The sequence below is a fragment of the Capra hircus genome, chromosome 23, assembly GCF_001704415.2.
Source record: "Capra hircus breed San Clemente chromosome 23, ASM170441v1, whole genome shotgun sequence".
Classification (NCBI taxonomy): Eukaryota; Metazoa; Chordata; class Mammalia; order Artiodactyla; family Bovidae; genus Capra; species Capra hircus.
This window is the reverse complement of record NC_030830.1, coordinates 21,034,442-21,174,796: the sequence shown is the minus strand read 5'-3', so window position 1 is coordinate 21,174,796 and position 140,355 is coordinate 21,034,442. Positions and strand designations below refer to the sequence as shown.

At 47.0% G+C, this 140,355-nt stretch overlaps 6 protein-coding genes and 2 pseudogenes across 19 annotated transcripts; 3 read left to right on the top strand and 5 right to left on the bottom strand.

Annotated features, from left to right (window-relative positions):
* Positions 10,873–16,336, top strand: RNF39 (ring finger protein 39). Its single transcript, XM_018038837.1, has 4 exons — positions 10,873–11,453; positions 13,140–13,162; positions 13,379–13,470; positions 14,886–16,336. The coding sequence occupies exons 1-4, from the start codon at positions 11,088–11,090 to the stop codon at positions 15,464–15,466; spliced, it is 1,062 nt and encodes a 353-aa protein (XP_017894326.1). The 5' UTR covers positions 10,873–11,087; the 3' UTR covers positions 15,467–16,336.
* Positions 16,273–19,424, bottom strand: PPP1R11 (protein phosphatase 1 regulatory inhibitor subunit 11). Of its 2 annotated transcripts, none has more exons than XM_005696636.3 (3): positions 19,129–19,413; positions 17,960–18,068; positions 16,273–17,524 (listed from the first exon to the last, which is right to left on the bottom strand). In XM_005696636.3, exons 1-3 carry the CDS (start codon positions 19,195–19,197, stop codon positions 17,322–17,324), a joined length of 381 nt encoding a protein of 126 aa, XP_005696693.1. In that variant the 5' UTR covers positions 19,198–19,413; the 3' UTR covers positions 16,273–17,321. The 2 variants fall into 2 exon arrangements, with proteins under 2 accessions (XP_005696693.1, XP_005696694.1); XM_005696637.3 differs by having other exon boundaries at positions 16,278–17,524; positions 18,894–19,424.
* Positions 24,244–28,099, bottom strand: ZNRD1 (zinc ribbon domain containing 1). Its single transcript, XM_005696643.3, has 5 exons — positions 27,941–28,099; positions 27,589–27,743; positions 27,250–27,350; positions 26,719–26,828; positions 24,244–24,827 (listed from the first exon to the last, which is right to left on the bottom strand). The coding sequence occupies exons 2-5, from the start codon at positions 27,722–27,724 to the stop codon at positions 24,803–24,805; spliced, it is 372 nt and encodes a 123-aa protein (XP_005696700.1). The 5' UTR covers positions 27,725–27,743; positions 27,941–28,099; the 3' UTR covers positions 24,244–24,802.
* On the top strand, positions 43,500–49,969 carry ZFP57 (ZFP57 zinc finger protein). 4 transcript variants are annotated; one of them, XM_018038815.1, is made up of 5 exons: positions 43,500–43,603; positions 45,885–46,384; positions 46,845–46,968; positions 47,664–47,744; positions 48,581–49,969. In XM_018038815.1, exons 2-5 carry the CDS (start codon positions 46,199–46,201, stop codon positions 49,852–49,854), a joined length of 1,665 nt encoding a protein of 554 aa, XP_017894304.1. In that variant the 5' UTR covers positions 43,500–43,603; positions 45,885–46,198; the 3' UTR covers positions 49,855–49,969. The 4 variants fall into 4 exon arrangements, with proteins under 4 accessions (XP_017894304.1, XP_017894303.1, XP_017894305.1 ...); XM_018038814.1 differs by having other exon boundaries at positions 46,842–46,968; XM_018038816.1 differs by lacking the exon at positions 47,664–47,744 and having other exon boundaries at positions 46,842–46,968.
* MOG (myelin oligodendrocyte glycoprotein) lies at positions 49,501–62,363 on the bottom strand. Of its 7 annotated transcripts, XM_005696649.3 has the most exons (8): positions 60,644–62,336; positions 59,173–59,520; positions 55,149–55,262; positions 53,625–53,645; positions 53,274–53,294; positions 51,531–51,647; positions 51,213–51,233; positions 49,987–50,830 (listed from the first exon to the last, which is right to left on the bottom strand). In XM_005696649.3, exons 1-8 carry the CDS (start codon positions 60,726–60,728, stop codon positions 50,817–50,819), a joined length of 741 nt encoding a protein of 246 aa, XP_005696706.1. In that variant the 5' UTR covers positions 60,729–62,336; the 3' UTR covers positions 49,987–50,816. The 7 variants fall into 7 exon arrangements, with proteins under 7 accessions (XP_013829480.1, XP_017894318.1, XP_005696703.2 ...); XM_013974026.2 differs by lacking the exon at positions 59,173–59,520 and having other exon boundaries at positions 49,501–50,830; positions 60,644–62,356; XM_018038829.1 differs by having other exon boundaries at positions 49,501–50,830; positions 51,213–51,647; positions 60,644–62,351.
* Positions 80,514–110,688, top strand: GABBR1 (gamma-aminobutyric acid type B receptor subunit 1). 3 transcript variants are annotated; one of them, XM_018038810.1, is made up of 23 exons: positions 80,514–80,784; positions 81,185–81,269; positions 81,974–82,177; positions 82,909–83,094; positions 84,450–84,470; positions 85,982–86,142; positions 89,514–89,648; positions 90,029–90,199; positions 91,238–91,339; positions 91,768–91,833; positions 92,277–92,468; positions 99,598–99,840; positions 100,457–100,520; positions 101,981–102,058; positions 103,433–103,583; positions 104,063–104,195; positions 105,484–105,600; positions 105,703–105,810; positions 106,235–106,328; positions 106,999–107,126; positions 108,114–108,242; positions 108,463–108,606; positions 109,328–110,688. In XM_018038810.1, the coding sequence occupies exons 2-23, from the start codon at positions 81,185–81,187 to the stop codon at positions 109,499–109,501; spliced, it is 2,886 nt and encodes a 961-aa protein (XP_017894299.1). In that variant the 5' UTR covers positions 80,514–80,784; the 3' UTR covers positions 109,502–110,688. The 3 variants fall into 3 exon arrangements, with proteins under 3 accessions (XP_017894299.1, XP_017894300.1, XP_017894301.1); XM_018038811.1 differs by lacking the exon at positions 109,328–110,688 and adding an exon at positions 108,708–109,319; XM_018038812.1 differs by lacking the exon at positions 82,909–83,094.
* LOC106503492 lies at positions 121,034–122,117 on the bottom strand (annotated as a pseudogene). Its single transcript, XR_001917083.1, has one exon. The product of XR_001917083.1 is annotated as a protein C19orf12 homolog pseudogene (transcript).
* LOC106503933 lies at positions 132,845–133,301 on the bottom strand (annotated as a pseudogene).

Below are 140,355 nucleotides of genomic sequence, written 5' to 3'. Positions count from 1 at the left end.
TTTCCTCCACTTCCTTGAAGCCCCTCCCTGTCCTCCCGGCCACACGCACCACCCCTGGGGGCGGGGGCGCCGGGCGTGGCCGGGTGATGCCTCCACCAAGCACTGGTTTCGAGACGCTCGCAAAGGTGCACAGAGGTGGCAGATAAAAGGATGCGCGATGCCACGCTCTGCGCCAGGAGGAGCTTGACCCCTGTGGGGAGCCGCAGAGACCGCAGGGCCCTCGAACCCAGTTTGCCTCCCAAAGATGCAGGGCAGGGCAGGACTGGGCTGGAGGGGAGTGTTGGGGGTAGGGGAGGAAGTAGGCGCACATCTGAAGCTCCGGAGGAAGTCAAAGGGAGAGGCTCCTGAGCTAATTGGCAGGCCGGATGCCAGCAACATGCCAGTGATGTTTTGGCGATCTGTCACCTGGGAAGAAGAAGGAAGGGAGGGAGGGAGAGTCTGTCATGTGGGCCAAGACCTGAGAGGCACGTGGGGCTCCTCTCAACTGCTCGCCAGCTCATTAGGCTTTTCTGGGTCATTCTCTGTATTACTGTCTCCCTCAAGGGTGCCCCTGCTCTGCCTCAGGCCTGCTTTCATGTTTCTGCCTTGGTCTCTCTGACTCACTGTCCGTGTCTCTGACTCTCATTGTGTCTCCCTTTGTGTCTCTGCCCCTGGGAGTCAGGAGTCAGGTTGAGAGAAGAGGCACTTGAACCCAGCCCTCCCTGACTCTGCCTTCTGCAGCCTTTGACCTTGGGCAAGCAAGCTTGGGCCTTGGTTTCTTCCCTGTGGCTGAATGTTACCAACGCCCCTGGAGTGGTTAGTGAAATTTTAAAAATAAAAATAAGAAGAAGCTTTGAAGATTATAAATTTCTGCATAACCATGAACTATTCTTTTTGGTGCTGTCGCTGCTCATAATGTCATATGCTTATCTGGGCCTTGTTGAGGTATGGGGAAGTCATTCTGGCTTATGCATGATTTTGCTTGAGCTCATGTTAACTAGAACACCCTGTCTTACAACCTGTAGAGCATGCATCTGCTTTAACCATTAAAGAAAAGAATGTATCTAAAAAACAACATGGAGTAATTGTGGTTCAAGCATTCAAAAATAGAACCAGGTGGCCAATATGGCTGTTGTTTCAAAGAGGTTCCTGCATTACTGAGAACCCGAATTGTCTGAACTGTATCAACGTCAAGGACACCAGCCATTTTCAAAATAGTATCTGCTAGCAGCTGTTAGGTATAACCCTGTGGTCTGAAGGTCTCCCCTTGCAACTATGCAACCAAATATTTTGGACCCCAACCAGTCCTTGCCAGCTTCAATCCTAGTTCTTGACAAATATCTTATGTGATCTTGGAGGTTTTTCCTTTATAAGCCTCTGCCATTTGTCATCCATGCTTTTGAGTCTGTATTTCCCAGCTGTAGTCCTCAATCTGGCTCAAATAAAAACTCTCCTATTTTTATTATAGATTGATTATTGATTATTTCTACGGACATTGCACAGTTCACAAAGCAATTGGGGACTTCCCTGGTGGTCAAGTCGTTGAGAGTTCACCTGCCAACGCAGGGGACATTGGTTCGATCCCCGTTTTGGGAAGATTCCACACACCACAGGGCAGCTGGGCCCATGTGACCCAATTACTGAAGGCTGTTCGCCTACAGCCTGTGCTCTGCAATGAGAGAAGCCGCTGCAATGAGAAGCCCGTGTACCACAACGAAGAGTGGCCCTCTCCCCACGCCCCCTTCCCACTGCTCACTACAAGTAGAGAAAGCCCGTGCAGCAATGGAGACCCAGTGCAGCCATAAATAAAAAATTAAAACAAAACAAAAAAACCACCCTGAAGCAACTGAACATCTGACAGGCAGCTCAGCTTCACATGCCCACCATTTAACTCCTGACTTTGCACCCAAACTGGCCCCTCATGGTCTTCCCTACCTCCATCCCGGGCAGTTCCATCCTCCCAAGGTACTTGAGCCAAATCTCTTGGAGATTCCTGACTCCTGTTTTGCTCTCATACCCCAAATGCAACTCAGCGGCAACCTTATCAGCTCTTCATCAGCTCACATCCAGAAGTCAGCCCTTTCTCATCATCTTCATTCCTTACCAGGCTCACCTCACTCAGTACCAAAGTCCTCACAGTGGCCTCAAGACCACACACAGTCAGCCCATCACCTCTCCACCTGCCTACCACTCTCCCCACTCCTCTGTCTGCCCCAGCCACATGGCCTTCATGCTAAGTCTCACATATCATAGGCTTTTGCCCCTGATTTTCCCTCAGTCTGAACCATGCTCCCTCCAGATAAGCAATTGGCTCATTCTTTCATCCATTTCAAATCCTTGCTTGAGTATTATTTAGTACAGTTATAACCCTACACACTCTATCTAACACCTCTATCTTCCTTCCAAGCTTTATGTTGTTTTATGATACTTATCATACTTTTCACTTATTTATTTGGTACGTATCTGTTTTCCCCATTAGAATGTAATTCCCATAGGGGCAGATTCCTGTCTGCTTTATTCTCTGCTGAGTCCCCACCTCCCACCAGTACCTGGCACATAGTAGGTGCTTAATAGCCTTTTGTTGAATACATGAATATAAATTATTTCCTTTGATCCTTAAAACAATTTTTGAGATAAGTGTGGTTGTTCCTGCTTTATAGCCACAAAAAGAACAAGACTTGAATCAAATCTTGAATACCCCACTGTTTCCAAATGGGATGTGTGTGCTCCTTCAGTCTCTGCAGGTTCTTACCTAGTTTAGTCAGAAGGAGCAGAGGTCTCAGATTTCTCAGTTCAAAATGAGGGATTAAGACTTCACTAGCGGTCTAGTGGTTAAGAATCCATCTTCCAAGCAGGAGACACCAGTTCGATCCCTGGTCAGGGAACTAAGATACCATATACCACACAGCACAGTTTCCCTCCCCCTCAAACATGTACAGAATGAGAGATTTAGACCAGTTAGCTTTCCATCTTTTAGAGAATGATGCCTCCTTAGCTGCTTCAGTCCAAGTTCTTCTCCCTCTTCCCAGCCTCATCCCTTCCTGGGTCCAGGGAAGTGAGGCTAAATGGTTTGCCAGGTCCACTGGGAAACTGTGGCCCACAGATTCATGAGAAACCTTTTCATTTCTTGCTTCCTACACTCCACACATCTCACTGGTTGAGTCTCTGATTCTGTCCAGGAAATACGATGACTACAAAGAAAAAGAGTAAGAAAGAGAAAATGATGGAGGAGAAGGCAGGGAGTGAAGGAGATGGAGTAGGCAGGTAAGTGGATGTTAGGAAACACTCTGCAGAGAGGCAGTGGCTGTGAACTGTTGTCCCACTGAAACAAGGTATTTCATCACTTGGGCATTCCTTCCTCTCCTGTGATCCCATCACAACTCCCACAGCTCCTTAAGAGCTTTTCCTGTTTCCCTAAATAGTTCTTGCATCAACCCAGTTGCCCATTGCAGGAACTAGGAGTTCACCCCTGATTTTCCCCTCCCTTACCCTCCAATGACCACTCCAACACTTTCTTCAGTTCTGTCTACAAAATATACTTCACATTGGCCTGCTCATCTCCCAGTCCACTGGCTACCATCTAACTGAAGCCATCATCACCTCTCACCTAAAGTACTGGAATAGTTTTCACTCTTCAAATGACCATCTTGCACTGCTCCAGGGGATGTCAAAAGCATTTAGTGGCCTTGGGTCTCTCCCATTCCACTCTTGCCTTAATCTACTGCTCACAACTTAAGACTCTGCACAGTTGGTCTTTGCCTAAGTTTTTATCTACCTCGTATCATCTTCACTCCCCTGCTCCCCATGCACCAGGTTTGCTTTGTTTGTTTCTTTAGGATTTATTATTATTAATTTTTTGGCTGAGCTGTGCAGCTTGCCGGATCTTAACTCCTGGACCAGAGATCAAACCCACATCCTTGACAGTAAAAGTGCTGAGCTCTAACCACTGGTCAGCTTTGTTTAAATTAGCCTCAATTGCTCTTGCCTTAGAGTCTTTGCCAAGTTGTTCCCTCTGCCTGGAAAACCCTTCCCTCTATTCTGTGCTTAATGAACTCTTATTCATCTCTCAGTTACCCTCTTAAATGTCACCTCCTCAGAGAGCACTTCCTCAGCCTCTTATCTAAACTAGAGCCGCCTGCTATCAGTCTTTGTGCTGGATCTTTAAAGAGTTGCCAGATTTAGCAAGTACAAATACAAGACACCTACTTGAAATCTGAACTTCAGATAAATAATGAATCAATTTTTTTTTAGTAGAAGTATGCCCCCAAACATATTTGAAAGATACTTAAATACTTTTAAAAAATTCATCATTTATCTGAAATTCAAATTTGCTTGTATTTTACCTGGCAACTCTAGATATGTGGATTGACTTTATTTCCATTCTATTTGGTTGGGAAGCAAAAAACTATTTCTCAGAAATTTTTGCAGCTGGGTTCTGAACCAGAATTAAGGTTGGCCAATTAGATGTATTTGTATGATATTTGAAAGGCAGAAATGAGGGGGAAGCCATTTTCCTGTAACAGATGGTCAGGTGGACAAGCTCCAATAAACATGAGAGGTTCGTGGCAGCAGACCAGTTGGGGGAGTGACTGCAGCATTTCTGATCTCTGGAGATTGGCCTTGAAGTCAATCTCCCAGTTAGGACCTCTTGACTCTTAATTCTCCAGATTTTTCAACGATTTTCTTGTCAACTGGTTCCCTGAATTAAATCCCTTGCTTAAAATACCCAGAGAGGTTTCCTCTGTCTGCACGGAGGCCTTCCTGGTACAGTTCTCATCACCCTGTTCTTTCCCTTCATATCACAGTTTGTGTACATTGTGTGACTGGACAGTATTCCTCTCACCCACAGACTCTAAGCTGCCTGAAGACAGGCCCCTTTCAACTCTGCTGCTGCTGCTAAGTTGCATCAGTCGTGTCTGACTCTGTGCGACCCCATAGATGCCACCCTGGGATTCTCCAGGCAAAAACACTGGAGTGGGTTGCCATTTCCTTCTCCAATGCATGAAAGTGAAAAGTGAGAGTGAAGTCGCTCAGTCGTGTCCGACTCTTTGCAACACCATGGACCACAGCCTACCAGGCTCCTCCATCCATGGGATTTTCCAGGCAAGAGTACTGGAGTGGGGTGCCATTGCCTTCTCCACCTTTCAACTCTAAGGTTCTACACATCTCTGTAGTAGAGGAAGCAATCAGAATCGAGTTAGCTACATTTGGTGCACTGCACAGGTTAATACATTGTTTGTTTGGAAGACTCATTCTTCAATGAGATGCTCAATTTTTTTCTTTTTTTGGTTGTGCCAGGCAGCAAGTGGCATCTTGTTTCCCCTACCAAGGATCAAACCCACGCCCACTGCAGTGAAAGCATGGAGTCCTAACCACTGGATATCCAGGGAAGTTCCAAGATGCTGATCTTGAATACATTGAAGGAGGACAAGGGTTAAAAAAGGAAATGAAAAGACGACTAGGCCAATGGGAATGTCTAAATACATAAATTGGACCCTGTAAACTGGCCCCCCCCCCACACTTAATGCCCTTCAGTGGCATTGCACTTTGTAGAACCAAACCCAACTTCTAATCTGGCCCCTAAGGCCCTGCACAGCTTGGTTCTTAGTACCACTCCAGTGTCTCTTTATACCATTCTTGTCACACCTCATAGTGTGATAAGATCTTCATCAAGATCTTTCCTTCTGCAGGGCCTTTGCACCTACTGTGCCCGCTGCCTCGAAAGCTCTCCCCACAACTTTTTACTTCTGGCTCCCTCTCATCAGTCAGAGCTCAGCTTAAATGTCACCTCCTCAGAGAAGCTTTTTCTAACAGCCTATTAAAATCAGTGCACATCTCCTCCAGTTAATTCCTCTTATATTATCCACTTTGTATTCTCCAAAGAACTTATGACACCTATAATTATCTTGTTAATTTATTTGTTTACTTGCTTATTGTTGGTCTTTCCCAATAAGATCTAAATTGCCAGAGGATACGGACCATGGCTGGCTTGTTCACCAGTGTATCCTCACTCTTAGAACAGTGTTTGACATGTAGAATGTTGTGTTAGTCACTCAGTCATGTACGATTGTTTGTGACCCCATGGACTATAGCCCATCAGGCTCCTCTGTCCATGGGATTCTCTAGGCAAGAATACTAGAGTGGGTAGCCATTCCCTTCTCCAGGGGATCTTCCCAACTGCTTCATAAATAGTTACTGAATGATTAAATGAATGGATGAATGAATGCTCAGCTCTTAAAGCTCAGATGCTTAATGAAAGCAGCTCTTAAAGCCTAGGGGGCACTAAGAGAAAAAAGATTAGTGAATGTCTAAGGGGGAATTTAAAGGACAGATAAATGTCAGTGATATTAATGGAGGGTTATCAGAAGGAAAGAGAATAAAAGGGCATCCTGAATGAACTTGAAGGAGAGGCAACATTTGGGAGAAACTGTTAGCCTTAAGCATGGATTTAAAGGGAGAGGGATAAAGGAGGCTTCCGGTAGGGAAAATAAAATCTCAGAAGAGAGGAAGTAATGCTTAAGGGAAAGAGCATAGAATTCAGAGTGGGACATCTGAACTTCACTCCCACTTCTGCCTCTCACCCGCTGTTTGAGCCCAGGCAAATCCCTTACCATGCTGGAATCCGAGTTGTCACTGTAAAATATCTGGATTCTCAACCCCACAGCTGATAAATGGCTGAACAAGAGAAGAGATCAGGCAATATGGATGACAGTCCTGTATAACCCTAGTCACATTTTTGAGCATCAAGATTTCTCATTTAATCTGACCGGCGTGCTGCAATTCATGGGGTCGCAAAGAGTCGGACATGACTGAGTGACTGAACTGAACTGAATCTTTGTCCTCGATGTCAGTCTTAAATTCATACTTCCTGAGGCTGCCCTGAGCCTCACAAGATGTTTTACCCAGAGTTCTTGGAGCCATTGAATAGGAAAGCCGCCGTGCTCTATTAGGATCAGTCATGTTAAAGCACACTGTAAACAGCAGTCCTTTTTTTTTTTTTTCTAAACAAAGAGTATTTCTAGAAGCAATCGAGGTTGAAGAAACTCTTTAGGAAAGAGTATAGTGAGTGGGAATTGAGAAAGAATAATGGTTTCCTTCATCAATGCTCCTTACCCCTGGGCCTCTTTTCCCACTTTCAGTTTTTTCCCCTAAGATGCTTCACATGCTTTGTTCAGGCTTTTTCATTTCTCTCCAACTCAACCCAACCCATCCTTCATTTACAAGCCACCTCCTCCAGGAAGCCTTCCTGAAATAGTTTCCACTCATTCTCTGACCTGTAAACAAAACCCTCCACTCACTCTTCTCCCTTCAGCACACCTTTACAATTTGGTAATGACAGATCTTGATCGATGATGGAGATACCTTATTTGTTTCATCACACTCCCTGATTCAGTAATGGCAGATTTCGGATGATGATGGATATACTTTACCTGCCTTGTCATACTTCCTAAGGGCAGGGGCCATGGCTGGCTTGTCATCAGTCTCCCAAACACCTTTTCATACCTGCCTCTTCCCCTCCAAGGCTCCTAAAGACTTGTAGGCTCTTTAATAACATGGGGATGTTGGAGATACATAATTTTTCAAGGCAGAAGCTCGTGTGTCTCCCTTTGCCTGGCAAAGCAATAATAAAAAAAAATGATGGGATTTACTGACATGGGGAAGAGATAGACTGAAAAATAAACAAAAGAAGAAAAAAAAGGAAGAGATGGAAAAGAAATGAGAGAATTATGCAAGGCCGTCCCACCTTTAGCATCTCCATTGCCACGCACGGGTGTCTAACTACCACATTCGGCAGCATCACAAGCAGATATATTGGGTGCAGTTGGAAAGGGGTAGGAGGAGTTATGTAGGAGACACCTGAATTGAGAAGATGTGGTGCTAACCAAGAGGCAGGATGCAGTCATGGTCAACTGGAGGAACGCAAGCCAACACACCAAAAACCAGCTCTGCCCATCCGCTTCTCTGAAAATAGAATAAACCAAGGGAGAATTAGAGGATCAAGTGTAGAGTTGTTGGGGATTCTAGCAAGGAAGGGAGACAGTCTTGAAAAGTGAGACATTTCCTGGCAGTGAAACTACTGAACCACTGACGCTCATGTGGTCTAGAGCCCATGCTCTACAATAAGAGAGTAACCCCTGTTCACCAGCAACTAGAGAAAGCTGGCACGCAGCAACGAAGACTCAGTGCAACCAAAAAGTAAATTAATTTAGTTAAATTTAAAGGACAAATTATGATGAACTTTTGTTTGAAATCTGTGAAACAACACACATTTGTTATCTTATAGTTCTGTAGTTCAGAAGCCTAAAATGGGTCCTACAGGGTGTCAGAGTGCTGGACTCCATCTGGAATCCACCTCCTTGTCTTCTCCAGCTTCTAGCAGCCACCTTCTTCCTTTGCTCGTGGCTCCCCATCCTCAGCCTTCAAAGCAAGCAGTGTCAGGCTGAGTACTCTCATGACTCTTTAATCCAAAGAGGAAGATTGTCCTCTTCTGCATCTGTCCTCCACCTTTTTTGGCCACACCACAATGCATACCAATTCTTAGTTCCCTGACCAGGTATCCAACCCGCACTCCCAGCAGTGCAAGTGGTGTCTTAATCACTGGACTGCCAGGGAAGGCCTTGTCCTCCACTTTTAAGGACCTTGGATAATCTAGAATAATCTTATTACTTAAAACTCAACTGATTAGCAACCTTAATTCCATCTGCAAGCTTAATTCCCCTCTGCCATGTAAGGTAACATGTTCACAGGTTCCATGCCACAGGTAACACGTTCACAGGAATTAGAACATGGGCATCTCTGGGGGGATCGTTATTCTTCCTATCATAACATGGAAGTCCATTTCACAACATAGATTTTGGTCATATCTGTAGCCATTTGCTTGGGTAGCTGTGCATTTTATGAGCAGGGAGCTGGGAGATTTGTTTCAAGATGAGTGTATGTGTGTTCATTTGTGTACTTTGTTTATCAGAGTGTCATGTTTGAGTGTCTCCCTGATAAGTAAAGGGGGAGAAGGATGCCTGGAGGGGTTGCCTAATAACCTGCTTCTGCTCCATTGAGACTTACTGTTGTTGTATTGTTGCTCTTGTTGACAATAAAACTAATGACAGAGTGTCTTTGCATGTTTTCTTCCAGTATGTCTATCTGTCCCTAAATAATCCGGGTGTCCATCCCAGTGATACAAGTGTGTATGAGACCATTTGTGGCATATGTGCGGTTTTGCATTGTATGAGGGTATCTGCCTATTAGGGCTGTGCATTTGGGGGCATTTAGACATTGCTGGGTGCACACGCATGTTTGTGCAACAGTGTGTGCTTGCAGTTGTAGACATCTGAATGTTTACTTATTCACAACCCCCCAGGAGTACCCAGACAGAAAGGCCTAGCATGAGAGAGGCAGAGGAACTAAGATGAGGAGAGAAGAGGAGGACGGAGGAGGAGAGAGACAGAGATGGAGGTAATGGAACAGGGCATGAGGAAAAATCCAAAAAAGAGAAAAAATCAGAAAGTAGAACAGAAGACTTTCCTGGTGGTCCAGTGATTAAGAATTCATCTGTCAATGCAGGGAACATAGGTTTGATCCCTGGTCTGGGAAGATTCCACATGCCATGGGACAACTAAGCCTCCTGTGCCACAACTACTGAGACTGTGCTCTAGAGCCCAGAGGCCACAACTACGGAAGCCCGTGCGCCTAGAGCCTGGGCCCCACAGCAAAAGACACTGCAATGAGAAGTCTGGTCACTGAAGCTAGAGATGGACTGTGTGCAGTAATGACGACCCAGCACAGTCAAAGATAAATAAATAAATAAATACATTAAAATATATATATAGACGGGAGTTATATGTGAAAAGTTGACTCATTGGAAAAGACTCTGATGCTGGGAGGGATTGGGGGCAGGAGGGAAAGGGGACAACAGAGGATGAGATGGCTGGATGGCATCACCGACTCGATGGACATGAGTTTGAGTGAACTCCGGGAGTTGGTGATGGACAGGGAGGCCTGGCGTGCTGCAATTCATGGGGTCGCAAAGAGTTGGACACGACTGAGCGACTGAACTGAACTGACTCTAGGGATATGAAATTAAAGAGGGGCAGGGTGGAGTCACAGCAAGGCCATAAATCAGAAGATCTGGGTATGGCTTCACTTCGGGTCATCACCTGTGTGACCTTGACAATGCCAGCTGTCTGAGCCTCAGTTGACCAAAAGAGTGAAAATAGATAACCTTTGGGCACACACCAAAGAAGGAGAGGAGAGAAAAGTGGAAATAAAAACATACACAGGGAAAAGAGACAGAAACAAGTAGCAAGAGAGATATAGGAAGAAACAAGAGAGGCCTGGGAGCCAGCCCGAGGCAGAGCGGAGAGAACCTGACCCGGACTCCTTGAGGCAGGAGTGTGGGCGCCTGCTTCCCACCCCTTACCCCAAAGCTTCGGTGTCCTTAAGCCCTTAATAGGTAAGGCAGGCAGATGGAGAGAGGCGCCTGGAATGACAGCCACTCGCCAGCGCTCAGAGGCCTGCCAAAGCCACACAAACCAGATCTGTCTTCAGTGCCCCCAGCCCCCCAGATGTAGGTGTGCCAGACACCTGGAATGACTCATACCCTGGCGATGTGGGCACACATACCAAAAGCGAGCCTGGGCACCCTGCCCACCTGCACACTGCAGGCCAAGGGGAAGGCGAGATCCCGGCTCTTGAGGGAGGTGGGGTGGTGGTGACACGGGCTGCGCACCCCACACCTTGCTACTTTGCTACCTTGCCCCCAGAGCGCCTCCTAGCGACCACCTGCTCGGCTCATGACCTGGGTGTCCTTTCCACCCTCCTCCCCCGAACCTTACCGGGAAGCGGGAGAACCAGATGGGGTGTTACGCAAGGCCTGATGTTTACCTCCCGCAGGGGCCTCCTCCCTCCCTATAAAGCCTGATGTAGTGGGGAGATTGGTGGAGACAGACTGGTTGAAGACGGAGGCGATCCCAGGAAAGCGTCGGAAAGTTAATGCGGGAGGCGAAGAGCGGGGCAGAGACGCAGCGAGCAGCCGAGGCGCACCGCCATCTGCGCACCCGAAGGCGGTCGCGGTGGTCGCGGAGGGGACGGCGCCCGGGCGCTGGCTCCCCATGGAGGCGTCCGAGCTTCTGGGACCGGGGCTGGTGGAGCGTCTGGAGCAGCTGGCGACGTGCCCGCTGTGCGGGGGCCCCTTCGAGGACCCGGTGCTCCTGGCGTGTGAGCACAGCTTCTGCCGCGCGTGCCTGGCCCGCCGCTGGGGGACCCCGCCGGCGACCGGCCCCGAGACGCCCCCCACCGCCTGTCCGTGCTGCGGCCTGCCGTGCCCCCGCCGCAGCCTGAGGTCTAACGTGCGGCTGGCGGTGGAGGTGCGCATCAGCCGCGGGCTGCGGGAGAAGCTGGCCGAGCCCGGGGCCCGCGCGGGGAAACGCCGAGGCGGGCGCATCCCTACCATGGGCTGCCTGGACCCGCAGGGAGAGGTGAGGCGGGGTGCGCTTCGCGAGTCCGCAGCTGTCCGCGGAAGGGGCGATCGGCTGGGGAGAACAGCAACTCCCGACCCGGGGCCCTTCTGGAAGTTTAGGCAAAAGAAGGAGTTGGGAAGAGACCAGCTGAGGACGAGGGGGCGGCGGCTGTCAACTGAGAGTTGCCGGGACGCACGGCGGGAAGGAGTTGACGCTGTGCCCAGAGCCAAGGGGGCTGGACGGATGCCCGGCTCTTGTTAGAGGGGCTGGAGGGAAGGGGTTAGGGAGGCAGAGAAGGGGCTGGGGCACTAGACAGAACGCGGGGAGACCCCCGAGGCCCTGCGAAGAGCGCGCGAACTGGGAAGCTGGGAAAGACGCCGCTGGGCGCCCGTGAGGAGGAGGCCCGGCGGGGAGGAAAGGGGAGGAAGCAGACGGGGGCGGGAGCGAGCTGGGGGCCTGGGAGGTTGGTGAGGGAGATCGGAACTCTCCCAGGGGAGGAGCAGGAGGGAGGGCGGAGAAAAAGCGGGAGTGGAGGAAAGGAGGGGGGCTGTCAAAAGGAGGGAAGAAGAGAGGCAGGTCCAAACTTTCCTGCAGCGTCCTGGGGTAGGTCCCCGCGCTCCGGTCTAGACCTTGCTGTGTTGTTTGTTATTGTTGTTCTCAGCTCCTCCCAGGGCCCCAGGCAGAGGCGGACACGGGTGGAGGCAAGGTCCGGGAGAACAACCTGGGGACCCCTGGCTCCTCTCCACTTCCCACCCTGATCACCCACCCTCCCACTCTCCCGCGTCCCTCCTGGGCCTCTGATTCCTTGGCAGTCAACCATCCCCGTTCCCTTGCTCGACCCCCAGGCGCCCCGGATTCCCTACTGGCTTCTCTCCAGCCGCCGAGCCGGTCTAGAGTCTTGTTTTCACCCTTTGAAGTCTACATATACCTAATTAGTCTATGTATAATTGGCATAACTAGACAAGTTGTCTTTCCCCTCTTCCCTTCACCATCCCTCTGGTCTGCCCCAGTCTTCCCCACTGGACAGAGAAATCGAAAGAGGGAATCCTAGAATTTGGAGAGGGAGCATCCCACGCCCTCTCCTGGCTCCCAGGGTGCCCTGCAGGTCGGCGGGGCCTTCTGGGACACATCCAAGTCCAGCTGTCTCCATGGTCAGGATAGAGAGACACAGAACAAAAGGCCCAATAAACGCCACTGGGCTTTTATGGCAAGAGGGGAAGCGGTTTTATTATAAGACTTCAGGAAACGAACTCTTAGCCTAAGGACTCTAGGTATGTGTTTGGTCTCTGTGATGGATAAAGCTGGATGTTTATCTGGGATACACCCTCAGGAAGGTGGATGAGGATAGGGGCTATTGACACAGAGAAGGTAGGTGGGGAGGAAGCAGGGAAAGGTGAGGACTCTGGGGGCAGAAAAAGGCCGGGATGATCCTAGGGAAGGGGAACTGAGTGGCTCTGGGGCGAGGGAGGCAGATGGTGGGGGGTGGAGTTAGGGGGATGAGAAAGTGGTGATGGACAGGAAGGAAAGGTCATGCAAGAAGAAGGGGAGAGTGAGAGGAATAAGGAGCACATGGGGCTAAAGATGGGAGATCACTCTGAGATGTGGAGAGGGCCCTCACCAGAACAGGCCCAGCCACCTGAGGGTGGGGAGCTCCCCTCAGGATGAAGCCCAGAGCTCACACCTGTTTTTTTCTGTCCACTCCAGGATATGAAGATGACATGGAGAAGGTGAGTTCCATTTTTACTGTTTCTTCCTTTCCACTACCAGCGGCCACATCCATCACCTTGTCACGGGAACCACATCTTTGTCCCCATTCCCAGACAGGTTTCCTGGGTTGGCCTCACCCTTTTCTGCCCCAGAGATGTGAGTGGGCGAGGGGTGCAGGCATCAGAAGGGCAGAGGGTGTCTACCAATTTCTTGACCCTTCTCCCTCATCCCTCCAGGTTTGATGCCCCAACACCCAAGGCATCTAACTCAAAGGATGAGCTCCCGGAAGATTACCCAGTGGTCAAAAACATGCTTCACAGACTGACGGGTAAGGAGGGCAGAAGAGAGGGAACTAAATGAGAGACTTTTCAGTTTGTTCCCTTTTCTCAAATATGATCCAGTCCTTTTTGATGTCTCTCTTAATTTCCTAGGGCTGCTGTAACCAAGCATCTCACACTAAGTGGCTTAACAGAAATTTAGTGTCTCATGATTCTAGAAATAGAAGTCAGGTGTCAATAGCATTGGTTCTTTCTGATCACTGGAAGGGAGAATCTGTTCCAGGACTTCTCTCTTAGCTTCTGGGAGCCTCGGGTGTTCCTTGGCCTGTGGATGGCATTCTCCCTGTGTCTTTCCTCTAGACACACTTCCCTCTAGACACACTTCTTGGGTCCAAACTTTCCCTTTTTATAAGGACATGGGTTATATTGGATTAGAGTCCACCCTAATGACCTCATTTTAACTTGATTACCTTTATAAAGATTCTCTTTCCAAATACAGTCAAATTCTGAGGTCTTGGGAGGACTTCATATCTTTGAGGGGAGGGGAGAACACGATTTAACCCATAACAAGGTCAAGCCTTAACCCTCATGTTCCAGCCAGTCTCCCCTTTCCTGTTCATACACTCACACAACAGACCCCTGGAGGTCAGGTGCTTCTGAAGAATCTCTGCTGCCACCGCTTCTCATCACTCCCTTCCAGAAGTGTCCCAGAACTCACATGTCTCCTTGCCCCTGGGGCTCTGGGCCTTCTCTGCAGCTTCTGGGGAGTTCCTTCCATCACTCCCACGGCTGTCCTCTGCCCCTCTTTAAACTGCCTAGAAAAGGTGCTCCACCCTGTTGGACACCCACCATCCCACCAAACCAGATGGCTTCTAGTACCCCTAGTCCAGAAATCTTTCTTCAAAACACCTCATACACACAAGGTCAAGGACTAATTCTTTCTGGTCCCTTGGCTATCACTGCCTTCTCTCTCCTCCGCCCCACCTTCGCTATAGAACTAGGCCTGTCTACTCCCACCTATTTCCGTGGGTGGTGGGCTGGTTTCTCAGGATACTTCGGATTCCTCCCTCTGCCCACTCCCTCAGTTGGGGTGCTGGTTTCTGGTATCAGTCCTCCTCTTTAGCTCCACCTTTCCCATCCTGTAGACCCAGCTCCCACGCCCTGCCCCAGATGCTTCAGATTGACGTATCGGTCTTCTGGCTCCCAAGAAGTCAGTCCAGGTTCACTCTCCCCAAGTCGACAACCCAGGCAACCCCTCCCTGAACCTCTGCGCTATGCCCCTGCCCTGGGCCGGCAGGGTCCTTCTCCAGGCCCAACTCTCCAGAAGGAAGTGGCCCATCAGCGCTAGCGGGGATTCACCCAGGCCTACTCTTCATTCGCGCGGTTGTGAGCCTCTTGCGTCCGACCCCGCCTCCGCCTGGGAAAGCCCTCTCACACGGTCTTCCTCGTGCCTTCCTCTCTCCAGCCGACCTGACCTTGGATCCTGGCACCGCACACCGCCGCCTGCTCGTCTCTGAGGACCGCCGCAGCGTCCGACTGGCCCCACCGGGGGCACCGGCGCCCCCCGACGGCCCGGCGCGCTTCGATCAGCTTCCAGCGGTGCTGGGGGCGCAAGGCTTCGGGGCTGGCCGCCACTGCTGGGAGGTGGAGACTGCGGACACCGCCTCCCTCGGAGACTCTTCCGGAGACGATGAGGACGACGGGGAGAGCCTCTACGCCCTGGGCGCGGCCGGGGAGTCGGTGCGCCGCAAGGGCCGAGTAGGGCTGTGCCCCGCGGGCGCCGTGTGGGCCGTGGAGGGCCGCGGCGGCCGGCTGTGGGCGCTCACCGCCCCGGAGCCCACCCCTCTGGGCGGCGCCAGGCCCCCGCCGCGGCGCATCCGCGTGGACTTGGACTGGGAGCGGGGCCGCGTGGCCTTCTACGACGGCCGCTCTCTCGACTTGCTCTTCGCCTTCCAGGCGCCCGGTCCCCTCGGGGAGCGCGTCTTCCCGCTGCTGTGCACCCGGGACGCACGCGCCCAGCTTCGCATCGTGCCCGCGGAAGGCTGAGAAGCTAGCCCACAATCCCCGTTCTGGCCTGTCCCAAATGAGCAGGACATCCGTACTCATTCCAGGGATCCTGCCCGGGCCCACTGGGCAAGTGTATTGAGAAGCACCCCGGACCTCCCTCCATATTCTCCAAATAGGACTTCAACTGGCCTTGTTTCCACATCCATGCCCAAAGCGGAGTTCTTGAACCTCCTTCCCCTCATCTCGGGATGCTCCTCCCCCTCGGTTATCTCAGTACTTCCCCCAGGGATCCCTCCCCTTCTATATTTCCCAGGCTTGGTTGGGGAACAGGTCCTGCCCCATCAGTACTGGTAAATGGCCCATTTTTAATACACAGAGGGCCAGCTGGTCAAATATTTACCTCCCACCCCTACCCCTCCTCCTGGCAAAGAAGAGCACGGTGCCCTCTCCACAGCTCTGAGGTTTGGGCTTCCCTGCTTCCTCCACTCTAAGGTTTCTCTTCAAGACAAAGGAGACCTTCCTCCCCTAAAACAAGAGGCTTAACTCAGTCGTGGGCCTTAGGGCTCTCTTTTTTGGGGAGATGCGGAGGCAGGACAGTTCTATTTCACCCTGACTACCTTCCATGCTTACAGCCATTTCCTGTTAAGAATCTTAACCAACAACCCGCTCCCCCACCAGCCCCACAGCCAGCTCCATATGAGCATGGCACATACTCATAACACGGAACCAATGGTGCTACCTCTCCTTTTCTCAACCTGGGAATGGCCCAGACACCCCAAATTTGCCCTTGTGTATATAGCCTCACTTCTTTCCCCATATGTATAAATGGGTCCATATTTAACACATTTTGTGATGTTGGGTTATTTATTTTGTGCATTTGTGGCAATAAATGAGATCTCAGTGGTGGTATGGATTTGACTGATCTCTGCAACCGTGCACAGCAAAAGGCCTGGAAAACGATATCCAGATCCCAGTAAGGGGTGGGGAGGGCTGGGAGGGCTGGACATCTGGGCTGGGAGAGACATCAAGGCCTTGGAAGGAAGGGGTGAGATTGCATCTCTTGGCTCCCTCCCTTTTCCATCCTCTCCCAGGGACCCAGGCCCCCGGGGCCGGGTTGGATCTGTCTCCTAAGTTGGAAGACCAAAGGCTGAGGAGATAGTGGGCTCTAAGTGACTAGTCTTGGAGCCAGTTTTGTCAGAAACCCTAGTCACATGAGAACAGTGAGGAGAGGACATGCCCATTTCTTTTTTCCATTTCTCATTAAAGGTGAAAATGACAAAGACCTCCCTCTCTCCTAACTCCTCTTAAGGGCTTGGGGGAAGTGGGCAGGAGAGGAGGGAAAGGGCTAGGAGCCCTGAGGTCTTACAAAAGACCTCACATCCCACAGGCAACGACTAACAGTTAGGATGACATAAATACATTAGTGGAAGAGCTCTAAAGCCAGGATTAACACGCATAGCTGGAGCAAGATTGCCTGGAATCTGACTAGGACCCTGGCAGTGAAAGCTGGGGCTGCTGGAAACCCAATTTAGCTGTTTGGAACTCAAGTAGAGAGTGCAAGGGGCCAAGATAACTGGATCCCAGGACAGGCAGTTTGGCAGTGAGAACAAAGGAAAAAGATTGGGATCAAGATGCCTGGATCCCTGGAGAGAGGAGGCTGGGTATTCTAAGGAGAAATGAGGGCTGGGGGAACCCAGAAGCCTGGGTTCTGGAATAGCAGCAAGTCAGAATTCCAGGATCTCTGTCCACCTTCCTCTCCCTCTTCCCTCTGTCAGGCAGAGGAGAGGGGAGGAGGGGGCTGGAGAAGGGATCAAATCGTGGGTTTAGTCCCCGAGTAGCCACATGAGTACATTCAGGGCCAGACAGACACAGGAATGGTGGGGGAGCGAGGAATTTAGTGCTGCATTGGCCCTGGAGGGGGCTGGGAGGGGTCGGGAGGCTGGGGAGGGGTGGTGGGGCTTGGTCCCGGGGTTGCATGACGCCGTCCTTTGCGGTGGCCCCGCACACAGTGTGTATGACCACAGCCCTCCTCTTCCTCGTCATCACTCTCCGTGGAGCTCTCGCCAAAGGCCCGAGGTTTCTCATAAATACAGCAGCCTGGATTTGGATGGAGGAGCCCAGTGAAAAAGGAGGAAGAGTTCAGATGTAGTGTCAGTTCCATTCCCACTGGATCTCAGTCAAAATTCCTATTTCCTACTATCTTCTTCTACTTTCCAGATCCAGCTTCCCCAGGCCTAAGCTCTGGGACTCTGTCACCCACCCACCGTGCCTTTCCAGGCAGGAATCCAAAGCTCCTCTTCTCCCACCTCAGATACCTCTTGACTTTAGGCCTTGGCACATCGAAATTCAAGCCCCTCCCTACCTCTTTCCCTCTAACTTTAACCTCCTCTCCTTGATACCAGAGAACCACCAAGGCAGCCACAGGACTGTGAGCATCTGGGGGCTTCGGGAAGGCCAGTGAATGCCAGAAGACAAAAGATATGCTGAGGGGAGCCAGGATTCCAGTGTTACTGTGGGGCAACAATTACTCACATTTTGATGAGCGGCGGCCCATGTGTTCATTGTCCACAGTGTCACTCGTCCATTCCACCTTTTTCTCTGGCTTCCGTTTCCGAAGTTTGATGGTTAGGCTCCGGTTCTCCTGGAAGGTTAAGAAGGATAGACATACCTAGCTAGTCCCCTCCTACTAACTCTTCCCGCTTCCTCCCTGGGGCCTCCTTTCTTCCCTTCCCCAGTTCAATCAGGATCACAAACACAGCAACAGAGGAGCTGAGGCTGGGAGAAGATAAAACAGAACAGGTTTTTGACCTCAAGGAGTCCCTTGAGGAATTCTGTTCCTAGTAACCACTAGTATACAGAGAAGATACAATTCCTAACCTAGGGAAAGTCCCAGCAAATCTTCAAAGGAAAATATAATCCTTGCTGTTCTTCTGTCTTCCTCCCCAAATTATCCTTGGTGGTGTTAATACATGGAAATTATTTTCTCAATCACCAATCCCTAAACTTTGATCTCCCTTTCTTTTCCCAGAACCCCTGTTCTTTTTCCCATTAAAGAAATGACTATTCTCACATCTCTCATCCTCAAGCCCAGCCCTCCCAACCTGTTATCCACCTATTCTCCAGCATCCTGGCATCTCTAGTAACTATTACTCTAAACTCCCTTAATCAAAGGGTTATTAAGCCCGACAGGAACATCTCCCTTTGAAAGCAATGTTTTTGCAAAAATGTTGTTTTTCTCTACATGTCTAATTTTTCAAAATACTCCCATAATCTCCCTTTTCTTGTTCCCTCATTCCCTCTGCTTCCGTTTGCAATAATCCCTTCAAGAAATATTTATTGATAAGCATGCTTAGTGTCAAGTTTCTCTACAGCGAGTTTCCAACCATGCTTTCTCACACAACCCTTCATTTCCCCCAGCACATCCCTTGCTCATTAATCGCGAAGTTCCCGGTCTTTCAGTACTTACAGACACCACCATCCCAAGCAGTATCACCTACATCTTAACTCTATTGCATGTCACTTGACCAGCCTTCTGCACCAACTCTGACACACCAAAAAATCCCTAACACTCTGCGATTCCCCCAAACCCACTTCCTCCCATATCCCCAGGCCCAGCCCATCCAGCAACTCTCCAAAGCTTTATCCCTTCCCTCCCGGTATCTCCCAGACCCCTGAACAGCACCGCCCCCAGCCTTTCTCACGGGCTCGGTTGTCACGGTAACCGTTGTCTCAGTGACGGTCTCACTCAGCCCGGCCCCTGCCTCCGCCATGGCTAAGGCTGAGAAGAGAGAGAAGCGGAGGAAAGGGGATGAGGCAGCCTTCTGTCTTTTCTGTGTCTCTGAGGTCTAAGAGAATCGGTATCGATTCAGATTAGCAGCCAGGATCCTCCACCTTCTTTTTTCCCCCTCCTCCTGGGCCTCCGCTGCCCCACCCCTGGGGATAACCTGTCCAACCCCACTTCCGGCTCCCTACTTCCGGGTGTGACGCGTTCTGTGGTCCCCCTTTTCCCTTCCTGGCACTAAATGCGTCAAAGCGCCGGGTCGCCGGATTAGTTCCGCCGTAATGGGACGGTGCGCAGGCGCCGCAAGGAGGCGACACAACTTTGGCGGAAGAGGCGTCACTTTGGTACGGGAGCAGCAGGCGGGGCGAGCAATGACTGCATGGTCTTGCAACGCAGAGACTGAGCAGGAATCCGCGGTGGAGGTTAGAACTGGGCCTGTTCCTGAAGGCTGGGTACTGCACCCGGTTCAGACGTCCCGTAGCTGAGTCCATTCCATTGCGTGTGTGTGTGGGAGGGCGGAAAAAAATAAGGGGCAATAGTAATGATCCTACCACAGCCTAACTTCCTTTCCTTATTGTTTTGTCTGGGAAATTAGGCAATCGGGACCTGGGAGCAGCTGGAAACACACTTGATTAAGACTTTTAATCCTCCCTCTTGCCCATAGGGGTTGGAGCAGGGCACTTAATACACCTTCAATATGGATTCTTTCCTGTCACTGGCGCATGAAACACTCTTAGAGTCTGCGTTTTAGCTCCAAGTCTACAACAACTAATGGGGAAGACTGGAAAAAATACTAACAAAAATATAAGACATTAGAATATTAACATAGATGTAAGACTCATTTTACATCTATGAAATTAAAAGACGCTTACTCCTTGGAAGAAAAGTTATGACCAACATAGATAGTATATTCAAAAGCAGAGACATTACTTTGCCTACTAAGGTCCGTCTAGTCAAGGCTATGGTTTTTCCTGTGGTCATGTATGGATGTGAGAGTTGGACTGTGAAGAAGGCTGAGCGCTGAAGAACTGATGCTTTTGAACTGTGATGCTGGAGAAGACTCTTGAGAGTCCCTTGGACAGCAAGGAGATCCAACCAGTCCATTCTGAAGGAGATCAGCCCTGGGATTTCTTTGGAAGGACTGATGCTAAAGCTGAAACTCCAGTACTTTGGCCACCTCATGGGAAGAGTTGACTCACTGGAAAAGACTCTGATGCTGGGAGGGATTGGGGGCAGGAGGAGAAGGGGAAGACAGGATGAGATGGCTGGATGGCATCACTGACTCGATGGACGTGAGGCTGAGTGAGCTCCGGGAGATGGTGATGGACAGGGAGGCCTGGCATGCTGTGATTCATGGGGTTGCAATGAGTCGGACACGATTGAGCGACTGAACTCAACTGAAGACTCATCTGTGAAACTGAGTTTAGTCACATACTGCCTACACTTGCTCTGGGGTGGAGATGAGAAAGATTAAACACAGAAATGGTCATCAGTTCAGTTCAGTCACTCAGTTGAGTCCAACTCTTTGCAGTCCCATGAATTGCAGCACACCAGGCTTCTCTGTCCATAACCAACTCCCGGAGCTTACTCAGACTCATGTCCATCGAGGTGGTGATACCATCCAACCATCTCATCCTCTGTCATCCCCTTCTCTTGCCTTCAATCTTTCCCAGCATCAGGGTCTTTTTAATGAGTCAGTTCTTCTCATGAGGTGGCCAAAGCATTGGAGTTTCAGCTTCAGCATCAGTCCTTCCAATGAACATTCAGGACTGATTTCATTTAGGATGGACTGGTTGGATCTCCTTGCTGTCCAAGGGACTCTCAAGAGTCTTCTCCAACACCACAGTTCAAAAGCATCAATTCTTTGGCACTCAGCTTTCTTCACAGTCCAACTCTCACATCCATACATGACTAATGGAAAAGCCATAGCTTTGACTAAATGGACCTTTGTTGACAAAGTAATGTCTCTGCTTTTTAATAAGCTGTCGAGTTTGGCCATAACTTTTCTTCCAAGGAGCAAGCGTCTTTTAATTTCATGGGGCAGTCACTATCTGCAGTGATTTTGGAGTCCCCCAAATAGTCTGTCACTGTTTACCTATCTATTTGCCATGAAGTGATGGGACCAGATGCCATGATCTTCGTTTTCTGAATGTTGAGTTTTAAGCCAACTTTTTCACTCTCCTCTTTCATTTTCATCGAGAAGCTCTTAAGTTCCTCTTCACTTTCTGCCATAAGGATGGTGTCATCTGCATATCTGAGGTTATTTATATTTCTGCTAGCAATCTTGATTCCAGCCTGTGCTTCATCCAGCCTAGTATTTCTCATGATGTATTCTGCATATAAGTTTTAAGCAGGGTGACAATATACAGCCTTGATATACTCCTTTCTCAATTTTGAACCATGTGTTGTTCCATGTCCAGTTCTAACTGTTGTTTCTTAACTTGCATACAGATTTCTCAGGAGGCAGGTCAGGTGGTCTGGTATTCCCATCTCTTTAAGAATTTTCCAGTTTGTTGTGATCCACACAGTCAAAGGCTTTGGCATAGCCAATAAAGCAGATGTTTTTTTCTGGAGCTCTATTGCTTTTTTGATGATCCAGTGGATGTTGGCTCCTTGATCTCTGGCTCCTCTGCCTTTTCTAAATCCAGCTTGAACATCTGGAAGATCATAAATTACAATATAAGCCAGTTTGTAAGATAAAAATAAGTATATGTTTCTCAAGGAGCAAAAGAGTGGTAAAGAATAGGCAAGCAGACGAATGAGTTTTTTAGGTAAAGAAAGCAGCGTATAAAGTACTTGTATGTACTGAAGAAAATGCATTCCTATATTTGCAGAGTACATCATGAGAAACGCTGGGCTGGAAGAAGCACAAGCTGGAATCAAGTTTGCCAGGAGAAATATCAATAACCTCAGATATGCATATGACACCACCCTTATGGCAGAAAGTGAAGAGGAACTAAAAAGCCTCTTGATGAAAGTGAAAGTGGAGAGTGAAAAAGTTGGCTTAAAGCTCAACATTCAGAAAACGAAGATCATGGCATCTGGTCCCATCATTTCATGGAAAATAGATGGGGAAACAGTGGAAACAGTGTCAGACTATTTTTTTGGGCTCCAAAATCACTGCAGATGGTGATTGCAGCCATGAAATTAAAAGATGCTTATTCCTTGAAAGGAAAGTTATGACCAAAAGATAGCATATGCAAAAACAGAGACATTACTTTGCCAACAAAGGTCCGTCTAGTCAAGGCTATGGTTTTTCCAGTAGTCATGTATGGATATGAGAGTTGCACTGTGAAGAAAGCTGAGTGCCAAAGAATTGATGCTTTTCAACTGTGGTGTTGGAGAAGACTCTTGAGAGTCCCACAGACTGCAAGGAGATCCAACCAGTCCATTCTAAAGGAGATCAGTCCTGGGTGTTCATTGGAAGGACTGATGCTAAAGCTGAAACTCCAATACTGTGGCCACCTCATGCGAAGAGTTGACTCATTGGAAAAGACCAATGCTGGGAGGGATTGGGGGCAGGAGGAGAAGGGGACGACAGAGGATGAGATGGCTGGATGGCATCACTGCCTTGATGGACATGACTTTTAGTAAACTCCGGGTGTTGGTGATGGACAGCAAGGCCTGGCGTGCTGCGATTCATGGGGTTGCAAAGAGTCGGACACGGCTGAGCTACTGAACTGAACTGAAGGAGAGTTCCAGATGATGACTGACAGGTAGGTGTGGTTATGAGGCCCTGTAAAGTTTACAAGAAACTTGGAGATTATCCAGTCAGTGAAAGGCTTAAAATAGGACAGAGACATGAACAGATTTTACCAGATTTCAGGAGTGGGGCACTAAAGTCAATTACCAGAAATGTTCAAACACACAGTGGAGGAAACTAACTTGCCCATCTGTCTAAGTTGCCATGGACAGTATATCAGTTCAGTTCAGTTCAGTTCCATTTAGTCGCTCAGTTGTGTCCAACTCTTTGTGACCCATTAGACTGCAGCAAGCCAGGCTTCCATGTCCATCAACTCCTGGAGCTTGCTCAAACTCATGAAAGCTCCCAAAATATAAAGGGCCACACAACTGTAAGATAATCATGACTGTCATCATCTAGGCACTACTTAAACCAAAGAATGCAGGAATACTAATTCCCAGGCTGAAATTTGAATATGCTGATTGTGCCTGGACTAAGTATTTGTTTGCCTTTAAAGTTTTCGGCTCAAACTGAAAATAGTAAGCTATGACTCAGCATGTAGAATAAAGCCCATTAAAATAAAAAATCATTGTGGATTGGGATTCCTGTTGATTTTTTTTTCTACTTTTCTATATATGAATCTGTTACAGTGTTAAAAATATGTGTGTGTATTTATGTATATATATATATATACATATATATATATATCAGTTCAGTTCAGTTCAGTCGCTCAGTCATGTCCAACTCTTTGCGACCCCATGAATCGCAGCACGCCAGGCCTCTCTGTCCATCACCATCTCCCGGAGTTCACTCAGCCTCACGTCCATCGAGTCAGTGATGCCATCCAGCCATCTCATCCTCTGTCTTCCCCTTCTCCTCCTGCCCCCAATCCCTCCCAGCATCAGAGTCTTTTCCAATGAGTCAACTCTTCCCATGAGGTGGCCAAAGTACTGGAGTTTCAGCTTTAGCATCATTCCTTCCAAAGAAATCCCAGGGCTGATCTCCTTCAGAATGGACTGGTTGGATCTCCTTGCTGTCCAAGGGACTCTCAAGAGTCTTCTCCAACACCACAGTTCAAAAGCATCAATTCTTTGGCACTCAGCTTTCTTCACAGTCTGGCTCTCACATCCATACGTGACTACTGGAAAAGCCATAGCCTTGACTAGACAGACCGTTGTTGGCAAAGTAATGTCTCTGCTTTTGGATATGCTATCTAGGTTGGTCATAACTTTCCTTCCAAGGAGTAAGTGTCTATATATATATATATATATATATATATATATATATATATATATATATATATATATAAAACATTATCTCAAGAGCAATAAAAAAATTTCCAGAGTGTCCACCTGTCTTTGAGTGTAGATTTTATTGTCCAAACTTACATATCAAATGAATCTGATTCCGAGTTTTCTGTTGAAGCTCACTATCCAAACTCCCACTTTTTGTTTCCCTAAACTCAGGAACCAAATAAGATTTAGATAATGCAGGAATGCTTATAATTGCCTTTTTATGTTATTAGCCTCATTCCTGGCTCCATTTTTTTATCCTTGGTTTTTATTCCCCCCCGGCTTTTTCCTTCTGCTGTACCAATTTACATTCCCTTTTTGTCACTGATATATTTGTTGAGAGAACAAATATATCTCTCTAAGCTAATATAAATTTCTTTTGGAACAAGATAGATTATAAATAACATACATATGTCTGGCTCTTATAGAAAAATAGAACTTTAATAAGGAAGCTCAATGAGGGTAGGAGTACTCTGGGGACAATGATAATCCACACACGACGATCTGCTTTTCCTCCGCGAGCAGAGCACTGTAATCGGGAGATGGACAAAGGACCTAAGAACCCAATATCCTCCAGCTTCCAAGTAAGAAAAGGATTGTTGAGTCGCTCAGAAAAAAAATCAAGAATCTTCCTTTTCTTGGAACCTACAGAGAAAGAAAAGACTTGTTATATTTGACCAAAGGAAGAGGTACTAGCAGTGTAAGATGAAAGAAATAATTGAGGAAGGACTTTCATTTATGACCATAGAGGACTAGCTCCCCTAAACAACCCTATGCAAATTCAAGACAATTAAGAATGCTGGGATTGAAACTGTATCTTGCAAATTATGAATTATGTCAAGATTTCTTAGGAAAATAAAGAGCACTAGCCATAAAAGAAAAAAGGATAAACTAGACCTCATAAAAGTGAAAAACTTCTGGTCATTTAAAAAAAAAAAGAAAAAATTTTAATTTTCTTAAATTAGTTGTTTAAATTAAATTAAACAATTTCTCAGCCTGACTGAGAAATACTCCCCAAAGGCATTTCTAACTATAAATATTTTTAATCCATTGATGAGAAGGCAAGAAAGTAAAGGCAATCTTCACAGTGAGTGAAAGTATACAAAACCAGGAATCTAGACAGGTACATTAAAACTGAAGCCCCTGGTACACTGGTGCCCTTGCTGTTTTGAGAGCCACATGAGTGAACCAGAGACAAGCCTACAATGTCTGAGAGGAGATACTCAGAGTAAGTTTGAAACCTCCAAAGGGCTACACCTGTATAGAAGTGAACAAGAAAAATAATCCAACTCTGCAGAAGAGGAATTTGACTGTCTCACTAGGTAGAGAGAGAAAAAAATTTCCCTCTAGAATTTCTAACCAAAAGCTGGCCTTACGTTAGATTGGCAGCACAAATCCATACTACCTATTTGCTACGAAACACATGAAGCTGAGAATTTATTTAAAGTCATTCCAGCTTGGTAGTGCTTCAAGGCACCTGAAGAGGAAACACACATGCTAAGAATATAGTTTTCACTCCAGACCTCAGAGAATTCCATAGTCCAAATTCTAAAAAACCTGAGCTTATATTAAAAAATTATACAACAAAAAAAGCACCATGAGAAAGTCTGCAGGAATAACAGCAGCATCAGATCCACAAAAACTGTGGGTATGAGAATTAGGAGACAAAATATAAATATCAGGCTTAATATATTTAAATATATGTAAGAATTAAAAATAATTTAGGATTAAAGAATCAATTATTAAAAATGATTGAGGAGACTTGAAAAATAAGCAGAACTCAAAAAAAAAATTTTTTTTTTAAGTAACAATAACTGACAAACTGAAGACAGAATTAGTGAAGCGGAAGAAAGACCAGAAGAATTTACCCAGAAGCAATATAAAGAGAAAATAGATGGAAAATTATGAAAGGGTGAGAGAAATGGAGTAGTGGGTAAAGTCTAATAAGCAACTAATTAATTAGAACTCCAGAATGTGAGAACATAGGTAAAGGCAATATTCAATGAGATATGGCAGATAATTTTCCAAGGTTGACAGAAAAGAAAAAGAAAATCAATGTTTACTTTCAGAAAGCCCAGCAAATCCTACACATGATAAACAAAAGAAAGCCACATCCAGATACACTGTAGTGAAACCACAGAACCCCAAAGACAAAGGGGAGTTCTCAAAACTATTCAGAGAATCATGTTCTTTAAAGCACCCATGACTAATTCTCATCGAAGTAAAACTACCTTGAGTACAGTGGAAGATGCAACAGTAACACCCAGATCATCAAGCAACATTTGCTTTCTGTATTTTTTTTCTTTCCTTTTAAATATCTTAAAAGGTTTAATTCACCGAGTATAAAAAGGATAAGAAAAGTGTAATTTTCTAAAATAAAAAACGACCTCAAGTTTCCCTATTACTTCAACTGTACAGAAGAGAGGGATCGGACCAAAGAACACAACTGTTTATTCAGTACAAAAAGTAAGTCACTGGATTTGTTTAGGTCGCAAACAGATTGAGAAAGGGCAGAGAGGAGGAAAAGGATACGCACTTGCAGTTGGTACAGGTGTAGAAGACAGTCTGCCCTTCATCGGCTGATCGCATCTGCCTGGTGTGGTATGCCATTCCCTCGTGCCCACATCGAGAGCAGCGCCTGTCAACCTGGAAAGCAACTGGTGGGATTAATAATCTCCCTTTCCGGTCACAGACATCAGGCTGTCACACTCCCCAGACTCTGATGTTTTAAAGACCCCTCTTCCCTCTTAAAGGACTTCCTACGTGGCACAGTGGTAAAGAATCCGCCTGCCAATGCTGGAGACGCGGGTTCCACCCCTGGCTCGGGAAGATCCCGTGGAGGAGGAAATGGCAATCCGCTCCAGTATTCTTACCTGGAAAATTCCATGGACAGAGGAGCCTGGCAGGCTACAGTCCACGGGGTCACAAAGAGTCAGACACGACTCAGCACAGCACACACCCTTCCCTCTTGGAATTAGGTACAAAACTCTCCAGATCTGTGCAATCGCCCCTCCATTTCTTTCCCACCCTCCTTTGATGGGGCCAGTCCTCGATGTCATTCACTCACCACAGGTCCCTGGAACTCAGGTCCTTCCTCCATCGACAAAGGCATGGCTGTCCCCAGTTTGTTAAACACAACTGAGGTTTTCACAACCTTCCCCTCAAAGTCTGCGCAAACAGTAAGAACTGGTTGTGGAGACAGTAAGGAGTGCTGACACCCATAACTCCCTCTCGGTTAGAACAGGAGGCCTTATATTCTTCCCTTCAGGTTTCGACCCAAGGCCAAAAGTGCCTGATTTCCTGCTTCAGGGTCCCCCTCTTCAATCCAACCGATATTAAGGTCCTCAAGCCATTGACCCTTTCACGCTGGGCCCTCTGCCGGGGTCGCTGCGTACAAGCCCCTTACCTCGCACATTGATGGAGAAGCCACAGCGGGTACAGGCGACCGCATCCTGAGCCCCGGGCAGAGGCAGGACCGAGCCGCAATCTGGACAGAAATCCAGGTCCGACTGAAAGCTGGAGCAGATGCCGGCGAGGTCCATGACGGAGGGTGGTCGAGGACTGGGAAGGAGAGGAGATTGCTAACAAACGAGAGTAGCTCCCTCCCCACTGAAGGGTCATTCCTATTCTGTCCCTGGACCTAAGCATACAGAACCCGAGTCCTTCTCCCACGTATGCCTGTGCCTCTAAGACCAAGGAGCCCACATATCCAGAATTCCAAACCGGGGTCCGGTACTTCGACTTGGGGGTTTGCTTACCTGGGACAGGAGAGAAGAGGAAGCCAACTCCGCGAGCTAGAACGCCGGCTCTACGCTGCTGCGGACTAGCGAGAGCAAGGCGGGCTAGAGCGCCCTGTCGTCCGGCCTGTCGATTGGCTGTTACGTCATAATTAATCGCAAACTTGATCCCCGGAGGGAGCGGAACCTTTGAAGGAAGGTTGTGGCGCTACCTTCAGGCTGGTTTTGTGATGTTGGATAAGAAAACAGGTGATTGAAGCTGAGCCTCCGGTTGTTTTCCCCTCACTACCCAGTTCTGGGAACTACAACTTCCCCTGTTCCTGAGTTGGTTCTTTAAAAAAAAAAAAAACAAAAACCAAAGCGAAACATTCTGGAAGTTACAGTTCTAGCGCTCCTCGGACCTCGCGATGCAAGCAAGGGCGCTCTGCAGAGCACCGCCTGGCTCGAGTGCTGGGCCCTTGGCGACGAAGAATTGATGCTTTTGAACCGTGGTATTGGAGAAGACTCTTGAGAGTCCCTTGGACAGCAAGGACATCAAAGCAGTCAAGCCTAAAGGAAATCAGTCCTGAATATTCACTGGAAGGACTGATGCTGAAGCTGAAACTCCAATACTCTGGCCATCTGATGCGAAGAACTGACTTATTTGAAAAGACCCTGATGCTGGGAAAGATTGAAGGCAGGAGGAGAAGGGGAGGACAGAGGATGAGATGGTTAGATGGCATCACCCACTCGATGGACGTGAGTTTGAGCAAGCTCCGGGAGTTGGTGATGGACAGGGATGCCTGGCATGCTGCAGTACATGGGGTCGCAAAGAGTCGGAAGCGACTGAACTAAACTGGGCCTTTGGAAGGGGTGAGTCGACCTCTTACCGGGCATGAAGTGGAAACGGTGAAGGCGGAGGAGGAATCCTAGTCACTAGGAACGAAAGGAAGCAGGGATGAAGTAGGACACTTTAGGAAGGGGCTCAAGACTTTGGAGGTAGTGGAAGAGAAGAGATTGGGACTCCTTCCTCTTTAGATGCCCGTCAGATGAGGGAGGTTAGCATTAGTCAAGGGAGCAGCCTTGTGACGAAGACTGTCGAGGTTTGCTTTCAGTTGCAGACCCCGTTCCACCTTGTCCCCGGCCTCCCATCCAACCAGCTCTACATCATCATTGCATCCATTAGATGGAGAGTTGACATATCCCTGATCTTTTATAAAACATGAGGACAAGTGTCTTAAAAGTCTTGCTGTTTTAATTCACCTGGAACCTACAATCTAAAGTGTAGAATCTTGTCGTCCTGAAGGGACAGCTTCAAGACCAGTTTCCTAGTTCTCTCCCAGTCCATCCACCCCCTCTCAACCTCATAGCTGTGCTAAGCTGTTTATGTATGAAAGTCCCGGAGCCATCACTATTTTCTCCTGTTTGAAAGAGAACAAGCTGTGGTCTCTCCTAGAGAAGTTTTGATCCGCTACTCTCTGAAATAATGGAAACACACAAATTAGTGAGAGGGTTAAAACTCTGAGCAAGCTACTAGAAAGTGACAAGCCCCATAATAATTTGTCTCACAAGGAAAGGTCTGCTGAGCCCATGATGGTAGGCAAGTTTTTATTCTCTCTTCTCTGTGTGTGTCTCCTCTGAAAATAGAAATGAGATTAGTCCAACTTTCCCTTTCAGTATCAGTTCAGTCACTCAGTCCTGTCCAACTCTCTGCAACCCCATGAACCACAGCACACCAGGCCTCCCTGTCCATCACCAACTCCCAGAGTCCACCCAAACTCATGTCCATTGAGTCAGTGATGCCATCCAACCATCTCATTCTCTGTCGTCCCCTTCTCCTCCTGCCCTCAATCTTTCCCCACATCAGGGTCTTTTCAAACAAGTCAGCTCTTTGCATCAGGTGGCCAAAATATTGGAGTCTCAGCTTCAACATCGATCCTTCCAATGAACACGCAGGACTGATTTCCTTTAGGATGGACTGGTTGGATCTCCTTGCAGTCCAAGGGACTCTCAAGAGTCTTCTCCAACACCACAGTTCAAAAGCATCAATTCTTCGGCCCTCAGCTTTCTTTATAGTCTATCTCTCACATCCATACATGACTACTGGAAAAACCATAGCCTTGACTAGATGGACCTTTGTTGGCAGAGTAATGTCTCTGCTTTTTAATATGCTATCTAGGTTGGTCATAACTTTCCTTCCAAGGAGCAAGCCTCTTAATTTCATGGCTGCATTGACAAAACTCAGTGAATATACACAATGAGTTGAATACTGTCCTAATGCAGTAAACTAACTAAGCATTATAAGGCATGTCTCTTTCCCAACAAAAGCTCAACAGTCTGTTCCTATTCATATTTATTGAGCACATATGCCAGTCTTTGAGCTGAAGTTGTGGCTGTCAAGCTAAAAACTGTGTCTCTGACCTTAAGGAATACAAATGAATAATTAGAATGCAATGAAAGTACACTTACAGGACAAAAAGTAAGAGCCCAGGAAAGGCATATACAACAGATATGCCTGTATACTTCAAGGAGGACTATTTATTAAAAAGTCCTACTTATTAAATAGGACTTTATTTATTAAAGTTTATAAAAAACTATAAAACAAGTTTCAATAAAAAGATTCAATATTATGGAGAATGTAAGAGAGGACGATGCTCATATTCTGTGGTGAGGATAATCACCAGTCAACAAATCATTAATTTTGAGAACTTGAGATTACAGACTCTAATGTTAGGGACTGTGCTAGGTACTGTGTACACAGAAATAAAAGTAAGGTGGTCATATTTTTTAAAATCTCAGAATAAGTATATGTAGTCAGGCAAGTAAGAATATGCCCAAGAGGTTAGTGAGATCCAATATTTGATATCAGATCCTTTCTAATAGGATAGATTTCTATATTTGTAGATAAAAAAGTTATAGCTCCTACTCTGTGAGTCTGAATTTCAGCATCAAAATGTTAAAAGTGATATATGGATACAGATATCACAGTGGGAACCAGGATTGATTTTCAAATGAGTTGTAGAAGTGAAAAGTATTATGTTCATAGGGAGGCAAAAATTGCTGTTGCATAGAGAAGACTGGGAAGATTTTATGGTCAAGCCTTGACCTGAGGAGGATGGACAATTGCTGTTTATTGAGAACTTACCATATATAAAGCACTGTGCCAGGATCTTTAATTCTCATTTGTTCTTTATAACTCCAAGAGGCAAATTTTTGTCTTATAGTTCCATTTTACAGATGAGGAAACTGTTTTAGAGAGAGACTGAGTTACCTGCCCTGAGTCACACACCTGGGAAATGGTGGAATTAGGATTCAGGCATAGCCCTATAAGGCTTCAAAGCCCATGCTGTGTAAACCATAAATGGTATAAATAAAGGCACAGAGATGAGATGCCAGGCATCCTTGGTGGCTTAAATATGACCTCACAGTAAACTCAGATTAGACCAGAGATGACACACAAAAAGTTGGTAGTCTCCATTTGTGTTGCCATCGGCCTGTCCTATAAATAAACCCAGAGTGACCCCAGATTCTCATCCCTAGTGGATCAAGAGGGAATAGTCTCAATGGATTTAGTCTGAAGAATGACTGGCAGAATAAGGAAGGCAAGCAGACAGTGAACAAATAAGAATAGAATTTCAGAACAAAAGATTATAGGGCAGGGATGCTGTATGTGGTAATAGAGGCAGAGAGGGCCCGGCTCAAGAAACTGTACAAAGAGAATGAATTAATAACTCCAAAGTCTAGACTTGTCCCAGAAGACAAAAGAGGAAGCCGAGCTGAGCAGTATGGTGTAAATGTGCTTGGGCAACGCTTCACCAAGGAGCCCGTCTCTTCCCACGCCCAGTCCCTGGTACAAGATTCAGAATGGTTCATGTTGAGTCCACAGGAGAAGTATGCTTTTAAGTTTATATGAGAGGATTACAGTTGGCCCTCTATATCGGAGGTTTCTCTATCCACAGATTCAACTGTGGATGGAAAATACTCAGGGAAAACAAAAATATGGAAAGGTCCCAAAAGCCAAGCTTGAACTTGCCACTTAGTGGCAACTGTTAAGTAGTATTTACATTGTATTAACAGCTATTTACATTGTAGTAGATATTATAAGCAATTGAGAGATAATTTAAGGTATATGGGAGGATGTGCCAAGGTTATATGCAGATATGATATCATTTTATATAAGGGATAGCACATGGATTTTGGTATCTGGAGGAAGCAGGTCCTGGAACCAAGGGACATTGGTGGGGAGGGTGATCCACAAATACTGAGGGGTGACTGTATGCTCTTATTTATATGTCCTTATTTTTAAAAGAGTATTCATCATTTGTCACCATAGGAATGTCATGGTTTCTCATCAGAAAATGGCCCTGCTGTAGTCCTACCTATTCCTAGGTGTTTTCTTTCTGAGGGAAATACCTTTGGCCTTAGCCAGAACAATTGGGTTCTTTTGATTCAGCTGATATAAGAGCAAATTTGTTCTGACATCTCCCACCTTCTATTTTACCTTTGCTTTTTTATCTTACAGATTGGCCTGGGCGAAAGTATCAAAAGACCCTAGGATTGCTGCAGGTCTACAGTCTCCACTGGAGAAAAAAATATTGGTAAATAAATCATCCTAACATCATACTGTTTGAAAAGATTAGAAGAAGGAAAGTTAGGTTTAAAATCCTACTGCCACCCAAGTGACACTTTGCCGTAATGTGTCCACACTGGCAAATATTTTCCAGCTGAATCTTTACTTGTAAAACAAAATATTATTTTGAAAACTACCAACACTATTCTTAAAAAACAAACCAACTAGTTATTGATTTTGGTGGTAAGAACATCAACTTTGAGAGCTTGCAGGCTCACCTAGGAGTGATGGAAGTAAAATCCCTGTTACTCCAAAGTTAATGAAAGAACATGGTCCTTTCTTCCCCCACCCCCACCCCCGCCATGGTCCTTTCTTGGTGTCAATAGTGAGAATAGGCTCTGTTTAAATACATTCAAAGTAAAAAGATGGTCATATTACAAAATTCTGCACCTCACCTTGACAGAATCTAGGTGGCGTACATACATCAGAAGCAAAACAACTAATAATTCAAAAATATCAAGAGGAGTATGAAATACTCTGTAGGGAGCAAGGGCTTTCCCTTGACTACTGGCTTGCCAAAGCAGAGTCTTATTATAATAAAAGAATAATGGAGACGGTGAAAGAACAAGAGGAAGGCAGTGAAATCAACAAGAGATTGGAGGGAAAAACAACCCAAAGCACAGAGAGACAAAAACGGTATTATTTGCTCCCTGAGAGAGAAATGAAACACATAGAAAGGCACATACATCGAGGTGGACAGGTCAGAGAGTTTAAGAGTAAAACACTGAAACAATTACCACCTCACTCTAGTGAAATAAAATTTCCCCGAATTGTGCTGGGAGAGCATGGCATCCAGAACACACAGAGAAGCAAGCAGGTAAAGGAGAGAGAACAGATGCAGATTAAAGATCACCGGGAACGCATGATTCGAGGGAGAGAACTTGTAGAGCAAAAACTCAAGGAAGGGATCTTGAGGAAAGACCAGAGCCAGCCTCCTCTTCGTGAGAAGTGTGAGAGCATAAAGAGCATAAAGAAAGAGATAAAAGAGTATGAAAGTGTTATTGCATATCCACTTTTCCAGCCATGCAATAGCAGTCGGATTAAAGTGAATGTTCTGATGGAAAAGTCTCAGACTAGAGAAGAAAACAACACAATTATCAAGCCACTTCAAAGAAGATTCTTAACTATGCCACCCTTTTTGAGAAGTCAAATAGGAAAAATAAAAGATTTAGTGCTTTCATGATTAGATCATGTCTCTTAAATGAACCTTTATTTTTTAAACAGGAGAAAATCAAACAAAAGTTTAATAACATATATACATGAGAGAGACCCAGGAAAAGTGAGTAACTCCCTGCCCGCCCCCACACACACTTTTATTTAATGCTAGTTCTCTTTTGCAGGGTTCAGTGACGTTTCTCATTTTTACAGAAGTGTCAGATAGTTCTGGAGTTTAAAACTAGTTTCGCTATTTTTCATTGCCTTGTGTTTGTTCAAGTTGCTTATCCTTTTTGATGTTCATTCCTAATCTGTAAAGTTGGAAAATAATAGTTCCTAGCATTTATAAGAGGATTTCATTTTTGTGAAACGTTAGCGTGTATCAGATATTTCATAAATATTGGGTTTTCCATTTGGAAAGACCTGGGTTGGGCAAAGATGGTAAATAAGGAGTTGTTCCAGTCTGCCTCTTCCATTCCTCCTACCCTCAGCCTCAAAGTTATCTTGAGATTGCTGTAGGTCACCATGCAGTTTTTTTGTTTTCTGTTCATATCTTTATCAGGAACTGCTAACCAGGCTGTAAAAGTCTAGCTTATACCGTGTAATTTATTTGTGTGAGAGACTTAATTTTGAGAACTTTCTATGTGCCAGGCATTATTAGTTACGGAGATGAATTAAGAGAAATCCTTGCTCTTGGCCGGTTTACAGCTAATGGCATAGATCACTCTACGAACAGATAATCAAATAGGGTTATGACAGAGGTATGTCTAGGTGTATACAGAGGAGGGACATCTAACCGAGGTGAGCAGAGTGAGGAAGAAGGTCAGAGTATAAAGTGTAGTAATATCTCATATTTCTGCCAGCTCCATATATTGTCAGTTTCTATCACCCACTTAAACAAGACCTTAAACATATTTGGATTCACTCAGAGGTAACCCAACTCACCTATCTCAAATAGATGTCCTTCCAAAAGTTGGTAAATTTGGGGTTCAGAATTGGTGAGTAGAGAAGCCGAAAAAGGGAAACTGGATGGCTTAAGGAATATTACACTTAAGTTATGATCGTCCTGATGCCCACCCTTTTGTATCAGCAGGACACCCTGTACCACAGATATTGCTAGATCAGCACTGTCCAATAGACCTTTCTGTGGTGATGTAACTCTTCTATAGCTTTCCTCTTCAGTACAGTAGTGGTTTCCCACATGTGGCTACTGAGCATTTGAAATGTGGCTAGTGCAACTGAGGGACTGAATTTTTCATTTTATTTCATTTGCATGGATTTAAAATTGCTACATGTGGCAAGTGACCACCATGTTGTACAGCATGGTGCTAGATAATTATAACTCCTGTTTTAGACCTCAGTCCCACAGTCCATTTTTTGTCTTTAACAATATTTGCAGGTATAATAGATCACTTACATTAGTATCAGTTTAGTTTCCTTTATATTTGAGATTCTCCTTAATCCCACAGAGATTAAAAAATTACTGTAGGCAACTTCTGTGTGGAAATGAGTTGATTGAAGTTGCTTCAATTGGGTTCAGGAACTAGCCCTCCCCTTGCTCCTTTTGGAATGTGACCAGGACACCTACCAACATCTTATTCCTACCCACCTGATTTGCCTCATGCAGACTTTTTTGCCCTGTTGTTCTCTGGTCTTCCATCTTCATGTCACAGTTTTAGATTATATACCTTGCAAAAATGTGGATCATCAGTATGCAAGAGACAAAAGACTTAGAAATCCAAATCACTAGGGTAATGATAAACCCTTTGAGTTGAGTGGGATAGAAAAGTAACCTGATACATAACTGTTGGTAATTGTTTACCATGAAGATATTCACTGATAGACCATCCTTTTGACCTGTAGGTAAGTAAGTGTTAGTCGCTCAGTCGTGCCCGACTCTTTGTGACCCCATGAACTGTACTCAAATCTCTCCCATCTAAATAAGCTTCTATGTGCAGGAATTCCCTGGCATTTCAGTAGTTAAGACTTGGTGCTCTCACTGCTGAGGTCCTGGTCAGGGAACTAAAATCCCAAAAGCTGAGTGGCACCACCAAAAAAAAATTTTAATTAAAAATGTAAAAAAAAACCCAAACCATAAGCTACTATGCTATTTATTTGCACTCCTTCATAGTGAAGACTCTTAGAAAGTCTATACCGGCTCCCTGCATTCTGGCTTCAGTGCCCATCAGTCCACCAAATCCCTTTCTGCTGAGCCATCAACAAAGTGCTCCATGTGGCTATATCCAATGAACAGTTAAGGGTGGAATGAAGAGAAGAAGGTGCCAACAATAGCAGAAGACCCTATAGGCATTTGGCAGCAAGAGGGGTCAAGAATTCAAGGGTAGGAATGCAGTACGTAGAAAACGAGAGACCAGAGAAGAGCAGTCGTCCTGAGAAGCTGGAGATCAGGCAGGGCACAGTGGAACCTGTTTCAGAAACTGGAGTAAAGTACCAAAGGAAAAGATAAGCAAGCAGTCATAAGACTCAGGATAAAACACTGGAATAGGAATAGAAGCACTGACAGATCCAGGCTGTAAAACTATTGACTTGGTCTCCACTTATGATCGAACAAGTTCTGAGTCTTAGGCTAAGCTGAGCCAACAGTTGGGGTTTAAGAAAGTCCAAACTAGGTACTTTCCTGGTGGTCCAGTGGCTAAGACTTCTCGCCCCCAGTGCAGGGGGCCTGAGTTCAATTCGTGGTCTGGGAACTAGATTCCACCTGTTGCAACTAAAAGATCAAAGATCCTATATGCCACAACTAAGACCTGATGCAGCTAAATATATATATATTTTTTTCTTTTTTTAAAAAGAAAGTCCAAAATAGAAACAGATTATCAGGACACAGAGCAGGAGACAAAGCAGATAATTACTATAACCCTTATACTGTCACTTAACGTGAGATAAGATTTTAACTCATTAAAGCATGCCTGATATTATCTCTAACCATGAAAGTCACAGTGGCTTGAAAACTGAGCCTCAGGATGTAAGATGTACAAGGCTGGTGTATTTTAAATACAGCTAAAGTTTTACAAATTAGAATAAGTCTGAATCTGTGGCATTTTTAAACACAAATGTGGTAGGAAACGTGAAAAATTGACTGATACCTTGACTATCATCCCATTGTCAAGTGGCTTTGCAGTAAAAGGCACATCATGTTGTGTGAGGCCTTCCCAGGTGGCACAGTGGTAAAGAATCCACCTGCCAATTCAAGAGACACAAGAGTTGTGAGTTCAGTCCCTGAGTCAGAAAGATACCCAGGAGTAGGAAATAACAACCTGCTCCAGTATTCTTGTCTGGAAAATTCCATGGATGGAGGAACCTGGTAGGCTACAGTTCAAGGAGTCCCAAAGAGTCAGACACAACTGCGCGCCCGCGCGCACACACACACACACACACACACACACACACACACATCTATCTACTTACATGTATGAGAGAAATCAGAATTATACAGATCAAAGTTGTGTTTTCTGGAAAATCAAAACCATGACACATTAGTTTCAATGATATGGATGGAGGAGGCTGGGCTAGAATAACAGCACTGTACCCTAAAGTGTGGGCTTCCCCAGTGTCTCAGTGGGTAAAAAAATATCTGTTTACAATGCTGAGCCATAGGTGATGCAGGTTTAATTCTTAGGTTTGGAAGATCCCCTGGATGAGGACACGGCCACTCACTCCAGTATTCTTGCTTCGAGAATCCCATAGATAGAGGAGCCTGGTGGGCTGCAGTCCCTAGGGTCACACTGAATCAAACACTACTGAAGCAGCTTAGCACACATGCACCCTAAAGTGTCAACACTCGGGAGACACCACTAATAGCCCTTGAGGGGCTCAAAGAGCCAACGGAGCCCATCTGCCAGGAGCAGGTGTGGACAATGCCCCATGCTGAGTGGCCTCGCTCATGGTAAGACAAGTCAACCTTTGACAGCAGTCACAAGTCCAAAGCAGAAACTGGGTCCTGAGACTTCCCTGGTGGTTGAGTGGCTAAGACTCCAAGCTCCCGATTCGGGGGTCCTGGGTTCGATCCCTGGTCAGAGAACTAGAACCCACATGGGGCAGCTAAGAGTTCACATGCTGCAACTAAAGATCCGACGTGTCATGCAACAACAAAGATTGAAGATCCCATGTGCCACAACCAAGCCCCAGGGCAGCCAAGTTAAATAAGTAAATAAATGTTGAAAAAAAAATCTGAGTCCTTTACTTTACTAGTTGATGATGGTGAATATCTTGCCATGTCTGGTGTGAAAATGGACTCAGGCAGCAGGGGAGACAGTTCACAAAACATGTTTCCATCTGCAGCTTGATTATAACCAACCCCATCAGAGACTAGACTCATTCTGTGTGCATTCACCTGAGTGACCCAAATGGTGATAGCTTACGATGGATGATATCGGAGTCGTGATCTCTGAAGAAGATTTAGCTTTGGGATCAGGGACCAGGCTTGATCACTCAAGAACTTTTGTGTTTTGAGTTTTATTAAAATATAAAGAGAGACAGAGAGAGCTTCTAACATAGACATCAGAAGGGGGACAGAAAGTGCCCCCGCTCACCAGTCTTTGCAAGGGAGCTATATACCTTATTACAGTAAAGGGTCTTACCAGACACACTCCCAAAACAAACCATCTTAAGATAACAAGATGAATCAGAACGTTCTTGTTAAGAAGAAACATGTCCTAGAGCAAGATACATTGTTATATTGACTAAGACAAAGCTATGTAGGAAAAAAGTTTGTCCTTTTCTCCTTGAGAGCCTCAGACCCCTTTCTCTTTCTCGAAGGCCCTGGATTCCCTCCTCCTCAAGGGCCCTGGACTCCTTATCAACCTACCTAAGGATGAACTTTCTCAGTGGTTAGATAAGCATTTATGATTTATTTCCACAGTTTCCAGCTCCAAAGAGAGGTGCCTAACCAGTCTAGTTTTCACGCGGCAGACCAAATAGGTTGGCAACAGCCCAAGAGGCAGTAAAACTACAGGAAGGTTGATCAAAGGGATTACTGGTGAGAGCCATGAAATGGCCTTGAGTTCTGCCCGCCAAGAGGACTGACAACAGCCATTTTTGGCTCTGCATCACTGGCAATGAGACTGAATGGCTGAATCAGCCAGGGAGAGAGTTGAATTTAGCGGAACCACAGTGAACCAGGGCCAGACATTTAGGGAAATCTCTGTGAACTGAGAGCCACATGGAACCAGCAGCTCTGCTTCAGTGGGCAGAGTAGGGGGAAAGTTTCCCCAGAGGGATATCTGCCACTTTTTCATGTAAAGTAGAGATGCTGAGGCCAGGACAGCCGCATCCTTAAATATACCATTTCCAAGTGAGGATCATTAAATCCTTCCCACTTTGTCAGAAGTTGAGTCCAAGCTGTAGCATGTCTGACTCTTTTCAACCCCAGGGACAGTAGCCCACCAGGCTGCTCTGACCATGGGATTCTTCAGGCAAGACTACTGGAGTGGGTTGCCATATCCTACTCCAGGAGGTCTTGAGTCCAAGTTGACCTACCCTCAAATGTGAATATTAAGCAAGAGTGTCCGAAGGCCTCCATGTGTTGGGTGCTTAGTTTCAATAGGAGCCCAGTAGCAAGCTGATGTGGCTTTTCAAAAAAGAAAAGTGTACCCAGTAACCATGTTAGGAAGGTGGCAGGCCCAGAACCCTAGGGGCGCCACTGAACACAGGCTGCCTCCACCACCATCTCCACCTGCCTGCTATTTCCACCTGACTCTGTGGGCGTCTCCTCAGCCTGCCCACATGCATCATCTGTCTGCAAAGGCAGATCACTGGTTCAGGTACCTTGGGGAACACTCAGATTTAAAACCTATCTCTAGGGACTTCCCTGGTGGTCCAGTGGCTAAGACTCTGTACTCTCAAAGCAGGGGCACTGGGTCTGATCCCTGATCTGGGAACTAGATCCCACATGCTGCAATATTGATATGCATGAGTGCTGCAACTAAAAGACCTGGTGCAGCCAAAACATAAATCAATTCAGTTTAGTTCAGTCGCTCAGTCGTGTCCGACTCTTTGCGACCCCATGAACCGCCGCACGCCAGGCCTCCCTGCCCATCACCAACTCCCGGAGTCCAACCAAACCCACGTCCATTGAGTTGGTGATGCCATCCAACCATCTCATCCTTTGTCGTCCCCTTCTCCTCCTGCCCTCAATCTTTCCCAGCATCAGAGTCTTTTCCAATGAGTCAACTCTTTGCATGAGGTGGCCAAAGTACTGGAGTTTCAGCTTCAACATCAGTCCTTCCAATGAACACCCAGGACTGATCTCCTTTAGAATGGACTGGTTGGATCTCTGTGCAGTCCAAGAGACTCTCAAGAGTCTTCTCCAACACCACAGTTCAAAAGCATCAATTCTTCGGCCCTCAGCTTTCTTTATAGTCCAACTCTCACATCCATACATGACCACTGGAAAAACCATAGCCTTGACTAGAGGGACCTTTGTTGGAAAAGTAATGTCCCTGCTTTTTAATATGTTATCTAGGTTGGTCATAACTTTTCTTCCAAGGAGTAAGCATCTTTGAATTTCATGGCTGCAATCACCATCTGCAGTGATTTTGGAGCCCAGAAATATAAAGTCAGCCACTGTTTCCACTGTTTCCCCCATTTTTGCCATGAAGTGATGGGACCGGATGCCATGATCTTCGTTTTCTGAATGTTGAGCTTTAAGCCAACTTTTTCACTCTCCACTTTCACTTTCATCAAGAGGCTCTTTAGTTCTTCACTTTCTGCCATAAGGGTGGTGTCATCTGCATATCTGAGGTTATTGATATTTCTCCTGGCAATCTTGATTCCAGCTTGTGCTTCCTCCAGCCCAGCGTTTCTCATGATGTACTCTGCATAGAAGTTAAATAAGCAGGGTGACAATATACAGCCTTGACGTACTCCTTTTCCTATTTGGAACCAGTCTGTTGTTCCATGTCCAGTTCTAAGTGTTGCTTCCTGACCTGCATACAGATTTCTCAAGAGGCAGGTCAAGTGGTCTCGTATTCCCATCTCTTTCAGAATTTTCCACAGTTTATTGTGATTCACATAGTCAAAGGCTTTGGCATAGTCAATAAAGCAGAAATAGATGTTTTTCTGGAACTCTCTAGCTTTTTCCATGATCCAGCAGATGTTGGCAATTTGATCTCTGGTTCCTCTGCCTTTTCTAAAACCAGCTTGAACATCTGGAAGTTCACAGTTCACGTATTGCTGAAGCCTGGCTTGGAGAATTTTGAGCATTACTTTACTAGCGTGTGAGATGAGTGCAATTGTGCGGTAGTTTGCGCATTCTTTGGCATTGCCTTTCTTTGGGATTGGAATGAAAACTGACCTTTTCCAGTCCTGTGGCCACTGCTGAGTTTTCCAAATTTACTGACATATTGAGTGCAGCACTTTCACAGAATCATCTTTCAGGATTTGAAATAGCTCAACTGGAATTCCATCACCTCCACTAGCTTTGTTCATAGTGATGCTTAAGGCCCGTTTGACTTCACATTCCAGGATGTCTGGCTCTAGGTGAGTGATCACACCATCGTGATTATCTTGGTCATGAAGATCTTTTTTGTACAGTTCTTATGTGTATTCTTGCCACCTCTTCTTAATATCTTCTGGTCCATACCATTTTTGTCCTTTATTGAGCCCATCTTTGCATGAAATGTTCTCTTGGTATCTCTAATTCTTGAAGAGATCTCTAGTCTTTCCCATTCTCTTGTTTTCCTCTATTTCTTTGCATTGATTGCTGAGGAAGGCTTTCTTATCTCTCCTTGTTATTCTTTGGAACTCTGCATTCAAATGGGTATATCTTTCCTTTTCTCCTTTGCTCTTTGCTTTTCTTCTTTTCACAGCTATTTGTAAGGCCTCCTCAGACAGGCCTTTTCCTTTTTTGCATTTCTTTTTCTTGGGGATGGTCTTGATCCCTGTCTCCTATACAATGTCACGAACCTCCACCCATAGTTCATCAGGGACTCTGTCTATCAGATCTAGTCCCTTAAATCTATTTCTCACTTCCACTGTATAGTCATAAGGGATTTGATTTAGGTCATACCTGAATGGTCTAGTGGTTTTCTCCACTTTCTTCAATTTCAGTCTGAATTTGGCAATAAGGAGTTCATGATATGAGCCACAGTCAGCTCCCGGTCTTGTTTTTGCTGACTGTGTAGAGCTTCTCTATCTTTGGCTGCAAAGAATATAATCAGTCTAATTTTAGTGTCGACCATCTGGAGATGTCCATGTGTAAAGTCTTCTCTTGTGTTGTTGGAAGAGGGTGTTTGCTATGACCAGTGCGTTCTGGTGGCAGAACTCTATTAGCTTGTCCTTTTCCAAGGCAAACCATAATTCCAAGGCAAACTTGGATTCACGGTAATCCAAGTCTATGCTCCGACCAGTAACAGTGAAGAAGCTGAAGTTGAATAGTTCTATGAAGACCTACAAGACCTTCTAGAACTAAAAGATATCCTTTTCATTGTAGGGGACTGGAATGCAAAAGTAGGAAGTCAAGAAAAACCATAAATAAATATTAAAAAAATAAAATAAGCAAGCCCCCTTCCCCACCCATTTGCTAACCATCCAGTACTAACCAAGGAGTCAAGACACCAATGTGCAGACTTCGAAGCAGAGTCTGGTTTCCTGTCCCGTGAAGCCAGATGTGGGCTTTGGCAAGACTCAATATCTCTGAGTCTGTTTACCAGTAAAGACAGAGTAACAATTCCAACCTCTCACAAGATGTTTATGAGGATTTAATGGAGGCTATGTTTTCAAGTTTGTTTTTTTTTTGAAAATTGTAAAACCCCATGCCAGTGTGACATGTCAAACATGATCATGATACAAAATGGTTTATGATAAGTGCTAATTAAGTGGAAAGAATAAATGTAATTTCTGTTGAGCGGATTAAAAAAAAAAAAAGACATTGCTGAGAAACCAGATAAGCAGCTAAGGTTAAGCAGAACTTTACCTGGGCATGGTCCTCTCTGCGCCACATGCATGCTATTATCATCTAAGTCACAGTGTGTATTCTCCCTCTTTGTCTTGGCTTTTCTAAGGTGCTGTGTGCCTCCAGGTCTCTTCTGGGGGCCCATGAAGATCTCATTTTTCCCCTTTGGGCTCTAGGTGATGGTGGTTGGTGATTGTGTGTTTTTGTTGTTGTTTGGTTGCTAAGGCTTGTTAGACTCTTAAGTGACCCCATGGCCTGCAGCCAGGCTCCTCCATCCATGAGATTTTCCAGGTGAGAATACTGGAGTCGGTTGCCATTTCCTTGTCTAGGGAATCTTCGAAACCCAGGGATCAAATCCAGGTCTTCTGCGTTGCAGGCAGATTCTTTACCATCTCAGCTACAGTGGTGAAGAACCCGCCTGCGAGTTCAGGAGAGGTGGGTTTGATCCTTGGGTCAGGAAGATCCCCTGGAGAAAGGAATGGTAACCATTCTTTTCCATTCTCCAGTATTCTTGCCTGGAGAGTTCCATGGACAGAGGAGCCTGGTGGGCTAGAGTCCAAGGGGTCACAAAGAGTCGGACACGACTGAGCTACAAACATATTCTTTACCACTGAGCCACTTGGGTAGCCCAATTGTGTGTTTTTATCAGAAATAATTCAACCCCTTTTCTCCCAAGAGTGAATTGAGACTGGGAATGGGATCCTAGCCCTGGGTGGGACCAGCAGCTACAATTGGTAGGAGGGATGGGCTAGTGGGATGGGCGGTTCCTTTTTCTTTTAAGCTTCCTAGATTGTTTTGAACTCTTGACTTGGGCGGTCCCACAAGCAAAGCCAGGCAGGGTACGCGGTGGGTCTGCGGAAACCGGCGAGGAGAGCGGGGCCGGGCCGGGGCCCTGGCAGGGCCGGGGCAGGGTCGCGGGTTCCCCGTACACTTGCGCTGGGTTGGAGCGGCTAGCCGCTGGCCCAGCGGAAGTCCTAAGTGCTGGAGCCCGGGTCCTCGGCAGCGGCGGGTGAGTAAGGGCAGCGGGGAGTTGAGGTCGCGGTGGTGGAGGCTAGTGAAAGGTTTGTCCCGCGATCTTCCGGCCCCGACCTCGGCAGGCGAGGGGAGCGTCGCGCCCCTAGTCCCGGAGGAGTTTCCCCAAGCCCTGGGGAAACCTGGACTGGTCAGGGTGTGGTCCGGAGCGGCGACCACTCTCTCCCCGGGGATTCGGCCAAGAGCACGGGCTGCTAGCACGTGTTGAAAAAGTCGGGGTCCCAGCAACGAGGTTTCGGGGCAGTGCAGTTCCCGTCAGCGGGACCGGTTCAGTGGGTATTGAGGAGCGGGCCACGCAATCGTGAGCGAAACTCTCCGTCCCTGCCCGCGGGAGCCTCCGAGGCTGGGGTCCGAGGTCCAGCGCGCAGTGGCCAGAGGTGAGCGCCGCGGGCCCGCGATCTGACCCGGCAGAGCTAGGACCGAGCAGAGACCCGAAGACCGGATGAGAAGGGCGAAGGCCCGAGGGTCGTTCTGCTTGGCCGGAGGGTAGAAAACTCCAGTGGCTGAAGCAGCGGCGAGCGGGGCGGGGAGGGCGGACCCCCGAAGCCTGGAGGGTGTGTTGGGGATTTCAGTGGTTCTCAGAATCGCTACTGGAAACACTGGACGGGTTTGAGATTAGAGATCGAGTGGACTCAGAGCACTGGAAAATGGCGACACATTCCCTCGAGGGGCTTACGTTCTTGGAAGGGCGGGAACGGGCCCTGAACTGATAAACAGGTCTGCGCCTGGAGTCGTAAGTTATCCCAGCCGCCTTGCACTAGCAGGCCAACCGGTTTGAGCTCTGGGGCGAGTGGATGTAGAAAGTACTCTCTAGGTCAACGTGGCAGGGGCAGGCGGCAGCGGCCAGAAGTTCAGACTCCATAGTCATGCTCTTTCCCCAAACCAGACAACCAGCCTCGAATCTGGACCGAGCGCCCCGGGCCACCACCCCCAGCAAATGCTTTTGAGAAAGACTTACAAGGGTGGGTCTTTCCTGAGGGAAAACAATAGAGCCAGAACTTTGAGGATACGATTATAGAGACTTCTGAAGTGTTACTTTTGCTGTGTTCCACGGGCTAGTAGGAGAATAATCCAGACCTGCACCATCTCACTGCTTGATTGTGGATGGGTTGAAGCGAAGGGAGGGAGGGACCAACTTCACTTCCTAGGAAACGCGCCTTTCCTGTCAGCTTTCTTTTTAGCACTTCCCTCGTGGTTCAGACGGTAAAGCATCTGTCTACGATGCGGGAGACCCTGGTTCGAGCCCTGGGTTGGGAAGATCCCTTGGAGAAGGAAATGGCAACCCACTCCAGTACTCTTGCCTGGAAAATCCCATGGACAGAGGAGCCTGGTAAGCTACAGTCCATGGGGTCGCAGAGTTGGACACGATTGAGCGACTTCACTTTCCTTTTCTTTTTAGCGATCCTATTAACTTCATTGTTGAGCGCCCCTTTCCTTTCTGGCATTTTCAGTTCTACCACCTTTCAAAAAAGTGAAAGGAAGAACATCAACAGGTTTTTAAGTCTTCATTCTTTTCATTCCGTTCATTCCATCTGGAGGGAGGCCTGGCGGGGTTGAGTGGCAGTCCGCAGGAGGAGGTGGGAGTTCCGCCGTGTTTGGGCAGAGCAGCGCTGGCTTCCTGGGAGCCCTGTGTAAGTGTTGGTTGTTGGGCTGTTACCCCCTTTTTAAATTTTAACGGTCGTGAAACTAACTCTGCTGTGGGGCATGCAGGATCCCCATAAGGGATCAAGCCTGGACTTTTAACCACTGGGCCAACAGGGAAAGTTCCTTCCTTATCATTCTTTACAAGGATCTGTATGTATTAAAAATTCACAGAATCATCTTAGATGGGATCTTAGAGAGTCTTCTTTAATCTTATTTTCCAGGAAAACCACATCAGAATGAAGACACTTGTACAAGGCTGTTTGTGACAGAACCAGGGCTGGTTACCTCAGGCATATGCTTTCTTTCCAGAATACCATACTGCCAACCTAGAGGGGGCTTTGGTACAGTGGGGATCTTGTCCTCGGTGATAGAGTCCAGGCTTTGAACACTAACTCTGCTGTGGACTAGGAGCATCCCTGAGCACATTACCTAGCATCTCTGTACTTTAGATTACTTAAAATGAGGTTCTTAATCATTACCTTATGAGGCAGTACTGAGAGGTTTTAGGTACAAATCAGAGGTTCAGTAACTCTTGGTGTTTCCTGACCAAATTAGGAAGCTGTTGTTCCTCACTCCCCCTCTTACTGATAAGTTTTGTTTCTCTCTGACCTCAGGTTCCTGGAGGTGGGCAGCAGCTAGAAGCAGGGTGAAGCAGAAGGCAGACGACACCTGCAGAGCTGCAACCTGGCATCACTGAATAGTGACTGCTGAGCCAAGGGGGACCAGGTCCCTGAACTCTGTGGCTGAGGCTTGAAGGGAATCAAAGGTGTTCTCAGTTGTGAACGGAGAGTTTGGACAGCAGAACAAAAAAGGAAGATAGCCCCCTGGAGCAGATATCTTTGACACAGGAGGCCAATTCAAACCCCTTGCAAAGGCCTTTGCCAGGTCTCTCCATCTCCTTAGTCACTGGAAGGTAGATAGCCCCAGGATGGAGCCTAGTCAGCCTTGGGGGCCAGGCCAGGCATGGATAAAGCTTAAAAGAGATAGCATGGAAGAGAAGGTGTCTGACCAGCCAAAGCCAGTGGAACCTGAACAGAAGCTGCTCCCTCAGGTGGATGAGGAGGGTCTGCCGAAAGCCCAGAAGGGAGAGGGCTGGTGGAAGGCGTGGGTGAAGGTGAGGAGGCCAAATGAGAGGAAGGGAGGGAGGGCCCGGGTCCTGGACTCTAGGAGCTCATTCATCCATTATCCTGTCTGCAGACCAAATGGAATCTCAGAGGGTTCCAAGCTGAAAAGCATCCAGGAGAAGGGGCTTCAAGTCCTTTTTTCAGATTCCACACCAACCTGGAATCCTTCGAGGACTACTTGCTGAAATTTATCAGAGTGGCAGCCTTTCATCCTTCCTACTTGTATTCAGTACATACCCCTCCCTTCTCCCCCTGCATTGTTCTCCCTTCCTCTCCACACTTCCTTTCCTCTCTGTACATTAAAGTTGCTGACTTTGTACTTGTCTTTTCCTGTTCCTATTTCTTCCCTCCTTCCGTGGTTTTTCTTTTCTCTTAGTGTTCTGAACCTTTAGACTGGATGTCTGTCTGTCTGTATACAAACTCCCCGAATCTCTCCTGTTCTTTCAGAAGCCAGTCACCTTTGAGGATGTGGCAGTGAACTTCACCCAGGAAGAGTGGAAATGTCTAGATGCCAGTCAGAAGGTCCTCTACCAGGATGTTATATCAGAGACTGTCAGAAACCTGATGTCTGTGGGTAAGAGGCTGGGGTTCCTCACAAGCTTTCGGTCCCAGGCCTTTGGAACATCTGGTTTCCCTGGATAGGTAGATCAGCTCACAGTTATCTTCACTGATCCTTGGTTTTGGTTCTTTATATTCCAGGTGGGAAAGATTTGGGTTACTAGGTTCAGGGTGAAAGAAGGAATGAAAGCTTGCGTGAAGGCAAAGATAACACTTGGAACATGATGACAGTGTTTTCAAAGAATGCAAATCTGCCTATTCATCCAGCCAGTGTTTACTGAGTCATTTGTCTTACGTGGGCTTCCCTGGTGGCTTAGAGGTTAAAGCATCCGCCTGGGATGCGGGAGGCCCCGGGTTCGGTCCCTGGGTCGGAAAGATCCCCTGGAGAAGGAAAATGGCAACCCACTCCAGCACTCTTGCCTGGAGAATCCCATGGAGGGAGGAGCCTGGTAGGCTACAGTCCATGGGGTCACAAAGAGTTGGACACGACTGAGCGACTTCCCTATTGTCTTATGTACCTGGCACTTTGTTGGAATCTGGCCTTTTGTGTGTCTCCTCCCAGCACTTAAGTGTCCCAGATTATGGCTGTTAAACCACAGCTATGCAAGAAGGGAGCCTGTTGTCCCCATGAGGTGTGAAGGGGCTGAGCCTGGGACCTCAGCTCTTCTTCTCCTTCCCATTCCCCAGATGGAATCTTTCTGTCTAATCTAGATCTGATTGCCAAGCTTGAGCAAGAAAAGAAACAGTGGGAAGCAGATCTCTGTTCCCCGAATGGAGAAGGCTTTCATTCAGGTGAGAATTGCGGAAGGAGAGAAGAGGGTGTAAAGGGCCTAGGACCTGCCTCAGGAGCATGGAAATGCCTAAGAGGAACAGGGCTCTGTATCCCTGGTCCTAGCTTGCATCCTTCCTGCCTGGACATCACCTGCTTAAGTCCCCTGGCATCAAGAAGATGAGTATCTGAGCCATTCGGGACAAGTGAATATCTTCAGTTTCCAGAGACTGAGAGATTCCATGTCAGTTGCTTATGGCAGTGATAGCCTCTTGATTAAAAAGTCCTTCCCAAGAGAAAAAGAAAGGGATAGGAGATAAGCTTGATGCCGAGTTGGACTAAGGATGACTTGTTCCTGAGAGTAGAATAAGGACTTGAGAGAAATTTAAGTCTGAGCTGACCCCATTCCTGGTTTGCTGGGACAGTTCTGGTTTATGCTTCTCACCTCAGCTTGATTCTTAATATCACCTCTGGTCGTCCAAGTGTCCCATTCCTCATGATATATTATGAGGTCATGTGGATATCTGGGGTGTCTGGGAGTATGATCAATATTGCAAATGAGAGGAATTAACACACACATTGTTAATAAACTATACTTCAGTAATTGAAAAAAGAAAATGAAAAGAAATGGATTTCCAGAAATGTGGTTAAATTTTTGATCTCCAATATTGTTGGAAGATTCCAGTTAAATTTTTTAATGCTTTTAATTTGAAAACCCAAAAGTTTATTCTTATCTCTGGTCTCTGAGGTGTAAGAGTGAGGGTGAATGTCGGGTGGGAGAGGAAGCAGTGTGGGCTGAACAGAGAGCTGTGTCAGGGCTGTCGTGATGAATCCCATCATTCTTCCTCATTCCCTCCAGGAGGTGAGAAGGAGGAACGCCAAGAACAGAGTCAGAGTTTGGGAGATGAGGGGACTGTTGATGACAAGAAGGCCTCCCTTGCTCACAGAGGCTCGGGCCCAACCTCTGCTCCAACTGGGTCCCCGGACAAGACACCAGCGTTGCCAGAATCCTGGGCTTGGCCAGCCTTTACCTGTCACACCTGTGGCAAGTGCTTCAGCAAGCGCTCCAGCCTTTATAACCACCAGCTTGTTCACAACAGCGCCCAGTGTGGGAAGTCCTTCCAGAACCCCAAGGACCTCAGCTCCGGCCAGCGCAAGCAACTCAGGGAGAGGCCCTTCTGCTGCTCGCTCTGTGGCAAGACCTACTGCGATGCTTCTGGACTGAGCCGTCACCGCCGTGTCCATCTGGGCTACCGGCCCCATGCGTGCCCCTTCTGTGGGAAGTGCTTCCGGGACCAGTCTGAGCTCAAACGCCACCAGAAGACGCACCAAGGCCAGAAGCTGGGGGCTGGAAACCAGAAGCATATTGTGAGGACTCTGGATACCAGAGCTGGATTACAGGGGCTGGCAACAGGGAACCATGCACCAGTGGCTGGGACCCAAGGACCCACACTTAAAACCAAGGGTCCCAAGACTCAGCCCCAGCCGTCAATAGACAAGAACAAGGCACCTGCCACCAAGAACCTGGTAATCGCTCAGGCCCCAGTTATTACAGACCCAGAGCCTGTGACCAGGACCCCAGCCCCAGAGCCTGTGACCAGGACCCTGGCAACCAACATGCGAGCCACACGCCTGAACACCAAGTCCACCTCTCACCCAGAGAAGCCTTCAAGACTCAAGGTCTTCTCTTGCCCTCATTGTCCCTTGACTTTTAGCAAGAAAACCCGTCTCTCCAGTCATCAGAAGGCCCACTTCACAGAGCAGTCCAACCGCTGCTTCCACTGTGGCAAGTCCTTCACTTTATTCTCCGGGCTGATCCGGCACCAGCAGACTCACTGGAAGCAGAGGGTCTACTGTTGCCCTATCTGCGACGTCTGCTTTGGGGAGAAAGAGGACCTTTTGGGTCACTGGGGGGGCTACAGAAGCAAGGGGCTGTTCCTGGGCAGTCCCCACAAGTGCTGGGCCATCCTGGGTCAGTGGCTTGGCTTCTTTCCCAATGCCTCTGCTGTGGCAGGGAAGGAAATGAATCATTCTCCTAGATCCAGACCCTCAGGAAAGGGGAGGAATGGAGAGGAAAAGGCACGCAGAAGAAGGAAAGCAGACAAGGCAGTGAAGGTCTTGGAAGGGAAATGAATGGCCTGTCTGCCCGAGGTCTTTCTCTGTTTGGATTTCCAGAGGAATGACCTCCAGGGTAAGGAGACTAGGATAAAGGAAGAGAGGTGAAGGGATAGTGGAGGACATACAGAAAAGAAAGGGGACAAGAAGTGGCACTTGGAAACTTGTATTGTTATTAATTAGCACCTAGCTTGTTTCTTTGTGTCTGATAGACCATCAAGTAGTAATCGTTCAAAAAGACAGTGGATCTCCATTAGGTATGAAGATGAGAGGGAAAGGATGAGAGAAGGGAAAGTCTGAGGGGCCCATCTGGACGAGGTGTGGAAGTAGAAGGGAGGTGTTTGAAAACAGGCATGTTGCTCCGTTCTCATCCCTTGCTCCCCTGGCTCCTCGTTGAGCTGCCCAGACAAGATGGAGCTCTGGCCAGCACTCCATGGGTTTCTCCCCAGGTCCTTACTCTGCAGGTCACTTGGCTCTCTCTGAGATATTGTGGACTTTTCCTGCACCTTCTCTTCAACCCTTCACACCCCTCAGCTCTGCCTACCAGCGCTGAGATTTTGGAAGAAATGACCACCATTTGCAAAGCTGATGTGTTGTAATTTGCAGCAAGGAGGTTCATGGCAGAGACCCACTTGTCTGTGTTACTCTGCAGCACAGGTGTCCTCTGACAGAGAGAAGAACACCTGCCTGGCTGTAGCCCGAGAGGACTTCAGGTGGAAGACAGACTAAGGAGCAGAACGATGTGGGCAGCAAAAAGGGGGAGAGGAAGGAAGGAGCTGGGGAAAGGGACAGACAAGGTAATGACAGAAGAGAAGTCGATCCTGTTTGGAATTCAGAGCATTCCTGGAAATGCAGATTGCAATATCCCCGCAGCAAGGAGGGAGGCCAGTAAATGTGCAACTCAGTGGATGTGACATCCCCAAGGACTGATCCTTGGACCAGCCAGGCTCTTCTCCATCCCAGCCAAGATACGGTATCCTTCAGAAGGGGTTTCCTAGAAGGAGGAGAAAATAACTTGAAAAAGCTGTCAACAGTTCCTGTCATGAAACTGTTAAAGCAGAGAGAAGAAAGACCCTGAGGAGCCACCCAGCATGAGAGGTGAGGCCCAGGGCAGCTGCTGTAGGGAATGGATGAACGAATGGGAGAGGAGGCAGCCGGAGCGGGATTCCTGACAGTGGGGCTCCTAGCTGGGGCAGATCAGGCAGCAGATGAGAGCGCCTTCAGCTCCCATCATCCCCCAGGAGGAGACATCCCTCCACCCAGGCCAGCCCCTTCCTTTCCTCTTGGATTTTGATCCCTCAGTAGCCCCCTCTTTCCCTTGCTGCTGCTCTCTTTCTCTTTTACTCTCAGCTTATAAAAAATTGAAGAAAACTTACTTAGCTCTTCAAGAAATTGTCCTGAAAACAAAGAGAAATAGGTGATGAGCGGAAGATGACTGGCTCTTCCCACATCCTCCCTGTAGACTTTGTAGTCACGTCCCTCCCCCCTTCCACTAAGAGACCCCGCAGATCTCAGTAAGTGGTTCGTGTCTTGGATTCTTTGAGGAGTCTGGGGTTGGCCATGGGGACAGAGCAGGAAGGCCATTCCGGCTCTGAGTCTTGAACCCTGCTCCCATCCACCCTCTTTATGTTTCCCATTAGGGCTGGCTTGATGCCTCCAGCTCAGTGGGCCCGTGTGCTGCCCCAACACTGCACCTGCTAGTCTGCGGTGTAGCCAGTTATAGCAGATGATCAAGGCCACCAGGGGTCCGAGAACCGGCACGATGACAAATAGGGTTATCTTCCAGCAGGGCACCATCAGGAAGTGGGGATCTGAATTGTTTGCCACAAAACAAACAGGATGAACATGTGTTCCCCCTTGTGTTGCACCCACCCCTTCCATTTATTATTGCATTTCTTTGGGATTGGGGGTGCTTAATCTGGGTCCCAAAATAGTTTGGATAGAATCCAGGGAGTTCATGAATTTGCATGAGAAAAGCACTACATTTTTATTTTCATTAACTTCGAACTGAATTTAGCTTTTTCTTCCTGAAAAAGGACTGTAGGTAACAAATCAGTTATCAGTAGTACCTGTGACTTTATCACCAATGGAAACAGCATTCCCATCAGAGTTGTTTCTGAAGTCTCAAAATACTGTTTATCAATATTTTGAAATACCAGATTGTTAGACTTGCCACTATTTTATTTAATCTATAGTTTTGTTATTTAAAGAAACATTGGTTGCTTTAATCACAAATTTGTTTATATTTCGATAACTTTCAAAACAATGGTTTTCTTTCTAATCATATGTGTTGTATTTTATGTGTACATTTCAAAACATTCTGGGAAGGGAGAGGTTTGTGAGGCTTCACCAGACTGTTGAAGAGTAGAGTTAAGACCTTTGTTATTTGAATCCTGTAAAACAAAGATCTTGGTCTTCCCCTTTGAGTTGGAGACTGTGTGTGTTTTTCTACACAATGATTAAATGCCAGGGTGGAGCCAGGGGCACCTCCAGCCTTCAGAAGCAAACACTGTTCGGGGAAGGCTGCTCAGGGCAGGGACCATATTAAAATTTCTGCAACATCCACTCAACAAGTATTCGGGTGCCCTTCTGTTGTAGGCACTGTCCTTAGGTGCTAGGTGATCTGCAGTGAACAAAAAAGACAGAAACCATATCCTTGGGCCAACCTTTTTTTTTTTTTTTCTTTGCTGTGTGGCATGCAGGAGCTTAGTTTCCCCACTAGGGATCAAACCCGTACCCCCTACAGTGGAAGTGCAGAGTCAGTGGACTGCCAGGCCAACATTCTAGGGGGGGTGTCTTCACTTCCCCCACTAAGTCTTCCCCGAGGAGTCAGTTACTTATTCTGTATTCATGAAAACTCATTTTTCCTTGTGATTTGTCAATGATGTATATGTACTTTCGTTCACCAGTTAATTTATGTGTATGTGTCACTTCCCCAACTAGACATCAAATTGATGTGCAGAGGCTCTGTTTACCTCTCCTTTGTAATTCCTGAAAAACTAAAAGCATGTACATAAAGTATTTGTAATTCCTAGAATGGGTTAACACTGGGAAGCTGTTAGTTATAGCTCCACACATGAAAGTGTGTGCTTGCGTGCTCGGTCATGTCCAGCTCTTTCCGACCCATGGACTGTGGGGTTTTCCAGGCAAGAATACTGAAGCGAGTTGTTATTTCCTCCTCTAGCGATCTTCCCCACCTAAGGATCGAACCCACATCTCCTGCTTTGCAGGCAGATTCTTTATCACTGAGCCACCTGGAAGCTCTAAGTGTTATTAATTAATAATGCTATTATCTAACCAATCTTAGATACAGACGATGACATTCAAAGAAAGAACAAGAGGGAGAAAACCAACTGGGAGCTGGGGGTCGTTATGTCCCCAGGTGACAGGAGTGAAACACCAAGCTGACCTGGGGGGCTGGGTATCCCAGAACTTACCAAAAGTCCGGTGGAGATTCTCTGAAAGAAGAAAAAATGCAAATAAACTTAGTAGTGCACTCGCAATGATCCTTTCTCCTCTGAGCCTTTGTTATTTAATCACTTTCAATTGTTTGTAGTTGTAAGTGGTGCACAATGATGGAGGAAGGGAAGCTGTAGGATTTTACTTCTGCTCTCCCTGAAGGCAGGGAAGAGGAATGAAACTTTGTACGTCTGGTTTTAGGAGTTTTAAATAGTGAAGTTCTTGCTCCAAGGGAGCACAGGGTGTTGGGACAGAGGCAGAGATGATCAGAGAAAATGACCATTTCAGTTATGGGGAAGGTCTGGGGAGGGAGGGTGCCTGGAACTCACCTATCTCTGCCCAGAGTTTTCCTAAAATAGAAAAAGGCAATATTGTTAATTCTGCCTCAGGCAGTAGATGGAGACCCGCCACACCCACTGCCCTGGGCCTTTGTGCAGGCTCTTTTCTCAGCATCCTGGGAGCATCCTTAGAGTGAGAACTATATTTGAATCCCGGGCTTCAGGCTCATTCTTTGGCTATTGCCTGGGTTAAAGAAATGGAGAACCTCGGTAGACTGTAATGTCCACCAACACCCCAAACCAACCATTACCTCCCCCACTGCTCTCTGCTCCTTTTCCTGCTGGTTCTGGGGTCACACGCACTGCACCCCGCTGGGTTGTCAATTTGTTAATCTAAAGCTACTTCCCATCTGAAGGGGGAAAGAAGGAACTAAACATTTAGTTGAGCAGCTGCTTTGAGACTGGCTCTGTATTAGGCACTTTACATAACACTGTCCTCTACCTTCTAGGAGGGAGGGTGTTATCTCTGCCGGGCACAGACAAGGCAACTGAGACTTGGAGGCTTCTGGTCATTGAGCTGGACCCAAACCCAGGCTGCCCAGTTCCACTGCTGCTGCTAAGTCGCTTCAGCCGTGTCCGACTCTGTGCGACCCCATAGACGGCAGCCCACCAGGCTCCCCTGTCCCTGGGATTCTCCAGCCAAGAACACTGGAGTGGGTTGCCATTTCCTTCTCCAATGCCTGAAAGTGAAAAGTGAAAGTGAAGTCGCTCAGTTGTGTCCGACTCTTCACAACCCCATGGACTGCAGCCCACCAGGCTCCTCCGTCCATGGGATTTTCCAGGCAAGAGTACTGGAGTGGGGTGCCATTAGTCAGGGCCTTTCTCCTCAGCCATGTGGGTGAAGAGGTTACTGAATATCTGGGATGAGGTCATGGGGAGAGAAGACCCCACCAATATCACCCCTTTATATACTCCAAACCATCCTTGCTGCTTTAGCCTCATAGGAATGGGAAGGGGAAGGAGGTCATATAGGCTTTGGCTTTGGGAACACTTGGTGGAGGGGAGAATCTTGTCATGAACACTCTTGGGCACAAGAGGCAGCTTCAGAGAGCTGGACCCCAGTCCTCGGTGTTGGATGGAGAAGGAGAAATGCCTACTGTGTGGTAGGGACTTTTACTTACAGTATTTTTAAACCTAATAACAGAGACCTGCCAAATTCTGAAGCTCACACTCTCCCAGAAGAATGAGCTGCTGTGTATGCTACAGGGGCCAGAAAATAGGGGTTTCAGTTTGAGCTCTGCCACTTACAAGCTGTACCAGCTTGAGTAAATCTCTGAACCGCTCCAAGCCTCAGTTGCCTCCTCTGTAAAATGGGGTTATTGCAAGTCAGCCCTACCTCTTATGGAAGCTAAAGGTCCTGTTGCCCAAATGATATTTACATTCAGCAAGATATAAAACTTGTCATTATGGAGTTCTGAACCCAGAAGTCCCTCAAAAATAGATATCAGCTGACCAAACTCCAAGAGGCCAGGCACTTCAGGGACAGTCCCCCGCCAGCAGCCCTCCAGCCTGTACCTCGGAGTCTGCGCTGCAGGCACAGGTAGACGAGGCCCACGGTAATCTGTAGCAGGAGCACTGGCAGGACGGCGATGAGCACCAGCACGCCGGGGTTGATCCAGTAGAAGGGATCTGAAAGGCAGAACCAGGGAGGTCCCGTGCTCAACCTCAACACCCAGCACAGGGCCCAAAGATGACTCAGAACTGACATCTGAGCTTAGGCTTAAAGGAAAAGTGGTTGTTTCCAGGCAGGGCCAGTAATTGAGAATGACAGGAGTCTATATATTAGGCAAGTCTTGGAGAGTTTTGAGAACCACAGAAGGGACTTAGGTCTGACCCTCAAGGTCATGGGGGTACTCTGAAGGATTCCATGATGAGGAGTAACAAGATCTGACACACTGCAGGATGGGGGCGCGGGGGTGGGGAGTCAATTAAGAGGCTATGATAACAGTGAAAGTAAAAAACATGAGCCTGAACTAGGACAGTGCAGGGAATCAAGGTGAACTTAAACAGGAAAAAAAAGTCTTTTTAGTAACTTTTAAACTGAAATGTAGTGTTTCTTTCAATTATGTTTGTAGGTAACACTCTGAAACAATATGAACAGAACCTGAGACTTTGTCATCCCTAAAAAGCACAACTATTTTCATATCATAGTTGGTACAGAAATCTCAGAATATCACCTATGGTCACCGTTTTGAAATGACACTCTGATCAGGGCCACCCCATATCTTATTTAAAAGTAACCTGGAGCAACACGATTTTGATAACTATTTTAGTACAGGTATGGTATTCGTTTCAAATATCCTTCTCTGAGAAGGGGTCTGTCAACTTTACCTGTCTGACAAAAGGGTGCATGACACAAAGAAAAGTTCAGAACCTCTGTTCTGGAGATTTTGAGAAAGTGGAATCTGTGGATTTGGTAGATGTGGACTGGAAAGGGTAAAGAGAGAGGGAGTAACCTTTGCCTTTCTGGTGCCATCAGTACTCATTTTAGAGTCTGCTCTTCTGTGCCTCAAAGCTCTCCTGGTGTAGTCTCAGCATGCAGGGACTGCACTTTTCATTTTGTCCTCTGCTTTAGGGGGCTAACGGCTTCCCTTGTGGCTCAGTTGGTAAAGAATCCGCCTGCAGTGCGGGTGACCTGGGATCGATCCTGGGTTGAGAAGATCCCCTGGAGAAGGGAAACGCTACCCACTCCAGTATTCTGGCCTGGAGAACTCCATGGACTGTATAGTCCACTGGGTCTCAAAGAGTCCCACATGACTGACTGACTTTCACTTACTCACTTAAGGGGCTAAATAAAGATACTGACATCAGGGTAGGCATTATGTCACAGCAAAAAACCTCAAACTGGTCTCTTAGGTAAAAATACCACCCTTCAAGCTGCAGTGTCAGGTTCTTGTCTGTTACTCTGTCCCCCAGGAGAAAACACAGTCAACTCTGCTTTCAAAGTTCTTATCGGAAGTAACCTGGAGCAACATGATTTAGCAATTACATACTTTAGTTCCTTTCTTTGTACACCTTTTATATTTTAACAAAGGGTTAGAATCACAAAATGAGAGAAAAGCAAACATTGGGAGACTTCTGATGTAAAGTGATAAGTGAAATGTGCCTGACAAAACAAATCAAACCTGAATCTGATGGTGCATATTCTAATCGATGAGTTCATAGGAAATAAAGGGTATGGAACACCATGTTGACCAACATGGGAATGAAATCATGGAGAGCTCCACAGGGCAAATACCCACCTGTGTATCTTGTCTGGATTGGATTCAAGCAAACCAACTGCAAAAATGTATTTATAAAATAATCAGAAAAATGTGAACACAGACTGGGTATTAATAAGAATTTTTGTTACAGTTTAAAGATGTAACTAATATTTTGGTTACGATTTTGTTTTGTTTGATGAGTTTTTCTGTTTGAGACATACATTCTTGAGGATTTAGCAAATGACATGATAATGCTGTCTAGGATTTGCCTGAGTAATTCAACTGGGGAGGAAGTTGATGGGTGTGGTTGAATGAAACAGGTTGTCCCTGGTTCATAACTACTGCAGTCAGGTGATGGAAACTGGGAGGCTCATAAGAATCTCTCTACTCCTGGGAGTATTTTACAGTTTCATAATGAAGAGTTTAAGGAAAGGTTTAGAGACAACTAGTAATAAAATCATAAAAGTGACAAGAAAAATGTAAAGTTGGAAAGTGAGATTAGAAACTCTTTAGAGAAAAGGGAAGGTAATTACACCTGAGAATCCCATGGACAGAGGAGCCTGATGTGGGCTACAGTCCGCGGGATCGCAAGTGTTGGGCACGACTTAGTGACTAAACCACCAATTACGCCTGAAATTTGGCAATCACATGCTTACTGCATTTCGGTCCTAAATTTGTCTTGGCTTCCTGGAGCCACAGGCTAGGTGAGTGGTCCCTTATAAAATACTCTTTTTTTTTTTTTTTAAAGACTCTTAGGCATGCAGATTACGAGACAGGAGGAAGTGGGTTGGATTATGGAAACCTACCCAAAGGAAAACTTTCTCCCCAGGGAGGTTTTTTTTTTTTTTCTCCTGACGGAGTGGGGATGGGAAATGTATTGGGGGAGGCAGTTTTTGAGCAAGGAGGAAATTACTGAACAGGAATGAGGAAAATCAGCCAACTGGAGAGGTCCTCACTCTTAGACTCCCTTGCAGGTAAAAATCCCCCAGTAAGAACAGCTGTATGAAGAACATTCTGTGCCACACAAAGCTTTTTTCACATGCCTGAAATCCCTCCGTAGAAACAGTGCTTTGTTATCCCACATACAATGCCATCTTCTGGTCCCAGCACTGCGACAGCGGCCCTTGAGACACAAAAGTGATCGATTGTCTGATGTTTGTGCTGCAGGTGGGGAGGAGGGAAGGAAAATGACCTGAGGCTCTGGCCTCAAAATATTTTTGATCCTCAATTAAATAGCAGTTAACTTTCAAATCTTCCCCTCCTCGTGCACATCTTAACTCCTCAGGGATAGATAAAACAAAGTTTCAAAGTCATCCATCACACAAAACATACTGCAATGAAATTCTGGGGAAAGGAGGCAATGGAGGTAAAATCTACAGGTAACATCTCTTTCTATGAATATATTCAGACATTTCTTCTACTTGTTTAACTCACTTGCAGCTATGTTTATCAGGAATATATTCTTCAAAAATGTACCTCATCTAATAAAACACCACAAAAACATCAGCTGAGGAATTCATTGTAATAGGATTTGATCAATTTGACTCCTGAGGAATAGGGCTCTTATTCATAACAAATAAATAAAAAGACAATACAAAACAAAACAAGAAGGAAAAAAGTCCACTTGGATACTTTGATTAACTTTTAGATAATTCATATTCCCCTTGAGTAGCACAAAATAACACAAAAATAGATTGTTCTGGATTTTGCTGCCTGCATTTATCATTTTTTTCTATTTAAAATAAAAAGGTTTCCCTAGGCATACCCACAAATGTATACATTATGTATACATTTTTATATAAATGGATACATATGATGATATGGATAAAATTACAGTCCTTTTTCTTTTTGCTGGATCACACCCTATCCTCCCTTCTTTCCCCCAAAGTGAACCATATTAACTTTCTTACCGATGTCTTCTTATGTTTCTCTGATATAAAACATAAGGTTTTGTCCTGTTCCCTATATTTTGTAGCTGTCTTTTATTATCCAACAATACCTTGTGAAATGCCTCCAGGCTGTCTGGTATGGCCCTAAAGCAATTTTTTACATGGCTCCATGATATTCACTATAGGATAACAGTGGTTACTCAGTCACTCCCTACTCTTGGGTCTGGACTCTGATTCTGGCCTCTTTCTCATGTAGAATAATGATGTAGCAGACATTGTAGGCATATGAATTCCCACGTGCTGATGTGTGTATCTCTATGAAGTTAACTCCCAGGAGCAAGCTGTTTGGGTTGAAGGATCTCATCTCCACTGAGAGAATGGTCAGAGGCTCAGAGGAAGGTCTTGGCCATCGATCAGGCGATACCTACTGATACACACACTACTCACCTTCTACTTTCAATTCCATTGCTGCCTCCTCTTGGTAAGAGTGATCTCGGAAGAAGCAGGTAAAACCTCCTTCATCTGAGAACCTCACATTCCGGATCCTGAGGGTCACTTTCCCCTCCCCAATGGTCTCTTTTAGCAGCTGCGTGCGGCCCCGGTATTCAGGTGCCTGCTCTTCATCTTGGTCCTTGCCATTTCGGTAGAGATGAACCACCCTGGAGAAGGGGGGCCGATACCATCCCACCTCCATGCCTGTAGCATTCTTTCCTGGAGATATGCGACAGGGCAATTCCACTTCATCCCCCACCAGCGCCCGGATGGGGTGCCCTGGTCCTATTACTCTGAACTGTCCTGTCCAAGACACCAAAGAAAGAAACTGAGCGTCAGGGGGAACCTGGACAAACAAGTCTTTCATGGGAAGGAAGGGCTGCTTCAAACAGGGAAAGAAGAAGCAGCTTGATTTTTAAGGGGAATTCTAGAGCCAGTGAGAAGCTCAATATTTCTTAAAGGTCTCTGGTTAGAGAGATATTATGAGTTCCCTGCATAGACCATTCTAGCCAGTGGCCATCCCATCCCTTAGGAATGCAGCCAAACATTGCTCAGTTTAATGGTCCCGTGGGCCTTCCTGTTCAGACTTGGCCAGATTGATTCTTACACTCCCCTAAGCGGTTTTGCTTTGGTCACTTCACTGCTCCCACCTCTCTATCATTTCTGAGCTCTCTGTCCTTGTTCACACCCTGGTCCCAAATTCTTCTCTGAGATCACCCTAGAGGTGGCTCTATTTTCTTCTTCATTTCCTCTGTATCTTCAGCCCTCTCTATAGCTCCTGGACCCTGCCATACATGCTCCCAGTCTGTTTTCATCTGTGGGATGTATCTCCTCCTCAGACAGGGAGCAACTGGGAGATGAGGCTGCTTTCTCCATTAGACCTGCAAAGATTTCCTGAAGGCATGCATGGCCCCCCTCTGTTAGGTGGCTCCTTGAGGTTGGGAATGTGTCTTCTGAGAGCAGGGCTCCTCTGTAAAAACTTATTAGTGTCTGATCGTGCAGAACAGAACTCTCAGAACAGAACTCTCAGATGTGACAAGACACTTCAACAAACATTTATCGAGGTTTACCTTGGGACAAGTGTGACTAAGCATGTTATAGGTTTCATCTCATTGAACCGTGACAGCAACACCAAAAGGTTGTTATGATATTCCCTGTTTGATAGGTGAGAAATCAAAGCTGGAATGATAGGTAAGAACCAAGTTCAGGGAGAGCCCTGAGTTAAGGTCACATGATGGAGCTGGGGTCCCTTCTGAAGGCTGTAGGGAGGCTCTGAAGTTGTCTGAGGGGAATCATGTCAGCACATCTATGTTTTGGAAAGATCACTTGCATGGCAACTTGGGGATATGTTGAATGAGGTGAGCCCAGGGAACTAGCCTTTCTGTTCTCAGAGTCTCCCCAGGGCAGGAATAAAGAGAAATCTTACCTGCAGAGATGGAAGTCAACTGGAGGAAGAGGAAGAGGAGAGAGGGGAGACAGCTGGGCAGAGAGGAGCTCAATAAACTGGCCATCTCCACTGTCGGTGGGGACAGACAGCCCCTGCAGCAGGGTCAGGCCAAGGAGTGGCCCTTGGGGTGCATGTCCCCACCCCTGAAAAAGTCCTAGGGGAGGATCGGGGAGGGCAGAGCTGCCCTGGCCCTGCCTCTTCCCCAGAGAGCCACAGCTGTGCTCCCAGGCACAGCCCCACGTCATCCCTGCCAGGACTTACACAAAAGGGCTACAGAGCCAGGGGATGACCAGGGTTTGCCTTCCCCACCCCCTCGGAGCCGGAGCAGAGGCTGCCTGGTACTGGGCCTTCCTCCCCCACTCCCTCCTGGCAGCCAGCCTTCCAGGGGGCTTCCAGGATCTGACCTGTTGGGATGAATCACTCACTGGACCTCAGGCTGGAGCTTGAGGTCTCTTCCACCCCTCACGTCCAGGCGCTAGCCAAGGGAGAGGGATCTGCGTTGGATTTTTAAAAAAATGAAGAAGAAACATTTAGACTTAGTTTCCTATTTCTACCATCTTCTGTCATCACCAGGCCATTCATTCCTCTTGGTGTCTGACCTTCCTCTCTCTCACTGCAAATCTAAATGCCCTTCCTTATGTTCTGATGTGTTGCTTGGATTTAGTTAGCTTCTCCCTCCTAAAGAATATTAATACAGTTTGGAAAGTCACAAGTCGAGTATCACGAGTTGATTGCCACCTGTGCTTGGAGAAAGTATTAGAAGATCTGCAAAGTCAGTGACTGTCAATCAACACAGGCACTGAGGACAGACCAGCAACCAGGATGCATCCTCCAGCCGGGGCATCACTCTCCAGTTTCTTCCGTCTCACAAGGAAAGTGAGATCTGGGGTGGAACCTGCATGGAACAGACCATGGGGTCACAAAGATTCAGACACTGAACAACCAAATAAACAAATAAGAATCCATTTTCCTTGCATTGCACGCTCAGAGTCCCAACCACTAAGGAAGTTGCCGAGAGTTAGGATTTGAAGTCACTCTACCTCTGAAGAGCTCACTTCCCTTACGTCCATGCCCTCGACTGCCTCACATCTTTGTAAAGGAGGTGGATTTCTGGAGCTGGGGTGAGCAGTCCCTTGGATGACATGGTCTCTGGACAAGGGGAGAGAAGGGAAACAAAGCTGGTGGTGTTGCCATTTACAGAAATCGCTATAGGAGCTTCTGGGTTTGCTGAGCATGGAGCATGGTGTGGTCGTGTCTAACAACCCTGTGCTGTTGGTCAGGCTGGTCGTGACGGTCAGCAGTTAACTGTTACTTTAATTCTGTGTGGCATATGTTATGTGCTCTTACAAATATTCTTCAGTTGTTTCTTGCTCTCCTCAGCAGTGTCCATTTGAGCCACACCTCTCACCAGGTCTGGTAACAGTCTGTGTGCACAGTCATGTATGCAAAGTGACATGCTATAAATATGTTAATGTATATGTTAATCAACACACTATCCATATGTGAGATAGTAAGCACTCAATAAATGGGAGCTTACCTAGATGTTCCCTAACAGCAGTACTGTGTAAGGTTTTCTAAAGGATGTGTAGAATATGGATCATGCACTGTTCTGCTTCTTATGCTCGCTTAATAATGCATAATCCCACATTAGTATATAATATAGCCCTCTTGAACTTTGGAAAATGGATTCTTGTTTATTTGGTTGTTCAGTGTCTGACTCTTGGTGACCCCATGGTCTGTCCATGAAATTCTTCAGGAAAGAATACTGGAGTGGGTTGCCATGCCCTTCTCCAGGGGATCTTCCCAACCCAGGGATCGAGCCCATGTCTCCTGTATTTCAGGCATATTCTTTATCATCTGAGCTACCAGCTACTAGGTTACATATAAATGTATTCCATTAACTTAAATTAATAAATATTTAGCAGAAATGATGTGTGTCAATCCTTATATTAGGCTCTGATTGTAAAAGTTTCAGCAGGACAAAGAAAAAAGTTTTTTTTCTTTTTTGGCCCATAGCATGAGGCTTGAGGGATCTTAGTTTCCTGATTAGGGTTGAACCCGGACCTCCCGCAGTGGAAGCCTGGAGTCCATGCCACTGGAAAGCCAGGGAATTTCCAAGAAGATTCCAGCTTTCTCTATGGTTTCACTCTTGATATGTCACGGTGGCCTTGTTTTTGTTTTTGCTATTTAATGTTGCATTTCTTCAGGCATAAGGGTGAATGCAGGCCTTCCCACATGCCTAGGGTCCCGTCCCTCTACTGGGCACAACACATGTGTATGCCTGACTCCACTTCTCTCCTGTGCCCAGGCTCCTGCTGGGGGGCACTGAGGGTGGCAGTGGTTCCTGGGGGGAGTTGAAGACATCTGAAAACCAGTCCTGGGGAGATTAAGAAGCGAGATGAAGCTTGAATCTAGGCCCCAAACCCTCAGCACACATTCTATTACCCCACTGGACTTCTTTTACAAAACACAAATTGAAAGAAAAGTGTTAAGAATTTCAAGATAGTGACATAGAGGGCAATTCCCTTGTGGCGCAGTGGATAAGGCTCCATGCTCCCAATGCAGGGGCCCTGGTTTGGCCCCTGTCAGGGAACTAGATCTTGTATGCTGCAACTAAAACCCAGAGCAGCCAAAAAAAACAAAACAAAACAAGATAGTGACACAGAGCATTAAAGCCAAACACAGTGCTCCCTCCTAATCATGGGGTCCTGTGCAGTGGCGCTGGTTGTTCACTGGCTTCTGTACAGGTGCAGTTGTTAGCTCAAACAGCATGTGCAGTTGCAGTTTTAATAAATTGCCCTGCACAAAGCTGTATACTCTGTACATGCGAATATACTGTAGCTCAGCTTTCTTCTCTGCAAGTGGAGGAGAATGACATCTGTCCCATTAGGACTGTGAGCAGAATTACAGGAAGGAACCCACGGGAACTGAATGGTACACAGTAAACACTCTGTAAGTGCCCTTATTTGCTCTCACTTGCAGTGATTTTTTTTCTTCTGGAGCTCCCCCTAGTGGTACGAATAGCAGGAGGAAATTGATATTTTCCGCTTTTGTGGCCTTATTTTCACAGTATGCTGCTGCTGCTGCTGCAAAGTCGCTTCAGTCCTGTCGAACTCTGTGCGACCCCACAAACGGCAGCCAACCAGGCTCCTTCGTCCTTGGGATTCTCCAGGCAAGAATACTGGAGTAGGTTGCCATTTCCTTCTCCACACATGTGCTTAAACTGGTTTGCAAGTTCCTAGGAGACTCAATAACTGATAGACTGTAAAACGTCTAATTTCTATCCATTTAGCCCAATGTTTCATGGGTCTACAGAAGAAATTCGAACACTGATCTGAGTAAGCTGATGCAGGTATCCAGCAAGTGAGTCCTTGTAGCCAAAAGTTTACGTTTTATCTATCAATATTTCTTCCATGTTTGTGTCTTCTTTGTTATTATTCTGAATTTCACCACCAATATTTTAATTTTTCGAAAAGAAAAGCATTCAACTTGTTATGAATCAGGTGAGTCAAGCATTTAGGCTTGCTACCCACCCCGTCCCCTGCCCCATAGATGGGAATGAATTTGTGCTGATTTTGAGCAAAATGTAATGAAGAGAAGGCAATCGCAAGCCACTCCAGTGCTCTTGCCTGGAAGGTCCCATGGGTGGGGGAGCCTGGTAGGCTGCTGTCCATGAGGTCGCTACGAGTCCGACAGGACTGAGCAACCTCACTTTCACTTTTCACTTTCATGCATTGGAGAAGGAAATGGCAAGCCACTCCAGTGTTCTTGCCTGGAGAATCCCAGGGATGGGGGAGCCTGGTGGGCTGCCGTCTATGGGTTCGCACAGAGTCGGACACGACTGAAGCGACTTACCAGCTAGCAGCAGCAGCAGTCCTATGGAAGAGGCGTTAAGCTGTTCTGAGGCTCCTCTTGGAGTAAAACAGGTACAATTCAGAGCTAGAGTTCAGTTCAATACAAACGAGAATCTTCTGTCCATCAGACTGAGGGAGAGAGCTGGCATCCCATTCCTGGACGTCCTGCCAACTTAGAATGGCAGGTTAGGCTAGGTAACTCTAAGATGTTTTTCGTAGCTGTATAACCTTACAAGAATATACATTTTCTTCTTTCTTCCCCTCTCCTCCTCACTTCTTTCCTACCTCCCTAATGCCTTCACTTTTTGCCAACGCCCACTAAAGATGTCGAAGGTGAAGGCCCAGGAGGTGCTCCCAGTCTGCCTCGCAACAGGTGACGTATACGGCTTTTGCGCCGAGAACTGGTTGCCAGGAGCCCTTGAGGGGCGGGGAACAACGCAAAAGCGAGGCGCCCTCAGACCGAACAACAGTGACATCCAGTTTCAACCGGGAAAGCTTTTCTTGCTCTTTCAGTTTAGACCCACCTCCCTTGGTTACCTAACTTCCTCCTCTGTCTCTTTCCTCTCCTTTTGTCGACCCTGGATTAAGGAGCCCTTAAATGCTGCGGCGCCAATAGCTCAGGAGAGGGAAGATCCAGTTGGCCCTTCTGGCACCTGGCCCAGTCCCTGAGAGCACCCGCCTGCGAATGGCCCTTCTGTCCCTACGCGGTTGCTCCTACGAAGGAAAACGTCGTGGCCATTTTGGAGCTGAGAGACTGTCTTTTTGCCCATCATCTTAGAGTCTGGCAACGACAGTCTTTTTTCTTTTTTTCACCTACCAGAGAAAACTACACGGAGAGAGAATTCTGTTCGGAATTCGTACAACTTTTTCAGGGCTCCCAATATCCCTACTCTAGAATATGACAGACTCTCTCTCTCTCTCTCTCTCTCTCTCTCTCTCTCTCTATATATATATATATATATATATATATATATATATATATATATATATATGCCTAGATGCTCAAGTGCAAATTCCAGTTCCATGCAGCTGATTGATAAACATGCCAGACTCCAGTTTACTAGTCTGTGGGAGAATGTTACCTTGGTTACCTTGGATAGAAAAAGAAGCCTCAGCTTCTTTAACTGTAAAATGGGAGTTATGGGGTTGATGTGAGGATTGAATGAGACAAGGTATGTAAGGTACTTAGGTCTGTATCTGACTCTCAAAGGCCATAATAACACCTTTTGTGCAGGGCCTGCTTGGGCATAGAAAGTCCAGCCATGAAAGCAGGACTCTATCTTGTTTTCCCTGTATCCTCCTAGGCTGGAAGAAAGAGGGATACATAATAGAATATGGTTGTGTAAAAGAATAAATGAAAAACTGGAATTTTCACCTTCAGATCACCAGCGTTTGTAGTATCCTCTCTTTCAGGCTGTGGGTTCTGCCTTCAGGTACCTTCTTGCATTGTAATCCCTTTAGATCAGTGTTTACACTTTTACTTGGTCTATGATCATACCAACTTGTTAATTCAGAGGTTAGTATTTTTGACTTTTGATCTTGAATCCTGGATTAAGGGCTTTGTGTGATGAGGAGCTTCGGGTGTCTGCTTGCCTGGAGGGAACTATTTTGAGGGGTAGGGATGACCTATGATAAATGGCTTTGGTTGCTTTTCAGGGGCCAAATGTGGCTTACCTGAAGCCAGGATCTCCTCGCCCTTCCCCCTCACCTTTGCCATCCCTTAATATTATACCCAGGACTTCCCTGGTGGTCTAGTAGTTAAGAATCCACCTTCCAACGCAGGGGATGAGGATTTGATCTCTGGTTGGGGAAGTTTTTCCAGTGGTCATGTATGGATGTGAGAGTTGGACTGTGAAGAAAGCTGAGTGCCAAAGAATTGATGTTTTTGAAGTGTGGTGTTGGAGAAGACTCTTGAGAGTCCCTTGGACTGTAAGGAGATCCAACCAGCCCATTCTAAAGGAGATCAGCCCTGGGTGTTCTTTGGAAGGAATGATGCTAAAGCTGAAACTCCAGTACTTTGGCCACCTCATGCGAAGAGTTGACTCATTGGAAAAGACTCTGATGCTGGGAGGGACTAGGGGCAGGAGGAGAAGGGGACGACTGAGGATGAGATGGCTGGATGGCATCACTGACTCAATGGACATGAGTTTGAGTGAACTCTGGGAGTTGGTGATGGACAGGGAAGCCTGGCGTGCTGTGATTCATGGGGTCGTAAAGAGTCGGACATGACTGAGCTACTGAACTGAACTGAGGAAGTAAGATCCCACATGCTGTGGGGCAAACTAAGCCTACCCAGCACAACTAGAGCTAGAGCTCAGTAACAGGAGAAGGCCACTGACTGCAATGAAGACCCAGTGCAGTCTGTATATACATGTTCTTCCCAACCTCTGCTTCCACAGCTTCCGAGACTCTCACAGGCACAGGACCCAAGTCTTTCTCTTTCTGTCATCTTCCCTCCTGCTCTAGGAAAGGAAGACATTTTTTTCCCACCAAGGCAATCCATCTCTGTGTTTATCCCAGGGGATGTTGATGCTCTGAACCCGTAGCACCCAGGTGCTCAAGAATCCTTCAAGTGCCAGATGAGAAGACTGATGTCTAGATTTGTTAATCAATCAAGTTGATTCAAATGTATTCTTTCTTGTTGAATGAATGTTATGACAGGCATTTTGACTAATCAGAACAATTTGGTTTTCATTTGCCCCTGTCAGCAGCATTCTAAGTGGTTGGTGTTGCAAAGTCATGAGATATATACTTTAACCTCAGAAAAAAACATTATGGAGAGGGAAAAATATTATATTTATATGTTTGACTGTAGGTGTTTTTCTGATCCTTTAGCTATGGACTTTATTGTTTTAATATTTGCAGCTATTATTCTATACATAAATTGTAACTTTTTTACAAAACTCTATATTCCATATTGCTAGGTCACTTCACTCCCATTTTATACCGGATTTCCATCAATAAGTAGTTTCCTAAATCACAATCTGCCTGATTGTGTGTTGTTGTTGTTCAGTTGCTAAGTTGGGATCAGCTCTTTGGGATGCCATGGACTGTAGCCTATTTATCTGTGCATGAGATTTCCCAGGCAAGAATACTGGAGTGTGTTGCTATTTCCTTCTCCATGACTGTAGGATTTTAAAATATGCTTCTTGAAACCATTCTTTCAAGTTACTGACTTACTAACAACCACAGAAGTTCAACCAATTCAGTTAGTCTGTTGATGCTATTCCCTTAAAGAAGGACAAAGATTTTGAAAGGAGACAGTAAACTATTAAGAGGATTGGGGCCTTAAAATTAATGAGAGTGGAGTTGAATGTGGAGACGTGTGTTTCTATGGGTGGGGTGGGATGGACATCGGGTATAGTAGTTTTGTGTTGGTTATGGCTACGCTTCCAGTGTGGTCTTGAAACATTATGGCTATTTCTATTTCCCCAGCACAGCTTTCTGCTTAACTGGGATTAATTAGGGCTATATACTATTGCATTCAAATCAAGGCTAGGAAATGAGACATTTCCTTTTTATTTCATACAGTGTTTGATATAGTTTCACAGTGAACATATGGCTTTTATAATAATGATTAAAAAAACCAAAACAAAACAACCTTACCAAACAAACAAGCCTGGAAAATCTCCTTAACTGGGAAAAATAGTTTCTGGAGGAACTTAAGCTTGCCTTGTAGCCAGTGCCCTCTAGTGATCAAATTAAGTTATTGCTGTGAGATTGGACACAGCAAGCATGGAGGGACACTGGGTGAAGTTTAGCTGGGGTCTGTCCTTGTGAGAGTACTTAGTGGAGGACATATTGTATCTTAGTTGGTTGACAAAGTTGTATAGAGTTTATACGCACTGAAATATTAATGCATCAATGAACTCACATTTAAGAACCTGGTGGTGTGTAACATACCAGCATTGAATGCTAATTGTGGAGGAAATAACTAATTCTCGTTCTTGGGGAGTTTTTTAATCTCCTCAAAATGTTTTCTATGATTGTTTTAATATTTGTTCCTCACAATAATATGTAGCATAAGAAGATTAAATAAAAGTTTTATTCCTTTGTGTTGACGATGAAACCGACACCAGAGATGTTGTGAGGGGCCTGAGGTCGCCAGATGATTGTTGTCAGGGTAAGACCTAGAACCCTGAATTCTAGGTTATCAGACTGGCATTTTTTTCCAGATGTTTCTGCTCCAGTTAGGGGTGGAAATATGCAGGCTTCATTTTATATTTAGGATTTTATTAAGTTCAATTAGATATTGAAGCTAGTGGTTCACTAAGTTTTCTCTACCATTTCTGTAGCTTTTAATTCCCTTTCTACACCTTCTTATTATTTTCCTCAAACTGAACTGTTTGGAGACCTGACTTTCAGCAACAGCATGAAATTTGTATATAATTAATTTTTTCTTATTAATCAAACCTATTTTAAATTATAACTTCCTCCAGTCTTCTAGTCATTGCTATGAGTGTATGGGTTTGAATAATTCTACCCCAGAGTAAGGAAACTTGATATTTTAATTAGTTCTCATATCAAATATATATTATCGGTCTTTATTTTTTAAACTGAAAAAAACCCCCAAAAACCCAGAGCCTTGAAGCATGGATTTATTTTGCTATCTTTCTCGATCCCAGTTTCCAAATCACTTTTGCAGATCATAAGGACTATGAAGGCTGCTGACACCATATTTCTCTCAGATGTGTGACACCCCAGAGTGCCTGGCATTGTGCTTTGCTCCACAAATATCTGTTGAATAAATGAAAACAAAACAAAACCTACAGCCAATGCAGTTTCCTTCATACACCTGTAATACTTTCAATAATGGTTATGGAACAATAATATTTTCTTATGAGGCTCTTAGCAATAATGCCCATGACATAGATAAGAAAAACATTCTGAATCCTTTATTTTTCTGCGCAGACTCCTTGATGATATCCTCTTTTTCAGGCAAGAGTCCCCTTTTGTCTGTGTTCTGTGCTCAGTCTCTCAGTCGTGTCTGACTCTTTGCGACCCCATGCACTGTAGTCTGCCAGGCTCCTCTGTGCATGGGATTTTTCCAGGCAAGAATACTGGAGTGGGTTGCCATTTCCTTCTCCAGGGGATTTGTCCTGACCCAGGAATCAAACCAATGTCTCTTGCAGCTCCTGCATTGGCAGGCGGATTCTTTACCACTGAGTCACCTGGGAAGTCCTCCCTTTGCCAGTAGTTTGGTAATATTTGGCAACCCCGCCCCCACATGCATACACGATTTACCCATTTCTACTCTTATGGAGTGATCCTGCCAATAAATCCTCACATATGAGAATGATGTACGTACAGAATTATTCAATGCAGCTTTGTTTGTAATTGCAAAATATTATAAACATCTTAGGGTCTATTAAAAGAGAGCTGATTAAACACATTTTCATCCATTGAATGATGATTGTATGGAGACAGCCATCCAACAGAATATTATTCAGCTATGATAAAGCAAGAGGAAGGCCTTTGTGTATTATTATAGAACAATCTCTGCAAACAATCACACTGTGTCAGAAAAGGGGAAATATATTTGTTTAAGTAGCCATAATCTATCTCTGAAAGAATACATAAGAAATAAATTCTGTCCATCATGAAGCCATGATAGAACTTCTTTTCTATACCCATTGTGAGGTGTTTGAGCTGAGACTAGGCCGGGGGGCACTTATAGGAGTTGCGGATGGGGACTCTTTTGGGGAGCCTCTGTGGGCCAGGAACTTTCACATCCAAGACTACCTCACTTGATCACCAGGAGACATATATTATTACCTCATTTTGAGAATGAGGCAAGGCACAGAGGGCTAAGCAATTATTTGTGTATCTTGGAGCTGTGGCGTCTGGGTACTTCCTGGTGAATCCAGGGCCAGGTGCAGTAGCAGTATCCAGAGACGGAAAAGATCTAAGAATCTGAGTGAAGGACTCTGAGAGGAGGCCAGTGCCCTCTCAGGGTTCTGTGAAGGGAAAGGAAGCAGCTTCCCTTCACTTGCTGCTTCAGACATCCTGGGGCTTCCCAGATGGCTATTGGTGGAGGATGGTGGGAGGGTATTCTTCTGGGATGGGGAATCAGAAGGACTCCATGTTTCTGTTTCTAAATTAATCACAAACATTCAATGAATTGTTGCTGTTGTTGTTAAGTTGCTAAGCCATGCCAGACTCTTTGTGACCCCATGGACTAGCAAAACAGGCTTCCCTGTCCTTCACTATCTCCCGGAGCTTGCTCAAACTCATGTCCATTGAGTTGGTGATGCCATCCAACTATCTTATCCTCTTCGCCCCCTTCTCCTCCTGCCTTCAGTCTTTCCCCAAATCAAGGTTTTTTCCAGTGAGTCAGCTTTTCACATCAGGTGGCCAGAGTATTGGAGCTTCAACTTCAGCATCAGTTCTTCCAATGAATATTCAGGGTTGATTTTCTTTAGGATCGACTGGTTTGATCTTGCTGTCCAAGGGACTCTCAAGAGTCTTGTCTGACACCACAATTTGAAAACACTAATTCTTCAGCACTCAGCCTTTTTGGTCCAACTCTCACATCCGTACATGACTACTGGAAAAACCAGAGCTTTGTACTATACAGACCTTTGTCAGCAAAGTGATATCTCTGTTTTTTAATATGCTGTCTAGGTTTGTCACAGCTTTTCTTCCAAGGAGCAAGGGTCTTTTAATTTTGTGGCTGCAGTCAATGTCCATAGTGATTTTGGAGCCCAAGAAGAAAATCTGCCTCTGTTTCCATTTTTCCCCATCTATGAGTGCCTCCTACATTTGTTACTTTATAGGCAAACATTCATTTTCTTGGTCTTCCTGTCTCTTTGAGGCATGGATCATCCTATAGTAACACTTTACATACTTACACTGTGTCAGGGTTTCAGTCGTATAGAGTGCTTTATGTTGTTTGAACCTCATAATTACTCAGCAAAGCAAATGAGTGACGGTAGAAATTTTTTTTCCATTTATAGTTAGAAATTAGGGATCAGCGAGGTCAGGTCACATGCTCATATTGGGTGCTGTTTGCTAGGGTGCTGTTGCTGGCTGATCTGATTCTTTAATTCTAGGTTGGTTTTTCTTTTTCCACTTCAAATTCCTTTCTCTTTTACTTATGTTTTGCTGCCTTTCCCTCATCCAAAATAATTCCCTAAATTATATCGCCGGTGAAGCTGTCTCATAACTGAGAAAAGTATGGACGTGACATATATTATATTTCAAGCCTTACTTCTTTCTCCTCCAAGCAAGGAAGCATAACACTTGACTCTCTGTTTGTTCTCCTCCACCAAAAAAATACATGTGAAAAAAGATGATGTATAAACAAACAAAATACATAAGTGCACCTCACAATATGGAATAAAAATGTTCTTGTAAACTATGTTCATGTAAATTGAACAATTCATATTTTATTAGATAAATCTAAGTCTAAATTTATCCTATTCTAAATATTTTTGCAATAAATCAGTTCTAGTTCTAACATTTTTATGAGCTTACCTGAAGAAAGATATATCTGCTGCCCTGCCTCCCCACAAATAAAAGTAAACCAATTTCCTGGGGGGGGAAAAAAAAACCCCACCACCAACAACCACCACCACATGCAACCTAAGTCTATCTAACTCCCAGATAGACTTTGGAGATTGCATGACCCCTCAGTGCCCACAGAATGAAATTACTCAGGAGTTAAAATCAAGAAATGGTCACTTTCTGGGTGGTTCGGTGGTTCAGTGGTTAAGCCACCACCCTTCCAATGCAGACAGTGCAGGTTGAATCCCTGGTGGGGGAACTAAGATCTCATGTGCCAAGCGGGTGGCCAAAAAAAAAGAAAAAAAGGTTGTAGGTGCTCAGCCCATCCTAGTTGTGCTTCTCTTCTGAGCCATTTCATCCTCCTTCCCAACCAGTACATCCACATTCCTCCCTCCACATTAGTCTCCTGTTTAGCTTGTGTTCTTTCCTCATAGGCCCCTAGAGTATCAGCTACATCATTACCCCCAGTCCCCTCAGTAACATGTTAGTAAGAGGGTAGGAAATTCAGGGATACTTGCTATTTAAAAAATTCCCCACAATGGCTTCAGTTGGTTTGGGTTTAGGGAGAGAGACTTCAAAGGGTGACTGTTCTCAGATTTAGGACAGTGAGCACAAGAGGAGGATGAAACAAGACACCCTGTCTTGCCTGCCGGCTGCTTGACAGCAACCGGGGACAGCAGGGTCGCCAGTTCTTTTCCCAAGGTCCACTGGGTCTCCCTCTTCTTTTCATTTGTCCCCTTCCCCTGTCCTACTTGTAATTAAAGAGACAGAATAAAAATGTGCTCCAGATACAGAGAGACGATCTCCACCTTTGTCCCTATTTCACAGCAGCATCCTAGAATAAGACCAAGAAGACTGATCTTTGGAAGGGCACCTTCCTTAAGAGCAGCAGAAAGGGCAGGAGGACCAGCTTCCCAGTAGCATCTTTACTGTACTAGCATAGTACATGGACCACCATGAGTGCTGCCATCTGGATGAAAGCTTATACATCACCAGAAACTATACCTAAAATGCCATTAGAGGAAATTCGAGGGTGCTGGGAAATGAACAGAGATCCTGCCAGGCTTAATACTGGTGAGGCAGCTTCAGTTTACTAATCCAACTAGGATGGGCTATGCATCTACTGGTCACTAAAGGAAGGGCATGGGCATCCCTGCACCATGGGCCGCATAACAACAGCACCTGCGAATAAGGCAACTAAGGAGAGACATTGCTACAAGTTGTTTAGTTGCTGAGTTGTGTGCATGGACTGTCCCATGGACAGTCCTCTGTCCCAGGCAAGAATACTGGAGTGGGTCGCCATTTCCTTCTCCAGGAGATCTTCCTGACCAGGGATCAAACCTTTGTTGACTGCGTTGACAAGTGGATTCTTTACTGCTGGAGCCATCTAGGAAGCCCATAGCTGAAAGGAAACATCTCAGAAAATACTGGAGAAACCTTCCTGAAGAGAGACCCTGCCTGTGTTCCTGCCAATCCCCTGGCTCTATCTATGCTCAGGTGAATCTACTCCTAACAGAAATCTTACTCATGTAATGTTTGCCCCAGTGGTTCCATCCACAACAGCATGGCTGATACACAGAAGACTCCCAGGGAGTCAGACCCCTGGGTGCTTTCGAAATACCTCCCACAGCTGGTCATCAGGCTAAGCAGGGTCTTTGGAGTCAGATAAACAGATGTTCTGATCTCAGCTTATTATGTGTGAGACACTGGGCAGATTATTAAATTCACTTGCTTCTCATTTTCCTAGCTTATAAAAACAGAAATTACATCTATACCAGAGAATGTTATAAGGAGCACGTGAGACAGTCTAAGTAAATCACATGGCCCCAAACTGTTAATAATACAATAAATGCTATTATTGTGATTCTGTAACTCACAGGATGGAAAGACCTACATATATGGAGGGTGTGTCACCATTATGGCCCATGGAAAAAAGTACCTATTTTACCAATACCTGCAAGGTCTTTGACAAACTACAGACACCATGAAGACGACTTCCCTGGTAGCTCAGCTGGTAAAGGATTGCCTTCAATGCAGGAGACTCTGGTTTGATTTCTGGGTCGGGAGGATCCCCTGGAGAGTGGATAGGCTACGTACTCCAGTGTTCTTGGGTTTCCCTGGTGGCTCAGATGATAATGAATCTGCCTGCAGTGCAGCAGACCTTGGTTCCATCCCTGGATTGGGAAGATCCTCTGGAGGAGGGCATGGCAACCTCTCCAGTTTTCTTGCCTGAAGAATCCCCATGGACAGAGGAGCCTGGCGGGCTACAGCCCATGGGGTCACAAAAAGTCGGACACGACTGAACGACTAAGCACACAAAAAATGCAATCAGGCCAGCATGGTTGGAGCAGGGTGAGAGAAGGAAGGACCAAAAGCCTGCGTTTGTTGCCCAGCTCTGCTATTTATTGGCTGTGTGACCTTGGGGAGTTCATTTAGACTTTCTGAGCAGCAGTTTTCTCATCTGACAAATGGAGATATCACCACACTGAGGCAGTTGAAAGGATTAAGAGAGATAATGCGAGTTCTTTGTAAATGATACACCAATAAGGTATTATGTTTCCATGCTGCTCTAAGTGTAATAAATACTGAAAGCATCTGAAGGTGTGGATGAGTCATGCTGGTTTTTAGAATTTCAGAATGATGTCTTGGAATAATAGGGAAGAGGTAAAACTCAGCAGGTGTTTGTTTACTCTAGTTGCTAAAAGCAGAGCTTGCTTCACAGCTGTTTGAGACTTTCTTTCTGCTAGGATTTGAGTAGTATGATATGATTCTCTGGCCCAGGGCAGGACCCATCTGCCCCACTGTTGTAGGGTCATGGTTTCCATATAGGGCCTTTATGGAAATCCTCAATGGTGTTTTTATGGTATAGTCATGATGGTGGTAGTTTAGTCGTTAAGTCATGTCCAACTCTTGTGACCTCATGGACTGTAGCCTGCCAAGCTCCTCTGTCCATGGGAGTTCCCAGGCAAGAATACTAGAGTGGGTTGCCATTTCCTTCTCCAGGGGATCTTCCCAACCCAGGGATCAAACTCAGGTTTCCTGCATTGCAGGGAGATCTTTATGGACTGATCCACCAGGGAAGCCCTGTTTCTATGGTATTTCCATAAGCAGAATTTCTAGTCTGTATGTATACACACACACACATAACTGAATCACCAGAAACTAATACAACATTGCAAATCAACTATACATCAATAAAAATTAAAAACTAATAAAAAATTAGTTCCAGTCTGTTGCCTCAGGTGTGTTCATTTGACTCCTGAAAACATCTATTTGTAAATATTTTCTCATACTTGTATAATGGGTTCCACACAACCTTTTCTGTAATTCCAAAATCCACAATGCTCTGAAAACCAAAAATTTTGTTTCTAAACTCATTTGGTGGCATACCTGGCTTGACTTGCCTCCACTTTGCGGCAAAGCCAGAGGTAAACCTGTGCATGGTCTTTACTCAGCCTAGTATTGAGAGTCATGCATTTTACGGCAGAAACATGCTTGTGCTTATTATGGGCCTGAGACCTGGATATACATATCAAACAATGGAGTTTTCAACATTCTGTGGTTGCTAATAGAAAAATCTGGGTGATGTGTCTTTTTACTCTGAATATCATTTGGTTAGTGTCCTAGAATGCTCCAGTACTTTGGCCATCTGATGCAAAGAGCTGACTCATTTGAAAAGACCCTGCTGAGAAAGATTGAGGGCAGAAGGAGAAGGGGACGACAGAGGATGAGATGATTGGATGGCATCACCAGTTCAAAGGACATGAGTTTGGGTAAACTCCCGGAGTTGGTGATGGACAGGGAGGCCTGGCATGCTGCAGTTCATGGGGTCGCAAAGAGTCTGACATGACTGAACGACTGAACTGAAGTGAACTGAGTGTCCTAGAGTGCTTAGCATTAGTGAGAATCATGATAGATATGTGAATTGGATATTTCAGAAGAGAAAAATGTTACAGCAAAATGAACAAGTAGGATCTCTACCAACCAATTTCATACATGCATTCTGATGCATGTGTTTTTTGAAATTGTATGATTAATTATGCATACTTGGTGTATATACTTAATTATATATATTTAATTAAACATGATACTTCCTTATCATAAAATCCTTAAAAATCCGATCGTCTCATAGTTCCATGAGTAGAAATACTTAGCAGATTTGTTTGTGAGAACAGAATATTTTCTAGATCTGCTAACCTGACCTCATATACCTTTTATAAGAGAGACAAAATAACCACTGCCTTTTTTATTGCTTAGGTTAACCTAGCATTTCATTACATTGTGTTCATTCATTATTATAGAAGGGCTTATTTATGGAGAAATTATTTGCAGAGGTAACTCACCGTATCACCTTTATAATCTGGTCACTACTGGCCCAGAGCTGCTGAGAGACAGTAGTCCCCATGACCTCAGAGCATCTTGTGGGTACAGGAGGTAAGTACTGGGCTAGACATTTGCAATGTGGCTTTTTAATTTCATTGAAGTTTTGTGAATTCCTGATTGGATTCCCCTGTATATGCCTTAGTGAAGCCTAGCATGCAAATAACTCGTGTTTAATTTTAAATCTTTGTCCTATACATTTTTCTAAACAGCAAGAGCTGTGCAGGACAGAAAACCTAGCCTGAAGGTAACGTAAGAGGGTACAAATATCCTCCCTTCACACACTGACCGCTGCTGCTTCAGATGGGAAGACAGAGCTGAAATGCAGTGTGATCTTTGATGAAGAATACCTTGGGGTGAGAGTTAGATGAGAGATGCGCCTTGAAACGAAGTCTGGATGCACTGGAAAGTCTTTGGAAATGAAGTAAAAGACGTGGAATTCAAATATTGGCTCTGTTGATTTTGTAGCTCAGTATCCTCTGATTTGCCTCTTAACTTCTCTAAATCACAGTTTACTCTCCTCCAAAATTAAAACTTCCTTTGTGGCTCAGCGGGTAAAGAATCTTCCTGCACTGTGGGAGACCTGAGTTCGATCCCTGGGTGGGGAAGAGCCTCTGGAGAAGGGAAAGGCTTCCCACTCCAGTATTCTGACCGGGAGAATTTCATGGACTGTGTAGTCCATGGGGTCGCAAAGAGTTGGACATGACTGAGCGACTTATCACTTTCACCTCTCACAAAATTAAAACATTGCCATCTATTTTGCATGGTTGTGTGAAAATTATATTAGATGCCCCACGAAAGCATCTAGCAGATCATCAATTAACTGAGCTACTTTGGTTAATATGTTTTTAGGGCTTACGAGGTGTTAAATTCTGGGCTTTTTCCTCTCAGAGTTGGACAGAACATGAGGCAGATGACAGGAAAGAAACTGGAAGTATGGGAAATAAAATGAACATGGAAATTGGTCAGGTAATTGGTCATGGAAATTCTCAGTTAATCTGAGTGGGAACGCTACTGTCTCTATAAAAAAAATAGTCCCAAACTGGGAAAACTGCCTTTGATGTTGCCAAAGGCATAAACAATACAGGAGTGATGGAAGGAAGGAATCAGGTCCAAGGACTTTTCTGGAAGAGAGGAGTTCTGAGCTGAATGTGGAAGAAGGAAGTGGATTGACTGTGGGGAGGAGGGGTTAGGATACTAAGCTGTAAGTGGGGAAGGAAGGACCTCAGTAAATCCCTGAGGAATATGGACCAGGAAGCTGGGAAGCCATATTGGAGAGTACAAAGGTGTGAAAGAAAGAGTTGCAGCTACTGGTGGAAAAAGGTGAGTGGTTTGTATACTGAATATAATTGGAGCCTCTCTCCATACCCTCAGATGCCTCTGCCCATTGAATAAGAGATATTGGCTACACTGCTTCAATATGCTTTTGAAGGTTAAAAAAACCCCCAACAATTAAAAACAAGTATGATAAAGGTAATATTTGTAAAACATTTGAAAAAAATTGAACCAATATGACCCCAAAAAATGTATCTAATAATTTTGTGGCCCCAGAGGTAATCATAGCTAATATGTTAATGTATTTTCTTTCAGCTTTTAAACACATGTATACCACTATTGTACACATTTTGTATTCTGCTTCCCCCCTCAAATTTGCTTATTTTCCCATGTAAATGTCATTAAACACTCTTTTAAACATGTTTTTATAACTATTCCTTTGAACAAATAACATTCTAATTTATTGAATCAACATTCTGTGATTTGGACATTAAATTAAAGTTATTTCCTTTCTGGGCTAGCATCAGCAGTGTGGTGATAAATATCACCAAGATAAATTTCAATTTCATAGAATCTTAGACTCCTCTTTTCTGGGGGGTGGGGGATTCCGTCCTTCCACCTTCCTCAATTCAGTGTAGTGAAGGACTCAGGACCTCAGGGAAACAAAGACAAGTTTCCAGAGTGAGAGATTAGGGAATTCCCTGGTGCTCTCATTGTCTAGTTCCTGGGCTCAATCCCCAGTCAGAGAACTATGATCCCACAAGCTGTACATTCGTCAAAAAGAAAAGAAAGACTAGATGAGGACCTTTTGGGCTTCTGGGAGAGTTCCTACTCAGATGCTCCCCTACAGGAAGGCCCTGCTGGCAATAGGGAAGGTGTCCTCTGGGCTCTCAACCTTGCCAGGACCAAGAAAGAGCATGACCAGACAGCTGACCTAGCCCATAGACACGGTAGAGTCAGGAAACACTTCTTTCAAAGCAGTCTAGGAAAATTCTCATCCATATGATTTTTTTTTTTTTTTTTTTTTTTGCTGCTGCCAATAACTTGACACCCACATTTTTGATTCTGCCTTGCTGATAAAAACAGCACATCTTTAGAGGAGGGATCGCTATCATTTTGAGAGGTTAGAAATCCTGCCCTTTTTGTAGCTCAGCAGATCTCAACCACTCCCTAAAGGACAGTTTGAAAATTTGTGGGCTTTCTTTTTGTAAGTGATGGAGGGGGTCACCAAGGGCCCTAATGGGGAATAAGACATCCTTCAAAGTATAGCCTGCAGAGTGAAGAGCTGTCCTTCCTCCAGATTCTCAAGTATCCCCTAGGACCTTCATGTAGGTGATAACTTGTATTTAATTATCTGAACCTAGAATTTAATACAGTTAAAAAAGCGGCTTTAATATACAATGAACTTTCTAGGAATGCAATTACAGTTCTGTGTGAATTCAGGGAAGACTGACTTTGCTACCAAGACTTGTTCAACATTTTGTTAAGTCACTTCATTGATGGCAACACGCTGGAGGTAGTTGAGTCACCAACTCAGCACCTGTATCAACCGGCGTTTGTAGCAGTTCCAGCCCTGTGATTCTATGGATAAGTGCTAGCATCTGCCTACTTCGTCATGACTTCAACACTCACACGTTAAAATACTGTTTATGTTTTTTTACTACAAATTACTTTTTTTTTTCTTTCTTATGCTACAGTCAGGGAAGCATTTTTTTTTTAAAGTTCTGTGTGTAGGTAGGTTATTTCCTTTATGAGTTTCAATTCAGCACAGTAAAGGACTCATGACAAGATGTTTGAAGGGTTGAAGGTTTTAGAACTTCAGTTCTAATCAGTCTCATAGTATTTAGCTTTCCCCCACCCCTTCCCAGGACAAGCCAGAAAGAAATCCACCCCCCCCCCCCCCCCCGCCCACAAAAGAGCCTTCTGTCTCCTGTGGCAGCCCAAACCCATCCCCATGAACCATACACACACGTGTGCGTGCACACACGCACATTTCTTCCTCCACCAGAAAGACAATAGCTTGGAGCCTCTGGAACTGTCAAAAGGCCTGCACTTGCCCCGCTGTCTCTAGAGCGCCCAGTTCTTCCTTAGTCAAGAAATATTGATTGCTAGGCCCTGCTGGAGCGGAGATAATGCTGGCTTCTGCCCACTTGGAGGTTCTTTATTCTCCGGTCTTTTTTCTTTTTCCCCCCTCCTACTTCAATTTCTCTCCTTGACGTTACCCTCCCCGTCTTTTCCTTCCAGTCCTCCCTCTGCTTTCCCTCCCCAGGCAGGCGAGTAGCCTCGCTGCTGGACCCGCGGAGCCGCTCTGGTCTCCAGCTCGTCTTCTCCATCCAACAACTCCTGTCGCGCTGAGGTGGCTCCCGGCCTTCACCCCCTCCCCTCCCTGCCCCTGCGCTATCTGACCCTGGTTTCTCCTTTCTCTCCCACCCGTCTCGTCCTGCCCCTGGTCGTCGGCTTCAGCCTCTCCCGTCTCACCCCGGCCAGGGCTGCTTCCCTTTGTGCAGCCGTCTTTCTCCACCTGCATCTCAGGCTCCCTGTCTCAGCGCCAGCTCCTCGGCCTTTGGGTCGGGCCCCCTCGCCGCCGCCCCAGCTCCCAGTGGTTTGGCCCGCGGGTCCCCCCGCGCGTGTGTGCGGGTGCACCGGAGCCCCTCTCCCTTAGCTCCGAACCCTGCTCGCCCGCCGCCCGCCCCCCAGCGCTGTGGGCGGTCCAGGGCGGGGCCGGGATCCGGGGCGGCTCCCGGGGTTTGGGTTGTGGGAGGTGCCCTCTCCCCAGTCTCCCCCCCTTCCCCCCGCCCTGTCTCCTCCCGCACCCTCCTTCTTCCCTCCGCCCGGGAGCTTTCCCGGTCCCCGGCGCCGCCTCCTTCCCTCCCGGCTCCCCGCTCCCGCGGCCGCCGCCGCCCCGGGGAAGGAGAGACGGGGGTGGGGTTTGGGGGAGGTGAGACCGAAGGGAGAGACCCTGGCCGGGCTGGAGAGCGGATTCGCCGGGAGGAGGGTCGGGAGGAGGGGAAGGTGGAGCAAGGGAGGAGGGGGGAGCCGGGAGGAGCGGCCGGGCCTGGGGCCTTGAGGCCCGGGAGAGCCGGGGAGCCGGGCCGGCGCGCCGAGGTAAGAGCCAGGGCCCGGGGGAGGCCGGGCTTGGAGAGGGGAGTGCGGGGAAGGAAGCCGGGGGCCGGGGGGCCGGAGGAGAGGAGGAGCGGCGGGGAAGGGAGCCGGGAGCCGCGAGGCGGTCGATCCCGGGAGCGCGGGGCAGCCGGGCTCGGGCGAGCCGCCGGGGCCCGGGGAGAGGAGGAGTCCCGGGAGGGTGGGGGTGCCGAGGGAGGCAGGAGGAGGGTGGGGACAGGCTCTCTCTCCTCCTTTCCCCCCACCCCGCGCCGGGCTCCGCCCCCGCCTCCTCCGCGGGGCGCTCTCCCGGTCCCCGGGCTGAGCCTGGTCGGAGCCCGCGAGGCGACCGGAGGGAGGCCAGGCCGCCTCCCGGGTCCGATCCTCACGGCCGCCTCTCACTCAGATGCTGCTGTTGCTGCTGCTGGCGCCGCTCTTTCTCCGCCCCCCGGGCGCGGGCGGGGCGCAGACCCCCAACGCCACCTCTGAAGGTGCACCCTTCTCCGGCGACCTCGGGCACCCCGCCACCCCACTCCCCCTTTCCTTGCATCCCCCTACTCTCCCGTCAGCCCTACACGGCATCGGGGCCTGGCAACCCCGTCTGCTCAGCCCCACTTTACTACTCCTGACCTCCTTTCCATCACCCTTCATTATTACCCAGCACCCCCCTTCTCTGCCCCCTATTACTACACTAGGCCACCTTTTGTGACCCGCATTGTTTCCCCGCCCCCCACCCCCCTTTCCCGGGCCCACATTGCTACCTCAGTTCCGCTTTTTCCTTGATCCTACATTGCTGCCCAGGTGGCCTTGGAAGACACCCCTCTCCTCTCATCCTCATTCAACCAGATTCTCCTTTAGTCTTTTCTTACCAAACTCATTTGCATATCATACCCTTTCGTGATTTCTTACTTTTCTCCATTACCCCAACCAGCATCCTTCCCTTCCCACTTGTGGGCTCCCCAATTAGCCTTAGCCCTGGCCCATTCCGCTGTGCCCTTTAACCCAGGGCTCCCTACTCCTCCCCTCTCCCACCCTCCAGCACCTCACCCCAGCACCTGTCCTCCACCTGCCCCCTAGACCCCGCCCTACTCACCCCTGCCTCCCACTGCTGACTCTGCCTTTTCCTCCCCCCGCCCCCCCCGCCCCCCGCCCCACCATCCTTCTCTTTCCCCCTCCCTGTGGACTCACCCCCCAGGTTGCCAGATCATACACCCGCCCTGGGAAGGGGGCATCAGGTACAGGGGCCTGACTCGGGACCAGGTGAAGGCCATCAACTTCCTGCCCGTGGACTATGAGATTGAGTATGTGTGCCGGGGGGAGCGCGAGGTGGTGGGGCCCAAGGTGCGCAAGTGCCTGGCCAACGGCTCCTGGACAGATATGGACACACCCAGCCGCTGTGGTGAGTAGCTTCCCAAAGCCCCTCCCCTTTTCGAGCCAATTCTTCCTGCCTCAAACTTGGCATCATTGCTGGCAAGTCAGCACTTTAAATCCAGTGTAACTAAATTCACAAGTACATTTATGGAATGACTACTATGTAAGAGGGACTTTGCTGTGTGCAATTGCAGGCAGTAAAGTTAGCAGCCTGCAGGTTTCATTTCATCCTCCCGTCATTAGGCCACTGACCATTTGAGGAAATATCTTGTGAGTTAGTATCTTTGAGGATTACCAGTGGCAGTTTATGCAAAAACATTCTAAAATGATTTCATCCCATTTGGGAATACCTGTCTCCAGTGGAGAGACCAGTACCACCGCCCCCCCCCCCCAATTAAAACCCAGTTTAACAGGAGTATAAAGCCAACTATAATAAGGCAAATCTGATTGTGCATCTAAAGTTACATACATCTACACATCTCAAAGCCAGACAACCGCCCACTTTGAAGAGATCCCATTTTATGTGCTTATAGCTCCATCTTGGGTTCCTATGATGGAAATGCTGTTTCTTTCTTTTCTGAATGTAGATACTTACAGGATTAAGGGAGGACTGGAAACTAGAGAAGCTATCTTTTTAATACCTGATTTCCCGCAGAGTAGGATGCTTGTGGACTCAAACTCAAAGCTGAGCCCCCTCCCTCTCTCTAAGGGGAAGGAGCCTTGTCCAACTCGCCTCTCTTTATTTTCCTGTCTCCACAGTCCGAATCTGCTCCAAGTCTTATTTGACCCTGGAAAATGGGAAGGTTTTCCTGACGGGTGGGGACCTCCCAGCTCTGGACGGAGCCCGGGTGGATTTCCGATGTGACCCCGACTTTCATCTGGTGGGCAGCTCCCGGAGCATCTGTAGTCAGGGCCAGTGGAGCACCCCCAAGCCCCACTGCCAGGGTGAGGGGAACAGCTGCCTGCATGCAGCGGATGAGGACGCTTGTCAGAGGATGGGAGCGGGGTGGGAATGGATGGTGGGGAAAACAGGGTGCTTTGGGGAGGCAGAGGTGAACGCTCCACTCTTTCCTCCATCCAGTTGCCTCAGACTTCCTCCTGAAGTTCCCCATTTCCACTTTATGCTGAGGGCTTCCTTCCTTTACCTTTCTCTTGTTAATATCTTCCCCATGCTTTCAACCCTTGGGTCTCACATTTTCTTCTTTCCTTTATGAATCTCACCCTCCATCACCCTTCTTAAGATTCAAATACTACAGTTTCCCCCAGCCTCAGTCCCTTTCTGTAAACTTAACATTTCCTATGCATGATCCTCTTCTAGAATTGATCTCTCTCCATTCATTATATGCCTGAATTATTGTAAAGACTCAGCAATAAACCATATGTCATATTTAGAACAATTAATAAGATTGAAAAGAATATCCAGGGTGGCAAATTATCAGGGTAAAAGTCAAAAGACTTCAAAGTGGGGGCAGAATTGTCAGAACATTAAGAACAATCCAGAGATGGGGAAGGAAGAGGACAGTCTTTTTCTATACTTCCCAGACCTCCATCATTCCCCAAGGGAATCCGTCTTGTGTCCATCACCTGTTTCTCCATCTGGTTCTGCAAACTTCCCACTTTCCTGGGCTCCCAGATTCTCCCTCTGCAATCTTCTCTCCTGGGATGCAGGCATACCTTCCGCTTCCTCTACCTTTGTAGACCTTCTGCCTTTTGAGATGCTTGGACCTGGCTTTCCTCACTTAAATTATTCTGTTTGTGGTTTACCACTCCATTCTGGGAAGTGGGAGTCCCATCCAGGGATGAATTAACTATGACGCTAACGAAATTTAAGCTCCAGGGTTCCTTACTTACGCAGGCCTCTCCTTGTGCTCGAAGAGAAAAACGTAGAGGGTTTAATAATGTGTTCACGTGGTCACAGGGTTTTGTAAAAACTGCCAAAGTAAGATATTTTAACAGCAGTAGCTTCAAGTTAATCGCATTTGTAATTTTTTTTCTCTTAAAGAGAGATCCCCCAATTTTATAATACTTAGGCTCCACAAAACCAGGATCTGCCCATGTCTTAGCTGTTGGCACTCCTGTCTCATATTCTGTTGTCCTATGAAAAATAAAAGAAGAAAACCACAAATCCTGACCCACAGCCCCACTTGCTCTTATTCCCAGGCACCCTCCCCTCAGAAACGCAGGCTTCTGCTCCCCGCGGTCTTCGGCATGGACAGGTGTGGGAGGGGGCTGGGGATCAGGCCTGGGAAGCCGGGCGCCACTGGTAACTCTTCTCTGATCCCCGTCTTTCCTGCTGCCAGTGAATCGAACGCCACACTCAGGTGAGATCAGAAACCCTCATCGCGTGCACCGCAATCCTTTTACCCCTCACTCTTCACCCTCCACCTCCAGGGATTCTGCCCCTTAGGTTGTGGGTTCTCATCCTGCCCATTCCTCCCCCACCTTCCCCTACTCACCCCAGTCCCCAGTACGCGGCCGGCCCTTTCTTTCCCTACCTGTTTCCAGCCTCCAGTCTCGGTTTTCTGCGAGGCTGCGGTCCCTCCCATCTCCCTGCCTGGCTGCACCCCCCCTCGGCTCCGCCTCCTCCAGACTCCGCGTCTGCCAAATGGCAGAGCCCCAGCAGGGGGCGGCAGAGTGCTGGGAGACCCGGAGCCTCCACCTCGCCTGCCCCGGTGGGGTTCTTTCCGACCTTCTCTGGAACCTTTCCTGCCTGCCCCCTTCCTAGGATTTCACCTGCTGACCCCATCAGCCCGGCCCACCCATCTCACCCACTGCCAGGCCTCACCCTCCCTTGCCTTCAGCGCCTCCCCACATCCTTCCCTTCCCTACGCCCTTTCCCTTCTCTTTCATCTCAGTTCCTTCTCCCACCACCCTTTCTCGGTCCAGACTCTGTCCACCCAGCTCCATGTTCCCTTGCTCTGTCCCCATCATCCGCACCCCCCACCTCCACGCCCTTTACCCCAGCCTTCCCCTCCCAGCTCTCCCTTTCTCTCCAAAACCGTTCCCATCGCCCTCTCGCCCACCCCTCAGCCCTTCACCCCGTCTATGCACGCCCCCATTAAGACGCTCAGGCGCCAGCCCCTTTTCTCTCGCGTCCCTCTGTCGTCCTCGCGTCTCCATCCCTCGCCCCTCAGAGCTTCGGCCTCCCGCGGTTCCCTCCGCCCACCCTGCCCTCCGGGCACACCCCTTCCCCTCTTTCCTCCCCCGCGAACGTCCCCTCAGGTTGGGACCCTCCCCTTCCCCGTCGGTCCCCGTCAGGCTGGGGGTCGCGGCCGCCCTCCCCTCCCCTCCGCCCATTCTGAAGTGCGCTCAGCCGCTCTCGCCTGCGTCCCCGCCCCCTCCCTCCCTCCCCAAGCCGGCCCCCGCCCCCTCCCCGCCGCCGCGCGCCGCCCGTGACGTCAGAGCCCCCTCCCAGCCCTGCCTCTCCCTCCTCCTCCTCCCCTCGGTCGGTCAGTCAGTCCGCGAGGAGAGTCCGCGGTGGCGGCGGCGGTGGCGGGAGCCAGAGCCGTGGGGGCCGTAGGAAGCCAGCCTTCCCTGCTTTCCCGAGACCCTATCTCCCTCCTCCGCACAGAACCAGGGATGGAGGCGCCTCCCCGAGAGCCCCTCAGCAGCCCTCCCCAGGAAAAGTGTCCCCCCTGAGCTCGTCCCCCTCCGCAAGCAGCTCCCACCCCCCTGCCCGCCCCCTGCCATGGGTCCGGGGGCCCCCTCTCCCGGGGTGGGGTGGCCACTGCTGCTCCTGGTGGTGCTGGCGGCGGGGGTGACTCCGGTGCGGCCTCCCACTCCCCTCATCTCCCGCGGCCTCACCCGCGGGTCCCCCCGCACCCCTCCTCAGAACGGCGCGCTGTGTACATCGGGGCGCTGTTTCCCATGAGCGGGGGCTGGCCGGGGGGCCAGGCCTGCCAGCCCGCGGTGGAGATGGCGCTGGAGGACGTGAATAGCCGCAGGGACATCCTGCCGGACTATGAGCTCAAGCTCATCCACCACGACAGCAAGGTAGCCCCGGACAGGGGAGTGGGGGGTGGGGGGTGGGGGCTGGGGGAGCAGGGGACCTGCTGCACGTGCCTTAGTCTGAGTCGCTTCTGCGATTGCCAGGCAGACCCCTCCCATGTGTGACTAGCTGGAGATAGGCGGGGGATGTGGGAGCTTGGGGAGAGTGGCAGAGGCTGGAGCTTCAAGATGAGGGTCTAGAGGTTCGAGGTGGTTAATCACGCTGCAAGGCAGACCCTTCTGTTCTCTGAGACCCCTGGAAGTGCCCAGGTGGGGGGTAGCTGGAGAAACGGTGATGGCTTTTAGGGAACAAGCCGATCTGGTTCCTCCCGGGAGTAAACTAACCCTGGGTGGGTTGGGGGATGGAGGGAATGGAGCTGGATCAGGGGTTTACATTTACCATGGTAACAAGGTAAATCTTGGCAGCAGGTTGGAGCGGAAGGAATAGGGACCCAATCAGGAAAATGTTGAGGGACTTGAGTGCTCTAGTTTATTTATCACAACAAACAGCACGGAAGCTTGGGTCCTCACCTGACTCTTTCTCATCCCTTCATCTGCAACCCTGTTGTGGATTCCTGGATCGTGGAATTGTTTTGTGGTCCACTGTAGGCGGGAAGGCTGATGGTCAAGAGATGGGCAGAGGCGCTAGGAAAATGAAGGGGATTAGAGGTCTACACAGGAGCCCCCCACAAGAGCATGGGGGTGGCAAGAAGTCAGAATGCAGAGAAGAGAAAGAACAGGAAAGAATGGCAGTGGGGGAGGGGGGCCAGCAAGAGGAGTGGTGACTGCGTGAGACCCTGGGGTGTCTTGTGGAGCTTGGCTCTTGAGTTTGTCTTCCCTGCAGCATTGTGGCCTTTTAAGATGTGAGAAGGGAGATGGAATGTAGGGTTAGGGAGAGGGGGAAGTGGGAGAGGGGGAAAGGCCCAGGGGTAGTAGGGGATAGTTCTGTAAGATTCCTTTCCCGGCCCAACCCCCCCACGAATCACTAGGAGTAAGGGGGAGGATGTGGCCCAGGCAAGCAAGGTGATTTGGGACCTCAAATCTATCATTTCTCCCAGAAGGCCCCAGAGACTTAAGGGTTTGGGGGAGAGTGAAAGAGCACAGGGGCGGGTGAGCACCTGGTGATCTTACACCTGGGGTGGACTGGGCATTTATAGTCATTCTTTGGAACAGCAGTATACACCTAGAAATACCTGTGTGAGGGAGGAGGGGGCAGAGGTGGAGCTGAAGATGGGATGCTTGAGTAGGAGAGGGTACAAGGACTCTTCTGGAACTTTGAATCACTTCTGACACTTGCACAGTGATTCTCAAACTTCAGTGTACCTAAGCCTCACCAGAGAAGTTTGTTAAGAATCCAGATCCTAACTCCTCGGTCAGGGATGAGTCCCAAGGGTCTGCATTTTCACCAATAAAAATCTTATGTGGCTAACCTCAGGATGCCTATAGGAAGGGTAGCAGGACACAGGAAAAGAACGAGTTAGTGTAGGAGAGGCAGGATGAGAAAGAGGGTCAGATCCCATGGAGGAGTCAGTTTAGAAGAGTGGTAATTGGCTGTGGGAGTGGGAATCTGGGGAGAGGGACAGGAGGGATGGGTGCAGGCTTTAGGATAAGGGATCGTAGGGAGCTAGGGGAGCCCTGGGTGTGAGCTCCAACTCATCCACCATGACAGGTGATTCCCTGGAGGTGTTGGGGAGCAGATGGGGACCTGAGAGAAGGGAGATGGAGGAGAAAATAGCAGAGGCGGCGAGGGGGAGATGAAAAGGCAGACAAACTGGAATGTGTCGTTTCCTGCCTGCAAATCTGGATCCTTGCTCCTTGGGAGAGAGAGGAAAGGAGAGAGAGGAAGACAGATCTGGTCTATTGGGGAGAGGGTGAGAATCATGTGGCCAAGGGAGTGTGCAGTGATGGAATAGAGTGTGGAAGGGGGAAGGAGTGCAAAAGAAGGTAGGGAAGGAAACAGGAAAGACATTAGGGTCCTGTACATTGCCCTGTTTGTCCATATCTTATGTGTTCTTCTTATATGGCCTCATGGTTCCTAGTAACCTCCCCTCAGACAAGAAAGGAAGGACCACTGAGGACCCTTGGGAGAAGCTGGGGGCAGGGATCTGGAGTGATAAATGCAGGAAGCTGGGACGTGAGGATGGTAAAGATACACAAAGATGTGCAAGTGGGAGGAATGCAGAACCTTCAAAACATGCAGTTGAGCAGGCACTGAGCGCTGCCCTTAGCAGGGGTAGGCCTGGGTGGGCAGCAGGGTGTTGGTTCTATGGGCCACCCTCCCCCTCACTCCCCCTTCTCCAGCTTCCCACCGTGTCCCAAATGTCAGGCCTCAGTGGGAAGTGAGCAGGCCCTAGGGGGCCTTCTTTCTTTCCTTCTACTTGCCCTGCCCTCCATCACCCTCCCCAGTCCACTGTGCCTCCTGTCTGTCCCCTCTGCCCTGGCTCCCCACTGGCTTCCATTTCTTCTCCCCTTCCTTTGGGGCTCCAGCAGCTTCTGAAATGTCATATTTCAGCAGGAGGGGAACAGGCAGTGGGAGCCCCACGGCTGGCTGTTCCTCCCCCCACTTCCCCTCCGCCCCTCGAGCTCTCTGCATTGTTTACTTTCCCAGCTCTGTCCCTCTCTTGCAGGAACCCCTGAAAGCATCTGGTTTCTCAGGCATCCCATTCTATTTATTCTCCCCAGCTCTTCCCTCATCCTTGTTTCTCCCCACCCCCTTCTGCCCCTGAGTGTCTTTTTTCCCAGTGCACCTGCCAAATGTCAGAGCCCAGCAGGAGGGCATGAATCCACTGAGCCAGGACCCCCTGGGGGTCTGTCCCTGTTCTCTCCTGTTTGTGTGTCTCTAGCCTTGAAAAGAGAAGAGGGAGGAAAAAAAAAAAAAACAAACTAGCAGGTGGGAGAGGGAGTTTGCAGAGGTGAGGGAGGACTTTTCATAATATGGCTTTCAAGAGGCTGTCTGGGGACTTGGGGAAAATTTATTCATATTCCTGCAGACTCTTTTCTCCTCACAGGTGTTTGGAGCATAGAAACCTAAGGAAAAAGGGAGGGAGGGGTCGTCGAGGGAAGGTGGGCTAGGGGGTGTCTGAGGATGCGCTGACAGGAGCGAAGGCAGTGTTTGCATGCACACTGGCAGAGGGCGTGCAGGAGAGGGTGTGGGTAAGGTGCCAGGTGGGAGGCAGAGAAGGGTGTTTCACGAATGAGGGGAAAGGAGACTCAGGAAAGAGAAGAAATGGGGATAATGAGGAAAGAGGTTGAGCAGGGGGATGGGTAACTAGGCAAGTGACTAGGTTGTTGGAGAAAAGAAGAGAGTAGGAGTTGCAGGGAGGGGAGGAGCCCTGGGGGAGCTTCCCATCACCCCCTCCATCCTCGCCCTTGTGCAGTGTGACCCAGGCCAAGCCACCAAGTACCTGTACGAGTTGCTCTACAACGATCCCATCAAGATCATCCTTATGCCTGGCTGCAGCTCTGTCTCCACGCTTGTGGCTGAGGCTGCCAGGATGTGGAACCTCATTGTGGTATGCGGGGCCCTGAGGGCCAGAAGGTGGGGCTGTCCCCTCTTGGGCCATTTACAAAAGAGGGGGGTGTATTGAAGGACCACAGTGGCCACGCTTCCAAGATCAGAGTTCTTTGGAGAACTGAGCTAGTTGGCCTACTAGCAGCAGTGGTCTGACAGGGCTGCAGCTGACCTGCTCACCATCAGAAGGAATGGAAGGCAGATGAATGAAAGGGTACCCTGAGGGAGGGGGCTTTTGAGAATCACTTTCCCTTGGGCAGATGTAGGGAGGCTTGGCGAGAGTGAGGGAGAGAAGCCCAGAGGCAGGGAAGGGTGGAAGGAGCTCTCTTAGTGAGGCTGCCAGGAACACACTGGGACAGAAGGCTGTCCCTCCTCTCGTAGCTTTCCTACGGCTCCAGCTCACCAGCTCTGTCGAACCGACAACGCTTTCCTACCTTCTTCCGAACTCACCCATCGGCTACACTCCACAATCCCACCCGGGTGAAACTCTTCGAGAAGTGGGGCTGGAAGAAGATCGCCACCATCCAGCAGACCACTGAAGTCTTCACCTCGGTGAGGATGGATGGGGTGATGGGGGCCTGGGCTCAAATCCCAGCCCAGAGGGATGCGACACGGGATTCCTTCTGAGGCGAAGACCTTGGTTCTTTATCAAGAGAGGACACATTCTGAGTGGGTTAAGTGCATGTTCTTCCTGTAACCAGAGGAGTAAACCAGCTGGGTTTTCAGGACCCTCTCCAACTTTTTGATTTTAGGTCTTTAATTTTTCCCTGCTTTGATGCTCTATCCCCCAGACAGATAGACTCCAAGCAACCCAGTTCTATTAAGTAGGTTCATTTTAAAGTTGAAATAAGATGAGGGAGAGAATATGAAACTAGAACCTGGGGAGGTAGTAGATTCCAGAGGCACTCCAGGGGAGGTGGTGGGCGTGTGTGATGAGAAGAGAGGGAACAGAGAGAGAGCCGGGGGGAGGGAGAGAAGAGAGAGGCAGACAGACGCGGGCATGCACATGGCTGGTGATTGACGCGGAGGTGAGATGTGCAAGGAGAGGTGGAGGGGGAAAAGGGAGACTTGAGGGGGGTAGAAAGGAAATACCTGGCTCTTTACCCGAAGAAGACAGTCTGCTCCCTCTCTTTAATTCTATTCTTTGGGTCCTCTATTCACTCTCGTGTTTGGTGACTCTTTAATCCTCCCCCAATCTTCTCAGTGACTCAGGACATTCTCTGATCCTTTTGTCTATCTGCCCACTTGCCTCTTGAGGTTGACATCATCCTGCCTAGACCAGACCCTGCCTTGTCTTTTCCTGGTTCTATTTTCCTTTCCCCAATTTTTGCTGTCAGGCAGGGGTGAGGTGATGGGGTGACTTCCCTGGACTCAGAGCCTCAGGAGGGATTCACCAAGCACCTTCCCAGTAGGAAGCCATGTCCTAAAACCTCAGAAGCTCTCCTTCAAACTCTTCCCACAGGGGACAGAGCTGTTGGTTCAGGACCGCTCTTCCTTTGTTCTGAGTCTGTGTTCCCCAGGTGACACCTCCAGGATTTACTCCATTGTGCACCCTGTGCTTTCTCTGTTTGTTCCTCATCCCCTCCCAAGACTCTGGACGACCTGGAGGAGCGGGTTAAGGAGGCTGGAATTGAGATTACCTTTCGTCAGAGTTTCTTCTCGGATCCAGCTGTGCCCGTCAAAAACCTTAAGGTGGGCTGGTGGAGGCTGGTGGGCCCAGCCTGTAAGGGTCTGGGTGGGGGGAATAGTGGTGGGTGGGAAAAGAGGCAGACAGAGATGGGTTGGATTTTTTTTTTTTTTTGGTATTGAAATATAATTGACACACAATGTTGTATAAATTTAAGAAGTGCCGTGTGTTGATTTGATACATTAATCTATTGCAATTTGATTACCATCATAGCGTTAGCTAACACCTGCATCAAGTCACATAATTTTGATTCTTTGAGGCAGAAGCATCTCCTGGGGAAGGTTAGCTTCATCCTGTAGTTGACATTTATCCACTACTCATCGAACAGAACCCTGCACTGAGTGCCTTGGGACAGGAAGTCAAAGCTGTGAAACTGCTTGCCTTGGCCCCTTCCTGCATCCCTCAGGAGCTCTGTTCTCTCTCCATTCCATAGCGCCAGGATGCCCGGATCATCGTGGGACTTTTCTACGAGACTGAAGCCCGGAAAGTTTTTTGTGAGGTGGAGTTGGAATCTGAGAAAGGAGGGGCACTGGGTGGGCTCTTTGCCTTGGGTGTCTCTTGGGCTCTCCTCTTTGCCTCTCTGAGCAAATGATTGAAGGATAGGATTAGTATGAAATTCCTGTCTGTTGGCTCTGACTCCACATCTTGGCCTCTCCCACACGTGACACTCTCTCCAGGTCTCATTTTCCTATCACTTTGTGTTTCCAGAGGAGCCGGAAGAATCTCATCTTTCCTGTCTGGCTGGAAATGGCCACTCAGAAATAGAGACTGGGAGACACTTAGAAGGAGAAGTAGTTGAACTTTCCCTATTACCCCTAGACTTGTAGATTTGTCTTTTCAATGCTCTGCTTTTCTCTGAATCCGAAGAGGCTGAATAGTGTCATGTCAGATAAGACAAAGAAACGAAACGAAGACCCAGCCCCACTCCTCCTCTGCACTCAGGTGTACAAGGAGCGGCTCTTTGGGAAGAAGTACGTCTGGTTCCTCATCGGGTGGTATGCTGACAATTGGTTCAAGATCTATGACCCGTCCATCAACTGCACAGTTGACGAGATGACCGAGGCGGTGGAGGGCCACATCACCACTGAGATCGTCATGTTGAACCCGGCCAACACTCGCAGCATTTCCAACATGGTGAGTGTGTGAGGACTTAGAAGGTGGCCTCTGGGCAGGAGGAAGGGACTGAGGGAATCTCTTAGGTGGGGAGCAGGGATGGGGCTTGGAGGTTTAGGAGGGCAAGGGGCCTCTGCTCACCCTCAACTTGTGCATCATGTTTCCTATGGATTCCATCTCTGCTGTGACTTCCTTGGGCAGGAAAGAGGGACTGAAGAGAGTGGTACATTCAGTGGGCCCCTGATGAAGTGCAGGGCTGTTACCATGGAAACAAGGAGCAGTTGGCAAGAAGTCAAATGAGGGAGAGGTATTAATGACAATATAGATGCTGCATCTGCCAGCACACCTTTATAGGAGCGCTGTTCTGGGCCAAAATTCATTTCATTTTCTTGGTGACTTCAGAGTACTTTAGAGTTGCTTAGTATTCACTCTTGATTGATACTCAATTAGCTTGGCTCCTGATGCTTTTTAAAAAATGATTTTCTTTTAGAATTTTAAATGCAGAAGGGATTTTTGAAATCAGTTAGCCACAGATAGCTGGTTATTGACGGACCTTGGGCTAAAAGACACACTGGTTGATGTGGGAACCAGCCTAGAGGTGAGGGGCACAAGTGGGTAGGGTGTGGTGTGGCAGGGAGCCTCCTTTCTGGTTCAGGCCTGTACTAAAGAGTATGAGAATCTTGGCTGAGCTTGATAGGGAAACCTATGTGTCTGCTTGTTATTCAGGTATAGCCCCAGATCTGGAATACCTGCCTTGGAGAACATTCTAGGAGAGCGTGAATGACTGTAAAACCACATGAATATCTTATTTATTTTTTGGCCACGCTGCGAGGCATGTAGGATCTTAATTCCTGGATGAGGGATTGAACCCGTGCCCCTTGCATCAGAAGTATGGAATCTTAACCCCTGGACTACCATGGAAGTCCTGAGAATGTCTTATTTTTAAAACGCTGTAGTAATAATCACTTTTATATAGTAAACCAGGAGCTTAGACACATGATTTCAGTGACGCTCATAGTGATATTCTGATGTAGATTTTTCATTTCTATCTTATAGACAAGAAATTGAGACTCAGAGAGGTTAAGTGATTTATCACAGGTCACCGGCTGCTGAGTGGTGAAGCTGGAATTGAATTCTAGTTGAATCTAACTCTAAACCATCTGCTCTGTCACCTCCCATGGAAAACCTTGAAGTCTCACTAAAAAGCCTGCCCTTATATCAGCTAACACTGTTTAGCAGATGACAGTTCTTGAGCAAGAGAGAGATAAGATTGAGGAAGTTTATTCTGGCAGTGGATTGTGATGTAAGGGTCAGTTGCCATGTGTACTGTAATCATGGATACTGTCCTATGGCATATTCAAGGGATCTTCATTGAAAAATTATGATAGAAAAATTCTGCCAGGTTGTTTCCATGTAGATCACCTGAGAGGTGAGTTGTCCTGAGACTCTAGGGAAGTAAAGGAGGTGGTAACTGAAGCCAGAAAAGCTGGTTGGTGCCCTGAGCCCAGGACCTGCCAATAGTGCCTTCTGCCCCTATGCCCTGATAGGAAACAGGGATTTGGATGGGGGTATATAGGCCCCTGGCTTTTGAGTTGGAGGATCTCTTTCTGACTCTTGGTCTCTAGAGAAAGATGGTGCCTGCCTTTGAGATCTAGAGGTCTTGCTAGGCCTGCTTAGGAGCCTAAAATGCCAGATGAAGAGGCCAAGATTTTTCAGAGTGTAGAAGCCATCTTAATAATTAACTAGACACGAGGTTACAGATGGATCAGATAGGACCAAGAGAAGTGGATCAGAAACAAGGATGGAGCCTATGACTCAGAACCAAGTAGATTTAGAAGAGAAGCAGAGTTGCCTTCTCTCTGTAAGGAAGGCCTTACATTTAGATCAATAGTTCTCAAACTTTAGCTTGTATCAGAACCATGACTGGGCTCTTTCCTTGGAAGTTTTGATTCAGTGGGTCTGAAGTGGGACTGGAACTTAATACATTTCAACAAGTTCCCTGGGATGTTGATGCTACTGGTCTGGGGACCACACTGTTTTTCAGAGGTTGCAATATTTAGGGGAAGTTTTGGTTGTCACAACTGATTTCTAATGAGTTGGCCAGGAATACTTCTTTTTTATTTTTAGGAATATTTCTTTTTAAAAAATATTTGTTTGGCTGTGTTGGGTCTTAGCGGTGGCATTCAAACTCTTAGTTGTGGCATGTGAGGTCTAGTTCCCTGACCAGGGATTGATCCCCAGCCCCCTGTATTGGGAATGTGGAGTCTTAGCCGTTGGACCACCAGGGAAGTCCCCAGGAATACTTCTAAATAACTTACAATGCAAAGGATCATCCCCACAACAAAGGATTATCTTGCTCAACATGTCAGTAGTGCAGAGACTGAGAAATTCTGGTTTAGAGAAAAAGTTTTTAGGAGCCATACATGGGAGAGTGGATTAGAGTGGTTTTGGGAAAAAACAGCTCCAGGATGGAGCTGTACTAGAGCTCAGGTATGAGGCAGTATACCTGGGGATAAGATCTGGGGACTTCTCTGGCATTGCAGCGGTTAAGACTCCATGCTTCCAGTGCAGGGCGGGAGGGTTCGATACCTGGTCAGGAAAATAATATCCAACATGCCTCCAGGAGCGGCCAACAAATAATAAATAAATAAATAAATAATTTTAAAAAGAGTCTGGAAAATTAAAAAAAAGATTGTCAGTAAATTCTGGTTGGGATAGAGAAGTTGGGTACAATAGAAAATAAAAATCTACCTCAGGATGTACATTTTAGATCACCATTGGACATCTGTTCTCACATATAGAGACTGCCAACAGGGCTGTTAAAAATTTAGGATCATACATTGGTACTTGGGTAATCTATTAATAATTCACTAATTTCTATGGGTTTTGCAGAATTTTTGTTGTTGTTGTTATCTTTAAGCCGCCTTATAACATTTCTATTTGAAAATGTGTAGCCATCATTGCTGACCCAAAGGGGAGAGACTTTTTGGTAATTTTAGTCGTGCCTGGGGGCAGTGGTGCTCCCTGTATCCAAGTGTGTTAGTGGTGGTGACCTGAAGCCAGGGAGGTGTGAAGATCAGGGCTGGGGAGAGTGTCATGCAGAGCAGATGATTCCCTTCCTGTCTGAGTGATTTTTGGATGCAGGGTTTACTTTGAACTGAAGGCTGGATGGGCTTGGAGGCTGACAGGTTGCTCAGGCTAGTTGCTGTCTGCTGAGCAGGTGCTACTGGAGAGAGACATTCCAGTTTACAGGGTAGCTGGAAGCGACTGGACTTTGAACGGATTGGAATCCCGGCTCAGCCATGTGCCAGCAGCATACCTTCAAGCAGGTGAAACTGTGTTCTGTGTCTCAGGTTCCTTGTCACTTACTAAAATGAGCATATATAGTATTTACCTCATTGGGTTATCTGAGAATTAAATAAGTTGATATATGCGAGGACAATAATAAGAACAATGTAGATATCAGCTATAATTATGATTAACATTATTCTGTATAAGAAGTGATATTAATGAAACACTTCAACACAAAAGTATTAAGAGGACTCGGTGATTTGAAAGAATCTAAGGTGATGGCACCCCACTCCAGTACTCTTGCCTGGAAAATCCCATGGACGGAGGAGCCTGGTGGGCTGCAGTCCATGGGGTCATGAAGAGTCGGACACGACTGAGCAACTTCCCTTTCACTTTTCACTTTCATGCATTGGAGAAGGAAATGGCAACCCACTCCAGTGTTCTTGCCTGGAGAATCCCAGGGACGGGGAGCCTGGTGGGCTGCCGTCTACGGGGTTGCAGAGAGTCGGACACGACTGAAGCGACTTAACAGCAGTAGCAGCAGCAGCGAGGTGATCCTAAGGTTTCAATCCTATATACTGGGGAGTGTTGGAAAAATAAAGCTTATTCTTAGATATTTTTAATTTGAGATTACTGATTATATAGTTACAAATGCCTTAGAGACAAAGACTCAGGACTTGAAATATTGAGCTGGAATTACAGATTTGAATACTGGTAACAATGATGAGGTTGAAAGAGAAAATGTAATGTTATACTCAGCATTTTATAATGTTGTAATTTCATCCTTATAACAACTTTTCAAGGTAGTTAATATCACTCCCATTTTAAAGCTGAATAACTCCATGTGCTGTGCTTCGTTGCTCAGTTGTGTCTGACTATATTCAAACCCATGGACTGTAGCCCGCCAGGCTCCTCTGTACATGGGGATTCTCCAGGCAAGAATACTAGAGTGGGTTGCCATGCCCTCCTCTAGGGGATCTTCCCATCTCAGGGATCAAACCCAGGTCTCCTGCATTGCAGGCAAATTCTTTACCGACTGAGCCACCAGGGAAGCCCGAATAACTCCATAGTTATATCTAATAACTTGTTTGAGATTAAATAGCAGCTTGGTGGATTATTTGGAATTAGAAGACATCTTTCCATTTATCCATCCAATGGACATTTTTCTTAAAGATGGTTTTTTGAAAGATAATTTTATTTATTTTGGCTGTGCTGGGTCTTCATTGCTGTGTAGGCTTTCTCTAGTTGTAGTGAGCAGGGGCTTTCTCTAGTTGTAGTGAGCAGGGGCTTTCTGTAGTTGTAGTGAGCAGGGGCTACTCTCTAGTTGTAGTGAGCAGGGGCTTTCTGTAGTTGTAGTGAGCAGGGGCTACTCTCTAGCTGTAGTGAGCAGGGGCTACTCTCTAGCTGTAGTGAGCAGGGACTACTCTCTAGCTGTGGTGAGCAGGGGCTTTCTCTAGCTGTAGTGAGCAGGGGCTACTCTCTAGCTGTAGTGAGCAGGGGCTACTCTCTAGCTGTAGTGAGCAGGGGCTACTCTCTAGCTGTAGTGAGCAGGGGCTACTCTCTAGCTGTAGTGAGCAGGGGCTACTCTCTAGCTGTAGTGAGCAGGGACTACTCTCTAGCTGTGGTGAGCAGGGGCTTTCTCTAGCTGTAGTGAGCAGGGGCTACTCTCTAGCTGTAGTGAGCAGGAACTACTCTCTAGCTGTAGTGAGCAGGGGCTACTCTCTAGCTGTAGTGAGCAGGGGCTACTCTCTAGCTGTAGTGAGCAGGGGCTACTCTCTAGCTGTAGTGAGCAGGGGCTACTCTCTAGCTGTAGTGAGCAGGGGCTACTCTCTAGCTATGGTGAGCAGGGGCTTTCTCTAGCTGTAGTGAGCAGGGGCTACTCTCTAGCTGTAGTGAGCAGGGGCTACTCTCTAGCTGTAGTGAGCAGGGGTTACTCTCTAGCTGTAGTGAGCAGGGGCTACTCTCTAGCTGTAGTGAGCAGGAACTACTCTCTAGCTGTAGTGAGCAGGGGCTACTCTCTAGCTGTAGTGAGCAGGGGCTACTCTCTAGCTGTAGTGAGCAGGGGCTACTCTCTAGCTGTAGTGAGCAGGGACTACTCTCTAGCTGTGATGTGTGGGCTTCTCATTGTGGTGGCTTCTCTTGCTGTGGAGACGGGCTCTAAGGCATGCAGGCTTCAGTAGATGCGGCTCCCAGGCTCTAGAGCACAGGCTCAATAGTTGTGGCACACGGGTTTAGTTGCTCCTCGGCATGTGGATTCTTCCTGGATCAGGGTTTGAATCCATGTCTCCAGCATTGGCAGGTAGATTCTTTACCACTGAGCCACAAGGGAAGTCCCAAAGATTTTTGTTTTTTGGAAGCAGTTTTTAAGTTCACAGGAAAATTGAGAGGAAGACGCAGAGCTTTCCTATATGCTCCCTGCCCCACTCATTCGTAGCTTGCCCCATTATCGGCATTCCCCACCAGAGAGTTTACAGCTGATGAACCTATACTGCTACGTCACTAACACTCAATGTCCATTGTTTACAGAGGGCTCACTCTTGGTGGTGTACATTGAGTAGGTGTTGATAGATAGATAATCACATTTCATTGCCTTCATCTATAGACACTTGTTATTTGTCCAGAGTGGGTGGGGCACAGTGCTGGATGCTGAGGATTAAGAGCAGAAGAGACCCTGGTCCTGTCCTCAGGAGGAGCAGAGCGCAGGCCTGCCTGTCTTTAATCCTGGGCTGTTTCCGCCTCACCACACTGCACATCCTTTGCATTTCCCATTCCCCCGTGTCTCCAGAAAGCTGACTAGAAGGGAAAGTAGGCGGGGCATCTGGAACAGAGATTCATATTTATTCTTCATTCATCTATTCATCCCTTCATTAGAGTATGTATGTATGTTGGTCTCCCGCATTGCAGGCAGATTCTATACTGTCTGAGCCACCAGGGAAGCCCATGTATATATGTTAACACATTCCAAGTCTAAACAGAGCTGTGTGGTGCCCCTGGGTATTAGCTGTGCCTTGTCAAGAGGTGGACACTGAGCCTTTCCTGGTATGGTTTCTGGGAGGTAAAGAAGGGCAGACATGATTTTCCCCATTATGTGGAAGACAGTTCCAAAAAAGGAAGCAATTTACTTGCAGTCATTTAGGTAAACAGTGTTACTGCCGGGTATAGAAATTCAGCTCTCTTCATCCATTTCATGACAGAGTTAAAGGAGCTCTTATTCTTTTTAGCTTTCTTGGAAAAAAAAGATGTAAGGTTGGGAGGGGTGTGGGTAGGGATTGAATAATCGACTTCAAACGTGTGAAGGGTGTTTCTGCAGCCCCAAGTCTTCTGAAAACCATCCAAGAGACAGTGAACTGAAAGCACACGAGGATGGCAGGAAGTTAGCACGCTAAAGAAAAATCTTTTTGGTTGACAGAGCGAGGAAGGCTGTGGTGTCACCTTTTCTGGGCTCTTTCAGACTTGGAGGAGCTGTTAGTTCCTGCGTCAGCTCTGTTGGGAGAGTCTGAAGGCTGAGAGAACACCAGTGCTGCAGCTCCTCACTGGCAGGGCCACATCTTTGCTTTGCTCTCTGTGCTTTCATTTCATTCTCTCTGCTGTTCATTATGCAGAGCATCTATTTATTAAACTTCTTTGCTTGCAGTTCTGAGCTTGCAGCTGTGCACACTAAGGCCATCAGAACCAGTTAACCCCTGCTCTAGTCTAGTAGCTTCTGATCTCAGATGCACATGTATAGTTAAAGATGTTGAATGTACACAGGCTCAATCTGACGACTTGAACACAAATCATCCATTCAAGTCAAAGTGTCAGAGCCAGACTCAGAAGCCCACCGCACTCCAATTCTTTCGACCTGTTCTTCCCTTCCTAGACGTCCCAGGAGTTTGTAGAGAAACTGACCAAACGACTAAAACGACACCCCGAGGAGACGGGAGGCTTCCAGGAGGCACCCCTAGCCTATGATGCCATCTGGGCCTTGGCACTGGCCCTCAACAAGACGTCCGGAGGGGGCGGCCGTTCGGGCGTGCGCCTGGAAGACTTCAACTACAACAACCAGACCATAACTGACCAAATCTACCGGGCAATGAACTCCTCGTCCTTTGAGGGTGTTTCTGTGAGTTACAGCAACCCCTTTGCTGGCCTCAGTCCTCCCATCCGGAGAGACCTCTCTGAGGTCTCTCTGGAGACATGCCTTCTGTCTCAGTTACCTCTCTGCAATAATCAGTCTCAGACCAGGGAAGTAGGAGCCCCCAAGCCAGAAAACCCCACAGAAGTCTAGAAGAGCAATGATATATACCATTTCTTCCAACCTCTCCCCTCACTTTTCTCAGTCCTGATATTTATGAGTCAGATGAAAATTACAGGATTTTAAAAGAGGAAGCAGCCTGAAAGATCCTCTCCTTATTCCTCTTAAAGTGGGGAAATCAGCATCCAGAGGGACTTGGTGACTCGCTCAGGTCACGCAGCCAGAGGCCAGGTCCCCTGGTGTTCCATCTGGGGATTTTTCCCATTCAAATCTCCTGGGTGAAGCTTCTTTTCCAAAGAATAATGTTTCTAAAATCTAGGCTATGGGCATCTGGGGTATGTCCTATATGCAGGCAAATGCCATAAATAGAATTCATTCAGAAGCTCAATTACTTCAAAAACATAAGGATTCAAAGAGGCCCTGATGTTCTCATTTCGCTTGCTTTTATCCCCTTTGCCTTCCTCCACATGTTTCTCCCCCTCAGGGCCATGTGGTGTTTGATGCCAGCGGCTCTCGGATGGCATGGACGCTCATCGAGCAGCTGCAGGGTGAGCATGGGGATGTGGGGGGATGGGGAGGTCAGTGGGGGGCCCAGGCTGGGGCTGGGCTAGGATACCATCTGGGAAGAGAACCCTGGGAGACCTGAAGACATTGCCTTGGTGCCTCCCTACCTCCTGCCTGCTCTTCCGTGTTCCCCAAGCTTTTAAATAATGATGATATTGATAATAAAAAGCTTAGCGATGGGTGAATTTCTTTGAGTTGCAGTGGTTGTGCATGCAAATTGAAAACAACCACTCTTTTCCCCTAATGGCCCCCATTTTGATTTGAGAAATTTCCCTCTGGTGGGTGACTTGAGGGGTTCATGACTTGTCAGTGGCATATTCGTGGACCCAAGGAAAGCTGAATCTAGGAAACATGCTATTTTAAAGGGAACCTATTGCATTTCCTTGGTATGTAAACAATTAGCTCTGATTTTTCTGCAGTATATCTAGTTTGGCTTTTCTAGATGGTGTATGCTTATAACTTCACGCAGTGAGGTATTTGCAAAACTTGTGAATTAGTTTTTCAATTCCACTCCACTCAGACTCTTAGAGCAGGGCCAAAAGAACCAATTCTTGGCCTCTTGTGAAAAGTTTCTTTCTTTTCCTCCTCCCAACCTCCTCCATCCTCTCAGATCTTTATAACCAGGACAAGAACGAATAGACTTCAGCCACGGTCCAAGGGCTGTGAGTTGGCTTTAGAAGAAAAAGTTATGGTAACTGGGGCAGCTCTAGAAATCTTAGGAGTGGCTGAATTTCACTTTGTGGCTTTTTAAGAGGCAGATGCAACTTGTGTGAGAAATTAGAAGCCAAGTCAATGGATGAGAAATTTCTAAAATTAAAATGAAAGCCTCTGGGAAAATAGATCTTGTGATTCTATCAGGAGAGGAAGAATAAGCAGAAACATGTTTAAAGATTTTTAAGCCAGAATCACAGTGAGAGGCATTTTTCTGAGGTGTGAGCCCGTGGAATGGGTGGCAGACATCCTGTGCAGCGCTCTTCACTGAAGGGCTTGAAGCATAAAAGACATTCTTGTTTCTTTGTGTGGGCTTCCCTGGCGGCTCAGCGGTAGAGAATGTGCCTGCCCGTGCGCGAGACATGAGTTTGATCCCTGAACCGGGAAGATTCCCTGGAGAAGGAAATGGCAACCCACTCCAGTATTCTTCTGGGAAATCCCATGGACAGAGGAGCCTGCGCAGGCTGCAAGTCCATGGAGTCACAAAACAGTCAGACATGACTGAGTGACTAAACAACAATTTCTTTGTGTTGCCTTGGAATCTACCCTATAGTGCTTTTCAATCAGATCACTGTTTCAAGTGGCCCCCAGATCCTTCCAAGTATCCTTTGAGGGCTCAGGTGAAGGGAGAATCAGATAATGACCACAGAGATCTACTTTAGGGAAGTGGGAGGTTGAGAATGCTTGGGATCAGCTTTTCACCTACCTGTGGTTACCTCTATCATCTGTCCAGGTGGCAGCTACAAGAAGATTGGCTATTATGACAGCACCAAGGATGACCTTTCCTGGTCCAAAACAGATAAGTGGATTGGTAAGTGGATCTTGTTTATAATTTTCTTTAGCCCCTCTGAACCATTGATGAATACTATGTTTGAACGAGGGTGGGGTGGTTGGTACCATGGGGTTGAAATGTCCTAAGGAGATGAACCAGGGGCTGGGTTTCAGAGAAAGGGAATAAGACCTTCAAGATGTGGGTAGGAGACTGGTGTATTTGGAGAGGGTATAGGTGGTGGGTAGCAATGCATTTTTAAAAATAGTACATTCCTGGGACGACTGGGGATTAGGCCCAGGGGGCGGGAAATGAAAACTGCATTTGGGTTTCCCAGATGTTCTGGTGACCTGATGTATCTGAATCAGCTACTTCAAGCCTCAAGTTGCCTCTTAGCTTTCTTAGGAAGACGGTTGCTTAAATTATAGGAGAGGATGTAAAACCTCATTTAATTGTCTTCTGTTAAAATGTGCTTTTTAAGGAGAGAAAGGAAGAAATTATATTCCTTGTGTGCTTGGTGGGCTAAATAATAGGAAGTGGGAAAGATACTCAAGGTGGGCAAAATGAGGACTCTATTGATCAAAAAAAGGCTTGGTGTCTTCAGGAGGGGGAAGGGCACAGCCATGGGAGACAGCTGCCATCTGCCCTACCCAGCTGAAATCTAGTAGTTCTCAGCACTGCTGGAGTTCTGAAATTTTTTTTTTTATAATTTGAATTTAGGACAATGTTCTGTATTGCTATAAATGCTGCATGGCCTAAATTATGCTTTTTTTTTTAAAGCTCAGCAAATTGAAATTAGTACCCCGCCCCCCCCGCCCCCCCCCCCCCCCCCGCCCCCTGCTTTCTGTGAATTCTGTGACAACTTTGAGCTTCTCTTTAATAATAACTGAGAAACACCTTTGGGAATACCACCTGGCCAGGGTTAAAATCACAGATCAGTTTTTTTTTTTTTTTTTAAGAAAATTCCTCCGGAGGTTAGGAGGCCAGACTCTATTATGAGGCACTTTAGCTTCATGACTGTATGACTGTCTTCTGCAGCTTCTGATTTGAGTTGTAAGAGACCTCATAAAATTTATTTCTTATTATCCCCTTCTTTCCCTTCCATTTTTCTTTCCTGAAAGAAAGATAAAAAAACACAAAGAACAAAAAGCAACAACAAAAATACTACAACTTTGGTGATACAGCTCAGCCTCTAGTTCCATCTTCTTGTCTCATTTCTGACTGCTTCCTAAGAGCCAGAGAATCAAAGAGCATTTGGGCTGCAGCAAGCCCTGATTCAGGGCAGTGAGGGCCTCCTGTCCTCAGAGTTAAGACCTGGGTGCCCATCAGCAGCTTGGTCCTTCTCCCCTTTCGCCTGTCCCGCCTTCATGCCTTTGTCCTTCCTCCTTTCTCTTCCCCCTCCCCTGTGCCACGCAGGAGGGTCCCCTCCAGCTGACCAGACCTTGGTCATCAAGACGTTCCGCTTCCTGTCACAGAAACTCTTTATCTCCGTCTCCGTTCTCTCCAGCCTGGGCATTGTTCTAGCTGTTGTCTGTCTGTCCTTTAACATCTATAACTCCCATGTCCGGTAAGTTTCTCTGCTGACATTTCCCTATCCTGTCTGCTTCTCTAAGATAAAGGTCATTCGCTTGACGGGAGTGAGAAGGAACGTATGTAGCTCCTGAGGCCGTGTGTCTCTGAGATTGCCACTCTGGATTAGTGTTTGCCTAGTGACCACTGGGAACGAAAAGGGGGAAGCTAGGTATAACTCCCATCCCTGCTCCAAAGCAGCTAATGGAAAAATAAAAAAGCTTTTGGGATCAGGTAACATAATTTAGGGCTCTAAAGAGTGTGTGTGTGGCAGGGTCCTGTGCCTGGGAAGCCGTCTGTGGGCCCCCATGACCGAACTGGCTTCGTCTCTGATGCCAGCTCCAAGGCCGCCTGCCTTTGTCTCCTGGTCCTGAGTTTGGGGTCAGGCCGTTGCGGGGTGTTTGGGGAGCTGAGCCTCCCTGGAGAGGAGGGTAATTCTGCTCTTCAATCTCTCCCACCCTTCCGCCTCTGCCCTAGTTATATCCAGAACTCACAGCCCAACCTGAATAATCTGACTGCTGTGGGCTGCTCACTAGCATTAGCCGCCGTCTTCCCCCTCGGGCTGGATGGTTACCACATCGGGAGAAGTCAGTTCCCTTTCGTCTGCCAGGTGAGGAGGGGGTGGCAGGTCGCCTGCCACAGCATGGCTCTCCGGCCCGCCCCCTCAGGAGCGCCTTCTGTGATGTGCCGTCCCCTGCCTGTCCTCCTTGTCTTTCCTCCTTGTCCCTAGTTCTTCTCCTGACATCGCCCTCTCATCTCTGTCTGGCTCTGTCCCTTCTTTCTGTGCCTCCAGACTTTTTCATTCTGTAGCTGGCTTGTCAGTTCCAAGGTTGCCATGGCATGCCTTGCAGAGAAGGGTGGGGGGAGGTATTGAAGGCGCAGGAAGGGGTCTGCACAGAGAACCTTTGGACAATGGTGGCCTGTCTGTGGCGCGGGGGCCGAGAACAAGAACTGGGGACTTCCCATGGGAGCCTTAGTTGTGGTTGGGAAGGACGGAGGCGGGGATCTGAACCAACAGCAGGGAGAATTGGGGGAAGGGACCGCTCTCACACAGGGAGGAGGCTCTGTGGGACTCTTGGCACATGGAAGGTTCTGGGGCTACAGAGTAAGCCTGGCTTCAGCGGCAATATTTGGTTCTTATGCTGCCCCTCTCTTTCCTGCCCATTCTCACTCTTCTCCTCTGCTCTGTACCTTTCCTGATCACACATCTGTACACATGGCATTTGCACATACATACACCTACAGTTCTTCAGAGAGACCCAATACTGTGGGAAAGCAGATAATTAGCAGCGACACACAAGAGGTATCAGAGCAGGGATCTGCTGTGGGAGCGAGGAGAAAGCAGCTGACTGTCCGAGTGGCTGCATGGACCACACCAAAGGCGGCATGTGAATTGTGGGGGATGCAGGGGCTTTTGTCAGCTGGAGAAATAAAAGAGGGTTACTCCAGGAACGGAGGGAGTGTCCTGTGGGTAGCAGAGGCACAAAAGAGAGTAGATCAAGGGCAAGGGTAAGCAAGCAAGCAGTTGAGCAGGGCTGGAGCATGGGGCAGGTGAGTGTCTGGGGCAGGTAAGGGTCTGGGGGGAGAAGAGGCTGGAAAGGTGGGTGGGATGATGTTGTAAAGGGTCTCATGCTGCATCTGGAGGTGTTCAGGCTGCAATCTGCAGGCCTTGGGGAACAGTCAGAAGTGATTGGCTATTAAAACCCATTTTTTAGCAAGATTATCCAGGTGGCAAAGTGCAAAGAGACTGTCTGCTGCCCAGTAGCCCTCCCCACCCAGCCCCTACTGGCTGCATCCTGCCAGTCTGGTCATCCGTTCCCTCCTACAGCCCTGCCCCATCCTGGCACTGCCCACCTGCTGCCCTGCCCTATTCTCTCCTGCTCTCTCTCCTTTCCTAGGCCCGCCTCTGGCTCCTGGGTTTGGGCTTTAGCCTGGGCTACGGCTCCATGTTCACCAAGATCTGGTGGGTCCATACAGTCTTCACAAAGAAGGAGGAAAAGAAAGAGTGGAGGAAGGTGAGCTGCTCTGGATCCTTCAGCCCCTAGTGCCTAGGCTCTCAGGGATTGGGAGGCCCTGTCCCCTACCCCAACATGCCTGTACTCTGTGTGTTCACTCAGACCCTGGAGCCCTGGAAGCTGTACGCCACGGTGGGCCTGTTGGTGGGCATGGACGTCCTCACCCTTGCCATCTGGCAGATCGTGGACCCCCTGCACCGGACCATTGAGGTACCCTTTGAGGAGGCGCTTGGGTCAGGAGGCCTTGCAGGACGCACTGGTGGAAAGGCCTTGGGAGCTGCAGGGGGTCTTGAGGAGAAGAGCTGCCCATGGGAGGTGTGTTCCAGCCCTGGGTATCTCAGCAGCTCTCCCTGCTTTCTGGAGGGAGCCCTAGCAGACACTCTGAGTTCCTGTGACGAAAGGAAGTGTTGGCGATCTGGGAGGATGGGCAGACTTTCAGACATCGTGAACGTGAGGGAACAAGCACTTATAAGGTGTTTAGGCAAATGTTCCCAGGCCTGGAGTTGGCTGTGGCATGAGAACTGAGGATCTCTTCAGAAAGAGAGGGAGGAACTGGGAGTCGGGGACTGAGCAGAGGTGGGGAGGGGAGAGGAGGACAGCAACCATCTTGCCTGTGGCTCTCTCTCTTCCTTAGACTTTTGCCAAGGAGGAGCCGAAGGAAGATATTGACGTGTCTATTCTGCCCCAGCTGGAGCACTGTAGCTCCAAGAAGATGAACACGTGGCTTGGTGTGCAGGGTGTGGGGGAGGGGTGGGGGAGATGCCCATAAAGGGGGGCTAGTGGGGAGGGAATGTGTGTGGAGTGGGCAGTAGCTTTGAAGGGGGAAGGGTCTTTGGAAAAAGAAGCAGAGAACTCATGTCAACTCAGTTGGAATCTCCTCCTGTTTGCCACTGCATTAGTCTTTTCTGAGCTTGGGGAGAGTTGGTCTTTTGCCTGAGGTGCTTAGTGTCCACCGCAGGGATGAGGCAGAGCTTGTGTTCATCAGAGGGACCAGTAATGTGGCCTCATCCTCATCTCCATCTCTGTCTGGTTCACTCCCTGGAGTGAGACTGGGGCTGCAAGGGGTTAGGCCCCTTTGGCCCTTTTAACATCACTCTGACCACAAATGGCAAACCTGCCCTCAGCGTGGAAAGCCATCTTCCCACTCAGGGTGAGGAGGTGAGACACTGTGTGTACTGACAGCCGCTCAACCATCATCGTCCTGTGTGATGGGGCTCTTAGTCCCAGGAGGAAGCAATGAGGTCAGGGCGAGTTGGGTGGGCCCAGGGGCAGTGGACAGGGAGGGGTGTACTAGGTCAGAAGGGCTGGGTTGGAGAGGAGACCCCCATGTCATTGCCATCAGAAGGAGCACAGAGAAGTGGGGAGTGAGTGGAGGATAACCCTTCCCTGCCATCCTAGGCATCTTCTATGGTTACAAGGGGCTGCTGCTGCTGCTGGGTATCTTTCTTGCTTATGAGACCAAGAGTGTGTCCACTGAGAAGATCAATGACCACCGGGCTGTGGGCATGGCCATCTACAATGTGGCGGTGAGCTCCCTGGACACCTGGCATTGACCGTGGGGACTGGCCACAACCCAGATGGGGGTGGCCTGGGAAGAATGAGGTGCCCAATGTGGGGTCAGTTGGGTGGAAGTCTTAAAACATTTTCTAATGCCTTGGGTTTGAAAAGCACTTTATAAATGTATAAAGTGCACATCAATCTTCGTATAACCACCCAGTGAAGTGGTGATTAGCATCCCCACTAGATAGATGTGGAAGCAGAAACAGGTGAAATTCCTCATCTGTGGTTCCCAAGCTGGAATCTGAATGAGATTTCCTGCCAGAGGTGCTCAGGACTGGCTCTTAAGGACTCTGATGTGTGTAAAGAGATCCTGGGGGCTCCTGTCTGGAGGGAGGGGCTGTCCTAGAGCTGAAGCTAGTTTGGGACAGTTTATCTGGGATTCTTACCAACCTACAGTTGAGGATGATCCTGACTATTGTTCAGTAGCTAAGTCGTGTCCTACTCTGAGACCCCATGGACTACAGCACACCAGGCTTCCCTGTCCTCCTCTATCTCCCAGAGTCTGCTCAAAATCATGTCCACTGAGCTAGTGATGCCATCCAACCATCTCATCCGTGGCTGCCTCCTTCTCCTTTTGCTCTCAGTCTTTCCCAGCATCAGGGTTTTTCCCAGTGAGTTGGCTCTTCCCATCAGGTGGCCAGTGTTGGAGCTTCAGCTTCAGCATCAGTCCTTCCAGTGAATATTCAGGGTTGATTCCCTATAGGTTTGACTGGTTTGATTTCCTTGCTGTCCAAAGGACTCTCAAGAGTCTTGTTCAGCACCCCACAATTCAAAAGCATCAGTTCTTCAGTGCTCAGCCTTCTTTATGGCCCAACTCTCACATCCCAACTTTGGGTCCTTTTTGAATGGGAAGTTCCCCAGGAACCTGTCCCCATAGACTTTTCTGGGGGAAGAAGATCATGGCTCTTGTCTAAGCCAGCAGGTCTGTGACCCCACACACGCTCTGCCCCCAGGTTCTGTGCCTCATCACTGCCCCGGTCACCATGATCCTGTCCAGCCAGCAGGATGCTGCCTTTGCCTTCGCCTCTCTCGCCATAGTTTTCTCCTCCTATATCACCCTGGTGGTGCTCTTTGTGCCCAAGGTATGGCTCTGGTTGTCCTCCCAGCCTCTCCAACCTACTTTGTGTCCAAGGTATGGCTCTGGTTGTTCTCCCAGCCTCTCCACCCTACTTCCCTTCCTCCCACTTCGTCCGTTTTGGGCCCAGCTCCCTCCTGTTTTCCTTCCTTCCAACTGCAACCCACCATGAGCTAATCGCTGACAGTCCCTGCTGGCCCATCCACACCCCCAACTCCCGCTCCCAGATGCGCAGGCTGATCACCCGAGGGGAGTGGCAGTCGGAGGCACAGGACACCATGAAGACAGGGTCCTCGACCAACAACAACGAGGAGGAGAAGTCCAGGCTGTTGGAGAAGGAGAACCGCGAGCTGGAGAAGATCATCGCCGAGGTGTGTGGTGAAGGCAGAGGTGGTGGCAGGTCAGGGAGGCCCACGTCTCGGGTGGGGTCAGGCTTCCAGAGGTAAAGCCTGAGATCGGGGTTCCTGTGCAGGTGATTTACCAAGGGAGGGTCTCAGGAGACAAGCTGTCAGGGAGTGAGTGGAGAAGGACAGGGAAGGGGAGAAGGTGGAGTCAATCTCAGGTAAAAATCTGGTAAACTGCTGGCCTCAGCGGGTGGAGGGGCTCTGGAGCAGGAACTACATTGTTGACTCCGCCTCCTGGAGGCGAGGGCGTGGCCCTGGGCTGGGCGTGGCTGGTTGTGGGGGTTGAGTATACTCTCCAGGGAGAGGGATCTGGGCAGATATGCAGGGTGTTTGCAGTGGCCCCAGCGGGAGTTAGGGGGCCAGTGCAGTATCAGCCTGGGGGTATTCAAACTGGGTTGGCATTAATCTGTTGAGTGCGTTGTCGGAAGCGCGTTGTCGGAAGCGGAAGCTATGTGCTCGGCCCTGTCTCCCCTCTCCCACGCCCTTTCTTTCCCTGATCTCGACTGCCGCCCCACTGTGTTCAGTGTGTGCTTTCGGCTCTCCCTGTTCATGCCTGGTAGTTCCTGTTCCTTTCTTCTGTCCTCTTCCCCTCTCCCTTTCCCCCACATTTTTCTCTGCCTCTCCTTCCCTCCTCCCACCCTTCCCTGACTTCTTCTCTCCCACTCGCCCGATTGTGTTCTTCCTCCAGAAAGAGGAGCGCGTCTCTGAACTGCGCCATCAGCTCCAGTCTCGGCAGCAGCTCCGATCCCGGCGTCATCCTCCGACACCCCCAGACCCCTCGGGGGGCCTGCCCAGGGGGCCCCCTGAGCCCCCTGACCGGCTTAGCTGTGATGGAAGTCGAGTCCACTTGCTTTACAAGTGAGGGAGGTGTGAGGGGGGACAGGCGAGTAGGGGGAGGCAGAGGGGGAAGGAGGGGAGCTCGGGGACGAAGCAGGGGATCGGGACCCTAGGTGGGAAGAACACCGTTCCATCCCATCTCTTGTAAATACCTGCTCCTCTTGAGTCCCAGAGTCCCAGGTTCCAGCGTCGTGTGAGTCTCCAGTGCTCTGGGAGCCAGGCCCTGTTCTCTCATTCATTTGAATCATTGTCTATCTCTACTTCATAATCAAGTTTGTACCCAGCTTGAAGCTTCTCACTCACTGGCTCCTTGGTGCCTCACGACACACACCCCCTCTTCTTTTCCTCTGGTTGCCACGACAGCCCAGCAGACCCCTCGCCTTTGTGCTCTGCTCCCACCGTGGCAACAGAGCCTGGCCCTTTCTCTCACCATCCTCATCTCCTTCCAACCCACTTGCGCCATGTCTTATCCCTCTTGAATTTAGCTTTTGCAAGGCACTCACTCTTTTTGTCAAGGGTCACATGCTCCTTCCCTCTTCCCAACACACATCTATCCTCCCTGTTCTCACTTTGCTGTTTGCACGTGTTTCACATGTGCTCTCTCCATTCTTCCTGTGGCCACACGTGCCCTGCTGTGTTGCCTCCCCTCATGGCTGCGTGTGCCCCCTCATGGTCATGCATATGCCCTTGGGAGAGCTGTGTGGGTGGGCATGTGCCATTTGTACACGTCTAAGTTTACCTGTGCACTTGCCCCGTGTGCCCTCGTGTACCCTCTTCTTTTTGCACCTTAAAATCATTGTGTTCTTCCAGCAGAGCCATATGCACCCACCCTGCACATTGTTACACACTTTCCCCCATTCCCATCTGGTGTGGCCGTCCCCGTCTGGGTCCACATCACGGTTTCTGCTCGCACTCACCCTGCTCTCCTTTGCGCTCTGGAGCATCCCTGTCCACACTCACAATCCTCCTCTACAAGAGTGTTCCCTTCGGTTTTGTATTTTTCTGAGGGCAAGAAGGGAGAAGAAATGGGGGCAGGTTTGGGGAGCTGCTTGCAGTGGGTAGTTGGTGAGAAGCCTGACCAAAGGAAGGCACCCCTGCCTGTGGAGGCAGAAGATGGTCCTGTGTGGCGGGAGATGGGGTCCTTTTTGCACTGTGGTGTCTTGGGGGAAGGAGCTCCCCAAATCTCAATAAACCAGTGAATGGAGTGACTCAGCACCTCGTCCTTTACTATGAACTGAATGGGCTTCAGCCCAAGAAGGGAGGCTCTGGGGCCCCTCCGCACTGATGAAAAGGCACTTCAGTGGAGGGATGGACAGAGGTGTTGATCCGTCGAGGGCTAAGCAAGACACAGTTAGGGCTGAGATTAGTGAGGGGTGACATAACAGGTTAAAAATGTGGGCCGGAGTCAAACTCCCAGAGCTTCAGATTCTACCACATACAAAAAGCATTCCTAATCTCTATTCTCCACGTCCTCACTTGTGAAGGTAATAGTCATCATTCCCACCACCATCTTCACATCCATCCCTCCACAGAGTGGATGCCAGGACGAGTGCTCATGATGGTTCTTGGCTCACGGAACATGTTGGGTAAACAAGCCACTGTCACTGTTTAATGAGGTTTCTGACAGTGATGGGCATGCATTGGGAGCCTGGAGCATGTGGCTGAACAGATGTGAGGGCTATTCCTCCTAGGAATTGAGGATAATAAAAAAACGTGACCGCTCGCGGGTAGCGGATTAGATGGTCCCTGAGTTCTTCCACCCTGAAAAGTCATTGAGAACTCGGAGCATCTTGGCACAAGCTTGCTGTCCACATGAAAGAAAGTCCTCAATGGCCAATGGAAACGAAACAAAACATTGCTCGACAATTTTGTAATTTTTTGTGTCCCCTTGGAGAAGTGTTTTTTTTCCCCCGAAGCTCAGTTTCTCTCCTTCCCCATAGCACTGATTTTTAAAAAATGATTTTCATATATTTTTTTCGAAAGTGCTGTAAGGATTAGATGGGCCCTGTCATTTCACCACCCTGTTTAATAGCCAATTTCTGAAGTTTCCCAAGAGCAGGGGAGGTTAAATCTTGGACCAGTACTTGAAAACCATTCCACTGTGAGTATCCGCTTTGGATCACTAGGATTTGAATCTGGCAGCCATTCATTCCACAATGGAGCATTCTCAAGGCAAAGGGAAGAGGCCTGTGGAGGAGGTCAGCTGGTAGTGTAGAAAATGGACAGTTGGCTTCAGAAGCAGCAGTGGGAGCTGCCTCCCAGCCCTGGGCAGAACAGAAAAGACCAGAGTCACCACCTTGAACTTTCCTGTACTTGTTTAGTCACTAAGTGGTGTCCGACTCTTTGCACCCTGTTGGGCTCCTCCGTCCATGGGATTTCCCAGGCAAGAATAGTGAAGTGGGTTGCCATTTCCTTCTCCAGGGGAATCTTCCCGACCAGGGATTGAACCTGCGTTTCCTGCTTGGCAGGTGGGTTCTTTACTACTGAGCCACCTGGGAAGCCCTCTTTGCACTTAGCAGGGCTACAGATTACAGAAGATCAGTTCTACTGAGCCACGGTTAAGCCAGACATTCTTGGCTGGCAGGAGCACAGACAGCGGCCAGGTCAAATGGTAGGGCTAGCGGAGGCCCCTGGTGTGGGGAAGAAGTGTGTGACTACTACTCAGCAGTTCTGGCAAGAGCTCCCTTGGCCTCTCCAGCCCTGCTGGGTCAGGGTGGGCTTCAGCCCTGGGCTTTCAGATCTCCTGACTGTGGAACATCTTGAACTCTAGACTGTTTGCCAGACCTCAGTGGCCCTTGCTCTGCCTTGACTTGGTCTTTTGCCTCCCTGCCCTGATCACTTATTAACAGGAAGTGTTTTGTGAACACTTTGCTGCTATGTTAGTTTTACTAGTTTTTTTTTCAGTCAATCAGGTTTTGATGGGGAAATTATGGTGGTAGGTGCTTGTCTAGGCCTTCAGTTCAGTTCAGTTTAGTCGCTCAGTCGTGTCCGACTCTTTGCAACCCCATGAATCGCAGCACGCCAGGCCTCCCTGTCCATCACCGTCTCCCGGAGTTCACTCAGACTCACGTCCATCGAGTCCGTGATGCCATCCAGCCATCTCATCCTCAGTCGTCCCCTTCTCCTCCTGCCCCCAATCCCTCCCAGCATCAGAGTCTTTTCCAATGAGTCAACTCTTCACATGAGGTGGCCAAAGTACTGGAGTTTCAGCTTTAGCATCATTCTTTCCAAAGAAATCCCAGGGTTGATAGGCCTTGGGGTAGAGCAGTTGGCAGGGCTTCCCTCATAGCTCAGTCAAAAAAGAATCTACCTGCAATGTAGGAGACTCAGGTTCGATTCCTGGGTTGGAACGATCCCCTGGAGAAAGAAATGGCAACCCACTCCAGTATTCTTGCTGAGAAATCCCATGGACAGAGGAACTTGGCAGGCTACAGTCCATGGGGTTGCAAGAGTTGGACACGATTTAGTGACTAAAGCACACCAGAGCAGTAGGCAAGATGGGCTTTTGTGGGATGTACATTCTCAAAGTGGAAATTTGAAGTAAGTAGGCAGGTTAAATTAAACAACGTAGCTTGAGAGAACAGCCAGGAGTGTGGGCACCTCACAGTCGTTAGTTCTGCTGCTCAAGACTGTGCCGAGGGAAGGGGTCATGTGCTCATGTCTGTTTTCTGGCAAGGAGACTGCAGCTCCAAGAGGAAGACTCTGGTCCAGGGTCACACAGTTGATGAGAGGAGACAGCATCCAGGTTGAGTGAATTAGTGTCTGTTGCTGCATAACCTGTTACCCCAAAACCGTGGCTTAAGAAAATAATCATTTATTATGTCTCACAGCTTTGTGGGTCAGGAACTCAGGGGACAGTGGAGAGATTTGAAGGTTGGGGGCTGGAATCCTCAGAAGGGTCTCAAGATGGGGGTTGGCCAAGACCTCAGCTGGGACTGTGGGCTGGAACCCCTACAACCTGGCCTTTCCATGCAATCTGGGATTCCTTATAACATGGTGCTTGGGTTCCGAAGCCAAGAATCTGAGCCAGCTAGGTTGAAGCTCAACTTTTTCCTGACACAGCCTTGTACGTCACATAGCATCCATTGGTCAGGGCAGTCACAAGGCCGTGCCCAGATTCAAGGAGAGGAAGAATGGACCTCATTTCATGGTGGGGCTGAGCATCAGTCCCACTGTGAAAAGAACATGTGGGATGGGATAAATATGCTGCTGCAGCCTTCTTTGGAAAGAATGATCCCCTGCATCTGGTCTGTCTACTCCAAAGCCAGTGTTCATGGCGCCTCACACACTGCCATCTACCCACCCAGGCCCATCACCCAGGCATTGCTTGCTGTTTGCTGCCTTTCAGTCTCTTTCTGGTTCTTTGGTTGCTTCTGGATGCTTCAGGGCCAGCAGTAGTCCCACACCTAGCCCTTTCTGCCAACTGTAGTTCCTCCTACGGTCCATTGTAATTTTAGGCCACTCTGCTGCTGCTGCTAAGTTGCTTCAGTGGTGTATGACTCTGTGCGACCCCATAGACGGCAGCCCACCAGGCTCCCCCATCCCTGGGATTCTCCAGGCAAGAACACTGGAGTGAGTTGCCATTTCCTTCTCCAATGCATGAAAGTGAAAAGTGAAAGTGAGTCGCTCAGTCGTGTCCAAGTCTTCAGGACCCCATGGACTGCAGGCTCCCAGGCTCCTCCATCCACGGGAGTTTCCAGGCAAGAGTACTGCAGTGGGCACTCTGGATAGAATTTATTCTCTCTGGTTTTTGAAACAGGAAATTCTCTTTGTACTTCAGGTTCCATTACCCCAAGGGGAATCGGAGAGTGGGCTTCATATCAGACAGTCCTCTCCCCTCCCCCACCAGCAGGGTTGATTTTCAAAATACTTAATCAATGAAGCATCCACTTACACAGCCCGCGGAGCAAGGAAGGGAACCGCCAGAGATGAACGGGCTGCCACCGTAAACTGCACAGAGGCCTCCGCGAGAGGGCGCTGTGCTGGGACCGAGTGGCAGTAAAGCTAAGCAGGACAGGAGTGTTCTGCGGGTGGAGGGGAGGAGAATTAATCTTTTTCTTCTAGAACCCATCTAGGTTCTTTATTTAGCTGGGGCCCTGGAAATGAGACCAACAAAAGACAGATTAACAGGAGAAAAACAGAAGTTTATTACCATGTGCATCATGCACACACATGGGAATAGTCAGTGATGAAAAACCCAGAGAGACCATTAGAACTGGGGCTTCCATACCATTTTAGGCTAAACAAAGGAAAAGGGGTTTTGAGCTTCTGGGTGGTGGAGGCAAGTTTTGGGAAAGCGATCAGGAAAAGTGTGTGCTAAGTCAGTCGCTTCCGTTGTGCCTGACTCTTTGCAACCCCATGGACTGTAGCCCGCCAGGCTCCTCTGTCCGAGGGATTCTCCAGGCAAGATGACTGGAGTGGGTTGCCATTTCCTCCTCCAAGGGATCTTCCCGACCCAGGGATTGAACCCGCATCTCTTAATCTACTGCATTGGCAGGCAGGTTGTTTATCACTAGTGCCACATGGGAGGGAAAAGTGTAGTCAAGAAGTATCGTTACTAAGGTTTGTTATCCAGATTGAAGCCAGTTCCCTCTCCTTAGCGTGTTGTTAAAACTCCTTTTCCAGGTACATGATGGGGAGATGCCTTAATAAATGCAAATTTCTTTTATAAAAAGAAAACCTGTGCTCTGTTTTAGAGCTTTTCCCACAGCTGCGGGTTAATGGCCTTTAGCTTAAAATAATCCATACACCAAAGAGACATGTTCTGGGGTAGCATATCCTGGAACATTTCAGGCATGAGTGATGAATTCTGGTCAGGGCAACTGGGAAGTCTGGCTTCAGCGGGTGCTGGAGGGACACAATAGAAGCTGGGCTTGTGCTTCCAGACCTGTTCATGGTGCAGTGAGCCCCTCATAAGTGCACTGGAGGTTACACCTGAGGTTCCTGAATAAGGTCCTTTAAGTGCTTCCAGGGCTTTCCAGGCAGCACTGGTGGTAAAGAACCTGCCTGCCAATGCAGGAGACTTGAGACTCGAGTTCCATCCCTGGGTTGGGAAGGTTTCCTTAGGGAAGGGTGTGGCAACACACTCCAGTATTCTTGCATGGAGAATCCTCTGGGCAGAGGAGCCTGGGGAGCTGGTCCATGGGGTCGCAAAGAGTCTGACACGACTGAAGTGACTGAACGCAAGTGCTTCCAACTTGTGTGTCCTACTGGATGGGGAAGTGCCCACATTCACTGGACGTAAATCTTGTAGTCTTTAATTGTCTGTAAGAGTATCCCTTTTTCCACTTGAATCCAATTCAATAGCTTCTACATGTTTCCAAAATAACTTATATTTTCCTTTTTAATCATTTGGTTCCCTGGTGTAACTCCTTACCTCACATCTTTCCATCATGCATTAGCACAACATACATTAGCTCATTTCCACACAGTGAATCGGCAAATATTTCATGTTAATATTGTTCCCTCTGCTGTGTTTCAAACCTCTCGGAAGAATTCTCTGATACCCACACCACCCACACATTCGCACACTTTATTCTTTCATTCTCTATGCCTTTGGCCTCGAACTTGGCCCCAACTCAGTTGTGTGCATGCTAAGCCACTTCAGTCTTGTTCAGTTCTTTGCGACCCTATGGGCTGTAGCCCACCAGGCTCCTCTGTCCATGGGATTCTCCAGGTGACAGGTGAGAATACTAGAGTGGGTCGCCATGCCCTTCTCCAGGGGACCGTCCCGACCCAGGGATTGAACTCGTGTCTCCTGCATTGGCAGGCGGGTTCTTTAGCACTGGTGCCACCTGGGGAGCCCCAACTCAGTTGTGTAGTGGTTACTTATGTTGGAATTGTGTCTCTGACCATCTCAACCTGCTTCAAACACTGAGGGTTGTGACTGAGTGAGCTTGTGCTGGATTTTCTCCTGGAGTATCCAGTAGATAACTGTCCACACAGACTGAATGTATTTGGAATGTTAGCCCTAAAGCCTCTGTTAAACCATTTACTCAACAAATTAGGTTTCATGAAAACAGATTATTTACACTGCTTCATTTAATTCTCTGTTGTATTTCCCCTAGAATCTCTAGAAAGGATTTTCCTGTATGAGGACATTAGGGCTTTTGGGCATAGGTAGCTGATAAACAGACAAAAAGAGCAGAAATTTCCAGGTCCCACTGAGAGAAAGAGGACGAAGGTGATCATGAGAAAAATGTATTACATACGTGCTTTGAAAAGTAGAACTAGGGTTGGCATCACTTGTCGGGTTGAGATTAGGATTATTAAATTTAAAATGGGGATTTACATTGAGATTAAGATACAATCTAATGAGGCCAAGGAGACAAGAACATTAGTCCATGAAGGCTAAAATGAAGATTAGGATTGAAATAGAATTAATGCTGCTGTGTTGTGCTGATTCCAGAGTAAATGTTGAATCAAAGCCTTTTTGTGTTGGGACTAGAATAAAATTAGGCTTTTCCTTTTTCTTATTTTGTCAGCATGTGCCTGAGAGAATTTGGTATTGTCTTTGCCATGGAAAAGCAGGAGACAGCAACTGAGAGATTAGGATCCCAGAACCCTTAACACATTCTTTAGAGACATTCACTCACTCACTCATTCATTTATAGAACTAACTACGGGCCAACTGTCTGCAACACTATGGTCTACTTTTGGGAGTCTGAAATCTAGTGGAGAACTGAGGAACACACCCCATAAGCTGTCCCCAAACTTCCTCCAGGCAGGCTATTGTTTCTTGTTCCCAGGGAACAAGAAGTTCCTTGGAGTTCCTGTAGGATGCTCTTAGTTCAGGGAAGCAAACCTCCTTCAGCTGGGGGGTCAAATTATTTCTAGATGGAGATGTTTTTCTCAAAGTTCACTGAGAGCTTGAGACTTCTCACCTGGGCTGGGGAGACACTATTTGTATCCAACCGCAGGGTTGAGACCATGAGGACTTGAATCAGTCCTCTTGGGTCCACATATCTGACATGGTTCAACTGCTACTTAAACTCTGCATTTGGGAGAGGATAATGATATTATCTGTTTCATAGTGTTGTACTAGAGATTAAATGTGTAGGCCACTTTAATTTACCCCTGGGATATCATACTCAATATATAAATACCTAATAATAACGATATGATAATTATCATCTTTCTGAGCAAGAGCACAGGACGGATAACCGCGGTGGACCACTGCTAGGTCTTAGGTCAGGAGTCTGGGATGCCAGATGCAATATCACATTATGCCATTAGATGGCACCAGACTCACATGGTCCAAACAGTGACTCCTGAATCCTTGTTCTCAATCACATTAATAATCGGTTCTGACTAATGAAGATAAGCGGGAGAACTATATAAATAAATTGCTGTGTTAGGGGGAAGAAGGTTCTTTTCTGAACAATAAAAATAGAAGATTATAATTTATAATTTAAGAACAGTGAAGATGACTTTTAAAATGTTTTCCTTATAATGATACCTGTCAGGGACCATGCAGTAGAAAGATTTCTATGTGACTTTGATCTATCACATCAACCATGATGGTTTCTGTGTCATTAGGAAATCTGATTCAGCATCATACCAAGGGTTAAAAGGCTTCTGCATCCACTTTTAGTTTGTTTGAAAAATATTTATTGGGACTTCCCTGCTGGTCCAGTGGTTAAGGCCCCAGGCTTCCAGTGCAGTGGTTGCAGGTTCAATCCCTAGTCAGAGAACTATGATCTCATGTGCTTTGTGGTGTGGTCAAAAAAATTAAATTAAATGATAAGTATTTATTAAATTACAGCCAGGAACCTCAGAGGTCATCTAGGCTCAAAGTCTTCCTTTTACCCATGAAAATATTGAGGTAGAGGGAAATGAAGTGACGTCCTCATATCAAGTCACTGGGTAAAGGCAGTGGAAGCTGGGTCTCCTGACTAAGGGTCTTTCCTTTACCCAGATGACTCTGGATTTAAAGGCTGTTACAGATGTGCTCTGCAAAGAGTTGGACACACGTGCTGATCTGTGCTGCTCATGATCATCACACTAGACGGTAAGCAGGACGTTGGACACAGCCTGGAAGAGAGATTTACCACAGATTAAAATTCAATAGTCAGCAGTATATTGGGTTGCATTAATAGAGGTAGAGCACCTGAAACAAAGAAGGTGATAGTTGTGATCTACCCAGTGTTGCTTATACCAGCCTGGGACATTGCAGCTATTTTCAGGCAGAACACACTTTCAAAGAAGGGGGTTGGGAGGCTCAAAAAAGAAATCTGTCTTCAAATATCTGAAGGGCTATCATGTGAGAGGAAGATTAGATTTCTACTTTGGCCCAGAGGAGTACAATCAGAAGCAGGGAAGCAGCAGAAATGCACTAGTTTGGACATCAAACAGGCTTGAGTACACAGGGCCACTCACTAGCTATGACTTTGGGATGATTTACCTTATTGAGCCCAGGTTTGTTCATTTATAGGAGGGAGATTCTATCTTCCTCACAGAATTTTCTGGTAAATACATCAACTAAGGTATACTAATATTTGGCTGCCTTCCTAAACTAGGGGTTCAGATCTGTAAATGAGCTCCAGTGGACACCTAAGCGTGTGTGTGCTGCCATCCGTTCCCCCTCCCCACTCCCATGGTCTGGGTTTTCCTTTGCTTGTAAGGGATGCATCGCCCTGTGTGTGTTGTCCTTCCCAGCCTTCCTGGAGTTTCCTGCTTTAGGGCAACCACAGCACAGAGAAGCGCTTCCTCCTGTTGGGCTTCTCTGATTGGCCCTCCCGGCAGCCTGTCCTCTCCGCCCTCCTCCTCTGCTACCTCCTGACGTGTGCGCCCATGTACTACTTCCTCTGCCATCTGTCCCTGGTGGATATGGGCTTCACCACGAGCACGATGCCAACCCTGCTGGCCAACAGCGCTGAGGCTGGAGCGTGCTGGCTGCCTGGCGCAGCTGTGCGCATCGCTGGCGCTGGGCTCCGCTGAGTGTGTCCTCCTGGCGGTGATGGTTCTGGACCGCGCGGCTGCTGGTGCAGTCTGCTGTCATCCTGGCCCACCTGGTGCCGTGGCCCGTGCTGTATGGGGCATGAGGATCAGAGGCAGCCGCAGGAAAGTAGTGGGCACCTATAGGTTTCACTTGACAGCCACCTGCCCATTCCACTGATCTGCCATCTACCCCTACCTGCAACCCACGCACAGCTACAACCAGCGTTGGGCAAACTCATTTCTGTTTTCTACACTGTAGTCACACCCACCCTCAACCCACTCCTCACCACCCTCAGGAATAAGGAAGTGAAGGGGGCAGCGAAGAGGTACCTGGGGGGTGTGGGGAGAGGGCAAGATGCACAGTGAGTCAGGCGGGGAGGGAAGGAGGGGAGTGTTACCCCAGGGCCCAAGGATGGGAATGCCCACTGGAAAGTCAGTCAGTTTAGCCTTCAAGCTGTTCATTCCTCCATGAGAGTCTTTAAGGTTTGTCCTTCAGCAGCTGATGGTTAATGGGGGAGATCTCTTCCTCCCATCAGGAAAGGCTCACGTGCTTCTAGGGAAGTGTCTATATCTGTACACGTGCAGGTTTAGTGTTGGTGGAAATGGTCCTCGGGCTCTCTCTAAGCCAGTAAAGAGAGAATACATGATTTGAGGAAGAATTTCACCATCCTCAGGGGATGCTATAACCAACCCCCACCTCCCCCGCATCCAGAGATTCCATGTGCTAAAATGACGTACGACATGATCACGGCTGTTAGAAGAGACCATGGAAGACCCCGGGGCCTGCTATCAGAGTATCCCCAAATGACAAGAGGATTGTGGATTTTTCCCTGCAGGAGACCCCATCCAGAAGCATAAGCCCTGGTCTCTCATTTCAGGGAATCAGTCCAACCAAATGTCCACCTGCCCACTTAAATAGTGCCCACCCCAGAGCACGTGACTCATAGTTGTGATGAACACCACCTATGAGTGTGCCTTGTGCTGAGTGAGGTCACGTTCAGAAACGCTTCTGCAGGAAGTGGTTCTCGAGACAGTTATAAAGAAGGGAAGAGACTAGTAGGGAAGAGGGTGGACATATATCAGGTCAAGAGAAAAGCATACATGTGATCAGGAGGGAGACTTGAAGTGGTGACAGAGGAGGAGAGGAAGGGGATGAGATGGAGGAAGCAGAGAGGGAAAAGCTCCACAGGCCAGAGTGTGGGCAGAGTGTTGGGGTCAACCTAGAAACTAGTCTCCATCCCCCTCACTCAACCCAGAGAAGACCTGCTAGAGCCTAAGGCAGGCAGGAAAGAGACTGCTCCTCAATACCCCATCTTTCTGAAAGTGTTCCCACCTCCAGCATATCTATTCCCAAAGAGCTCCCACCAGAGGCATAAAATCTCTAGATCCCCAAGGTGAATATCTTGCCATGATCACCATCATCTCCAGAAATAAGAACCATTTAAGTGGGTGTGAGAATAACAAGGGGCTTGGTACCAAGATTCATTCATACCAAATAGCTTTTAAAAAGTCAAGAGGACATAGTTAATTTAATTTCTAAATTATTTATGAATAAGCCTGCAATCATGTCAGAGTAAGTAATAACCCACTTTGTAATAAACTATTTCACTCTTCTCTGTAAGTAGAAAGTGAGTTTGGCTCAATGTTTATTTACTGATATGACAGATGGAGCACTGGGCTAAACATAGATGCAAATACAAATATGAGTAAAACATGAGGCTCCCACCTAAAACTTACTGTATTGTTGGATGGAGAAGAAATAGACATTTTGAGATAAATCAGAAGGAACCAAGAAAGGATTAAACTGCAAGCTTCCTTGAATGTTATCTCTAATTTGCCTTACATTTTCATTTATTAGTTTACAGTATATTATGCCTATATTATATGAATTCTGCCATTTAGTCAATTATGTTAGAATCAAAGAATCCCTGAGCTAGAAATATTCTGCAGGTTTCCTCCCTACTCTGTCCACTCCCTGAGTTCTATTTATCTTTCTGATTAATTTTGAGAATTTTTCAAAGGATGTGATTAGTGAGTAAGAATAAAAAGGATAAATGATCTTTTACTCCTGGTATCACTGCACTCCCAGGATGGTCATCCATCAATGCAGAAAAAGTAAATGATCTTTGCTATACCCTACAAAAAACCACGATATTGCAAATCAATTATACATCAACCATAACAAATTTGAAATCATCCAAATGGACTCTGCTTCCCAGGGCAGAGGCCTGCTTGTCCTACTTCATTTCTGATCCCAGCTCCTTGATGAAATAGTTATTCAGCATATCCACCAGCTGCTCCTGAGGGTCTTATTGCCCATGACCAGCATGGTCAGCTGCTCAACACTCGTCCAGGACAGGTCCCTAAGGATGGCAATGGTATTGATTAAAGAGCCTCTCCTGTTCGTCAGCCGGTAGCTCCATTATGATCTGAGGAACTGGCTTAAACTTTCCACTCGTCATCCATGCACCTAACAAGCCCCCGACAGCTCCCCCAATAGCTATTCCTTTTGGACCACCCACTAAACCACCCACAACGGCCACAGTCCCAGTAACTAGGCCACCCAACCAGGAGTACTTGAAGGCCGCCTTAATCTTCTTCTTCTGAGAGACGGAGCACAGCAACCTCATGATATCCTCCACTGCGACGTCAGTGCTAGGCACGTAGGCCCCATTCTCTCAGGATCCTCTGGGGGTCCTCTGCAGTTTCATGGTCTTCGAACTCCTCTGAAGGACTTTATTTTTCACAGGAACCTGGGCTTCAGATCGAGAGTGGTCACTGATGTTCTTTACTCTGTCCTGCGAGAGGGCAGTGAAGCGCTTTAATTTCCCTTGCTCAGACTGGACATTCACCAGGACAACGAAGGACAGAAGACAATTACCTACAATGCCTGCTACCATTTGCATCCTTTATTCCCCCTTCTTATTGCTCCCACCCTTCAATGCCTGCTTGATCCTCCTCATCCATTACAACAAGCTGTATCCCTTCCTTCTTTGAAATTTTCCAGGTTATAAGGCAAGAAAAACTGTCCCATTCCTTTGTGATCATATCTTTTATCCATCCCAAAATATTTCAATGATTTCCCAATTTATTTGCCTCTTTCCTATCCATACAAAGTTTGTCAGACATCAAGATTCACTGCCATGTGGAATTGATGTATATACACCATTGATCCTAGGTGTAAAATAGATACCTAACGAGAACTTACTGCATAGCACAGGAACTCTACTCAGTGCTTTGTGGTGAACTAAATGGGAAGAAAATCCAAAAACACAGGGGCTATATTTGCACATATACCTGATTGACTTTTCTGTACAGCAGAAAGTAACACGACATTGTAAAGACACTGTATGTGTGTGTGTGTGTGTGTGTGTGTGTGTGTGTGTGTGTGTGTATACGGGCATGTATACACGTGTTCAGTCGTGTCTGACCCTTTGCAGCCCTATGGACTGTAGTCTGCCAGGCTCTTCTGTCCATGTGATTTTCCAGACAGGAATATTGGACTGGGTTTTCATTTCCTTCTCCAGGGGATCTTCCCAACCCAGGGATGGATCCTGGATTTCTTGTGTCTCCTGCTATGGCAGGCAGTTTCTTTACCACTGAAACACCTGGAAAGCCACCTGGGAAGACACTATACTCCAATAAATATTTTTAAAAAATTAAATACAATCACAAAGTATCCAAAGATGTATACCAGATTTCCAAAAAGAGCTTATCAGACTTGAGAACCTAATGAAATGCTCACAGGGCTTCCTTTTTGAATATGTTACAAGGAAATCCTGGTTAGAAGATGCATCCTCTCTGTCCTGTTAGTTTCTTTTGTAATGTCCCAATGGTTTATAGTAATAGCTCATGTATTATAGCGACACTATGTTCAATATAGGTGGAATCAATATAAGGAGGAGAAGCATCAACAACCTCAGATATGCAGATGATACCATTATAATGGCAGAAAGCAAAGAGGAACTAAAGAGCCTCTTGATGAGGATGAAGGAGGAGAGTGAAAGAGCTGGCTTAAAACTCATATTAAAAAACCTAAGACCATGGCATCCGTCCCCATTACTTCATGGCAAATAGAAGGGAAAAAGGTGGATGTAGTGTCAGATTTCCTCTTGGGCTCTAAAATCACTATGGATGGTGACGCAGTAATAAAATCAGAAGACCTCTGCCTCTTGGCAGGAAAGCTATGACAACCTAGTGTGTTGAAAGGCAGAGACATTCCTCGCTGATAAAGGTCCATATAGTCAAGATTCAAGTCTATGGTCTTCCCAGTAGTTACATTCGGTGTTGGGAGCTGGACTGTAAAGAAGGCAGAGCACCAAAGAATTGATGCCTTAGAACTCTGGTGCTGGAAAAGATTCCTGAGAGGAGCTTGGACAGCAAGGAGATCAAACCAGTCAATCTTAAAGGAAAATCAGCCCTAAATACTTGTTGGAAGGACTAACCCTGAAGTTGAAACTCCAGTATTTCAGTCATCTGATGTGAACAGCTGACTCATTGGAAAAGTCCCTGATGCTGGGAAAGATTGAGGACAGAAGGAGAAGAGGGCATCAGAGGATGAGATGGCTAGATAGTATCACTCTTGCAATGGACATGAACTTGGGCAAACTCCAGGAGATGGTGAGAGAGAGAGAGAGAGGCCTGGTATACTGCAGTCCATGAGGTTGCAAAGAGTCAGATGCGAATTGGCAACTGAATAGCAACAACAGTGTTCAATATTTGGGCTTCCCAGGTGGCACTAATGGTAAAGAATCTTTCTGCTGTAATACTAGAAACTATAAAACTCTTAGAGGATAACATAGGCAGAACACTCGATGACATAAATCAAAGCAAGAGCCTCTATGACCCACCTCCTAGAGTAATGGAAATAAAAACAAAAGAAAACAAGTGCTACCTGGTTAAATGTTCAAGCTTTTGCACAGCAAAGGAAACTATAAGCAAGGTGAAAAGACAACCCTCAGAATGGGAGAAAATAATAGCAAATGTAACAACTGAAAAAGGATTAATTTCGAAAACATACAAGCAGCTCATACAACTCAATACCAGGAAAACAAATAACCCAATCAAAAAGTGGGAAAAAGACCTAAACAGACATTTCTCCAAAGAAGACATACAGATGGCTAACGAACATGGAAAGATGCTCAACATCACTCATTATTAGAGAAATGCAAATCAAAACCACAATGAGATATTACCTCACAGCAGTCAGAATGGCCATCATCAAAAAGTTTACAAACAATAAATGCTGGAGAGGGTGTGGAGAAAAGGGAATGTTCTTGCACTGTTGGTGGGAATTTATATTGATACAGACACTGTTGAAGATGGTATGGAGATTCCTTAAAAAACTAGGAATAAAACCACCATATGACCCAGCAATCCCACTCCTAGGCATATACCCTGAGGAAAATAGGGTTGAAAAAGACACATGTATCTCATTGTTTATTGTTGCACTATTTGCAATAGCTAGAACATGGAAGCAATCTAGATGCCTATCGACAGATGAATGGATAAAGAAGCTGTGGTACATATACACAATGGAATATTACTCAGCCATAAAAAGGAATGCATTTGAGTCAGTTCTGATAAGGTGGATGAACCTAGAACCTATTATACAGAGTGAAGTGAGTCAGAAAGAGAAAGATAAATATCGTATTCTAACACACATATATGGAATGTAGAAAAGTGGTTCTGAAGACTTTATTTACAGGGCAGCAATGGAGAAACAGACATAGAGAATAGACTTATGGACATGGGAAGAGGGGAGGAGAGGGTGAGATGTATGGAAAGAGTAACATGGAAACTCACATCACCATATGTAAAATAGATAGTCAACGGGAATTTGCTGTATTGCTCAGGAAACTCAAACAGGGGCTCTGCGTCAACCTAGAGTGGTGGGATGGGGAGGGAGATGGGAGGGAGTTTCAGAAGGGAGGGGATACATGTATACCTATGGCTGATTCATGTTGAGGTTTGACAGAAAACAACAAAAGTCTGTAAAGCAATTATCCTTCAATAAAAAAATAAAAAATAAAAGAATCCTTCTGCCAATGCAGGAGACTTAAGAGGCATGGCTTTGATCCCTAGGTCAGGAAGATCCCCTGAAAGAGGGCAATGGAAACACACTCCAGTATTCGTTCTTGGCAAATCCCATGGACAGGGGAGCCTAGTGGGCTACAGTCCATGGGGTCGCAAGGAGTCAGATACGACTGAAGAGACTTAGTATGCTCATGTTCAATATCACTTGCTCTTCTGTGTTTCCTGTGTTTTTAAATTTACCTGTTGCAGAAAATGATCTCTTCCTTTAATCAAATCAGGGTTCCGCTTACAGAAAGTAGGAGGCATATCTTACTTCAAAATTTTGAATGTGGGAACTTTAATCCCTATCTTGTCACTGGAATGCTTCAGAGGACCTCTTCCAGGCTTCATTCAAAAATATCTTCCTAATCTAGATGCAACAGACATTTCTTTCCTGAAGTCTCACTCTTCTGTGCTAAGCATTGCCCTCATGCCAAGTTCCTTCTGAGTGTTTATATTCTTATGTCAGTTAACAGCTCAGGTCATAAAGAATATAGGATAACAGAGTTATGTGAACCTCTCTCTGGGGACTAGAAGGAGGTTTAAGAGCCCTGGCTTCCTAAACAGAATATAGGAAAAGGGAATCAAAACAGTATTTCCATAGTTTGAAGTTTTGCCAGCCCTGCTGAGCACAAAGGCCACTCCCGCCACGGCAAGGTCTCAATACCGGAGAACTCAGGAGCCCAACAACCACATCCTCTTCACAGAAGCTTACTCCACATTGTGTAGGGATCCATGGCTGTCTCCTCCCCTTCCAGATGTCTTCCTGGCAACCCCATCTCCCCAGTACTGTCCCTCATGCACCCCTGAGAGCTCTGTCAAGTCTCGGAGGTCTTCTCTCTTTCCCCTCCACAGTATCAAATCCCAACTTACCCCAGGGGCAGCAGCCATCTCTGCACTCAAGAGAGTAGAAGTGGGAGAGAGAGCAAAGGAGCTGGCCTCCCGTTTATAGAAGCAGCTAAAATCCTCTGCCTGTCTGCTGTGTGTGTGTCAGTCTTTCCCGGACCCTTTGTTCTTGCAAGTGCTGGAGAATTTACTCCACGTTCTCTACACTGGATTCTGTAAGCAGAAATGTCATCTAATCAAGCATGTATCTGCTCAGCCAATCCATTGCTCTCCTTGTTTCTAACGTGAGAGACCCTTTTGTGTTGGAAATTTTTCTGTGCTTAACCACCCACGACTCCCAATCCTGACTTCTATGTAGCCCTGGACCCTCAGTGTCTTGATGACTTTGAACACTTGGTGGTCCTTTCTAGGTCTTTCCATCCTGGAGAACATGGTTTTACACAAGTGTCCGTGTAGTGAAAGGAATGGGAGCCAAGAACTCATTTCAATATTTTGAAAACCTTAATCATATGTCATGTTCTCCTCTTTGAAGCTCTCACTAGAGAGTGAATCATGTTGGAAAACCTAATACTTACTTGAGCCTATTTTGTGGGGGGAGACATACATTCTGAAACACATAGAATGAGTGTGAAGTGGGAAGAATGCCTGATGGAATCGAGTGGAAACCTTGACCTGCCTTTTCTCCCTTCAGACAGCTCTCCAGGGTCTCACTATCCCTGTGTTTAGAAAACACAATTGTGAGCTTTGACTGAGGCACAGCAGTAGAGGGCTATCCCAAGTCCACTGTCCAGTAAGATCTGGGATTCTGAAACCTCACCAGTGGGCAGGCAGAAAAGCTCAGATCAGGTTGAGGGTGATCTTGAAAGAGAAGGTCCTGCAGCTGGACAGTGATGGGGGAAGGGCCTGGAAAGAGTAAGAAGACTGAACTAGGCAGCCTGGAGTAAAGTGTTTTCAATTTTCAAACTTTACTTGCACTCATTTAATTTCTTAAATCCTCACGCCACTTCTGGAAAGAGAAGAGGAAGTGTGGATGGTTAAAACAGCTCAAAATTAAATCACATCTTCTTAGAGCCTTTCTGTCTTGCCCTTCTGGCTCCAGGGACGTATGCCACGTTGGTGCCTAAGTTTGCATTCTCAGGGGAAGCAGGGAACCTTGATCAGAATCTCCAGGATGCTGAGCCCAGAAATGTCATTTGCCAGGAATGATATCTGTGTGCCAATACCCCTGAGATCTCTACCCATAGCCCCACCCTGAGCTGCAAATCTGTGGATCTAGCTGCTTCCAAGCATGCTTCTGTGGTTCTTTCCTGGGAAATACCACATACAGAAGAGCCTGGAAAGCTACATACAGTCTATGGGGTCACAAAGAGTTGGACTGGGCTGAGAGACTAACACACACACACACACAAATGTTGTCAGGCACTATTTTAAGCGCTCTGAATGTTTGACTAGTTAACAAATATTATTTTGAAGTCAAGAAAAGGGCATGGAACGTTAAGCAACATTGCCCAAGGATGCTCATCTAGGAATTGGCACAGCAGCACTGAATCTCTGAAGCCTGACTTCCAAACATGTATTCTTAATCACACTATTAACATTTGCTCTACCTATTAGGGCTATAACTACAGAACCATGTATACATAATATTTTGACAGGGATGAAAAGAGTTCCTTACTGAAAAATTAATAAAGGATTACAAGATTATTATTCAAATGAAGAAAAGTAAAAATGATGTTGAAAATAGGTTATCTAAAAAGATACCCATTGGCAAAACTGCAGTAGAAAGATTCCATTAACTTTATCCATCACATCAACTATGACGGTTTCCATACCATTGATTCAGCATCACACTCAAGAGTTGAATCCACATTCATTTGTTTGAAAAATACTGATCAATCTGAGATCCAGGAAAGTAGTACAGGAATCTCAGCAGTCATCTAGTCATCTAGATGACCATTTATACATGAAAATGTTGAGATGAAGGGAAATGAGGTGACCCCCTCATATCAAATCGCTGGACCAAGAGGGTTCTGTCAGGTAGAACCCAGGTCTCCTGACTAATGAGTTCTACTCTACCCAGAAGACTCTGCATTTAAAGGCTGTTACATGTGCCCATCTGTGTTGCTCATGATCATCACACTAGATGGTAAGCAGGAGTGGCATGGACATTGGACAGAGCCTAGAAAAGAGATTCATCACAGATTAAAATTCAGCATTCAGCAGTATATTGGATGTATTAATGGAGGTAGAGCACCTGAAACAAAGAAGGTGACAGTTCTGATCTACCTCGTGTTGGTTATACTAACCTGGACTATTGCACCTATTTTCAGTTCAGTTGCTCAGTTGTGTCTGACTCTGTGACCCCATGAACCACAGCATGCCAGGCTTCCCTGTCCATCACTAACTGCTGGAGCTTGCTGAAACTCATGTCCATTGATTCAGTGAAGACATCCAACCATCTCATCCTCTGTTGTCCCCTTCCCCTCCTGCCCTCAACCTTTCCCAGCATCAGGGTCTTTTCCAGTGAGTTAGCTCTTCACATCAGATGGCCAAAGCGCTGGAGTTTCAGCCTTAGCATCCATCCTTTCAGTGAATATTCAGGGATGATTTTCTTCAGGATGGACTGGTTGGATCTCCTTGCAGTCCAAGGTACCCTCAAGAGTCTTCTCCAACACCACAGTTCAAAAGCATCAATTCTTCGGTGCTCAGCTTTCTTTATAGTGCAACTCTCCCATCCATACATGACTTCAGGAAAAATCATAGCCTTGACTAGACGGATCTTTGTTGACAAAGTAATGTCTCTGCTTTTTAATATGATGTCTATGTTGGTCATAACTTTCCTTCCAAAGAGTAAGTGTCTTTTAATTTCATGGCTGCAGTCACCATCTGCAGTGATTTTGGAGCCCCGAAAAATAAAGTGAGCCACTATTTGCCCATCTATTTCCCATGAAGTGATGGGACCAGATGCCATGATCTTCGTTTCCTGAATGTTGAGATTTAAGCCAACTTTCTCACTCTCCTCTTTCATTTTCATCAAGAGGCTCTTTAGTTCTTCTTCACTTTCTGCCTCATCTGCATATCTGAGGTTATTGATATTTCTCCCAGCAATCTTGATTCCAGCTTATGTTTCATCAAGCCTAGCATTTTGCATGATGTACTCTGCTTATAAGTTAAATAAGCAGGATGACAATATACAGCCTTGAAGTACTCCTTTTCCTATTTGGAACCAGTCTGTTGTTCCATGTCCAGTTCTAACTGTTGCTTCCTGACCTGCATACAGGTTTCTTAAGAGGCAGGTCAGGTGGTCTGGTAGCACCTATTCATAGGCACTACATATTTTCCAAGAAAGGGATTGGGAGGCTCAAAGAGAGATCAGTCTTCAAATATCTGAAGGGTTATCATGTGAGAGGAAGGTTAGATCTCTACTTTGGCTTCTATAAGTTTAATCAGAAGCAGGGAAGCCACAAAAGAGCACTTGTTTGGAAATCAAACAGGCCTGAGTACACGTCCATAGGGCCACTCACTAGCTATGACCTTGGGATGACTTACTCCATTAAGTCCAGATGTGTTCATCTCTAGGACAGAGATTTCTCTTTCATAGAATTTTGTGGAAGTACATCATTAGGGTATACTTATACATGGCTACTTTCCTAAACTAAAGGTTTAGAAGTATAGATGAGCTCCAATGGACATTAAGCATGTGTGTGCTGCCCTCCGTTCCCTCACCCACCACCAACCATGGTCCCGGTTTTTCTTTGCTTGTAAGGGACACATCACCCTCCATGGGTCGTCCTTCCCAACTTTCTGCAACTTTCCCCTTTTAGGGCAACCACAGCACAGAGAAGCACCTCCTCCTGCTGGGTTTCTCTGACGGGCCTTCCTTGCAGTCTGTCCTCTTCGTCCTCATCCTCCTATGCTGCCTCCTGACTCTGATGGGCAACTTAGCACCGGCTGCTGGTGGTGCTAGCCTTCACATGCGCCTGCACACACCCATGTCCTGCTTCCTCTGCCATCTGACTCTGGTGGATGTGGGCTTCACCACTAGCATGATGCCACCCCTGCTGGTCAACCTGTGCAGCTGGACACTGGGGTTGGAGCCCAGTGGCTGCTTGGCACAGCTGTGTGCATCGCTGGTGCTGGGCTCTGCTGAGTGCGTCCTCCCAGTGGTGATGGCTCTGGACTGCGTTTTCATCCTGTTACTTCCATCTACCCTCATTCTGACCTCCTATGGCACCGTGTCCCACGCTGTTTGGGCATTAGGACTGGAGGTTGTCTCAGCAAAGTGGTGGGCACCTGTGGGTCTCACCTGAGAGCCATCTGCATGTTCCATTGACCCACCATCTACCCCTAACTGCAACCTACTCACAGCTACAACCAACATTGGGCAAGTTCATTTCTCTTTTCTACACTGTAGCCACACCCACTCTGAACCCACTCCTCTCTACCCTAAGGAATAAGGAAGTGAAAGAGGCAAAGAGGAATTCCTGAGGGGTCAGGTGAGAGGGCAAGATGCGCAGTGAATCAATCGGGAAGGGAAGGAGGGGAGTGTTACCCCAGAGCCCAAGGATGGGAATGCCCACTGGAAAGTCAGTCAGTTTAGCCTTCAGGCTGTTCATTTCTCTATGAGAATCTGCAGGATCTGTCCTTAAGGAGCCCATGGTTAACGGGGAGGTCCTTTCTTCCCAGCAGGAAAGGGTCATGTGCTATAAGTAAAAAGCCCCACATCCTTTACTGTTCAAGTTAGTGAGGGGGAAATGGCCCTTGGGCTTTCTCCTAAGCTGATGAAAAAAATGATTTTGGGAGGACTTTCGGAGGATAACGTATCCCCGAGTCAAGAGACCAAATGCTGGTAAGAGACGTACAACGATCCTAGTCTGATGGAAAACACCATGGAAGATGCCAAGGTGTCTGCTATCAGAAAAATCCCAAGTGACAATAAAATCATAGACTCTACCCTGAAGGAGACTCCATCCAGAAGAAAAAAAAATCAGTGCAACTGAATGTCTACCTTCCCAGTTAAATAGTGCCCACCCCAGAGCATGTCGCTCATAACTGTAATGAGCAACACCTATGAGTGTGCCTTGTGCTGAGTGGGGTTATGTTCAGAAACTCTTCTGCAGGAAGTGGTTCTTGAGACAGTTATAAAGAAGGGAAGAGACTCATGTGGAAGAGGGTGGACATATTTCAGGCTGAGAGAAAAACATAATGTTATCAGGAGGGAGACATGAGGTGGTGACATGGAGGAGGAAAGGAAGGGAATGAGACGGAGGAGGTCTAGAGGAAAAAGCTCCACTAGGCAGACTTTGGACAGAGTGTTGGGGTCAACCCAGAAACCAATCCCCACCCCCTTAACTCAACCCAGAGAAGACCTGCTGGAGCCTAAGGCAGGCAGGACAGAGACGGCTCCCCAATACCCCACCTTCCTGAAAGTGTTCCCACCTAAAGCACATCTATTCCCAAAGAGCCCCCATGAGCGGCATAAAATCTCTAGATCCCTAAGGTGAGTATATTGCCATGACTGCCATCATCCCCAGAAATAGGAACCATTTACGTGGATGTGAGAATAACAGGGGGCTTGGTACCAAATTTCATTCATACCAGTCCAGTTCAGGCAGTTGTGTCTGACTCTTTGCAACCCCATGGACTGCAGCTGCCAGGCTTCCCTGTCCATCGCCAACTCCCGGTGTTTACTCAAACTCATGTCCATTGAGTTGGTGATGCCATCCAACCATCTCATCTTCTATCATCCCCTTCTCATTCATACCAAATAGCTTTAAAAAGGTCAAGGGGTCATAATGCAATTGAATTTCTAAATTATTTTTGAATAAGACTGCAATTATGTCAAAGTAAGTAATAACTCACTTCATAATAAACTATTTCACTCTTCTCTGTAAGTAGAAAGTGAGTTTGGCTCAATGGTTATCTACTGATATGTTAGATGAAGCACTGGGCTAAACAAAGATGCAAATATAGATACATGTAAAACATGAGGCCCCACCTAAAATTTACTATATTTTGGATGGAAAAGAAATATACATTTTGAGATAAATTAGAAGGAACCAAGAAAGGATTAAATTGCAAACTTACTTGAATGTTTTCTCTAATTTGCCTTAAATTTTCATTTATTATAGTATATTATACCTAAATTATATGAAAACCTGCCATTTAGTCAATCATGTTAAAATCAAAGAATCACTGAGCTAGAAATATTCTGCAGGTTTCCCCCCTACTTTATGCTCTCTTTGAGTTCTATTTATCTTTCTGATTAGTTTTGAGAATTTTTCAAAGGACGTGATTAGTGAGTAAGAAGAAAAAGGATAAATGGTCTTTTGCTCCTGATATACCTGCATTCCCAGGATGGTCATCCATCAATGCAGTGCTATGTCAGAAAAAGTAAGTGATCTTTGCTGTACCCCATGCAAAAAAATGTGACATTGCCCATCAATTATACATCAACTATAACAAATTTAGAATCATCCAAATGGACCATGCTTCCCAGGGTAGAGGCCTACTTGTCCTGCTTCACTTCCAAGCCCAGCTCCTTGCTGAAATAATTGTTCAGCATATCCACCAGCTGCTTCTGCAGGGTCTCACTGAGCACGACCAGCATGGTCAGCTGCTTGACATCCGTCCAGTACAGGTTTCTGAGGATGGCAGTGGCTTTGTTAAAGAGCTTCTTCTACTTGCCAGGAGGTAGCTTCATTATGATCTGAGAAATTGGTTTGAACTGACTCTCTTCCTTTCATCAACTGACTCCCAATGATCCCTCCCAGGAGTATTCCTGGTGGACTGCCCAGCATACCACCTAGGAAGGTGCAGGCCAGAATGACCAGGATGACACTCCAGGTGTATTTTTTGGCCTCCTTCATCTGCCTCTTGTCAGAGACAGAGCACAGCAGCTTCATGAAATCCTCCACTGCAATGGAGCTGTGGAGCCAGTGCCTCGAGGCCTCCCCGCCCTGCATGCTGGCCCCATCCTCCTGCCTCTGGGAATGTACACTCTTCGAACTCCACTGGAGGACTTCATCTTGTGAAGGAAACTTGGCTTCAGATCGGGAGTGGTCACTGATGGTCTTCACTCTGTCCTCTGAGTGGGCAGCGAAGCTTTTTAATTCCCCTTGCTCAGACTGGACATTTACCGGGACAACGAAGGACAAGAGACAATAACCTAGAGCACTTGCTACCATTTGCACCCTTTATTCCCCCTTCTTATTGCTCCCACCCTTCAATGCCTACCTGATCCTCCTCATCCATCACAACAAGCTGTGTCCCTTCTTTCTTTGGAATTTTCCAGGTTATAAGGCAAGAAAAACTGTCCTCTTCCTTTGTGATCATACCTCTTATCCATCCCCAAATATTGCCTATTTCCTGTCCATATAAAGTTTGTCAGAGGTCAAAATTCACTGCAACTTTGAATTGACATATATACACCATCTATCCTATGTATAAAATAGATATCTAATTAGAATTTACTGTCTAGCACAGGGAACTCTACTCAGTGCTTTGTGGTGAACTGAATGGGAAGAAAATCCAAAAAACTAGGGGCTATATTTGCACATATATCTGATTGACTTTGCTGTGCAGCAGAAAGTAACACAACATCGTAAAGACAGTATGTGTTTTGAGTGTGTGCCTGCTCAGTCATGTCTGACTCATAGTGACCCTATGTGCATGGGATTTTCTAGGCAAGAATACTGGAGTGGGTTGCCATTTCCTTCTGCAGGGGATCTTCCCAACCCAGAAATGGAATCTGTACCTCTTGTGCCTCCTGCACTGCCAGATTCTTTATCACTGAACCACCTGGGAAGCCACCTGGGAAGACATTATACTCCAATAAAAATTTTAAAAAGATTGAATACAATTGCAAAATATCCAAAGATTGACACCGGATTTCCAAAGAGAATATCTTAGACTTGACAAGCTAATGAAATGCTTACAGTGAAGGAGGAAACAGACAGAGCTGGACTCCATCTTAGGCCAGGCTGTGAACATTAGGCTACATGCATGGTCACCCTCCCAATGGACTCTGAACTTTGTGCCCGGTGTCTATAGAAGTGGCATACTATTGGGAAACCAGATCCCCTGGATAAAAGAGCCTCAGGACTTGTACTTGGACTCTCCGGTGCCTAAAAGAATATGCTAATTATCTCTGTAACAGAACAAAGTCGTAAATTCCATTATGTTTATCGGGATATGACTACATCTTATTGATAAATGTCCACTGTTTATCTAGTCTTGTGACACATGAATCATGGGCTAACTTTGATCGTATCTCTCTTTTACCTTGTCCAGAGTAGTTTCAAGGAATTTGGGGAGATGGGTTTGAGCAAGTACACTTAGGGTATATAAGGTTTTCACAAAAACTGGTCAGGGTCCTTGGCTAAGAGGAGACTCTGCCTTGGGCCTGCCGGTGTAATAAACTGCACTCCACTATTTGCATCGTCCTTCTGAGTGAGTTTGTCTCCCAGAACGCGTGGCTACAACAGTACCACATACCCTACAAGTGGCCCCTGCAAGGTCTCAATGCAAGAGGACTCAGGAGTCCAATGACCAGGTCCTCTTCACAGAAACTTTCTTCACATTGGGTAGGTATCTATGCCCATCTCCTTCCCTTCCAGATGTCTTCCTGGCCACCCCATCTCCCCAGCACTGTCCCTCATGTACCCCTGAGAGTTCCGCCATGTCTCAGAGGTCCTCTTTCTTTCCCTTCCGCAGTATCAAATCCTACTTATGAAACTGGTGGCAGCCATCTCTGCACTCAAGATAGCAGAAACAGGAGAGAGAGCAAAGGAGCTGGCCTCCCATTTATAGAAGCAGCTAAGTTGGAAATCCCCTGCCTGCCTGCTGTTTGTATCAGGCTTTCCTGGACCCATTGTTCTTGCAAGTGCTTTCACTTTCTCTACAGAGGATTCTGTAAGCAGAAATGTCATCTAATCAAGCCTGTCTCCTCTCAGCCAATCCATGGCCTTCCTTGTTCTTAAAGTGAAGTGACCCTTTCGTGTTGGAAATTGTTGTGTGCTTAACCACCCACCACTCTCAATCCTGACTTCTATGTAGCCCTTGACCCTCAGTGGCTGGAAGAATTTGAACATTGGTGGTCCCCTCCAGTGCTTTTAAGAACCCTACTGGCCCATGATCCTTCCCCCTCCTACCAGTATTTAAGGGTCTTTCTGAGAGGAAGAGTGCCCTGGACATGACAGTGAGAGTTGCTGTGGGTGATGTGACCAGGAGCAGCCTGTTCACACCAGCCTGACAGAATGTGTGAAATACACCGGGAGAAGCAGACATAAGACACATAACCCTGCACTGAGAAGAGACGTGATTCCAGTCCAGGGATGCCACCTGCTGAATTAACTTGGGCAAATCTGTTCATCTCCCGAGATGTTGGTTTTCTGGTCTGTAAATGATGTGATTGGAGAGAACTCCTAAGGGACTTTAGGCTCAAGAAACTTTGTTTACATTCTGTCCATTACAAAGAATTTTAGATTCCTGATTCTTGAGCTTCCTAGCACTCTTTCTCTCCTGTCTGAAACCTGCAAACCAAATCCACTACCTGAGAACTATCCAGAACTACCAGTCAAACGCTGACTCTCACCTTCTAGATGTCAAAACAATCACAGACCCACTCTCACACCATAGTTCCTCTACTTCCTGGCCTTTCCTCCTGGAGACTCACTAGTGTCATCTCACACATTCCTAAGGTGCTTGTTACTCCGTGCCTGTTTGGATTTGGATCAGGATGACAAGGGAGTCCATAAACTGTGTGTTCTCCTGGAATTTTTTTCCTTACCCCGATCTCCTAACTTCCCAGATTAATCTCTGCCCTCTTCCTAAGGCTCAGGACATTTCTATACCCTCCTCTCTGCTTTTCTGAGAGTGATTACTAAAAGTTCCTCCTAAAGTTCAATGAAAAAGTCTTCAGAAATGCCAGGTATTCATCATTGTTTGCTGTGTTTCAGTGACCCTTTAGTGTACCTTCACTCCCTGACAGGTTTCAAATGATCCCATTTTACTTCCAGCTCTTTCCATCCTGGAGAATATGATTTTACAGAAGTGTCTGTGTAATGAAAGTAATGGGAGCTGAGAACTCATTCCAATACTTTCAAAACCTTAACATAAATCATGTTCTCCTCTTTGAAGCTCTCACTAGAGAGAGAATCAAGTAGGAAAACTTAATACTTATTTAAGTGTATTTTGGGCATGTGTGGGGAAAGACATATATTCTGAAACACACAGAATAAGTATGAAGGGGGAAGAATGCCTGATGGAATCAAATGCAGGATTAAAGTTGCAGGATATAAAATTAACACACAGAAATCACTTGCATTCCTATACTCTAGCATTGAGATAACACAAAGAGAAATTAAAGAAACACTTCCATTCACCATTGCAATGAAAATATAAAATACATATGAATATATCTACCTAAAGAAACAAGAGACCTATATATAGAAAACTATAAAACACTGATGAAAGAAATCAAAGAGGACACAAATAGATGGAGAAATATACCAGTTCATGGATTGGAAGAATCAATATAGTGAAAATGAGTATACTACCCGAAGCAATCCTTAGATTCAAAGCAATCCCTATCAAGCTACCAATGGTATTTTTCAGAGAACCAGAGCAAATAATTTCACAATTTATGGAAATACAAAACACCTCGAATAACCAAAGCAATCTTGAGAAAGAAGAATGGAACTGGAGAAATCAACCTGCCTGACTTCAGGCTATACTACAAAGCTACAGTCATCAAGACAGTATGGTACTGCACAAAGACAGAAACATAGATCAATGGAACAAAATAGAAAGCCCAGAGATAAATCCACACACCTATGGACACCTTGTCTTTGCCCAATGAGGCGAGAACATACAGTGGAGAAAAGACAATCTCTTTAACAAGTGGTGCTGGGAAAACTGGTCAACCACTTGTAAAGGAATGAAACTAGAACACTTTCTAAGACAATACACAAAAATAAACTCAAAATGGATTAAAGATCTAAATGTAAGACCAGAAACTATAAAACTCCTAGAGGAAAACATAGGCAAAACACTCTCCAACAGATCACAGCAGGATCTTCTATAACCCACCTCCCAGAGTAATGGAAATAAAACAAAAAATAAACACATAAGACCTAGGAAACCATAAGTAAGGTGAAAAGACAGCCTTCAGAGTGGGAGAAAATAATAGCAAACAAAGCAACTGACAAAGAATTCATCTCAAAAATATATAAGCAATTCCTGTAGCTCAATTCCAGAAAAATAAATGACCCAATCAAATAATGGGTCAAAGAACGAAACAGGTATTTCTCCAAAGAAGACATACAGATGGCTAACGAACACATGAAAAGATGCTCAACATCACTCATTATCAGAGAAGTGCAAATCAAAACCACAGTGAGGTACCATCTCACACCGGCCAGAATGGCTGCGATCCAAAAGTCTACAAACAATAAATGCTGGAGAGGGTGTGGAGAACAGGGAACCCTCTTACACTGTTGGTGGGAATGCAAACTAGTACAGCCACTATGGAGAATAGTGTGGAGATTCCTTAAAAACTGGAAATAGAACTGCCTTATGACCCAGCAATCCCACTGTTGGGCATGCACACTGAGGAAAGCAGAATTGAAAGAGACTCATGTACCGCAATGTTCATCGCAGCACTGTTTATAATAGCCAGGACATGGAAGCCACCTGGATGTCCATCAGCAGACAAATGGATAAGAAAGCAGTGGTACATATATATAATGGAATATTACTCATCCATTAAAAAGAGTACATTTGAATCAGTTCTAATGAGGTGGTTGAAACTGGAGCCTATTATAGAGAGTGAAGTAAGTCAGAAAAAAACACCAATACAGTATTCTAACGTATGTATGTGATTTAGAAAGACGGTAATGATAACCCTATATGTGAGACAGCAAAGAGACACAGATGTAAACAACAGTCTTTTGGACTTAGCGGGAGAAGGTGAGGGTGGGATGATTTGACAAAATAGCATTGAAACATGTATATTATCAGATGTGAAAGAGATCGCCATACCAGGTTCAATGCATGAGACAGAGTGCTCAGGGCTGGTGCACTGGGATGTCCCAGAGGGATGGAATGGGGAGGGAAGATGAAGGGAAGATGGGGAACACATGTACACCCATTGCTGATTCATGGCAATGTATGGCAAAAACCACTGCAAAACAACAACAACAACAAAGTAATGGGAGCTGAGAACTCACTCCAATACTTTAAAAAACTTAACATAAATCATGTTCTCCTCTTTTAAGTTCTCACTAGAGAGAGAATCAAGTTGGAAAACCTAATACTTATTTGAGTGTATTTCGTGTGTGTATAGGAAAGACATATATTCTGAAACACACAGAATAAGTATGAAGGGGGAAGAATGTCTGATGGAATCGAGTGGAAACCTTGACCTGCCTTTTCTCCCTTCAGATAGTTCTCCAGGTTCCTATTGCCCCTGAGTTTAGAAGACAAGATTATGACTTTGGGCTGAAGCACAGCAGCACCCTCCCCGAGCTCACTGTCCAATAGGATTGGGGAATTCTGAATCCTCACCAGTGTCCAGGCAGAAAAGCTCAGGTCAGGTTGAGGGTGATCTGGAAAGAGAAAGTCCTGCAGCAGGACAGGGATTGAGGATGGGCGCAGAGAGATTTAAAGTTTGTCTGTCTGAACTAGTGTGTGTATATGTAATCACAGAATTAGGTGATTTGAGTTTTTATAACTCTACATGTCTAGAACCATGGGTCTATAAGCCTGAATGTCATCTCTTGCATTTATTCATTTCCAGTATGACTAGAAAATCATCAAATCACTGGACCAAGGCGGTTCTGTTAGGTGAAATCCAGGTCTCCTGACTGATGTTTTTTTCCTGTTACACACGTACCCATCTGTGTTGCTCATGATTGTCACACTAGATGGTAAAGAGGAGTGGCATAGACATTAGCCATAACCTGGAAGAGAGACTCACCACAGATTAAAATTCAGCATTCACCAGTATATTGGCTGTATTCATGGAAGTAAAGCACCTGAATCAAAAAGGTGACAGTTCTGATCTCCCCCGTGTTGGTTATACTAACCTGGAGCATTTAATCTATGTTAAGGCACTTTTTTACATGCTTCCAAAGAAGGGGGTTGGGGGGCTCAAAAAAGAAATCTGTCTTCAAATATCTGAAGGGCTATCGTGTGAGAGGAAGTTTAGGTTTCTACTTTCTACCATGGCCCCTAGGAATACCCCAGAAACAGGGAAGCAGTGAAAGTGTACTGGTTCGGAAATCAAACAGGTCTGAGTACATGTCCAAAGCACCACTCAGTGACTATGAACTTTGGACGCTTTATCTTATAGAGCCCAATATGTTTATCTTTAGGAGGGAGATTCTATTTTCCTTACAGAATTTTCTGGTAAATACATCAACGACCCCATAGATGGCAGCCCACCAGGCTCCTCCATCCCTGGGATTCTCCAGGCAAGAACACTGGAAGTGGGTTGCCATTTCCTTCTCTAATGCATGAAAGTGAAAAGTGAAAGTGAAGTCACTCAGTCGTATCCGACTCTTCACGACCCCATGGACTGCAGCCCACTAGGCTCCTAGGTCCGTGGGATTTTCCAGGCAAGAGTACTGGAGTGGGGTGCCATTGCCGGACACGACTGGTGCGACTTAACAGCAGCAGCAGCAGGGTAAACTTATACATGGCTGTTTCCTAAACTAAGGATTCAGATCTGTAAATGAGCTCCCATGGACACCTAAGCATGTGTGTGCTGCCATCCATTTCCCCTCTGCACTCCCATCCCTTTGCTTGTAAGGGATACATCACCCTGTGTGTGTCGTCCTTCCAAAGCTTCTGCGAGTTTGCCCTTTAGGGCAACCACAGCACAGAGCTCTTCCTCCTGCTGGGCTCTTCCGATGGGCCCTCCCTGCAGCCTGTCCTCTTTGCCCTCATCCTTCTCTGCTACCTCCTCTAAGGGGCAACTTGGTGCTGGTGCTGCTGGCGGTGAGTGGCCAGGTACTG

Excerpts from the sequence above, each read along its gene's own strand:
- MOG (XM_018038828.1), bottom strand. The coding sequence starts at position 60,728 with ATGGCCAGTTTATTGAGCTCCTCTCTGCCCAGCTGTCTCCCCTCTCTC. Across the intron at positions 55,263-59,172 it reads AATGGAATTGAAAGTAGAAG|ATCCCTTCTACTGGATCAAC; the intron begins GTGAGTAGTGTG and ends TCTGCCTTTCAG. Across the intron at positions 53,295-53,624 it reads AAAACTCTGGGCAGAGATAG|AGAATCTCCACCGGACTTTT; the intron begins GTGAGTTCCAGG and ends TTCTTCTTTCAG.
- GABBR1 (XM_018038810.1), top strand. The coding sequence starts at position 81,185 with ATGCTGCTGTTGCTGCTGCTGGCGCCGCTCTTTCTCCGCCCCCCGGGC. Across the intron at positions 91,340-91,767 it reads TGCCCGTCAAAAACCTTAAG|CGCCAGGATGCCCGGATCAT; the intron begins GTGGGCTGGTGG and ends TCCATTCCATAG. Across the intron at positions 107,127-108,113 it reads TGGCCATCTACAATGTGGCG|GTTCTGTGCCTCATCACTGC; the intron begins GTGAGCTCCCTG and ends CTCTGCCCCCAG.
- PPP1R11 (XM_005696636.3), bottom strand. The coding sequence starts at position 19,197 with ATGGCGGAGGCAGGGGCCGGGCTGAGTGAGACCGTCACTGAGACAACG. Across the intron at positions 18,069-19,128 it reads TTACCGTGACAACCGAGCCC|GAGAACCGGAGCCTAACCAT; the intron begins GTGAGAAAGGCT and ends TTAACCTTCCAG. Across the intron at positions 17,525-17,959 it reads GGGCCGCCGCTCATCAAAAT|GCTGCTGTATTTATGAGAAA; the intron begins GTGAGTAATTGT and ends ATCCAAATCCAG.
- ZFP57 (XM_018038814.1), top strand. The coding sequence starts at position 46,199 with ATGGAGCCTAGTCAGCCTTGGGGGCCAGGCCAGGCATGGATAAAGCTT. Across the intron at positions 46,385-46,841 it reads GGTGGAAGGCGTGGGTGAAG|AAGCCAGTCACCTTTGAGGA; the intron begins GTGAGGAGGCCA and ends CTGTTCTTTCAG. Across the intron at positions 46,969-47,663 it reads CAGAAACCTGATGTCTGTGG|ATCTGATTGCCAAGCTTGAG; the intron begins GTAAGAGGCTGG and ends TGTCTAATCTAG.
- ZNRD1 (XM_005696643.3), bottom strand. The coding sequence starts at position 27,724 with ATGGACCTCGCCGGCATCTGCTCCAGCTTTCAGTCGGACCTGGATTTC. Across the intron at positions 27,351-27,588 it reads CTTCTCCATCAATGTGCGAG|ACTTTGAGGGGAAGGTTGTG; the intron begins GTAAGGGGCTTG and ends CTGTTTGCGCAG. Across the intron at positions 26,829-27,249 it reads CTGAGTTCCAGGGACCTGTG|GTTGACAGGCGCTGCTCTCG; the intron begins GTGAGTGAATGA and ends GTTGCTTTCCAG.
- RNF39 (XM_018038837.1), top strand. The coding sequence starts at position 11,088 with ATGGAGGCGTCCGAGCTTCTGGGACCGGGGCTGGTGGAGCGTCTGGAG. Across the intron at positions 13,163-13,378 it reads ATGAAGATGACATGGAGAAG|GTTTGATGCCCCAACACCCA; the intron begins GTGAGTTCCATT and ends TCATCCCTCCAG. Across the intron at positions 13,471-14,885 it reads CATGCTTCACAGACTGACGG|CCGACCTGACCTTGGATCCT; the intron begins GTAAGGAGGGCA and ends TCCTCTCTCCAG.